At 40.1% G+C, this 112,946-nt stretch overlaps 7 protein-coding genes and 1 non-coding gene across 12 annotated transcripts; 6 read left to right on the top strand and 2 right to left on the bottom strand.

The window, feature by feature from the left end:
- Positions 1-7,635: 7,635 nt before the first annotated feature.
- Positions 7,636-43,625, top strand: ubap2l (ubiquitin associated protein 2-like). 4 transcript variants are annotated; one of them, XM_053231227.1, is made up of 29 exons: positions 7,636-7,760; positions 9,488-9,619; positions 14,419-14,496; positions 16,253-16,363; positions 17,531-17,714; positions 18,890-18,985; positions 20,065-20,110; positions 20,762-20,868; positions 22,186-22,245; positions 22,343-22,395; positions 22,486-22,571; positions 23,488-23,668; positions 25,602-25,803; positions 26,055-26,371; positions 28,472-28,647; positions 29,893-30,013; positions 30,342-30,381; positions 30,732-30,921; positions 31,003-31,069; positions 31,762-32,104; positions 32,566-32,654; positions 32,785-32,838; positions 33,477-33,558; positions 34,372-34,592; positions 35,360-35,465; positions 36,384-36,530; positions 40,831-40,898; positions 41,034-41,231; positions 42,281-43,625. In XM_053231227.1, exons 2-29 carry the CDS (start codon positions 9,530-9,532, stop codon positions 42,374-42,376), a joined length of 3,609 nt encoding a protein of 1,202 aa, XP_053087202.1. In that variant the 5' UTR covers positions 7,636-7,760; positions 9,488-9,529; the 3' UTR covers positions 42,377-43,625. The 4 variants fall into 4 exon arrangements, with proteins under 4 accessions (XP_053087202.1, XP_053087203.1, XP_053087201.1 ...); XM_053231228.1 differs by lacking the exon at positions 7,636-7,760 and adding an exon at positions 7,786-7,948 and having other exon boundaries at positions 20,762-20,862; XM_053231226.1 differs by lacking the exon at positions 7,636-7,760 and adding an exon at positions 7,787-7,948.
- A 2,518-nt stretch (positions 43,626-46,143) lies between these two features.
- hax1 (HCLS1 associated protein X-1) lies at positions 46,144-54,617 on the top strand. The gene is made up of 7 exons (XM_026928604.3): positions 46,144-46,332; positions 47,295-47,512; positions 49,722-49,939; positions 50,150-50,210; positions 52,767-52,888; positions 53,847-53,967; positions 54,257-54,617. Exons 1-7 carry the CDS (start codon positions 46,262-46,264, stop codon positions 54,331-54,333), a joined length of 888 nt encoding a protein of 295 aa, XP_026784405.1. The 5' UTR covers positions 46,144-46,261; the 3' UTR covers positions 54,334-54,617.
- Positions 54,618-59,133: 4,516 nt separating this feature from the next.
- aqp10b (aquaporin 10b) lies at positions 59,134-71,279 on the top strand. Its single transcript, XM_034301479.2, has 6 exons — positions 59,134-59,444; positions 60,583-60,709; positions 65,758-65,895; positions 65,989-66,107; positions 66,454-66,671; positions 69,695-71,279. Exons 1-6 carry the CDS (start codon positions 59,358-59,360, stop codon positions 69,894-69,896), a joined length of 891 nt encoding a protein of 296 aa, XP_034157370.2. The 5' UTR covers positions 59,134-59,357; the 3' UTR covers positions 69,897-71,279.
- A 2,197-nt stretch (positions 71,280-73,476) lies between these two features.
- Positions 73,477-82,706, bottom strand: znf687b (zinc finger protein 687b). 2 transcript variants are annotated; one of them, XM_026928172.3, is made up of 10 exons: positions 82,572-82,706; positions 79,040-81,344; positions 78,620-78,921; positions 78,268-78,452; positions 77,921-78,097; positions 77,330-77,492; positions 76,718-77,020; positions 76,353-76,465; positions 75,962-76,064; positions 73,477-75,538 (listed from the first exon to the last, which is right to left on the bottom strand). In XM_026928172.3, exons 2-10 carry the CDS (start codon positions 81,321-81,323, stop codon positions 74,972-74,974), a joined length of 4,197 nt encoding a protein of 1,398 aa, XP_026783973.2. In that variant the 5' UTR covers positions 81,324-81,344; positions 82,572-82,706; the 3' UTR covers positions 73,477-74,971. The 2 variants fall into 2 exon arrangements, with proteins under 2 accessions (XP_026783973.2, XP_026783976.2); XM_026928175.3 differs by lacking the exon at positions 82,572-82,706 and having other exon boundaries at positions 79,040-81,001; positions 81,078-81,215.
- LOC113535360 (small nucleolar RNA SNORA13) lies at positions 77,105-77,243 on the bottom strand. The gene has a single exon (XR_003403591.1). It is a non-coding gene; the product is annotated as a small nucleolar RNA SNORA13 (small nucleolar RNA).
- A 5,446-nt stretch (positions 82,707-88,152) lies between the features above and the next one.
- On the top strand, positions 88,153-90,637 carry cks1b (CDC28 protein kinase regulatory subunit 1B). The gene is made up of 4 exons (XM_026928305.3): positions 88,153-88,303; positions 88,541-88,618; positions 88,714-88,841; positions 90,190-90,637. The coding sequence occupies exons 2-4, from the start codon at positions 88,560-88,562 to the stop codon at positions 90,240-90,242; spliced, it is 240 nt and encodes a 79-aa protein (XP_026784106.1). The 5' UTR covers positions 88,153-88,303; positions 88,541-88,559; the 3' UTR covers positions 90,243-90,637.
- Positions 90,638-97,585: 6,948 nt separating this feature from the next.
- On the top strand, positions 97,586-98,388 carry LOC113535306 (MORN repeat-containing protein 3-like). Its single transcript, XM_034301730.2, has one exon. It carries the CDS (start codon positions 97,666-97,668, stop codon positions 98,386-98,388), a length of 723 nt encoding a protein of 240 aa, XP_034157621.1. The 5' UTR covers positions 97,586-97,665.
- Positions 98,389-102,335: 3,947 nt separating this feature from the next.
- rps27.1 (ribosomal protein S27, isoform 1) lies at positions 102,336-104,795 on the top strand. The gene is made up of 4 exons (XM_026928592.3): positions 102,336-102,469; positions 102,999-103,107; positions 103,305-103,415; positions 104,564-104,795. The coding sequence occupies exons 1-4, from the start codon at positions 102,464-102,466 to the stop codon at positions 104,590-104,592; spliced, it is 255 nt and encodes an 84-aa protein (XP_026784393.1). The 5' UTR covers positions 102,336-102,463; the 3' UTR covers positions 104,593-104,795.
- The last annotated feature ends 8,151 nt before the right edge of the window (positions 104,796-112,946 follow it).

Here is a 112,946-nt window from a genome sequence, read left to right as displayed (position 1 = left end):
TCATGTTCACTTCACTTCATTTATGCATCAGGTAGCACGTGCTTAAACTACATTTTACCTAAATAGTTCTTACAGGAAGAAGGTCCTAAATAGTCTCATATACAGCTAGGGCTGGGCGATATTGCAAAAATAAATAAATAAATAAAATAATAATAAAAAAAATTAAAAATTCAATTTTTTTCAACTTTATGAACGATTCTCAATTTTTTTTCTTACATAATGTTCTTACGTAATGCAATTGAAAAATTACGTAATTTATTTATAAAGTTTTTATTTATTAGAATGGACTTTGGAAAAACAGTAACAGCACCATCTACAGCAAATAGTGCAAACAATGGTTCTTTTAAATAAAAGATATTTAAAAAAAGAACATTGTTTGCATTATTTGCTATAGGTGGCTCTGTTAATATTTTTGCTGACTGTTTATCTTGCCCTTTTTTAAAATCTTAACGCGCAGTGTTTGGGAGAAGCGCAGGCTATAGGAGGCATTTATCAAGTTAAGAAGGCTGTATTTTTCCTTTGCATTGGCTTAAACTTCTAAAAGCATTTATGGATATTTTAATTTATTTATATCAATTTAAAAAAACTGATTAAATCACGATTAGAACATTGTGAAAATAGAAAGAAGACAACAGAATTAGTAAAAGAAGTAAAAGAAAAAGTAAAAGAAATGGTCAGAATCCAAAAAGTAATATCCATTCAAAGGTTCACATCTCTAATAGTGAAAAACAAAACACATAGTGACATCAGTTCACAGGTTTGTATAAGTAACTTGTCTGTTTCCTAAATGCCTCCAATGTCTGTGGAGAGCACCAGGGCCTGTGGTTTAAATCTGTGGGCTGCAGCTCCCCTGGTGGAGCATGGTGGTACTGCAAGGGATGGAGCCTCTGTATTTTTTAACTTCAAAATAATTTCTATAATGATATAAACCCCACTCTTTCTGAAAGATCTGGATGACATGAAAACCTTTTACTTTTCATGTCATGGAAAATGTATAAAATTAAAAACTGCAAACATTAGTCAGTACTGGAAATGTACATTTGAGCATACACTCACTGATCACTTCAGTTCAGAAACAAAAGAGCTTCAGTTAATGTTCACATCAAACATCAGAATAAATAAAGAGTGTGATCTCTGTGACTTTAACTGTGGCATGGATGTTGGTGCCAGATGAGCTGGTTTGAGTTTTTCAGAAACTGCTGATCTCCTGAGATTTTCACACACAACAGTCTCTAGAGTTACACAGAATGGTGCAAAACAACAAAAAACATCCTGTGAACTGAGGGTCTGCAGCCTGAAACACCTTGCTGATGAGAGATCAGACCAGACTGGATTGAGCTGACAGGAAGTCTAGAGTAACTCAAATAATCACTCTTTACAACCACTTCACACTTTTCCCCATTCTGATGTTTAATGTGAACATTAACTGAAGCTCTTGGCCTGCATCTGCATGATCTTTTTTTTACATTGTGCTGCTGCCACATGATTGGCTGATTAGATAACTGCATGAATGGGCAGGTGTACAGATGTACCTAATAAAGTGGACGGTGAGTGTATTTTCTCCTCAGCTGACACTGGATACATCATCATTCATCTTCCGTAACTGCTTTATCCTGCAGGAGCCTCAGAACACTGGGCACAAGGTGGAAATACATCCAGGATTGGAATGCTAGTTCATTGCAGGGTGCCATCCATATACACACACATCCACACACATACATACACACACACATCCACATAAACATCCACACATACACACACACACACACATCCACATAAACATCCACACACACACACACACACACACATCCACACACACGCACATCCACACACACACCCAAACACACGCCCACACATCCACATACCCACACACACACACACACACAAACACACACACACCCACACATCCACACGCACATCCACAAACACAGATTAAAACACACCCACACACACATCCACACAACCTGGTTGCAAAAAGACCCATGTAGCCTAGCAACCTGATGTTACTTGGTTATAATATGACTGAAGTACATATCAAACATTTTATTTAGGAATCAGATTGACATTAGCTAAAAATGTTCTCCAGTTATTATTATGGATTAGCTCTAAAATACAGGTGCCATTTAGCTAAACTAACATTTTCAAATGGTGCAACTCTAGAAGATCCTTATGGCATTTTGCCTTGTCACTGGCTAAAGACAAAGAAATCCTTTACTTGTCACATATACTTTTGTTTCCTTCATGTATTCCAGCTTCTTTGGAAGCTGGGTTCAAAGCATAGGGTCAGCCATGACACAGTGCCCCTGGATTAGAGAGGGGGGGACCAAGACTGTGTTAATGCCCATGGAATTGGTGCCATGGGCATTAAGGTGCACACTGGGCATAGCAAGGATCACTCAGTAGGTTCCCCTTCAAGGAAAATCCACTAATAGGTTCAACCACAAAGCTATGTCTGCATCATCAGGCCACCAGTGATTGTATGGTGGGATTATCCCTAAAGCATGCAGCTATCAATTCTTCTTACCATAACTTTCAAGAAAGCAGACTTTACAGAAATCCATTCTGACTCAGCATCTTGTATGGGCTCATAGGATAAGGATCTCAGGGGCACTAATACAAGGGTGAGGTCCCAGGCTGGGCTCTTGGGGGGAGTGCAGTGGGCAAAATCATCTCGCTCCCTTCAGAAAGGTTTGAAGTTTATGAGTGCCTAGTGAAACATTATCTATAGTTCTGAGGGTGAAGCTGCCAAAGTATCCTGTCCATCAGTGAAGTCAGCAGAGAAAACTGGCCAATGAAGTCAGCAGAGATAACAGGCCATAAGCAGGACTCTGTGGCCTGATTGTCAAATTGTCGGTGGGGGCACACACAAACCAATTGCACAGAGAGGGTAGTATCCTCATGCCTCTTGCCATCAGAGCTGATAGGATCGAATGCATGCATGTACTGGGTGGTACAGAGATACCAAAGGGTAGAACTTTGAATTGGACTGCCTGTCCTTGGAAGGCAAACCTTAACATTCATCTGACCATTTAGTGTCTGCCCAAGGGCCTGTGTGGAGGATCAGCTGATTAGATAGGCCATGGTGACATAGGGGTGCCATGTGTCCTCTAGATTCTGAAACTTTTGCACTTATCTCTAGGGTTTCTTTTGTAGACCCAAATTGTGACCTTACCATATAGGGCAGGTTATACAGAGTTCTCTTGCATACATTTGGTAGTGTTAACTGCACACATCATATCTACTGCTGTATCAAATCCAAGGCTGCGCAGAGCCAGGAATCCCAACTCCCTGCTCCGCCTTGGACATCATTACACCACCCGGCTCAGCTTTGGACATTGCTCCATCTTTAAGGTCGTGTCACTCCTATGAAGAGGAGAGTTTTCTGCCTCACTGCTCAGTGGAGTACGTCGCATCTCCAGCTTGCTATGCTAAGGGAACCGCTCCTCGACAACCCACGAGCCTTCAGAAATGGAGAGACTTTGTGCTTGGCTGCCCAGGACCCCCTTTTGAGGACATATCATGCTTCGGGAGCTGCGCGTTAAAGGGGGGGTTCTGTCATGGTTGTGCCGAATATGGTGCAGAACTCACATCACATGACTGCACCAGATTCACTTTTATGTTTAATGAGCACTAGTATTTAAGTCAAGTCTTGTATAGCACTCATTGGCTACGCTTACACGCACATCAATCTTCTGATATTAATCGGAATTGAGCAATATTCTAATTAGTATTGATTCATGCATGTAAACGCCGCAATCCGATCGCCCGATTCAGATTAAGACAATATTCTGATTCCCCAAATCCTGATTCCCATCCTGGAATATGCCTGTTTTAATCAGAAATTTGTTGCATGTAAACACCTTATTCAGAAAATCCACTGAAAGGAGATAAATGCGCAGCTCAGTCTGCAAGGAATTGTGGGTGCTAACAGATGCTTAGCTGTAGGCTCGGTATTTAGGAATGGCAACTCCGGCAAACTTACAACACCCATGTATACAGGAATATTCCGTTGCCTGTACGCATATAAACATCGTATTTGGAATACGGCTGCAATGCCCGAATATAGACCTTAAATGGAATTTGATGTGCATGTAAACGTAGCCAGTGTCTACCTTTTGTCTTTTGTAGTCACGTTGTATGTCACCTAGCCCATGCTGTATTCATGATCTTGCCATGTGTATCTAGTTCTTGTTTGTTTTGTTTCATGTTCATAGCTTTTGAGTTCATATGTTTCACTGTAAATAAACTCAATCTGGGTTAGAGACTTGCATCCATCTCTGCTACTGATCAGTGACAATGTGCCAAAAGGCCACACACTACAACGTTTCTACTACGTACAAACCGGGCAGCACCTACATCTGATTTGTGTCCTCTGACACAAGGCACAATTTTATACAGATTTAATTTTCCTTGGTAGAAAATAAGAAAACTTTGAAGATATTCTATTTACTCTTTAGCTGTTTGTTTATTCAAATTTGGTGCAAGCCCCATGCCATTAATATTCGTGTTAATGAACATACAGTAGAGTGCACTCAGCTATATTGACTAAACCTTCGTTAATGAAACAAATAATCAACAAAACACACTTCTGAAATCCTCACAGTGTTGTCTGCCTGCATGTGAAGGAAAAGGTTTGTCATATTCTAAAGAAGCATGGCTTACCCATTTTCTTTGGTAATTTGGGAAGCATGTTTAATTTCATCCTCAGTGGCACTTTTAAAATATTATTCACAGCAACTATTCACATTTCAATAACAGGACTTGAAAAAAATCGTAAAATTCATCACCATACTGTAATATTGTATGAACACAGTACACTAAGTAAAACTGACTACATAAGATGTTGACCTGAGTTACATTCTATATTTCTTTTAACAGCAATAACAACAACAGGGTTTATATTAATTCATAACCATAATTCATAAGATGCTTCATAAAAAACACCATTTAATTGAATGCACATAAAATCCATGAGTTCATCATTTAACCATAGATTTGGTTTCACAGATTTCATGCATCCATTATATGCCTTTATCACATCTATATCTTCTAAGTAATTTAAGACTTGGACCATGCTGACATGTTGAAAATGATTAAATTATAAACATATGTACTTCATCCAACTATGCTTATTTTCATACAGTAGTACATCCTATGTACATATGAATCATAAATATGTGTAATATAGTAGTAACAATTTTATAACCTTATGAAAAAAAAACTCTAGCCAAAGCAAATGTTATTTCTATTGAGCACTTCCACTGCAAGAGCAGAAAATAAATGCTGGTAATTTAAACTGTACCAATTTATCTGACATCCTAATATATATGAAATGTTTATGCAGTTGTTTTCTGCTCAGAGGAGTGTAGTATGTAGATGTGCATGTTGCCCTCTACTGGACTTACGCTGCGCAGGGCAGGAAGAGCAATAAACTATACTATTTAATCAACAGTAGAAAAAGTCCTACAGGATTAACCGGCATCTCCCCCTAAAGTACTGAAGTATTGAACTTCAAACCTTAAAGCCCATATTAATGCACATCACTGCGAGTAAGAACAGAACTTTTCTGGTGTTGAGCTACATCCAAAACCACTTACACATTAAAACATATATAAAAAATGTTTATTTTATCCAAACAGTCATTAAAATCTGTGAAGCCGTGGCTCAGGGGCTCAGCGGTTAGGGCTCTGAACTGCTGATTTGAAGGTTGTGAGTCTGAATCCCGATATCACCACGCTGCTTCCACTGGGTGTTTAAACACCCTCACATCAGCTCAATAGCAAGTCGCTTTAGATAAAAACAAAGTCTGCCGAATGAATGAATGAAAGTAAATATACTACAAAAGTTACTTGTCCTGATTCTTTCATATTTGATTATAGGTAAGAGGTTTGTCCATACACACACAAGCTTTAACATAATGTCCTTCCATTCAGTGATTTTGAGGAGGCCACATTATTTTCTTGGGAGGAATTTCACTGTAGAGAGCAAGTAAGTCTTCTAGCTTTTTTTCTGTCTTATTTATAATCTTTTATTGTGAGATCTTTTATTGTCATAAACAAACATCAACTCTGTTGCTCATATTCAACAGAGTTGACAGAGTTATTAATTAGTTATCAGAGATTATTATTATTATTATTATTATTATTATTAATAATAATAATAATAATAATGACCAGAAAAGTCATTTCTAATCAGATGTAAAAGTAAATGAAATGAAATAAAATGAAATTTGCACATCCTTATTGATAAAGAGTGAATGAGTACACAGCAGTATATGTATGTAAAATTAATAATACAATTCTACTTGCCTGAAAAGGTATAAAAAAAAGACAAATAAGATCAGATTTACCAGTTACCAAAACAGAGATTGCTCTTAGCTTACTAAGCGAGCAGGATACCAGTTTAATTGCCCAGTGAAAGGATGAGAGTGAATTTACTGTCATATAAAAAGTTATATAGAGAATAAAAGAAATAGAAAAGTATAAAGATCAGCTCCTTTGACATGAAAAAGTTTAGAAGTAATGTATATTTGGAAAAATGGAAAAAGAGTGATATGTTTGCAGCACATTACTGTAAATGTCTGTGTCCTAAACACTGTTGCTGTCGTTAACCCTGTTACTCTTATGTGAACTATCATACTGATCTCATATTATCATATACATCATAAAAACAGTAAATAAGTGAGTAGATTGTATCGCTCAGGAAACTAAAATAATGAGGCCCAGTATTTGAAGAACACAATCAGAGTTCAATTTTTAGTAAGCACAACTCATGGGACTCAAGTTTTAATTACTCAGATAATATTAGTTTAAACCTGGACCAAACATATATATATATTTTTTTATTTTTCCTCAACGCCTCATACAAAAAAAAAAAAAAAGTAAAAAAATAAAAATCTTGTTGGTGTGCTCTTTCACTTAATTTCATTACAATTACTTAACAAATAGTGAACAACATAGGCCAGAGATATTTAATTAAAATTCGTAAAAGTCCAGTTTAATAAAATCTTTCCCTATAAAATAAATGACTGTCGTGTCGGAATGGTGACAGCAGTTACCGGGTTCGATCCTGACACCGGGTGACTGTCTGTGTGGAGCTCTGCGTGTTCTCCCCGTGTCCGTGTGGGTTTCCTCTGCGTTCTCCGGTTTCCTCCCATCTCACAAAAACATGCCAGTGGGCAGTCTGGCTGAGATAAAGGGCCCCTGGGTGTGTGTGTGTGTGTGTGTGTGTGTGTGTGTATATTCCCACCTCAGGTCCAGTGTTCTCGGGACAGACCCTGACCCTGATGAAGGACACAGTGCTCCTGAGGGCGGCTCAGGCAGCTGTCTGCTTTTTAACACGGCTTTATTAACAAAAAGGGCATTTCAAAATGGACCTTAATTCTTAAAAATTAACTTAGTGATTTAACAAAGAACTGAGTGTGAAAAGGATAAGTTAAGTACACTCAGAAGGTTTATAAGTTAGTGTACTCAAAGCACTCAGCTTTTAAACTTGAATGGTTTAAGGCAGTGAGTTGGCTTATCTGATCTGAGTAAATGTGAGCTGCAGAGCTGCTCGTGTGTTTATCTCGAGGCTTTTATCTCGCTAGATCACCGCTTTCTTCAGTTTAATTTTGTAGGATGTAGAAACTTATTTATCATGGAGAAAGCGAGACGTTTCAGTCACGTGGTCAGGGTCTCTTGTGTTGAAGACGCAGCGGCTGGAGCGCGTCACGTGACTGCGCGAGCTGTGGCGCTGTGTCAGTGTGGGAACAGAAACAGGTAAAAATCCGCTTCATTGTCTGCGCGAGTCGGTTCGGCCTCGTATTCGGTTAAAGGGCGACTCGGTGTCGGATTTAGGAAAATTCTGGAGCTTATTTTTGGGTTGATTAGGAGGTCAGCTCAGAAGTGGCCTCTTCTTTGGTCAGCGTTCTCGTAAAAATCTTCCGAGACATCCAGTCGCGTTTCTGGTCAGTACAGCGCCTGTTGTTTATTTTCGTGATTTGCGGCCTTCGGGCCTGAGCGGAGCCTCGGCGTTGAGTTTGTAGGTGACGCGGAAAACGTGCTTCAGTCACGGGGACGGCGCTGTGTCAGTGCCGCAACAGGAGCTAAAGGCTAACCTGTCCAGCAGATTTCTATCAAATACGCTTTTCGATAACATTATCCGCGTTTTCCTGTGAGAATTTAGTCGAGATGAGGATTATTGCACTGGTAAAAGAAGTGCTTATCTGTGATAGCAGTAGTATCTCTAGCTGTGCCGGTCGGCCATGAGGTTGAAGCCCCCCGCTGCTTTAGGTAGCTTAGCTTAGCTTAGCTTAGCTAGCCTACCTGTTCGCTTCGGGAGGATTTAAGTATTGCATAATACGTTGAAATCTTTGAACACAAAGGAACGGATTTCTGTTAAAAAGTGCAAAGCTCTTATAATAATCATAATAGTGATAATATTATTATAAATAATAATATGATAATTTGGTTACCCTAACTCGGGTTAGCAACATAACTAGCCAACTTTATGGGAGTTAATGATACAGGAAGCTCAGTGAATATTAGCCGCTTTAACGCCGCGGTGTGTCGGAGTGTGTCCTGCCGAGCGGAAATTAAATATTAATGAAGAATGGTGTCTCTGTGTAAATAATGAAAATTAGCGCGTTAGCTACTCGGGCATGTGTGGCGGGTTCCGGGCCTCAGCGGTCGCTCTGAGCTCGGGTTAGCCTGCAGGAGAGCGCGGCACGGCGGCTGCGCTGGGCGAGTTATCTGCGCTCGGCTGGAGGAGTGTGAAGGCTGTACAAGGCTCTCTGACTACACACACACACACACACACACACACACACACACACACACACTCCTGTAGCTGGTCAGCAGGCGTTCAGGTGTCTCCTGGGGAAATGAAGGGAACAGATCAGCTGATGTCTGATTTAATCCGGATTTTAATTTGTTTGTAAAGTCGCCATGTTATTATCATTATTATTATTATTATGTAGGAGAGTTTCCTCCTGCGGGTTGGAGGCTAAAGGTCGCTTTTTTCTTCCTTTCTGTTCATCCACATTGTGTGTGTGTGTGTGTGTGTGTGTGTTGTAACTAAAGACTGATTAATTAAGTTAATCACGGCGTCCATCTTTCGGCCTGTTCGCGCGTTTTAACCCGGAGGTCGAGTCCTGAGCGCCTCTCCGTGTGGACTAGTGCACTCTGTAGTGTGCAGCCGCCGTGTGTGTGTCCCGGGGTGATAGGGAGCCTACACGGGGACCAGCCTCCGGTTGGGTTGCAGCCACCTGCACAGTGTGGAGTTAGAAGCAGATCTGCATTTTGTTTGTTTGTTTGTGTTGTATAAAGCTGTTGTGTACCCGGAAGTGCGTTTTATTGTGCACTAGCGTGTTCCTCTGCAAATAACTCGTGGTTTATTCTTTATTTTTTGTTGTTCCAAAGCTTTGTGGTGCTTAATAACACCATTTACAGTGTTGTGTTTTGTCCAACACTAATTCAAAACCGCTTCCTGTTTCTTTCCTTTACAGGTGTTTATTCCTTGTAAATACTCTTATTTGTATATACTGTAAATGATGACATCGGTAGGAGGAAACCGGAACCGGGCTAACTGGGAGCAGACACAGACACAGAGCCAGTCACAGCACAAGCAGAGGCCTCAGGTGAGTGTGTATGACTAAAACACACACACACACACACACACACACAGGTTTCACTTGTGTTTCTGTCCCTCGTTGCCAAAATGGTTCTTTCTGTATAGTGCGATATTTTGAGTCTTTCTAAAGACAGTGCACTCTTTAAATCCTAAAAGGCAACTAAAGGGTGTTCTGAGTGCGTACAGAATACCCATAATGCACTAGCAACGTCTGGAGAAAACTGAGGGTTTGTATACAGGAGGTGGACTTTGTTACCTCTTCCCGAGGCCAAGACTTTTCGTAAAGAAACGGCATCGTGCCACTGTGAGATGATTGACAGGTGTTGCGTGAATCCCAGGTTCTGTTCTAGTCCACTAATACCTTCACTAATTGCTGCCGTCAGCTAAGATGGAGGTTTTCAAACCTTTTGGCCAAACGACCTCAGATACACATTGTGAATTTTATGCAAAGTCTTGACCACTGTTTTTTATTTTATTTTTTTAAATTCCAGATTTAGTGTAGTACTACTGTGTGCTACTGTAACATCTTATGATGTGTAAGTGGCTGAAAACCAAAGCACTGGCTTGCCAGTCTAGTGGGACGCGGTGTGTTATAGGTAAATAATTCACGCCACGGCCTGACGCGAAGCAGAGGATTGTGGTTTAAATACGACATTCTCTAGACGGCACATCGGAGCCAAAACAACCCTGTCCATCAGGTTTCCAAGTCGAGCTGTAAAATGTTTAGCGATTTCATGCACAGCGACGTTAAACACGCTGACGAGTTCAGTTTCTCTTTAAAACTCTCCGCCTTTGTCGTGATTGTTGTCATGAGCCGCGTCTTAAATCTAAAGCTGTCATTACACTCCAGAAGGCTGATGCACAAATCAGAGCTTTCAGTCTGTTTGAAAGCAACATGAGAGGTTTTTAAAACTCAAACACTGACTGTAAAAGGAGTAAAAATGCAAAATCCGTCTTTATAGTTAGTGATATTTGTAATATTAATTTGTGAATGAAACAAAAGAGAAGATTGAGTTTCTCTCATGACTCCATTTGGTGGACTCATGTTTTTTTCCCTGACTCTACTGTAGCTGAAGGTGAACGTGGCGGTTCAGCTCCTGGTCGTTAGCAGGCTGGAAAAACGTCGAGCGTACGCTATCCGGTCGGTGAGGTGCAGGCGTGCTCTGTTATCGGACATGAGCTTCTGTGCTGCGCGCTCTCAGTTTAGGAATCGTGATTTCAGCTTCTCCAGGACGTCCTCACGAGCATTTTTAAGAATTGATATGTCCCTAAACAGTGTAATATACGCAGATATTTATTTCTGTTAATCGCCGGCGTATTCTTTGCTGTTGTTTATTGATGTTTAACTGCACTAATTAAAAAGCCTGAAACTGGCTAGTAAAAGTAAATAGTTGTTCACCGTGTTATCTGCTACATTGTGATCCTCACGCCGTAACTCCTGAATTCCTCTGGTAACAGAATCGCTCGACCCTGTTGCTGAGTATTTAGCCTCTTTATGGGATTAGTTCTAATCATTACAGATAGTGCGTAATGAAATATACGATAACCATGCTATAATCTCATGGTTAACGTTCACACTCTACAGCAGTGTTGTATGTGTTCTTCTCTTTAAAGCTAGAAGAAATACACGCTGACTAAGTCGTAGCTTTCTCTTTCCTGTTTTGAAAGCTAGCTGGTTAAACAGGTAGCATATATCATTTGGTAGCAAGTTGTATGCTGCGTTCGACTAAAAGTCGTAACTCGCAATTTCCGACTTCTGAGTTCAGCAAGTGACGTCAAATCAACATGGCGGCTCACCGCATGAACAGTAAACACAGCAGCACTTCTGACCTTTAAATGAGTTTCACTGTATATACAGGCATTAGCTTTAGATCAATCAACACACAGACATATTCACTTGTTTAGTCTATAACACTGTCTCACGGAGGTAAATATACATCACTCATCGCAGTTAGCTGGCTAGCTCGTGGCTAACAAAACATACGCCATAATCTTTTCCCCACTTCTGGCGTAAATGTGAGTGTAGTGATAACATAAACCATGACAGAAGTTCACTGTGATTAATTCATTAATTATCTAGCATGTACTGCTAGTGCTCGGGTGTAACACACTTGTTAAAGGTGTGTTTACGTTTTTCAGTTGTTATTTCTGACCCACATAGGAAAGAGTTTCGGGTGTGTCTCTCTTTCCAGCGCTACACACCCCTCAGGTGATGCTGCTTGTTCTTTTTAAATCAACAAACCAAACAGCAAACGAAGCAAAAGAATCAAATTTCTTTCTTCTTCAGAGTTAGGGGTGTGAAAGCACTCAGACGCTGAAATAATAACGATGAGTTTAACCTGGCGGTGTAGTTTAATCAGCCAAACGAGAGGCACGACGCTGTGACGTCAGCCGCGCTGTCATTTTTAACATCAAGCCGGGATGTGTGTTGTAAAATGCCGCGTTGTTGCTGAAACACGTGTGTTCACACTAACACGTTGTTTTTTTACCGCATGCTATCGAATCGGACACGTTTCCAAGCCAACAGAAGACGGTTGTGGTTACAGGCAGTTAGGAGACAGAATCTGTCTTTACAGCGGAGATCCGTCTTTACTGCGCTAACTATCCAGTGACGTTGGCTTGCTAACTAAGAATTGAACAGGCTTAGCTTACTAGTTATCTAACATGCGTAATTTATGTTGTTTTAACGACCCTACGTAGTTCACCTGTAATCGAAGCTATATATCTCAGTCATGTTCTTACTGTGGATTACTGAGCTAACTTTCTTCAGCTTACAGATGAGTTTATGGCGTCTGTTTGGGCAGCAGCTCGTCTTTCAGTGTCACAAAGACGTCCTCGATGTTGATATCGTAACACGTTACGTCTTGAACATATCAACAAATCACAGGATGCCTTCAGTTTCTCTCTCCAGTATAACCGCTCAGAGTTTCTGAGGTGTGTGTGTGTGTGTGTGTGTGTGTGTGTGTGTGTGTTCGGTCATTGCAGGCTAAACCACCGCGTAGCATCATTTAAACAGCTCAGTTGTTACTAATCAGAATGCAGAGCGGATATCTTCACTCCCGCTGAGGGAACAGCCCCTGAGCTCTCACCTCACTGTTCACTTCACGTCTCAGATGGAAATCCTGATGTCAGACTTTTCTTATCAGATGAAATGGGCTTAATTGATAGGGTGGAGTTTTGTTGAAGTTGTGTTCCTGATGAACTGATGCGAATCCAAGGCTGTACGGAACATCTAGCAGGTTTTGCGTCTGGGCTATTCGTTATTTATTCGTAGTTTCAAGCCAACTGAGAGAGGAAACAAAATAAAAGTTTTAATGTGGTGTGTAGGCCGTGTTTAAACGTAACGCACGTCGTAGCGCGTCCCGATCCCACCGCCCGCTGCACTACACGCTATCACTGATCTTTTCCAAACCAGCAGCACGCGGGTGTATGGAAACACGGGACAGACGGATGGATCACTTTATTCATCCCAGAGGGAAATTCACTGATTACAGCAGCACAGAGAGTTAGAGTGTACCAGTGTAATTTAACATTATAAATGAAATAAAATAAGAGTAAATATATATAAAAAGAATACAGCGTAAGTCTAAACCGAGTGTAGCCTAAAGCCATCATCTCCCCACAGCATGTCCCTGTGCAGTTACACATCCAGAAATGTCCGGCTCAAATAATATTTTCACTCGCAGCGCAAAGCCGAGTGAATTTACGTTGCAGTCAGCAGCATGTAGACTAGTCAGCTAGGTATCCAAGCAGCCAACACACGGCCCGCTGGAGCTTCGGCTCGTCTGTGAGGATCGTGCGCTTTAATCTATACAGTATGCGATGCTCGAACGTCATCTTTCCACTGTAATACCTCAGCCTTTCATTACCTCCTCACCATGGTGACTGACAGGCCAAATCAGCTTTACGACCAAATAGAAATGTTTCTGTGTGAAGGAAACACCCGGCCAAACACTCGAAAAAGAAGCCGGCTTGTTGTTTTATCGCTAGTTAAAACACATCCGTCCAGTTTCAGTGAGTCCGTGTCCACTGTAGCAGCAGGTTCCTGTTCTTGGCTGACAGGAGAGGAACCTGGTGTGGTCTTCTGCTGCTGTAGCTCGTCCACTTCAAGGTTCAACCTGTTGTGCATTCAGATGCTTTTCTGCTCACCACGCTTATTTGAGTTACTGTAGACTTCCTGTCAGCTCTGAGCTGGTGTACAGGTGTTCCTGATGAGCTGTAACCCAGTGCACGCATCAACGACTAGTCACTAGGTTACCTGCTTAACTTTGGTCAGTGAATATAAGGTAGTGGTTAGGTTTATGTAGAAAGGAAAGATGTCTAATGCGTGGAAAAGCCACAGAACAGCTGACAGAAGTGTGATGGGGTAAACGTGGTCTAGGTTGATGAAGAGAAGAAGGTCTTTATCTGATTCTGTATAAAAATTGTTCATGAATGAGTTGTCCTGAGTAAACTACTTTAAGAAAAGTTTGATTGATTTGTGCTGGTGTTTGTCATGTATGTCTCAGTGTATTAGTTAGCTATCCTGGACTGCATGCTTTTGATGGTTGGATAATGCAGTGTGTGTTCGAGTGATCGTGGTGTACAAACACACACACTGTCTTTCCTACGCTGACATTTTATTTAACAAATACACAGAAAATAGCCATTATTTAATCCACCCTGTGTTTCTTTTACACAGAGTTGTGACCTACAAAGCTTAATCTTCCTGCTGTTCCTCTGTCCTGAAGTACGTAGTGTTTCAGACTTGTTTAGCGCTGTTTTCATCGTTCTCTTCCCTTCTTCCCTTCCCTTCCCTTCCCGCAGGCCACCGCTGAGCAGATCCGACTCGCGCAGATGATCTCGGACCACAACGATGCTGACTTTGAGGAAAAGGTCAAGCAGGTCAGGAGCATTTTAAATATCGTGACTGTGTGAAATCACGCCCAAATCTCAAATCCTGAAGTTAATGCTAACGACTGCTTTGTGTTTTAAGGTGCGTGTGTATCTGTCATATTAAATAAAGCCTCTCTGAGGGAACTGGTCTGGGGCGGAGCAGCTGAAATCCCACTTTACTGGCACTCAGATGGTTTTTTTGCGTTGGACTAAGCAGACCTCACTGGACATTTCTAATCAAACATTATGTATTGAATTCCAGCGTTTTCCGAATTTTCCTGTAGACGTTCTTTCATCTATCATTTTAACACAATCCCAGAGTCAGAAAACATCTAGTGATGGTTTTAACTTTAAAAAAAAAAAAAGGCTAGGCCAAATCAATATTGTGATAAATTAAGACGTGATACACTTTTCTGAGATATCGTGTGTATTGTGGGATTTTATTTTTTATAACTTCTAGTTTTTTTTTTTTATATAACAGTTATCATCTCTGGAAGCAGGTTTGTTAGTTTTCTGCTGTCTGAATCTTGAAAATTGTAAAATGTTACTCTTTTTACATGTTTTTACTTTTTTTGTCCTGCTTTTCAGTGTTTGTTTATTGTTGTGCACTTTAAATAAAAGTAGAGACGGCGCTGATCAGTACGTCAGTATCGGTCTGATACCAGGCAGAAACGGTGGATCGGATATCTGATCCCATAACAAACGGCAAAGATTAGAAATGGATTTGGGAAAGAAATTTATATTTGTATTTTTGGAGCTAGAAATGTTTAGCTATAAAGAGACATAGCTTGCTTTTCTTTTGTTAGGATTGATTTTTATTATATTTATATTTTGTACTTTATTAGATTAACTGTGAAGCACTTCAGTTAAAAAACATTTGAAAGCTTTTTAAAGAGGACCGTATCGGATGGATATCAGAATCGGCTGATGCTCAAGGCTTCAATATTGGAAAAGTGAAAGTGTTATCTCTAAAAATAAATTAGATTATACTTTAATGTAAAGTTTGATTGTTAAAAACTGCACAACTGCTTTACTGGCAGCTTGTGTGGAAACTTTCGGTAGGAGCTCTGATGCTCGCTGAGCCGTTTCTTTTCTGAAATCCGCATTATTAATGTTGTATGCAGTTCTCTGCTCAGTCGTGACCGCGAGCACACGGAAACCCCTTCATAGGCTCCCTGTGTAGTGATGAAGGGGACAGTGTGTGCGAGATCAGCTTTAGAGCTGCTACCGGATGCTCTCTCTCAGTGTCCGTCTGAGTCCGAGAGCAACATAAAGCTCTGACAGTCAAAACAGCAGCTTACAAAGATCATCAAGAATTAAGTAAATATTAATATTTTGTATTTAAGGATGCAATAGCTGAATTTTTTTTTTTTTTTTTTTACAAATTTCTTACTTGTGCAAATAACTTGAAATCAAGGATCAAAATCAAGGAGTTAAAAAAAAAATCATTCAAATGTCAAAACCACCTACTTAACCATGAAAACGTAGTAATCTGACCTTTAATCCCGTTGCCGAGCAGAACAGAAATGCTGTGTGTCTGTTTACGTTAACAAGTTTTGTGTATTTTAATAGTGTTTTTTTGGTAGAGGTTTTCTAAGGACAGTTAAAGCCTAGAACAATCTTTTAAATGCCCTTTCTGAACATTATGTGTTGTATAGTGTGTGTGTGTGTGTGTGTGTGTGTTTGTGTGTGTGTGTGTGTCCATGCATTGTTCTTCACCAGTTTAATGCGAGTTGTTGACCTTGCTTTCTTCTGTCATGTCCAGCTAGTTGACATCACTGGGAAGGACCAAGACGAGTCTATGATAGCGCTGCACGACTGCAACGGAGATGTGAACAGAGCCATCAACGTGCTGCTGGAGGGCAGCCCTGACACCGTGAGTGCTCACCACCGGCTCGAGGTTTCACACCTCAGCAGGGTTTCTTACTCCGACGCAAATAATTACGTTCTTAAAGCCCTCGACAGTCGGTCATTCGTTTTAAACACTGTGTCCTATATCGGTAACTCTGCTGAAGACCTGAAGTGGCGTTTTCTCTGTCTCTGACATAGTTATGGATACACACACAGTATCTAGGCAGGCTAAGTGAAGTCACATTTCCCATGATTCATAGCACGGCTGCCATTTTGTAGATCCACCAATACAAGGTGTCTGAAAAGTCCGGAGCCAGTTAGAGTAAAACTTCCTATACTGCATTTTGTATTTATTTGCAGCGTGTGCTCTACATGTTCACCCTTATGCTCTATGCATTTTCCCAATTTTCCTGCTGCATTATGTTTTTGTGGTTTTGAGCCCTTAAAGTAAATTCCAAAGTGTTTATATTTTGTGCTTTTGTCTCTTAGTTCATGCTTATTATCCATTTATAATGCTCACATACAGACTAGCTATCCCATTCTACCCCATTGTTAGAAAAAAAGGTAAAATAGTGAACTATCGATTGACTCACAAAATGGCGGGCGCTCCTAGTGTTATAATGAACACTTCAGAATAATGTCATGAACCTTGTGATCTGTTTGGCGGGTAACTCCTTGGGTAGAGTGAGTGAGCTAACTTAAAAAATAAAAAAAATCATTAAATATTTTAAAGCTTGTGTTTTTATCTAAGCAGTGCCTGAATTCAGCGCTAGCTTAATGAAACAGAGACAGGTGAACAGTTAGCATTTTATTTTTTCATCGCAGACTGCAATGAAAGTTTGGGTAATTAATATTGCGTATGAAGACTGCACCGCCACCGCGAGCACACCGGAAACCCCTCCATAGGCTCCGTCTGTAGCGATGAAGGGGACAGTGTGTGCGAGAGCAATGTTGGAGCCGCTACCGGATGCTCTCTCTCTGTGTCCGTCTGAGTCCGAGAGCAACATAAAGCTCCGATATGCAACGTAGATTAATTTATTTGTAAGTTAAGTCAAGCAGGTTAGAACATTTTGATGAAAGGATTGTGCACGGCGTCCGTACGCGTATTAACCGATCCTCATTTACAAACCGCACAGTGTTTAATATCTGATCAAGGCTGGGCCTCGTTTAAAGGTTTCTCTCGTGACCACAGGATTCATGGGAAATGGTGGGAAAGAAGAAGGGGGTGTCGGGGCAGAAGGAAATCGCACAGACAGATGGAGGAGAAGAAGGGAAGGAGAATCGAGAGAGAGGAGGAGGAGGAGGAGAGAGAGATGTAGCACGTCGTAGAGGAGGGGCTCCGAGGAGGGGGCGTGGAACCAGCCGTGGACGAGAGTGTGAGTACAGACGCTTTATTCTGACCAAAAATAATTTTGTGCCACTTGTTTTTCTAATTGTTTATAAATGTTGGAAAAACTCTGACCCCTGTTGGTGCTACAGAAACCTCAGCAAGATTGACTCAGGGATCATGAAGGTATCTTGAAGCATCGTGATGGTGTTTTGTCGCTTCACTACAGTGTAACGCGTACAGTCCTGTTTTGAATCCTCTCAGTCTGAGTGATTAAACAGTGTCAGTAATCAGATAAAAAAAAACAAAAAAAACCTGCTTTTATTAGTGTGTTTCAGAATGTTATTTTGAACATGGTAACGTTTGAGGCTCTTACACTCCTCAGAGCTGCTTGGCTTGGGTGTGTGGATTATGTGTGGTGTGGCCTAGTTTGCATCTGGAACTGACACTGTTCTTACTTCTGTTTACTACAAGTGTTCCTCACCAGGGCGCGTTCCCCGCGAGGCGTTATCCACTCTGTAGAACTTATAGATCTGAATATTAGTGCGTCTGATTTTTGCGCAGTAGTTGATCATCTTCCTGCATGCGGTAATTACATTCTGTTCAGTCGTGTAGCTGTGAGTGTCCGATTCTTAATATTACCGTTAAAATGCAGCTGACGTTTTTTTTAAAGTATCTGTAATGTTATTTCGATCATTTCTGCCTGATGTTCTGTTATAGGAATGAAAAGGCAGCTGTGAGTGACGTGCCTTGAGGTCAGCTGACTGTAGAATGCACACGCTTCTCATGTCCACGCTGTCAGAATAGGAGTGTGTGCTGCTCTGTCTTGAAAACCAAAAAATGATACATGTCCAGTTTTAGAGGCCAGGTAGTGCTGAGAGGATTACAGATATACTCTAAATGAGAAGTGTTTCTTTCTGAGTGATGAAGAGATGGCATGTAAGAATCAATTAAAAAAAAAAAAAAAAGAATCTTTTACATAAAGCCGCACGTGTAATAAATGAAGTTCAGGATAAAGAACCTAACTCGGTGTAGGATATTGGAGTCACAGAGTGTTGATCCATATTAATGCACTAACTGGGATTATTTATTTATTTAATTTGGAATAAAGCGCATTGTTACTGCATTTTATCCTCTGTATTTCTGCACCGCTGAATCACGGAGCTGAGGAAGCTCTTTCATTACTGCTCTCTCATCCCCTCATCTCTCTGGTGATGTGTGTAGTTCGTGGGCAGGAGAACGGCGTGGACGGCACTAAAGCAGGTGGAGTAGCGGGCAGAGGGACGGAGCGCGGCCGCCGAGGACGAGGCAGAGGGAGAGGTGGGTGTCGCCTGCGGGTTTCATTTCCTGCATTCACACTGACCTTTATAAGGAATTGGGTTCATCGATGGCAGCATGTTTGGTGTTGAGTTTGCTGTGTAAAGCAGACACCAGTTTATTCATGAATACGTGTACAAAACTGACAAAACTATCATCATGAATCTAATCTAATATTTAAGAATAAACTTTACTGTCATTGTGCAGAGTGCGAGTACAGAGCCAGCGAAATGCAGTGTATGTTGTATGATGTGTAATATGTACCAGGACGTGTAGGTTAGCAAATAGCCATAGCCTACAGAAGCTTTGCATTAAATACAAAAATACTTTCATTATTTTGTTTAGAAATAAAATATTTAACAGTAGAAAGGAGAAAAAAACTTTTTTAAAATTTGTAAAAATGTTAACATTTTACAATCTTAAAGATTAAATACATTTTTGCATCAAATCACCTGCCAAATCAACCAGCCAGAGTAAAATAATAAAAAAAAAATGAGTTGAACGAAACTTTACCTGCCAACAAAATTAAATTATTTGACATTAAAAATAATCGACAATGAAATTTAAATTTAATTAATAAATCGTCCCTTTTCCCAGCACAGGTACAGCCTCTGTATGCGTTATAGTCGTGTGACCTAGTAATGAGCAAGTGCAACTACAACAAGTGTTTATAATGAACGTCAAGTGTTCTATTAGTACGAGGTGTGTGTATTATACGTCGTAAAGACACGCCCCTCTCTGTGATCACGTATCCTGTGCGAATCGATCATAAATTACTGCGGCAATATTGCATACAGATATTACGTACAAGTCCAGAGCGGAGATTTAATCTTTCTGCGTTGTTAAATATAAACAAAGATTTTGTAATGGTTAATCTCGTGATAATGTAGGAAACGCTTAACCAGTGTGAAAACTGAATTCAGAACATCACAGATTAATTATAAAATTTGTTATGTAAATGTTTACACTCTACACACTTCAAATGTTCGTGCAAATGTTTTTGCAAATTAGCCAAACTAAGCACTAACTGTTCTGTACTCGGTTCCAAAGCTGTGTCTTACTGGTGTGTCTGAATCCTTCAGGTGGTGCTGGTAGGAGAGGTGGAAGGTTTTCAGCTCAGGGCATGGGGTAAGTTTAAGTCTCTGTGATGTGACTCTGATGAACTGCTCGCCCTGTTCTTCCTCCAGATCACGCCTCACGCTGAGAAACACAAGTTCTTATCATTATACTATAGCAGTCTGCTTCTAACACATGGCAGAACGTATATGGAAATAATCCACTAAGTGTAGACTGCGTTATTCCGCTTTCCCCGGCGGCGCGGACTGCGTTATTCCGCTTCCCCCCGCGGCGCGGACTGCGTTATTCCGCTTTCCCCCGCAGCGCGGACTGCGTTATTCCGCTTTCCCCCGCAGCGCGGACTGCGTTATTCCGCTTGCACCACAGCAGTTTCCTAACCATTAGTTACGCTTAGTTACGTCACGCTTTTTACTGGTTTATAGTTAAATTTAATTTAAATTTAATGTCTGAGAGAAGTTAGTTCCTGTTCACACTAAATGTACAAGTTCACAAGTTCATCTTAAAAGTAAATAAATACATTTATAAATTCCACTCAAATATTTGATTGAATTCACTGTAGGAAAAATAAACAGAAGATGTCGCTCTCGCCCTCGTCCTCACTGCACCCTTCAGGATTTATTGTCTGAAATCTCTGTAGTTTAGCTTCATTGCTTTTTGCGAAGTTTATATTCACCTGAAAGCTTTTTTCTGTCTGTGTTGCAGTACGTTTAACCCGGCAGACTACGCTGAGCCAGCGCAGACAGAGGAGAGCTATGCCATGGGAAGCACTTGGAGCAACACGGGCAACTTGGAACCAGAAGAAGGTGCCAGTGTGTATCCCTGCTTTACTCGCACTTTTATTATTTACTCTTCTTATGGATCATATTCATTTTATATTGCTTTAAGGAGAGAAATATGGGCAGTATTATTTGTTATTGTATAAACTTGGATAAATCTACAGTCAGGAACGCATTAAAATACTATATTAGGACTTAATTTATCACATCTCAATATCCAGCAACTTTTATTCCGTGTTGTGGTTTATTCCTCGGAGTCTCGGTGCCGGAGGCGTTATGTTTTCAGGTTGTCAGTGCGTGCGTCTGTCCGAGATTCTCATTAGCATGATGTCTGAAGAACGTTTGAATGTTTGTAGGATTTATATGGAATCATCGTCGTAACCAGCAGATGAATTAAATTATTTAAATTCAATTAAATGATTAAATTTTGGAATTGATCAAAACAGGATCAAGGTCACAGCATGGTCAAATGTTTGAAATAGTGCGTGCGCGCGTCCCTGCGTGCGCGCGTCCCTGCGTGCGCGCGTCCCTGCGTGCGCGCGTGTCCCTGCGTGCGCGCGTGTGCCTGCGTGCGTCAGGTGAACGCTGATTAGTTAGCGGAGAAGTGTTTCGGTTGAGTACACAAACGTTTTCATGAGGTTTGTGAGAAGTGTTTATTTCTTCCACTGGTTTATTCAAATTAATATTGTTTAATTCCTAGTATTACTATTTTTAAAGTTACCTCTGAAGTTTAAACAATAAAATTTTCCCTCCTCATTCACAGCTTTCAGGTCGACGTGCTCGTGCTTTCTGAAAGTGTCGTCTGTTAAAACCCTTATGCCAAAGATCACGTGACAATAAAACGGATGAAAAGTGCTTTATTAAAGCCTCGGTTTAGACACTCGGTACACTCTGAGTTTCTTAGACTGCTGTCTAATAAAATATAAAGTGTGAAGCTTTATACCAGCTGTAGTTCATTATAACGGCCAGTTTAATCCTGCAGTAAACACACTTTACTTCCTCTTTCCTCTAACAGACTTCCAGTAAACACGCGGTGTAGGTAATGCCACAACAGCTCTAAAAATAAAAACTAAAGCATCGTCAGTCAGTGAGTGATAGAACTGTGGATTTAAACGCTAGTCACACTGATGAGCTGCTCATACACTCTTCAGAACAACGTTATGCGATATCTTCTGTTTATTCTTCCTACAGTGAACTGTTTGTTTATGTCTTCGTCTTCTTCGCCGTGTAATTCAGTAAAGTCTAGTGTGGTTCATGCGACAGCGCCCCCTAGAGGACACGCTAATGTTATGTGCTAGTATGAAGACTTCACTCTGTGTGAGCATCCGTTTGATTTGTTATATTTTGTAGGACTCGAGTTTTCTGGAGGAGAAGGAACAAATTATGCACGGAAGTTTGACTCTGCTCCTGGTGCGTATGGCAGCCGTCTTTACACGTAATAATCAGACTTTCTGCAGGTGCTGTGCTGTGGTTCTGTAACACGTCGTCTTTCGCTTTCCCCCCTCAGGTGCGTGGCGAACTCCTACAGAAGAGTGGGGCACTGAGGACTGGGCTGAGGATGTAAGAAATGCTCAATCAGATAAGGAAAACATTTCGTTTTATTGTGAGGTTAAGAAATACATTGACTCTTCTTTCTGGATGTCTTTTCAGCTGTCAGAGACAAAGATCTTCACTGCCTCCAGCGTGGTGTCCATGCCCATGCCTCAGGAGAACGTTACCATAACAGCTGGACAGAGGTGCGCCATGATTTAAGGGAAAGCTTCTGTACTTGTAGTTTCGTTTTTGGGAAGTGAGTCAGATGTTCAGCCAGCTTAGATGTCCGTCCGTGTGTGTGTATATCGTTTCATTTCACTAACACGTCACAGGTCAGCTTGCTGCTGATTTTAAGACATCGTGACTGAAGATCGAGGGAAAAATTTAAAGATTTTTCAGAAATGTGAAGTGTTTGTTATAGTTTTCTTCCAGCAAATTTGAACCAAATGTGGCTTCACCAGACTGATGGTTCTGGGTCACACTGGAGCTGTAACTTCACTCAGATCCGCTATGAGATGTCGTCTAATCCCGATGGAGGAGTTTATACAGGCTCTTAGAGTTCAAATGTATTTAATCTTGTAAAATGTTAAATTTTTTCTTTTTACAGATTTAATCTTTTTTTGCATTCTCATGAATAAAAAAGATCCTTTTAAAAAGTAAAATAATTACATTTCTTCAGACATTATCAAGTAAATAAATCAAATCGTTTTTTTTCCCCTCCGCAAAAAAACCTGTTTGTGAGTAAACCGTTATATCGTGATGCATATCGTATTGTAGAAATGCCTTTGAGAATCACAATTTGATATTTTTTCATATCGCCCAGCCCTGGCTTAGAATATAGGAAACTTGTATGATATAGCAAACGGAAGTGTATAAAAAGGTGTAAAAGCTATAGAAAGGTTTATGATGCATCAATGGCCAGTTAGTGTAGTGTATGTAGCTATTATAAAGCATGGGTAACATGTTAGGCTGCAGGAGTAGGAGCTTCTAGATTTAAAAAAAATGCACTGATAAGAAAGTAAACATACAGGAATAAACATTTTGAGAAATGCGACAGCTCTTAATGATCATTAAGCTTTTTGGTGTGTGTGTGTGTGTGTGTGTCTCACTCTAACACAGGATTGACTTAGCAGTGCTATTGGGGAAAACACCGCCCTCCTCCTCTTCTGAGACGGAGTCTGCTCCAATAGATGCCCCTCAGCCTCCATCTCTATCCCAGTCTCTGGTTTTTAGCAACTCCAAGCAATCTGTCTCGCTCTCCCAGCCCTCCTCCAGCACCTCATATAATCAGCACAGCATGGTGAGAGAGTGCTTTAATATATATTTAAAAAATCAGATTTTCTGCAGTTACATTTATGAAGCTGCGTTGCTGGTGCTGTGTTGTAATAATCTGTAATTACGTTTTCAGTGGCGCAGCCTGCAGCTGGAGGCTAACGGTGTCGGGGAAGCTACATTACAATAGTAACTTGTTAAGCTACAAACTATTCATCAGCTGAACTACAGCTAGCTACAGTGCAATCAGCTAAGAAAAAGTAGCTAACTGCGCTAAAGCTACTTTGTCATACTGAGGAAAATCAGCACTGGCATTAGTTAATGTTAATAGGCGTACAGTAATCCATGTAACGCTAAATTAAATAGCTGTTTACGTATTTTCTGCTGTGTGCTTATTAATGTTTTATGTTTCATATTGGTGGATGCCTGAGCTATTAGTATAAATCGCACCTGAGGTCAGGTACGGCACACTCTGCTGAAACAGTTACGTATTTTTCAGCAGACAACAGAGCATTTACCACCATCACTCCTGATCTTAACCACCTTTACGCGTGTCTTTAAAATGGTGCTGAAATTATTCTCTTTTACGGTTTGCGTTGCTTATAAGTAAATATACCTTTTTTTCTTTTTCGATACCAATCCGATATTGTTTTCTTTAAAACCTATAAGTACTAAAACCACTAAGTTCACAATTACGTTCTTTCACACAAAACACTAACAATATAAATATAAAATCAATCAATCCTAACTACAGAGAGAAAAAACAGTCAGGTCTCAGTATAAACATTTCCAGTTCCAAAAATACATTTCTTTTCCAAATCCAATACCCAAACCCAAAGCCATTTATTAAAGGATCTGATATCTGATATGTTTTTCCCCCAATATCTGATAGTTTGCTTATTCTTTGCATCGTTTTTTATCGTTAGAATTATCCATGCTCTGTAGCTGTAGCGTAGCTCTGCACACACCTGCGCGTCAGAAACATAGAACTTGGAAACAATAGTGTGTTCATTATGATTTGTTTGATTCAAAAATAATATTGAACTGGTTATGTGAAAAGGAAAAAAGTGGGGTTTTGTTTTCTCCTTGGTGGAAAACGTAGCTTGTTACTGGAAAAGCTACATTATTTTGAAAAAAGCTCAGCTACTGCCTCACAGCTTAGAAGTGTAGTTAAGTTAGTAGCATTGCTGTCTGTAGCTACTCCTCGACACTGGGGCTTAAACCTTATACGCACATTGGGCTTGATTCATCAATCTTTTATTAAACTTTAGTGTGAATGCTTGCGTAAGCCTGACCGAACTAAAAATTTCCATTGGATTTACAAAAGCTTCAGAAATGCCGATTTTCTTCATAGTCGTATGTGTATGTTGAGCACTGGTAAAGTGTAAAGCGTGTTCCAGATGCAGCTCATTTGCATGTAGTGCGATTCTTCTCTTGAGTTAATGCCAGTAATATAAAATGACTGGTTTTGACTAAATGTTGTGGATGGAGCTCTTAGTGACCGAGTGAACTAGCAGGAGGACGTGTTTCTGAGACTCCACAGCTCTTCTATCAGTCGCTCTGGTTAAGGGCGTCTGCTAAACGCTGTAAACGGCATAAAAATATACAATTTATACTCCACAGTATATTTTAGATTTAAAAAATGCAGTAGTCCATGTAACTTGTATGATTTGAAGTCGATCAAGTCGAGGTTTACATTAGTTAGTCTTCTTGTGCGTAAGCTTACACACACTCAGGAGCGTGAGTAGGATATAAACGTTTTTCCGAATTTATGGGATTTTCATGAATACCAAAATTCTTTTGTAAATGTTTGTACGACCAATTTACATATAAATCCGTTCATATCCAGCTTAATAAATGAAGTGTGATACTCGCCTGATTCAGTGCTGCTAGCGCGTGCTGTCAGGTTTATTGCTTATCCACCAAAAACGTATGGACTCATCATGTATTTTTAACCCTAGGTGAGCATGCTCAGTAAGGGTTTTGGTGAAGTGGGAGACTCTAAAGGCACCAGTGGAAACTCCACCACCGGTTCCCAGTTCCTGGAGCAGTTTAAGACAGCGCAGGCTCTGGCACAGCTGGCAGCGCAGCATTCTCAGAGCGGCCCGTCCAGCACAGGCCCCTCCAGCTGGGAGTCCAGTCCCGCTCCCCTGGCACAGTATGGTAGGAGAGCTTGCTTTTCAGAGGTCTAGTGGTGTTTTTCTGGTGTTAAATTAATGGCACTGTGTGCTAATGATGTGAATGTTAATATTAGTGTGTGTGAGATGGTACATTGCATGCAGTGCTGTTATTGTGCCCAGAACCCCACCTTCTTTACACCAAAAACTTTTATAGTGATACTGGTATACAGTGGTACAGTATCACTGAAAATAATGTGGAACTTAGTCTTACTTCTGTACTCATCACGTATGCAGACATGAAGTCTCAGACGGACGCAGCGGGGCACAGTCCCTTCACCAAGCGGCAGCCGTACCAGCCCACCTCCTCCACTGCGTCCTCCATGATGGACGCCTTCCTGCAGGAGAAAGGTCCTACCCCCTCCACCGCTTCTTCCCAGCCCACCCCTTCCACCTCTTTGGCCCAAACAGTCTCCACTCCGAAACCTTCAGCCCCCGCAGTAAGCCAGCAGCAGATACCTTCGGGTCCTTCAGAACCTCAGGCCTCCAGTCCTCTGCCCCTACAGCAGCATAAGCTCAAACATCAAAAGAAGAGAACCTCCATCACCACCAAGGCAAGTATCTCCATTGGCTGCTAAGAATTTCCTTCTTTTTCACCAGATTGGAAAGTTGAAAATGCTTCTCCTTCAATGCTAAATAATGCTGTAGATTCTGAAGATCCTCTGTGACACTAACTCAAATAAGAAAGTTGCTGAAAAGCCGAGTGAGGGGTTTTCCTGCAGGTAATCAGTCGTGCTGGTCTTCAGTATAACTGCATGATTGCGAGTGCGATATTGCTTTTATACAACAGTTCTATAAACAAGAAATTAATATCAAGTAACTGACATTTCATAATATGGCCAAATATTTTGTTTACTTTTGCTCCGTCAACGAAAATAGTTCCCAAAGAAGCCACAGCTGGATAGAGCTGTGCATGTTGCCATAGTAACACACAGACTGACAGACAGCCCACTGGGGTCCCACCCCCTTTTTCTTTCTCGCTGACGTTTCCAGATATTCTCGTTTGACCCTTTAAAACTACCACAGAGCAGACAAGCCGCCTTGAATGCTGAGAACATTCCTGGGTTTCACTTTACATCAGCTCAGTCCCACCACATTTTAATGCTTGTAATTAGCTGTTAAACTGATTTTGGACATTTAACCATTCTTATGAAAATATTTATATGCACTGGATAGCTGTTGTACACAGTTATATACCTTTTATCACTTAAAAGGTTAAACACTTTGTGCCTCACCACAATCATTAATGCATAATACTCTTTCTTTAAATTGTTTTTCTGTCAGATGGTACAGAATAATTTACTTCCTTGTTGTAGTTTCATAATAAACCTTTAGCTTTGTGTATAACAGACTTAAATTGCTTAAAAATGCTAAGGGGTAATGCCCAGTGCACACTACATGACTTGAATCGCTTGCGATCAGTTGTTTTATGTTGTAGGAGAGTACACTCTATAATCACTCTGAGACAAGGCTCACACATTACACCATCTGTCACCTGAAGAGATCCCCACTGAAGCGTTCTTCATCCCCTAATCCCGCTTTCCCACGAAAATAAAAACGTGAGAGCTGTCTATCATGTGACAGTCACTTCTTTGTGCGGAAATAAGAGAAAATGTGGAGGAAATATTTATTGGATGAGACGCGGTGCAGAAACATAGCTATTTTTATACTGTGTGTGTGGCCAGGAATCGTGTCATGTTTGTGTTTATTTTTGCTGTTCTTAACCCTTTCGTACATTGCGTATACACTTTCAGTCAATTTAAGGCTGTTTTAAGGAAAACACACGATAAAACAGACTATAAATGTAAATAAAATTATTTTTGTGTCAGACTCCAATTAACACCTTTTATGAAATCCATTTATGAAAATTATAAATATTTTGTTCAACAATTTATTTTAGACCTTAAGACCTTTTTAGACAATTTTTTGTTCTGAACACACTGGATTTTTTTTTTTTCCCCAGGTATAAAGTTTCATCCGTGTCTTACTCATGATATTGCTTCACATGGACAATCTGTTACATTTTTAATACAAGAAATATTTAGAAAAATGCATGTAGTTGTAATTTATGCATAAAAGAGTTAACCATGTGAAACTCCGAATAAGTTCATATAGAAGTGATATTGCTGTGCTTACATTTTATACTAACGTTCCCACACAAACAGATGGATTATGAACTGGGTTCAGGGATCTGCTGCGCGTGAGTAGAGGAATTTGATTTCCTCTCTGGTTCTCGTTGGCTGTTTCCCATTGCTGTACTTGCTGCTAGACTCAGGAGGTTCCACACTACACGGTTCATCGCAGAGAAAATCAAACGTGTCCTAAAAATATTGGAGCGTTTACAGTCATTTGCAGTCAGGGAACGTCGAGTCACTGCGCGCTACATGACCGGTCGCTGTGGGAGCACGTAGCGAGGAGACATCGAGCTGGGTGGCGTAGCTGGCGAGCAGATTCAGAGCTAAAGCTGTGTAGGGTGCGCTAGGCTTATACCAATTTGTCTCAACAAAGCTAGGAAAGAAAGAGAACTAAAAGACAAATGAAGAATTAATCAGGTCCATCTGTGGGAATGTATTTTGACCCAATTACATATTTGCCTTTTTAAAACGGTTCGCTGTAGTCATTATGTCTGGTGGTGTGTTTTTTTTTTTTAACAGATCCCTGCTTTAGCAGTGGAGATGCCAGGTTCAGCAGACATAACTGGACTCAACCTGCAGTTTGGAGCGTTACAGTTTGGCTCTGAGCCTGTCCTGCCGGAGTACGACACCGTAGCCGTAGCCACCACAACACCAGGCAATGCGACTCAGAACAGCCTCTACACCAGTGCCAACAGGTTTCACTGTTTCCCATTATATACACTTCTCATTTATGTGTTTCGCATCCTGTCAGTGTGTACATATACAGTGAATAGTCATGCCTCCAGGACCATAATGCAACATGCAGGACATCATGGGCCGTGTGTACTTACAGAAAGTGTGTGTAGTGTTGAGTACAAAACTGTAGTTTAACAGTATGGCCACACGGTATACACTAATACAGAGATATACAGAGCTGTGTCAGCGTAAAGCGGATGGTTAAGCTCAGCAGCCTGACCAGGTATGTAAGACTAAACTCCCACAGATAGAGACAATGAGGAATGTAAGTAAATAAACATGACAGCCCAGCAGGGTTTAACATGAAGTGAGCTAACTCTGTAAGCCGGGATTATTTCAACACCTGGTTAATATTTTGCCAATTTTGGTTCCAGCGTGGTGGAAAGCCTGGCTGTATTTCTGTAAGCTTTATTTTAAAAATATAAATAAATAAAGAAGCCTCATGCATGAACATGCTCACTCATTCATAAGCCAAAGGGCATTTGGTAAGATTTTAAGCTGTTATTTGCATGAATTTTAAAATAAAATCCCCAAACTGAGTGTTACAAATATAAACTTTAGACACGGCGTCTAATGCCACGGCAGGCTTCAGTGGCTACACTTGTCCATAAATCTACAGTTAAAGCAGTTCTGCTCTTGGTATTGTTGATGGCACCCTTGACCTTCTGGTACTCCTGATACTTCCTCTCCATCAGTTTCATAAAATGGGTTCTTGAGGGAAGAGTGGGTTGGGTCCACAGACCATGATAATAGTGATCCCCATAACAAAGTTAATATGGACATAATGAATACTTTTTTTCTTTTATAATTATATTTTTGTACTCTTATGGAGTTTAACGAGCAGTTTCTGCTCAGAATGTCAGTTATGTGATCTTTAACTGACATTTTACTCTTTTCGCAATTGATTATCAGGGCTGCTTAAATATTTCATGTATGCGCTTGAGTCTCGATTGCTTCATCCAGAAGTGAATCAGCTGGAACATGATGTAGCTGGAGTTACTTAAGTAGAACGCAGAGAGCATGCCGTCGCCTGGTTAGTTTAAGCGAAGAGTTTAAAAGCACACTTTGTGAAATACGCCTGTGGAGAAGTAACCATGAATCATGAAGGTATAATAATGTGCTTGTTGATGGGAAGATGGCAAAGGTCTATAAACTCACTTTGTCCAACCTGACCTTCCTGACAATATGAATATCCTAACTGTTAGCGAGCAGGCTCCAGCTCTGTCCAGTGCCACGCAGATGGAGCTGTATGAGCAGAGAGCGAGCCAGACCCGGCGCTACCCACCCTCCGTTTCCTCGTCTCCACAGAAAGACTTGCAGCCCAAGGTGAGAGATCACAGGCTGATTAATCTTACACTGAATAATCAGTATCATCTGTTGCTCTGCACACATCTACTGTTCTGTCTCGGCTTTTAAAAATAAATAGTACACATTTTCATTAAGATTAAAACCTCATTTTAACCAGACGCGACCTGGAACAGTGTATGCTCTCAAATTACTGTGGGATTTTACATCACACACCACATACCCATGCCTTTTTCTGTAGAAAGAGATGAATGACTGTTCCAGCCTGCAAGAAAGTCTACTATAATTTGTCTTGTTAATGATTAATATAATTAATATACCGATTGTGCTTTTGTGTTCCTGCATACAGAACGGGTTCAGTTCAATACAGACAACGCAGTCTCTGGAAGGTAAGCCTCTGTGCTGCTCTGTGTAGCCGAGTGGGATGTTAGTATTATAGGCAATGGGGTTAAATTTATTTAAAACAGGATTCGAAATTAATTTCATGTTTTTAAAGTTTAGAATAACATCATGGACAGAACAAGCAACAAGCATTAGCAACAGTAATGAATTCATGTCAGTTAAAACTGTTGCTTTCTGACAAAAAAGAAAATCACCAGGAGGCAGTATTGTAATTTTAGCTAGAAAATACGTAATTGTTGTGAGAGTGTTTGGAAATGGTGTTGAAAGGTAGAGCTCTCTTCTCTTCATCTTTACCAAGTGTGTGTATATTAGTAACCCTTGCCTGTGCTATGTCCAGCTGCAGCTGGCTCTGCAGTGTCTGCGAAGCCAGCGTCTGACTCGAACGCTCCTTCCACTGTGTCGAACATGGCCTCGCTGTCGGACCCGCCCTCAGGCCCCGCCTCTCTCCTGACAACATCCAGTCAGACACCTCTCGCCACTCTTGGACATGAAGACCCCTCCAATACGATTGCTCCTCCACAACACAAGTGAGAGTAAAAGTATTTCTAGTGTAAAGTATTGAATGTGCAAAGAACAGAAGGAAATTAATGTTTTGCTTTTTCTCTCAGTTCCCTTTCCACACCACAGAACAGCTTGGCTCCTTCCACAGTGCGGACTTCCAGCACAAGCTTACTGGTAAGTTGTTTATTTTGCAAATATGGTATAAAAAAAGGTTTTGCACAAAGTGTTCTAAGTGTTTGAATTCAGCTCTTTAAAATGTAATTGGAGAATTTTAAATTTACTTGGAGAATGTGGGAAAATAACCAGTTTTATTCAAAAAGTTTGACTGCTGTTTAAAAAAAAAAAAAAAAAAGTGAGAATAAATAACACATTCACCAAATTTTTTTTGGGGAAATGTATGAATATTCTGTTGAAATATTAATACATACTTGGGAGACTAAGGTGCTAAATCCATAGTTTTTAGACATTCACTGCAATAATTGATATTTTCATCTTTGATGCATGCTGTACAGTTTTATGTTCGCATAGTAATGGCAAACAAATAGTTTTCTTTAGTGTAATTTTTTTTTTTCTTTTTTCAAATTGACCCTGTATGACCTCAGTGAATGCTGATTTTTTTAATTATTTTTTTTTTTAAATAATGCCTTCAAAGTAGCAGTTTAATTCTGCCTGGAAATCCCGCTGGAAAATCTTATAGTGCTTTAAAACGAGTGAGCTTTAACAAAGGCCTGTTTTAAGTTTAATTTTATTGCCCTTAGATTCTAGCATGGATGTGCCAGTCTGGAAAAAAACGTTAACTGATGAAGGGCTGATCTATTTTTATTTATTCTCCTGCACACACATGGTCTCTTTCTTCTTCCCCTCAGCATCCAAATGTGGATGGAGACTCGAGCCTGCACTCGTCTTCCTTCTCCTCGGTCTCTGCGGTGGCCCCCTCCGCCGTCCCCCCTTCCTCCACAGTCTCTTCCTCTTCCTCCTCAGCCCCTGTCTCTCATAGTGCTCCTGTTCCTCCCTCCTCTTCCACGGTCAGTGCTGCCTCTGCTCAGGCCAGTCTGGGGCCAGTCAGTAGTCTGGCCATGGGCCTGAACAGTGCAGGCGGAGTTGCCTCTATTGTCCCCCCCACTGCTGCTGCAGCTGCGTCTTCATCGTCAGTGGCCTCAGCTTCAGCCGCACCGTCATCAGCTTCATCACGCAGCACGGCTGCCTCAGGTAAGGGTCGGACAGAAATATGTAATCTAACTACAGAGTGTCAGTATGTTGCCTTGTCTTAAATATTAATACTACATCTGGTAATATAAAATTATATAATTGTCTTTAATTGTTAACTGCTATTTCCATATAATGTTGTTTATTTAAAGTAGCCCCATCGATCAGTAGTAAAATTACCTGTAAGTCTGCTGGGTTGAAATTAGGTGGTCTTGGCATGAAATACAGGTGGATGATGATTAGACATCATGGGGCTGCAGTTTGAAAAAAGCAAAGATCTAGACAGGTGCATGCTGTTTAAGCATGATTACACTAGGATGTGCTGGCTAGCCAGCAGTCTGTATTTCTTCTGATGCCATATGAAATAGAAAAAGAAGACCAGAATCAGTCTCCCAGCCCCACTGTATTTTCATTTTACTCACACAGTGTAGTGTTGTAATGGTTGTGGTGTTATTGGTGTGCAGGGAAAGCGCCTCCGAACCTGCCTCCTGGAGTGCCTCCTCTCCTGCCCAACCCCTATATCATGGCTCCTGGCCTGCTCCATGCATACCCGGTGAGAATTTTCTACGAACTATACAAACATTTTCTTTCTGCATTTCTTCTTAAATGTTAATCTCAGTTTTATCTGCATTTGCGCATTGAACGTGTAACACAAATGTTGTACTGTCTGGTCTGAATCCAAGCCCCAGGTGTATGGCTACGATGATCTGCAGATGCTCCAGACTAGGATACCACTGGTAAGTTCAACAGCAGTTCTGTTTCACCTTTCCTCTCTGTCAGGAGAGATATTATCACCTGTGTATAAGTTCTTGTTTGTACACATACATGCTGAGACCTTCAACAATGTCACGGTCAGCAGGGTCTAATGCGTCTTGAAGATGCATTGTGATCCGATCACTCAAAGTACTCAAAGGAGGTGGTGTAGGACGCATATGACCACATAACATTTGTAGTGTGAACGCGAAAGTGTCTAATGCGTCCTGGACAGCAGTGAAGTTCCTTTTAATCAACTGTTTCATTTCCCTAGGCTCAGAATACATAGTCATTGTGAGACTATTTTGTAACTCGCGCTGAATGCCTTACAGCTCTTATAAAACATCATATGGTCAATTTGTGACTTTGCTTTTGACACGTGTGCGCTTGCTAAATACTGTATCCAGGTGAAATTCACCACCCTTAGCTGTTATACGCTGTTCACCCACTACGGTTACATTCATAACTAGTGTTTTCTGTGTTCATATACTGCACTTGGGGATAAGTTTCACTCAGACAAAAGATCTGCTGCATAGCTACTAAAGCAGCTAATTGTAAATATGATTGTTTTGTGGAATAGATGTAATTTCTGAGCTTTTTTCTTCTTCCCCTCCATCTGTAGGATTACTATAGCATTCCATTTGCTACGCCAACGACAGCACTGACGGGCAGAGACGGCAGTTTGACCAGCAACCCTTATTCTGGTGAGACTCACTCATTCGCTGTAGTGGCAATGATTAATAGAACCCATATCATATTCACACAGTGTGCTTTGATGCCAGACAGTAAAAATGAAATGTATTTGCAGAAACGCTTGCGTACACCACAGTCTCGGTGCTTTAACCTAATTCACTGTGATAACTGGACATGCACAGTTCAAGCAAGCTAAACTTGAATCATATGTTGCTTGCTTGAGCTGTATATTTCCATATAAAGCCCAGAAATTCATGAACATAGAAAATAAAACCAGTGACAGGTTGAAGGTCCAAGCTTTTTGTCCATACGACCCACATGGACATTTTCTGCGACTCCAAGCCTTTTTTCTCCCCCAGATTTATAATTTAGGACTACTGTAACATTTCATGATGTCAGTAACGTGCACCATAATTGACTAAAAACCAAAGCCTCCATATTTTATGTACATCTAAAGGATTAAGTGTGACATTCACTAGATGTCCTGTCCGAGCCAAAACATCTGTCCATCAGGCTTCCAAGTCAAACTGTAAAATAGTGACCGATTTCATGCACAGTGACGTTAAACACGCTGTTTCTCTTTAAAACTCTTTCTGTAGGTTTGAAGGCAACGTAAGAGTTTTTAAAACTTGTCTTTTCGTTGGCATTGAGGGGAAACTTACGCCGTATACTGACTGATAATAATAAAACCTCATTGTGTCTCCAATCTCACCTCACCATCCTTCTCCACATATAATCACTTAGTAATGTTGGATTGCCTTATACTGTTTTTATTTTCCTCTTTTTTTCCCCTCTTCTTTCATCTGTCCTGTTTTGGTCCGTAGCTGGTGAGCTGACGAAGTTTGGTCGCGGGGACACGTCATCTCCTTCTCCGGCCACCACGCTGGCTCAGGCCCAGCAGAGTCAGACCCAAACTCACCACACCACGCAGCAGCCCTTCCTGAACCCGGCTCTGCCCCCTGGCTACAGCTACACCAGTCTGCCGTACTACACGGGCGTGCCCGGCCTGCCCAACACTTTCCAGTACGGCCCTGCCATGTTCCCGGTGAGACTTAACTTATCTTATTACCTGCAATCGAACATCTGACCTCGTGAAATCTGAATCAGATGCGTTTAGTGCTATACAAGCATCCATATCATCCCTACTAGTTTCCATAATTATTAGCTTTTCTGACCATCATATTGTAATGGTTTCAAAAGTAAATTTTCAGTGTTACGGCTCATGCCACAGCACGCTATAACCGAATTAATAACCTCTAGTATATTTCCTTATACTGTTATTAACCAACGATGTTTAAAAGAGTGGATTGTGAGCCATAATTTTTTTAATTCACTGCCTCACAGCTTTAGCTGAGCATGACGTTCTACCTGAGGAAAATTCTAATATTATTCCTACAGTTTAGGGATTTAAAGAGAGTTGGATGGATTGTATAATTAGGAAAAATAAAATACTTCACTGCGAGTGCGCACTGAACACTGTGTGGTCTTACTCGTAGTATTATTATTATTATTATTTTTATCACTGACATACTGTGCTAATTCAGGGTTTACCAGCGCTCGACCTATACCTCAACATAGCTGCAAAGCTAGGTCTGAGAGCCACAGGTTCTCAAGTCTGGTGTTCAATTCAATACTCTCGATTATGATGATATTTTAATAAGGATATATCATGATAATTATTTGTAGATATCGCCCAGCCTTACCACCCGCCAGTACATGTAGTTTATAGTCCAGGGTTTTGAGGTGTGTGTGTGGAATGTTTGCATTTGTTTTTGTTGTTGTTGTAAATGATGACTTCATATGTTTACTCAGGTAGCACCTACTTCCTCCAAACAGCATGGTGTGAATGTTGGTGTCAATGCTTCAGCCACAGCCTTCCAGCAGGCTAGTGGATACGGATCCCATGGATACAGCACTGGTAAGATATTCACATGCGCTTATCTGTGTCCTCACCCACATGATCTAAATCCATGTACAACTTGGACAAGTGGCCTTTAACAGCTGTGATAGAGAACTAGTCACCATGTGTTTCAGGAGTTGTGTAGTTATGGGAATGTCGCAGACTGCACCGTCCCTTCCGTACCCACAGGAAGTGTGTGTGCATGCTGGGTGTGGAGTGGCCAATACACTTGCTCTTCTTCCTCATTTTAAATCTCATTGAAACTGCCACACTCATGCCTGTTTTCTCGATGAGCAGATGTACTTATTTATTTATTTATTTATTTTACATAAACATACCGTTCATGTAATTCATTGTGGTTTCTTGGATGCCGAGTGTGTGTGAAACGAACGAGCAGAATCCGTGACACGACTTTAGATTTGCAGGTCAGGTGTGCGGCTAGTCTTTTTTTTTCCAGCTGTAGCTGCCCGGTTTGGTGAGGTTCGGTGAACCCGTGCTAGCAGTGCTGTTGGGGTGGTGAGGTCAGGGATGGGCTCGCTTTCAGGTGGTGGGACATCACATGCTTATTCATATGCTTCCTGCTTTTTTGCTCTCCACTTCTGTTCACCATGTGTTTGGTTCACAAGTCTACTTCTTACCTGCGCATTGCTTTCATTGGTCTCTTTCATACCTGCTGTCCACGTCCTGCTGTATTTCTTTCTCTTTTACCATTACATGCGTTTCCACGTCTTGCTAGCCTTTTGCTTTTTACTTTCATGTCCTATTTACTTATTTCTCAACACCCACTGATTATAACCTCTTTGCTTCTAACACAGCAGTTTTGCTTGTGCTTTCTTTTACTGCCTGTTCTTCCTCCCACTCCTTCCTTTTTCGTGCCTTGCCTGGTGTGTGTTTCTAATGCTGTGGGGCTGTGGCTGTGTGTGTGCCCGTTTGCAGGCTATGAGGATTTGGGCCAGGCTTCAGCAGGGAGCGGGGATTTCTGTAAGGGCGGCTACGGCAATGCTGTGGCTGCTGCTGCTGCCGCCGCCGCCGCCGCTTCTGCTCAAAACAAACCGGCCAGCTCAGTCACCGCGCCCGGAGTGGGTGAGTGCACACGCACGCCAAACGCCCTCTCTCTCTCTCTCCCTCTCTCTCTCTCTGTCTCTCTGTCCTTGTTTTCACTTGTCCAATCACTAGCACTAACCTCACAGGGGAAACTCAAAGCCACCCCAACGTTAGCCCCGCACTCCCGAGAGATTGTGTGAAGTACAGCATTGTTCCTTCCCCCCTCTTCCCGAACCATCGCCAGTCAGTTATTTTGTCATCTGCTTTATAATTATTATGTAATGATTTTATAGCATTGTATTCTCTATCTTGCTATCATTAAAAAGCAGAGCAGAGTGCGCGTCTGTTTCTGCTCTCTTTCCTGCCTGGAATTTCGCTGTCTTCTCCTGGCTTAAAGAGGTTCTGGAAGGTGGTGGAACTCTGTCTGTGATAGGGAAGCAGGTTGCAGTTTCGATTAGATCTCACTGTGTTTTATTTATTTATTTATTTATAATGAAATGAAAAATCTCGCAGCAGCACGCCAGCCCAGTGTCCGTGCCGAGTTAAACCTCCTGGTAGAATACTGTTTGTGTGTGTTTGGCAGATTTCAGTTAATTCACAAAGCCAGTGGTTTGCTCGCACCTAGCATTGAATCTGTGTACGCAAGGTCAGGTTAATCACTGAACTAGCTAGTTAGCTAACCGAATCACAAAGCTAACAAGCTAGCTACATTTACACAGTCTGATGGACGAATTTGGACACGATGAGGGCTTTAATTAAAGATTAATTAAAGTAAAGATAATTACAAGTTCGGTTAGATCAGAGCTGTCAATCATTTGAGGTAACGGGGCACATTACACTTAGTCCAATGTAAAGTGGGACGGACCAAATAAAGTCAGTTTAATGGACAAGCAAGACATCAGCAACTGCTCTTAAATGTGTTCATGCAAAATTATTTACACATAAATATGTAAAAGTTGAATTAGTATTCACCCAGTTGCTGTAAAAACCCCTACAGTGGTTCATTTGAAACATGGTTACGGCGTCAGAGCGACATCTTCGGCACAGTTTGAGCGTTTATTACCCGCAGTTTATTACTCTGTTCCTCCTAGTGCAGGAATATTCAGTTAAAATTGTGAAGGTCCAGTTATATAAAATTCCCAATAACAGTCTGAATAAGCAACTAAGATGAATAAATAGCTACAGTAGTTAACTTTTATTACTTAATGATTAGTTAGTGATTAGTTCATGGCTACTAATATAACAAGACATCAGATCAAGATTAAAATGTGTTTTATTCTAACATGCCTTCATAAACAAATAATGAGCATCAGGGCTGTTCTTTTAAATTAAAAAAATACTATGGGAAAAGTCTTATTTTAAAAAAATAAAATGAATATTAAGTCTTAGAAGTTAAGGAGTTGTACTAGCTGACAGTGGGATGTTTTATTTTGTCTTTGGCTTGATCTTTTTGTAGATCAGTATAATAATCTGTCTCAGTGAAGGGCTTCGTATGTTTTGCTAAACTCAGGCTATGCTAAACAAGCGTTCATCTGCGTGCTCTCTGTAAGACCCTGACCTAGCACTTCATTCATCTTTCATATTCCATATGAAACTGTTATACTGTTATGAGTTAGGCTTACTGGTCAACTAGTAAAAATGAATAGTCGTGCAACCCTTTATACAGACTTACATCTGCTTTCCAATGAGGTTTTAAGGAGAATTTTCAATTATATCTTCTGTCCTAAGAGCATGTCCTTAGTCTTCCATCTTTCTCGTCTCGGATGCCATCAACTTCTTTTTCCACGTAACTGTAGGTCTCTATACTGGGTGATGCATTATGGGATTTGGAGTCAATCACACTAAAATCAAATGGAATAGTTTTTAGACGCGGGTCAGCGTGAGTTCATGAGTGCCGTACGGTGCTATGCTACAGGACTGCTGTCAGTTATAGGTAGTGTGAAACCGTAGTAGCACCACGGGCCGTTTTTTGACAGCGGGTCTTGAGTGTGGCTCGTGGTCTGCACACTGCCCAGTTTATGATCCTTATGCCGTATTCAGTTTACCTCTGAAGTGGAAGTCTGAGCTTGGAATTACATCGTTCTCGACCTCTGTGTGTTCGAGCTACAAAGAGGGGGAAAAAACCACAGACGCCGCCGTGTTTGTCTTTTGTTAGCAACAAGCTAGCCAGCTAACTGTGATGAGTGATGTATATTTTCCTCCTCAAAACAGTGAACTGTAGAGTCAGTGTTATAGATTTTACACATGAATATGTCTGTATGTTGACTGATCTAAAGCAAATACATGTGTATCTACAGTATTAACTCATTTAAAGGTAAGGAGTGCTGTTTTGTCACTTGCTGAACTCGGGGCTGATGAGACCGTTATTCCTGAGGAGGAATTCTGAATTGAGGGGTGTTTTCTTTGTGGTGTGGTTTTTGTTTGTTTTCTTTGTTTTTTGTTTTTTTTTCTAGTCAGAGGTTAAAAATTACGACATTCAGTCAAATGCAGGATTATAAACAGTTTGTTTAGAATCTGCGATCAGCTGAATTCGTGCAGATTTTCGTGTAAACATAGCCAGTGATTGTGCATCTTGCACTGAGGAGAATAAACAGGATGTATAAATGTGATTGGTTGTTACTTTTTACTGTGAAACACGATTGGACCTTCAGGTACAAACAGAAGTTACAGAAGGTACCAGGACGCTGCTCCGGCTCACTTTAAACCATGCTTATAGGCCTAGTGCACTAATTAGCTGAGAAACCGATAATCACATCAGAATTAAAGTCGTATAAACCTGTACATGCAGATGCCATGAAGTGCTGTTATATCTGCAGTGTGACGTCCATCAGGAGATGACATCTGACAGATTCCCAATAGCAAGCAATAGTCAGCTCTAGGTTACAAGCCTCTCCAGAGAATTATTGTTGTTGTTGTTATTATTATTATTATTATTATTATTATTATTACATGGATGGATTTGGAATTTGTTTTCAAGCAAATTGTAGGAGTGTGAGATTAATAAATATTTTTAGTGTGTCTTTGTGTATATACGGTAATGTCTTGTAGTGGTTCACTTTAAGGTGTTTCTGCACACGTGTACTATGCTGACGTTGTATGATTTAAGAGTTGGATTGTACAGCTCTGAATATAAGCCAAGAGCTAATCAGTTTCTGATATTTCTCACAATCTGTGTGAATCACTGAGGTCCTGCCCTGGACCATCTCACACTGGTTTATGCATGAATACACTCCTTAAAATCTTCACCATGACATATAAAGTTGATGATGATGGCAGGCACCGTTGCTTGGCGCTCCAGTGCTTTGTGCCAGTACTGTTACAGAAGTCAGTGAATACCTTTTAGGTATTGAAAAAGTTGTTTGAGCTTCATGCGTTAATGTTTTTTTAAGCTGTGCTTGGAGGATTTAACACAACTGACACTGTTAAAAATGCACATTTTGCTGTAACATTTTGTCCTCCTGACTGTGTGATCAGCTTGTTAAAGGCCATAGGGGTTTCTGTATCAAAAATGGAGCTCTAATTACACTACATGACCAAAAGTATGTGGACACTTGACTAGCACATACCTGTGGTTCTTCCCCACACAATTGTATAGAGTGTCTCTGTGTGCTGTAGCATTACAGTTTCCCTTCACTGGAACTAAGAGGCCCAAACCTGTTCCAGCATGACAATGCCCCTGTGCACAAAGCGAGCTCCATGAAGACATGGTGTGTGAAGGTTGGAGTGGAAGAACTGGAGTGTCCTGCACAGAGCCCTGACCTCAACCCCACTGAACACCTTTGGGATGAACTGGAACACCGACTGAACCCCAGACCTCCTCGACATCCCAACATCAGCGCCTGATCTCACTAATGCTCCTGTAGCTGAATGAACACAAATCCCCACAGCCATGCTCCAACATCTAGTGGAAAGCTTCCCAGAAGAGTGGAGCTTATTATAACAGCAAAGGGGAAGAAATCTGGAATGAGATGTTCAACAAGCACATGTGGGTGTGATGGTCAGGGGTGCACATACTTTTGTCCATATAGTGTATAAATGAAGTCAGTTGGGAATGTAAACAGGTCTCTGTGCTTACTGACTCTGGCACCAGATCCTTGTACGTGCCAAACAAGCAGCTGCTATGGATAAGTTGAACATTATTTCCTACGTGTGTCTTGCTCTTTTTCCCCTTTACAACAGTTAAATCTTTGTCATACATTCTCTCATGCTGAGCTGTATTTGTTTTCTATAAACTTTTTTTTTTGTTGTTTTTTTTTTTTTTTTTTTTTTTTTTTTTTTTGGGGACTGGCTGGTTATGTTCCTGTGTGATGAGTAACGTTTGTGTGTCTCTTTCCATCAGGAGTCTCTGTTACATCCAGTAACACGGGTGTCCCTGACATTTCAGGGTCTGTTTACACGAAGACACAGGTGAGCGTCGACCCCAAAAGCCTTCATAGGATAAGAGTTTATATGAGAGAATTATTCGGTCTCTTTATTGTGCTTTGCTGTGTGTGTGTGTGTGTGTGTGTGTGTGTGTGTGTGTGTGTGTGTGTGTGTGTGTAGTCCTTTGAGAAGCAGGGTTACCACGCGGCGGCAGCACCAGGCGCCTCGTTCAGTGTGCCGTCAGCACTGGGCAGCGGCGGCCCCATCAACCCCCCGGCTGCAGCGCCCTACGCCCCCGCGCCCTTCATGCACATCCTCGCTCCTCATCAGCAGCCCCACTCGCAGATGCTGCACCACCACCTACAGCAGGACGCCCAGGTCAGCACCAGCCACCGTCCCAATCACTACACCATCATCCCGTTCATACTCATTACGTATATATCAACAAAACAACTGGACGACCCAAACATTAAACACAATCATTCATCTTTAACATGTAAAATATTTACTGATCTTTATTCTAACAAAAATCATTCTCAGTATTTTCTCTAAAAAAAAAAAAAAAAAAGTGTCATTGATGCCATTATCCTGCATTCACACTCTTGTGGTTGTGTAGCAAGTGCTACTACTGTGTGTGTGTGTGTGTGTGTGTGTGTGTGTGTGTGTGTGTGCGCGCATGTGCGCCGTCCATCCTGAGTGTTTTAGCTCCAATGTGAAAGCCTGGTAGCCTACAACACACTAATTACTGCAGTATACAATTTATTTGGCTTATAAAATGCTTTTCAAATGAGGTTTAATATTTTAATAAAGTGAAAGAGTGAAAATTGGTTGTTTGATTCGCAGTCTTCGTATTAGCTGTGTTTTGCAGATTAGCGGCATCTTATTCTAAGTAGTTAAACATGTTAAATAATACACTAACCACTGTGAGAATTGTTTTTGCTTTGCATGTTATGGGCCAGGCTTCGTATTAGCTATTAGTGATGGTCAGCTGTCTGCAAACGTTTGGCCGTATAGTGTAGCTGTAAATCTCTCGTCACTACCTGTACCCTAAAGCAGTTCTTTTACATGCCATTATTTTGCGGATTGCTCAGTTAGACAGATGTGAAGTGCCTTGGCTGTTGACTCATAACACAAAAGACAACTCTCATACAGATGTGACATTTTGAGCTGATGTGTATTTCTTATCCTACGGGTTCCCGGCCCTGCCTTGCACGTTGTAGTGAATTCCCTGCTCTAACACTCCTCATTCAGCTAACTGGCTAACTAACAGCCCTGACAGTTGAAGTGGGGGTGTTAGGAACAGGGAAAACACTAACCTGTGCAGGACTTTATAAAGCACATCTTATACAAGAGAGATTTCCCTGCTATAGTGCTGAAAACCTGTGATCATGCTCGTTTTGACCGTCTGTTGTTCCTTTTTTCCTCAGACTGGCTCCGGACAGCGAAGTCAGAACGCTTCCATTCAACAGAAGTCCCAGATCAACAAATCTACTTACAACAGCTACAACTGGGGAGGCAATTAATTGCCCTAGTTTCCAATCTGGTGAAAAAAAAAAAAAAAAAAAAAGGCTGAAATTAGGGGACCCTTCTCTTCCACCCTAAATCATCTGCGGCGCCATTCTTTCGCTTCTCCCTGTCCAATCGCCCTACAGTACTCCTCCATGCCCATGGTGGTACTCTACTAAAGCGGTAGCAGTGTGTGTGTGTTTGCGAGGGGTGACGACTGGGGAAGGAGTGTTGAAGGGGAAACTCCCAGCCAAGCATCGAGTGTTTGCAGTTTTATTGAGTTTAAGTAATAATACCCATCGCCTCTTCTTTCATTCTGTTATTATGTATGTAACATAGAGCTATTTTCTAAAGGAGTGTTTTTGTAACTGGTGGAAGAGAAGTTGGGATTATGGTTTGGCGGGGAGTCTCCTGCCCCTAGTTGCACCCTGCTTGATTTAACCCAAGAAATATGTATCAAAGGTTATACACGAGGGCACAAAGATATGACAGATGTTCCAGGTGTGTGGGAATGTGAGTTTTCTAGAAACCCTTTGTTTCTCCTGCTTAAATGTGAGTCTGTAATAAGGGTATAAATGGACTCCATTTTGTTTGAACCCCTTCAGTCATCCCCAAATTATTGTACAGGCTTGGCAAATGAAGAGGACGCTGTTCACGTGCATATCCATGTTCTTTATATTAAGCATAAGGTTTTTTTTTTTTTTTTTCCCTCTTTTTCCCCCAAGGAAGGAGGGGTTGTTTACGCTTACCTTGGCACGACCTTTGAGGCATCGCTGTCTGTTTGCTCTTATTGGAGAGGTTGGCGTATACTTACATCACCTTGTATGTGCAAGTGTGTACCCCACACCATTTCCTCCTCAAACATCATATGTGGCAATGTTCTGCTCCCTTTCCCATATTTTATTGATTTTCTGTTGATTAGAGAAGTATGAATGGATAGATTTGTATTATCAGTTTTTTTTTTTTTTTTTTTTTTTTTTTTTTTTGTCAGTGGCTCTTTCTTTTTGTACTGTGCGTTTTAAAAAAAAAAAAATTAATGGATAAATTTGTCCTGTACATACATATACATATATATAAAAACACAAGTACTGTAGTCCACGTTTGTTCGATGGCTTTCCCCCTCCTGAATCCTTTACACATAGACCTAACGTTTGTTTCATATTTTTTTTTTATTTTGTAATATATATAAATATAAATATTAAGTAAATAAACAAGAAAAAGACATTTTCATCATTTTGGATGTGAATGTCTTTTTTAAGAAAACAATTTTGGATGTCCTGTGCCTTCTGTCTTTCATTTTGTGTGTGTTTAACTAAACTGGAAAACTGAAGGATAATGGAACGTCAGCTGAGGGATGTGTGGAGGTCTTGGAAAACCAGTCAGATGTTGCTGAGGCTGAATTCTGGCTGAAAATCAGCTAGAAATAGAGAAAAAAAAATTTGGGGTCAGAATTGAGTTTTTCTGCCTATAATCATTTGACCCCTCTTCTTTAAGAAACTATATATAAATATATTACCATATATAAATATATTAAATGTATATAAGTATATTTCATTAAAACGGTGTGTAAATCTTTATTTTTTTTTACTTTTCGCTTGGCTGCTGGCCTGCGAAAGCCATGTGGGGTAAGGAGCCCATTTAATAAATGCTGTGGTGAAAAGTTTGTCTAAAATCCTTCTAGTTAAGTGCCATTTCCTCACAGTGAATGTAAGTCAGGCTTTGATCACATTTTTGGAAAACTTTGTGCCGAAACAAAATGGATGAGGCTCGTCTTTAAATGCTGCAAGTGACTTTTACTAGAGAATGATTTGGATGATGCTGATAAATCAAAGCGATTACACTTTTTACATTTCCCAATGTAAACTCATAACTCTGAGACTTATTATTATTAATTATATATATATATATATATATATAAGCAGATTAGGTTATAAATGTAGAGGTCGGTGAGGGTCTTGCTTATCTCAAGATATTATTAAATAATTACTGAATTATTAAACAGAATATAGAAATAAGTTATTAAGGACTCGGAACATTTGTGTTAAATATAATTACTTCAGCAAATGTTGGCTCTTTTGATATAAAATAAATTACATTAAACATGGAATGCTGCAGGATGAGTGGGACTTGTGGAAATCCTGGCAGTCTGTGGTCTATGAGAAAAGGCTGGTATGAAGATAGACTGATTTTATGGTCATGTTGCCACAAAGCACACAATTGTATAGAGTGTCTCTGTGTGCTGTAGTGTTACAATTTCTCTTCACTGGAACTAAGAGGCTGAAACCTGTTCCAGCATGACAATGCCCCTGTGCACAAAGCGAGCTCCATGAAGACATGGTGTGTGAAGGTTGGAGTGGAAGAACTGGAGTGTCCTGCACAGAGCCCTGACCTCAACCCCACTGAACACCTTTGGGATGAACTGGAACACCGACTGAACCCCAGACCTCCTCGACATCCCAACATCAGCGCCTGACCTCACTAATGAATGAATGAACACAAATCCCCACAGCCACGCTCCAACATCTAGTGGAAAGCTTCCCAGAAGAGTGGAGCTCATTATAACAGCAAAGGGGAAGAAATCTATATTAATGCATGTTGTTTTGGAATGAAATATCCAATGAGCTCATATAGGTGTGATGGTCACATGTTCATATACTTTTGGCTTTACAGTGTATATATGTAATATCAGTCATTTAACACTGTTGCACTTCATGAACAGAAAAGCGAGAGCATTTTTCAGCTATTCAAACTGAAGAATGTGGAGATCCTAATATCACAGAACTGTTGTCCATGTGGAAGTTGGATCAGATGTGGTTGCACTGTGCTAGCCACTGGGTATTTGGCCTACATTTAAAGTGATGCAGCGTGATGTGTGTGCCATTATGTAAAGATATTTATGATTAATAATGAGAACAGCTCAGTGTGGTTTTAATACTAAGGGAGTAAATAAGGGGCCATTAGATTTCTAGCCTCGCCCCTGCATGCAGGAGTGTGAAGCAGCTGTTGCTGTGTTGTGCACTGAGTCTCTGCACAGGGATGAGCAGTCCTGCAGGGTTTTAATCAGACACCAGCTGAGGGAGGGAGGTGTCTGTCTGTGTTGTATTCTCGGTTTTGCTGGGACAAGGACATCACTTTTATACACGAGTCATTATTTCAGAATATTGGATATTGATTATTTTTATTAAGTGGGCACGTGCACAGTTTTCTGACAAATTCGATTATTTTGGCAGTGCCACTTTCTGTGGCGCAGATTTTATTTAATTTATGTTGCACTCGACTTACATCTGAATTTACACCGACTTACTCGGAATTACATCATTTTCGAGCTACAGAGTGGAGGAAGAAACATGGACGCCTCCATGTTTGTGTTTTTGTTAGCAACAAGCTAGCAGCTAACTGTGATGAGTGATGTATATTTTCCTCCTCAGAACAGTGAAGTGTACTCAGTGTTATACATGTAAAGAGTGAATATGTCCTTATATTGACTGATCTAAAGCTAACTCGTGTATATACAGTATAAATACAGTATAAACAGTATATACAGCTGCTGTGTTTACTGTTGATGCTGTGAGCCGCCATGTTGATTTGTTGGGCTGAGAGACCGAGTAGCAGGGGGCAGACTGTACCGTGTGGATTATACATCCTGTTGTATGCTTGTATGGATGGAAAGTTTAGTGTTTCGACCTGTTTAATAGCAACTAATTCACTGTACTTATCTCTCAACTTAATTGCATATAAGGTTTAATTTGGAGTCCAAAAGAGGCTTTCCAGCCGAACTCCCCCTACGCTAGGCCGCTGGATAGTCGGTTCCTCTACGTCGTCATCACCGCGATCACGTGACGTGACTTGCCGTATTGCATCTTATGGCTGTTCGATGACAGTTCACAACCTTTTAACAATAAATGAGTGTATTTGATCTTTTCCGCGGGTTTTTTGGGGTGCCAGGAGGCCGCTACCCTGGCGGTGACCGGAGGTGAGTGCTTTTTTCAGCTTGTAGACAGGTCCATGCAGAAAGGAGTCCACTATTAAAGCTTTCATTTCCAACCAGCTGTATTTCATCAGACTCTAAACAGGAAAATGCGCATTCCTCTGACTGCTGACTGGATTTCAAGATGAAACTGTTCGTGTTCTTTAACCTCAGAGTTAGAATAATAACAAACTAAATAACTAAACTAACAAACTCTTCCTTACCCGAGTCATTTTACTGCATTCGACTAAAGTGCTCAACTCAGAGTTCAGCAAGTGACGTCGAATCAACATGGCGGCTCACAGTATGAACAGTAAACACATCAGCACTTCTGACCTATAAATGAGTTTCACTGTATATACAGGCATTAGCTTTACTTATTCACTTATTAAGTCTATAACACTGACTATACAGTTAGTGCTAACAGCTTGTTGCTAACAAAAGATGAACATGGAAGTATCCACTTTATACACCATATGTCCAAAAGTATGTGCACCCCTGACCATTAGCCCCATATGTGGTTCTTGCCCAAACTGTTGCTACAAAGTTGAAAGCACACAATTGTACAGAATGTCTCTGTATGCTGTAGCATTACAATTTCCCTTCACTGGAACTAAGAGGCCCAAACCTGTTCCAGCATGACAATGCCCCTGTGCACAAAGCGAGCTGAATTATCCCACTGATCTTTGGGATATTTTTGAACACAGAGTGAGATCCTTCTCACTCTGATATCAGACCAACTCCATATTAATGCCTATGGTTTTGGAAAGGGCATGTATGGGTGTAATGGTCAGGGGTCCACTTACTTTTGGCCACATAGTGTAGCCTGAATGCATGAATTCCTCTTCTCAGAGCTAGTTATTACTAACAGCTGGTTTTCAGTCACTGCATGTTTTTTAAAGCATTACAGCAAACGCTAGGTTTATTTATTGTTTATTTAAAGGGTAACTTTGAGCTTCTTTTTGCAGGGATCCCTTCTTTGATGGGTTGACCCATGATGATGATGATGATGATGATGAAGTGGAGGATAGATTTCATCACGATTCCATGGACAGGTTTGACGATGTGTTCAGATTTGGTTTCAGTTTTGGGCCAAATGGAATGCGCATCCAGGAGCCACAAATGTTTGGCCAAATATTCCGGGACATGGAGGACATATTTGCTGGTTTAGGCCACTTCGGTCGTGGTACGCTTCATCTCTTCAGCTCTTACATACTGTTGTATTCTTTATAGACTGTTTTTTTTAAAAATCCAACCCAGGTAATCACTTATCATGACTGTCAGTATGAACTTCTAAACCCAAAATCAGGTCTGCATCTAAAATCTGTTTAACAGTTATCTTTAGAGTCTGACACACACACTGCTGTTTGACCATTTTTCGGGTCACTGGCTGCATTCTGCTAAGGGTGGTCGAGTGGTTTTTCCCTCGTCATACCACTACACACTATTCTCACGAATAAAGGTCATAATTTGTCATTTCCAACTTCCAAAGTGATGCAGTTCGAGTTCCAACTTCCCACTTCAGAGGTACAGTGGCTTGCAAAAATGTTCAACCCCCTTAAAAGTCATCAGATTCATCTGGATTACAAATGACACTTAGCTTGCTCCAGCCAGTATTTTTACTGCAAACCAATATGCTTTTTAAGTAAATTCATTATTTGTTAGGCAGATATAAAAAAAAATTAACTGAGAAATGCTGCTTGCATAAGTATTCTTTCAGATTAGAACTTGGTAAAACCTCCTTTTGCTTCAGTAACAGCTTTAAGTGTGTTGGGGTCAGTTCCTACCTGCTCTGCACACTGTTTGAGACTGATTTTCACCCATTCTTCCTTTATGCTCCAGGTTCTTCAGGTTGGTTAGATGTTGTTTGTTGACTGGAATTTTTAAACAGTGCCACAGATCCTGAGAGATTCAGAATGAGATTCAGATCTGGACTTTGACTTGGCCACTGTAGAACCTTTTTTGTTTTTGATCACTTCTGCATTGCTTTGGCCTTGTGTTTGGTGCCATTGTCCTGCTAAAAGGTAAAGTTTCTCCTAAGCTGGACTTTTTTTTTTTTAGCAGACTGAAGCAGGGTCTCTTGTAGTATCCCACTGTATTTTGCTCCATCTATTCTTCCTACAATTTTGACAAGAAGCCCAGGTTCTGAGGATGAACAGTGTTCCCAGAGCAGGATGCCGCCACCATTTTCACTGGTGCTAACTGAGCTATGGCCTGTGTTAGGTTTGCACCACACATAGCGTTTTGAAACTTGCGCAAATACAGTATCTCCCAAACAAACACATCTTCACTGGGTCACTCTCATGCTTTCATATGGCTCTTCCTGAGCAATGGTTTCTTTCTAGCCACCCTCCCATACAGTCCTCAGTTATGTAGAGCTCTTGAAATAGTTGTCTGGTGCACCTTCACTCCACTCTCAGCCACTGTACTCTGCAACTCCTTCAGAATGACTGTTGGCCTTACTGTGGCTTCCCTCATTAGTCTCTGTCTTGTTTTTGCTCTGTGTTTTGAGGTAGGGCTTGAGGTAGTATCTAGGTAGTGCTTGGGTGGTGCGATGCAGCTTCCACATCCTCACTATCGATCCAACAGTGCGTACTGGGATGTCCAACCTCTTAGATATAATTTTACACAGTCTTCACAGTTCACCTGAGGTGGTTTTTGTTCAGAAAATGGGAGCTGTTTTAATATTTCACAGACGAAGGCCAGTTGTAAGTCAATCGTGTCCTCGTTAAGACAAAACCTTTCATCTGGAGCTTCTGGAACCTGGGGGTTGAATACTTATGCAAGCAGCATTTTTACTTTTTGACCAATAATTAAATTTATCCTTGAAAAAAATGAATATGTGTATTTATTATTTGTTATTTTGACATGTCTGATAAATTCCAGGGGGGTTGAATACTTTTGCAAGCCACTGTGAGTGGAATTCAACTTTGCTCTCAGCACAGCTCCAGAATTTCATAAACACCTGTCTAAGGAGGACAGATCTGCAGATCTGATGATCAGAAATGAAAATACTTGGCACATGTAGTATTAACATGTGTCTTGATCAGTGGACATATTTTTGTGTGTTCTTGTCTCAGCTTCACTATTGGCAGAGGACTAATTAACTTTTACTAATCATGTGGACAAAAATGGTATGTGGTAATACTTCAGTCATGGTGTTACTTTTGAGAATGGAAGTTGGCTTTGAATAATCAAAACACTATTTCTATGACTACTAATAATAATTTGTGGCTTTTTATTTAATTTGAAACCTCAGAAAATGTGAAGTTTTATCCCACATAATACTGCAACATTATGGGGAAAAAAAAAACCTTGACACATACAGAATGAAGCCGTTTTTCCTCATCACTGATCATCTTTGGCTTGCTGTAATGTTTTCTTCTTTTTCTCAGATTTGCCCAGTATTGAGGCTCCACCTCAGGAGAAACCAGAGGACAGCAACAGGAGAGGAGGAAGAAGTAGGAACTCTCTCAGAGACTTCATGTTGAAGAACCCAGACGATTCTGCCTCTAATTCCCCTTCTGTAGCACCTAGAGACGTGGATCCTTCATCACCTGGTGGCCCAAGTGTACCCAGGAGCCCTTTCCATCACAGGACACCATTCTCCAGGGTGAGACACGTACATTCAAATTTTAATTCATTTTAAGTCAAAAGCAACATTTCCCAAGTACAAGGTGAATAAGGAGGTCCTGTTGGTGAAGATATCAACGTAAATTCTACTAATATGATTTGCATCACAATAAAAGTGTTGTAACGTTCTGTAACAGATTTTAAAGGAAGAATTTTAATGTTTATGAAAGTTTTTTTTTAATTATTTCAGTTTAAGGACATTTGGAGTGATGGACCAAGACAAAGGGAGGACGAAAAAAAAGAGGATGGAGGTGAGTCATTTCCACACATGGCTCATGATCTGATTAGAATGTTTGTCTCCGTATCTCTTAAATCTCTGAAGACATACAGTAGACTGCATTCAACTTACTTTTTACAGTCAGAACGCATTTCCGATCTCTGGACGCCCTGCAAGTTTGTCTTTTGTTACCAATAAACTAGCTAAGTGTGATGAGTGATATATGTTTTCCTAATATTTTCGTAATTTTGCCTCTGTACACCACCAGAATGGATTTGAAATGAAGTAATCAAGATGTGATTGAATTGTAGACTTTCAGCTTTAATTCAAGGGGTTTAAAAAATATTTCATTCATCATTTAGGAATTACAGCCATTTTTACAGAGTCCCTCCATTTTCCCAAGCTCAAGAGTAATTGGACAATTGACTATTAAGCAGTTTCATGGCCAGCTGTGGCCTGTTTCCTCATTATTTCATGACATATTAAGGAGATAAAAGGTCTGGAGTTGATTCCAAGTGTTGAATTTACATTTGGTAGCTGTTCATGGGAACTCTCACTATGCGGTACAAAGAGGTGTCAGTGCAAATAAGGGAAGCCATTATTAGGCTGAAAAAACAAAACAGACCCATCAGAGAGATAGCAGAAACTTTAGCAGTGGCCAAATCAACAATTTGGTATATTCTTAAAAAGAAGGAATGCACTGGCAATCTCAGAAACACCAAAAGGCCTGGAAGACCACAGAAAACAACTAAAGTGGATGATCACAGAATTCTTTCCTTGGTGCAGAAAAACCCCTTCACAACATCTAGCCAAGTCAAGAACACTCTGGCCGAGGTAGGAGTATCATTGTCAAAGTCTACAATCAAGAGAAAAAACCTGACCAGTTCTGATGCAAGATTAATTTGTACCAGAATGATGAAAAGAAGAGTATGGAGAAGAGTATGGATAAAGAGAAGAGTATGGAGAAGGAAAGGAAGGGCTCATGATCCAAGGCATACCACATCATCTATCAAACATGTGGAGGAAGTGTTATGGCATGGGCATGTATGGCTGCCAGTGGAACTGGGTCACTGGGGTTTATTGATGATGTGACTGCTGATAGAAGTAGCAGGATGAATTCTGAAGTGTATAGCTTCACAGTACACATGGATAATGACTCAAAACATACTGCAAAAGCAACCCAAGAACTTCTTAAGGCAAAGAAATGCAATGTTCTTAAATGGCCGACTGAGTCACCTGACCTCAACTCAATTGAGCTGCTTTTCACTTACTGAAAACAAAACTGAAGGCAAATAGACCCACAAACAGGCAGCAACTGAAGGCAGCTGCAGTAAAGGCCTGGCAAAGCATCTCAAGGGAGGAAACTCAGCATTTGGTGATGTCCGTGGGCTCCAGACTTCAGGCAGTCGTTGCAAAAGATTTGCATCCAAGTATTAAAAAATAATCCTAATATTTATGATTGTTAGTTTGTCCAATTACTTTTGAGTCTGTGAAAATGGAGGGACTCTGTAAAAAAATGGCTGTAATTCCTAAACAGTTAATGCAATATTTTTGTTAATCCCCTTGAATTAAAGCTGAGAGTTTCCACTTCAGTCACATTTTGATAACTCATTTAAAGATAAGAAGTGCTGCTGTGTTTACTGTTCGGTGTTCTGTTTGGTTTTTACGAGTTTACAAATTAAGATTTTCTTAAGCCTGTTTGAACTAAGTGATGAACATCACACAAGCATTTCGTTTTAATCTTATAATCAAATAAGCTTTCAAATAGGTTTTGCAGTTTGTCTAATCTTACTCAAATAAGGCCTTAGCTCAAACAGCAACATTCTCATCTTGGCTGAACTACCTTTTGTATATATATATACACACACACACACACACTCAGGTACCAGTGCAACATTACTGGAAAAGCAGCATTCTTTGCCTCACTACGTCACACACTATCGGATGACAAAAACCTACATCTCATGTGCTGTGCTGGAGTGTTAGTTATTGAAACAAAATCAGGAAAATGTCAAAATGATAACATGCTAGTTAACAGACATTTGATCTGAAGGCCATAAGTAAGTTAAATTATTCTTCAGCTATTTTTTAACATGAAAAAACAAAGCCATGTTGTGACGCACCATTACAAGACCAGACTTTCTTTTTACAGTCCCTGTGCAACTTGTTGGTGTAGTGTGCATTCTTTTTTCCACTGTGAGTTATGAATTACGCAGCATGTGCATAAAGGCCTCTTTATGACAGAAAGTTTTATAATTCTAGCCTTTGTAGAGACAGGTTGCACAAATACTGTTGAAGATTTGGGTTTGTGTGTAGTGTACTTCACGAGTATGCACTTGTTCAGTGATTGCAAAACAACACCATGGATGCCTCACATGACGTTTACAGATGATGTGGGTTTGTTTCTTGCTATACCCTGTCTCAAATCTTCTTCTGCTCTGTGTAATGGACTTTGAACTAAACGATAAGTGAGGTTAAAAGTGAGATTAAAAGGTAACAAATGAAAATAGATAAATATATTTGGAACGGAGCCTCTCTTTTTTTCCTCCTTAGTTTTTTTTCTGACTTTTTTTTTTTTTTTTTTCCCCAGATCTAGATTCTCAGGTGTCTTCAGGGGGACTGGACCAAATCTTAACGCCAGCTCCCTCACAGCCAAAAACACGATCCTTCTTTCAGTCTGTAACAGTTACCAAAGTGGTTAAGCCTGATGGGGTGAGTGATCCTGAAACTCTTCTCCCAGTTTGTCCATTTGCCAGTTTCCTCCCACTAGCTAGCTCTCTTCAGTCATACAGCACCCACCAACTGGAGAGCGTGAGGGCTAACACGGCCTTCCTGTGAGACATGTGAAGCCGGCCACACATTGTGTTGCCACCACAGTGCAGTTTAATTCTCGAATCTGATTGGTCAGAAGGTTTGCATTATTTTTGTATAAACGCATGGCACGGCTCAGCTAGTAGTTCTGGCTGTAACATGAATGACAGGTTTATATTAATGCACTCGTTCTAATACGTTATTGTTTCTATAGTAACAGCACGTACACAGGGACAGGAATGAAAACTGTTGTTTAACAAAGAAAAAATGTATAATTGTTGATGTGGTGGGTTTGTTTTTATTAGGAGACATTTATTTAACATTTATAGAAGGAGTCTCAGCTGTCAGTGCTTTTGTAAAGTTTCCCAGAAAGTCTTCAGTTTACACTTTCTGGTTTCTTGGTAAACTGACAAGCGACAGGCAGGCAGACAGGCAGACAGACAGACAGGCAGACAGACAGGCAGACAGACAGGCAGACAGACAGGCAGACAGACACGCAGACAGACAGGCAGGCAGACAGGCAGGCAGACAGGCAGGCAGACAGGCAGGCAGGCAGGCAGACACCATTAAATCTAACTATAAACCGTTAAACTGTGGGACGTGTCGTTCATTAATAAATTAAGCATTGTAATTACGTAAATCACTTCAAAGTGGTAACAGATTATTTTTGTAAAACCGCACGGTCTGGAGTGTGTTATGCTTTACGTAATTGTCAATGAACTTTGAGTGCATTTCAGGAATTCCATGAGACGTACCATGGATATGCATTAAATCATATTCCTTTATATGGTGTGTGTGTGTGTGTGTGTGTGTGTGTGTGTGTGTGTGTGTGTGTGTGTGTGTGTGCACGCATGTACAGACAGTAGAAGAGAGACGTACAGTCAGGGATGGACAGGGTAATGAAGAGACTACCGTGATCCGCTCAGGAGGCCCTGGTGGTCAGGAAGGTCCACATGATGAGCCTGCTTCTCCCACACTAGGTCAGCTCTCTCACCCTGACGCTCTGAACCTGCATCCATCCAAACAAACGAGAACATAATGCTCTCAGTAAGGAGCAATTGTAGAAAGGCTGTAGAAACTTCACAAGCTGCATGAACCAAGAATAATGTTAAATAATATTTAATTATATAACTATTTAATAATCACTGTTTGTAATAAAATTAGCACTTTAGTGTTGTCTTTTTAAAGATGAGTAATGTCTCCTAGCTATGAAACATTTCATATGCTATAATAATTATTCAGGTTTTAAATTGCGCTTCATGTTCTCAGGTGGTCCCGGGCCTTTCTCTGACATGCAGGATGAGTTCTCCATGTTCTCCAAGTTCTTTGGTGGCTTCAGAAGGTGAAAAGTGAGAAGACTAGAAGTGCTTCTGAGGATGAGACACAGGAATAAAGACACTGACCATTACACACTGCTTCAGCACTATTTATCCTCATTTTGCTTCTTTTTTTCAGAACTGCTTACTGACATTTATTAATCTTTTAAATACTTTAAAGTCTTTTGATTTGGAATGTATATAAACATAAAAAGTATATAAATATACTATACTTTATGAATGTTCTTGCAGGGGACATGCTGTTTACTGTCCTGAGAAGTTTTACAAATGAATATTAAAGCAACTAAAAATGACATTTGCTCAATTTTCCCCTTTCATTTTCATGGCTGGTTATTTATTTTTGCACTAGCGCTATGAGGTTATATAGTTAAAGTGTAAGCATAATCAGCTGCATTGGAAGAACTGTAAAAACTCCATGTCTGTTTTAGGTTTATTAATCATGTACAAGCTCTCTGCCTCCCTGTAAAGGCACACACACTCACTGTGTATTGGGTATCAAGGTGCAGCAGTGCTTTAGTAAGCTACATCCACGGCACTCACATCAAAACACCAGTATATACGCTATATGACCAAAAGTATGCGCACCCCTGACCATCACATCCATGTGTGGCTCTTTCCCAAACTGTTGCCACAAAGTTTGAAGCACACAATTGTATAGAATGTCCCTGTATGCTGTATCATTACAATTTCCCTTCATTAAGAGGCCCAAACCTGTTCCAGCATGACAATGCCCCTGTGCACAAAGCGAGCTCCATGAAGACATGGTGTGTGAAGGTTGGAGTGGAAGAACTCGAGTGTCCTGCACAGAGCCCTGACCTCAACCCCACTGAACACCTTCGGGATGAACTGGAACACCGACTGAACCCCAGACCTCCTCGACATCCCAACATCAGCGCCTGACCTCACTAATGCTCTTGTAGCTGAATGAACACAAATCCCCACAGCCACGCTCCAACATCTAGGGGAAAGCTTCCCAGAAGAGTGGAGCTTATTATAACAGCAAAGGAGGAACCAGCTCCATATTAATGCTCATGGTTTTGGAAAGAGATGTTCAACAAGCACATATGGGTGTGATGGTCAGGGGTGTGCATACTTTTGGCCATACAGTGTACATAAGTGTTGATTTTAACCAGCTAACTGCCAAGTACATTATAATAGCAAAGTTTGTGCAGATAATAAATGGTACCAGAACCTGTCAAGTAGCAATCAGACACCTACATTCTTCATTCATGCTAACTGCTTACCCAAGTGCAGTGTTCACAAGGCTGTATGACCCCTACATAACCCCTTAACTGACATACACCTGCTTAAACATTTATAAAGGCTTATTCCAACAGGTGTTAAGTGTTGTGTCATTAACAGTTTAATCATTTCTGATGCTGCCTTCACATATCACTCTAATCTAATCTGAAGGTTGTGGGTTCGAGTCTCAGGTCCGGCAGGGATTGTAGGTGGGGGGAGTGAATGACCAGCGCTCTCTTCCACCCTCAATACCAAGACTGAGGTGAGACCCTTGAGCAAGGCACCGAACCCCCAACTGCTCCCCGGGCGCCGCAGCAAAAAAGGCTGCCCACTGCTCCGGGTGTGTGTTCACGGTGTGTGTGTGTGTATGTGTGTGTGTGTGTTCACTACTGTGTGTGTGCACTCGGATGGGTTAAATGCAGAGCACAAATTCCTAGTATGGGTCACCATACTTGGCCACAAGTCACTTCACTTCACTAATCAAATAACAGATTTTTATTGATTGTAGCTCAGCAACTCAGTCAGTTTTTTGTCAGATTTTTTTTAATTAAAAATCATATATATATGATATATGTTTACTTTAAAGGCAGAGACAGTATAGCCTACATAACTGTCATGGTATTATTATGACATTACACATAACCCTGTTGTTACAGGTTGAAAAACAGCAGATTTTTGGGTTTATGTTACCAGACAAAGTGCTGAGTTCAGCAGACCATGCAGAGACTCAGTGCAGAGCTACAAAGTCAACTGCTCAAACTCTTGGAAAGTTCTTATTTGTTGAAATACAAATGACCTCTTCTGAGAGAGCATATTTCTTTACAAACTGCAACATGCATTATGGCTGCATCACCTACATACACACTAACACACTGAAGTGAATGATTAGGTTTCCTGAGTGCGCTAAATGTTCTACACTAAACCTCTAGATTTTAAAAACTAAATTCTGAACTACCTAATGCACTGTATAGTGAATACGGAGTAGTTTAACACCTCTGCACTGTTATCCTTGTTACATCCTGTAGGTGGCCCTTGTGCTTTCCATGTAGATGCCTCTTCATATCCTTAGCCGGATTATGGAAGAAACATTATGAAAAATTTGGGCTAATATAACCATGTAACCCAATATAATTTTTTATTCAGAATATCACAGTTAGAGAATCATTGTTGGCATTAAGTAGTTTAACAAATCAGAAAAAATACAGATGATTAAATATACTTCTATCAGTGTTTCATCTAGTATACACCGATCAGCCATAACATTAAAACCACTGCCAGGTGAAGTGAATAACACTGATTATCTCTTTACAATGGCACCTGTCAAGGGTTGAGATATATTAGGCAGCAAGCGAACAGTCAGTTCTCGAAGTTGATGTGTTGGAAACAGGAAAAATGGGCAAGTGTAAGGATCTGAGAGACTTTTGTGATGGCTAGACGACTGGGTCAGAGCATCTCCAAAACGGCAGGTCTTGTGGGGTGTTCCCGGTATGCAGTGGTTAGTACCTACCAAAAGTCGTCGAAAGAAGTTCAACAGGTTAACCAGCGAAAGGGTCATGGGCGTCCAAGACCAGGAAGTGAAGGCCAGCCTGTCTGGTCCAATCCCACAGAAGAGCTACTGTAGCACAAATTGCTGAAAAAGTTAATGCTGGCTCTGATAGAAAGGTGTCAGAACGCATCACAGAGTGCCTACGCTGACCCTGTCTACTGCTGAAAACGCCTACAGTGGGCACGTGAGCGTCAGAACTGGACCATGGAGCAAGAGAAGAAGGTGGCCTGGTCTGATGAATCATGTTTTCTCTTACATCGTGTGGACAGCCGTGTGTGTGTGTGTGTCGCTTACCTGGGGAAGAGATGGCATCAGGATGCACTATGGGAATTCTGGGAAGTCTGAATCTTTGCGAATAAAGTTTATTCTGTTAAATTCAGGGTTTGCATCTCATCACTTTTAAATTAATTATTTAACTTACTTGATGAGGTCTTGATGTTTATTGCACTTTGTTGATTCTTTTTTCATATGATTTTCTGATTATGATGATTTCCTCAGTCACATGTGTTACAGCTGCTGGTGTTGGTTTTGTGTTGTTGCCCCCATGGTGGGCATGGTCATCAGCTCCATCCTCCACCTCATTGTTATCCAGTGGCATTTATCAGAGCCTCAGAAAGGAATGTGTAAAACCGATGATTTACACATAACTCCTATGTTAGAAAAAGTAGAAGAGAACATCCAGAATGAACTTGAGCTGAGTCTGAGACAGAAGCTTGTCCTGGTTGGAACTGAAGGCGAGTAGTAAAGAGTATTTCTGCGTTTCTTCTTTAAACTGCTGTTTTCTGGGAATATTTTTTCGTATTTCTGTCAGAAATTTTGTAAGAAAACAAATGTGCTTGATGTCTCATTTATAGCAATTTATTTAAATAACAAGTTTACAGCAATTTAAATGAATTTACTGAATGTAAGTCAGCTTGTGGATAGAACCTGTAGCGCTCGCATTTGTGTGGTTAGGGAACATCTGTGTAAGTGCATTATGTTAGAGATACTTTAAAAGCACAAAGCTTCTTGGGAAACAGAGTGATTTGAGATGGAATTTAATGGATTTATGTACCAAAATATCACAGTTTCATAATGACATGCAGTTGTAGGCTCTCTGATGCCTTTATATACGTATATACAAAATGACATTTGAAAGTTGTGTTTTGTTAGTGCAGCCATTGTGCCTTTAGTAACTGTCTGGGTCATGACACTACTAATCATGTTTCCAATCTTATCACTGGTTGTGTAGATCATCTACAGCTATATGCAGTCTATAAAACTTTAGTCTGAATGATCGTGTCTCGGAACAATCATTGTACACATGAAATGACCTTCTGTCTCTACGTTTATGACTGAAATGTTCTGCAGTTACTCCATTTACAGTTTTTTCCCCTCTGTACTATTAGTGAGCTGTACAGTGACTGAATGACTTCATAGGAGTTCTTAATGCAGGTTCATCCTGTGTACCACTTTTCACTGATTAAAACAAATGTTGCTGATATTTGCGCTTGGTATTGGCAGGTATTTTCTTTTACCTTCATTAATTATTATTCAATTATTAAAGTGTTAAATTTAGTGCAAAATTAGTGCATATTTGCAACAAATTCACATGGGAATTAGGGTCAGATTTATTTATTTATTTTTTTACATTTCTGTAGCAAAAAAAGCTTTGTTATTGTGCCATTTAAATTCCAAGCTTGTATTCTGATGATGCCTGTATATATATACGTCCTTTTACAAAGCATCCTTTGAACACTGTATCAAAGGTTAAATGAAGAGCTTTAGATCATTAATGTGTTAAATTCTTCTTTGTCAAAGTGCTTTATTATGTTCATATGACTCAATAAAATGTTTTATCAACACACACACACCCATACTGATAATGCTTAAGTGTTGAAATGATGATTTTTTTTTGTACATCATCATCTGTCTTTTTTTTATGTTCGTTATCTGAGCATCATCTGCAGTGCTCTTTAGACAGAATATAAAGCACAACTCATCATTTTATGGCATAAAATTGTTATTGCATGCAGTTTAGTCAATGGCACACACACATGGACACACACACACACACTTTGGCGCATGTAGGGTCTTAGACTTGGCTGACTACACGCAGGGTTCATTAGAAAGGGCTTTTTTTCTGTAGTGAGTTAATAAGTGCTGATTGAGCGTGTTTCATTTGAGCTGTGTGTAGTTGTGAACACACTGCTGCACTACACCGAATGAATTCTTGAAAACTATGAAACCAAATGTCTCATGAAACATGGACCGAGTATTAAAGAGATGCCAGATCAGCAGTCGCCTGGTTAGAGAATGTTTTGCTGAGTTTCTTGGAGTGTACATTTTAATAGTAAGTCTGTTTATTCATTTATACATTATTTCTGTACTTTGGCTTTTCCTTGTACTAATTTGTTTGTATTACTGTTTGAGTCATTTTGAGGCTATTTATTTAAACGGTTTATTTTCTTGTATATCCAAGCACAGGACACTTTCATGCTAGACTTTTCCAAGGTTCTATTATTCTCTTCAAAAGTGAGTGAATTACTGAACTGATTCTCAACTCATCCCTCTTACAAAATCTATTTTGGGATTTATTTGTGAAGTGACCATATCCTCACCATGAGACACTGGCTACTTGCGTACTTTGAACTTTCAAGCGTGGTGAGGGCAAAGAGGGAAACAGAAAAGGTCATCGACCTGTAAATCTGTAAATCACACTTCTAGTTGAATGATTTACTATTCCAGTGCAGCATTATAGTTTTAAATAAATGGTAATATACTTAATATAAGCAACCTCGATAGATCTGCTGAGCAAATAATGTAGATGATTAGTTATACAGCCATTCCAAAAGGTTTTATTATTATAATTAAGGCCCTAATTCTAAAATAAAATACTTAATTGAGGGTAGCTGTCTTTCAGATGCTTTCTTTAGCCACTGATGAATCATTTTTGGAAAATTGTATGTTTTAGTGATAAGGTTTGTGTTGTAGAAATGGTAGGTTCAGTCTGGAAACACATCACCTCTCATAGTCCCCAGTCATTTATATATTTGTACATCAGAAAGTGGAAAATACATTCTTTATAACAGTCTTTAAAACACTTGCTTGCATTAAAAAAATCTAATATGTTTTGGTTTTAAGACTTTGATGAATACAATTGCATAAGAAAATGTAAGATAAGGGTGAGTTCTGAATCTTCAAAACTGTAACATCTGTGCATCTCTTTTGGTTTTAGAGCCAAAAAATGCCCCTGAAAGATTTGTAAATACCCAACATACAGACAGGTGACAAATTAAAGGAAAAGCCATCACAAAGTGTCTAGTAAGGTGCTGGCTACCTGTCTGTATTTTATTATTTCTCTCAGTTATTAGCATTATACACATTATTTATGGTAATAGACACACAGCACGCCTCTGCATTAAAATTATTTCAGTATTGTTCTGCTTTCTCTCTAAATCACTAAATCACTCCTTGTCTTCTCACTGTAGCTGTTTGGCTGCGGCTCAGTCGCTCAGGTCACCACTTCAGAAAACAGCAAAGGAGAATACTTGTCAATCAATCTTGGATTTGCTTTGATCACTACATTTGGAATCTATATTTCCAAAGGAGTATCAGGTAAGCCACATTCTTCTAGCACCTCATGTCCTGTGGTGCTAAGCTATGTTTGTCTAGGTTGTTGTTTTCTTCTTTCGACTGCTCCCATTAGGGGTCACCACAGCGGATCACTGGTCTGCATATTTGATTTGGCACAGTTTTTACACCAGATGCCCTTCCTGACATATCCGGACTTGGGACCGGCACGGGAAGTGCACCATCATGTGCGAATCAAACCCGGGCCGCAGTGTTGAGAGCGCCGTGACCTAACCTCTAGTCTTCCAGAGACCACTATGTTTGTCTAGGTGCATAGCTAGAAAAAGAGTTTATGATAAACTCTCCTTGAACAGTTAATCAAGCATGGATATAAAACTAACTTCCTTCCAAACTTCCTTTTTAATCTTCTATAAAAAAAATTAATCACTAAAAAAATTCCACAGATGCTCTCTCTCAGTACAGATTTATCTTATGAGCTACAAATATTAGACTTTACTATACAATTCTGTGCATTTATTAGCTCATTTCATTCATAAACCTTCCACTGATAGAACGCATTAGGTCAGAGTTGACATCAGAAACCTACTTGTTTTTCATTTAATTCACCACGTAAATGACCAGTCAAACAGACTAGAAACTATAAGAGTTCAGTAATAAATATAATAGATTTGATAATGCTGGATTGTGAATTCTACCGCTGTAATAAAATCAAAAAATTATGGCCCCTGCTTCACAGCTTGCTGGATTATGAGAACCACTATCATAAACTGGTTTCTTTTTTTTGAGTGTTATTAAATACCAGCACATACTGACCTACTATCCAGTGCCTCCAACTGATTTGAAGGGGAACTTTGCCAAAATCCTTGTAGCAAGTGTTTTATATGCCAGTAAGATAAGATAAAATAATCCTTGATTCGTCCCCAATGGGGAAATATGCATTGTTACAGCAGCAGATATACAGACATAAATTTTATTTAAAAAATATGTAAGTATAAAAAATATAAAAGAGACACACCGAGAATACACAAAAACACAAACACACAACAGTATTAAAGTGACATATTATGATATTATGATAATGACATGATAATATTGTAATTTTTGTAAAAAAAAAAAATTCAGTCATAACACAATTTATAATTACAGTAAATCATTAGGTATAAAACTAATGTGGGAATTTTTGGTTAATCCAAGTGAATTAATAAACTACTACTTAAACACTTAACACATTTTAGCATTGATGATGTGGGTCATTAAGCCTATTAAGACCTTATACACTCACCTTCCACTTTACTAGTAACACCTAATAATAGGAAAAGTACCAGGTAATGTTTTTCCGATCCTCAGCTGCCCTGTTTGGATGAGTTTGTGCCCACTGTAGCAGATTCCTGTTCTTGGCTGGTAGGAGAGAAACCTGATGTGGTTTATAAATCCCAGGAGTGTTTTCTGAACTACTGAAACCTGTCTGGCACCAATAACCATCTGCATGGAAACAAAACATGGCTGAACCATTTGAATTAGAAAGCTCTTTTATGCTACCAAAAATTGGCGATAAATTCACACAGTTCACATTTCTGCATGGGCAAACAAGTATAAGGACATTTTAGTTTTCTTATTCAGTACATACACTATATTACCAAAAGTATTCGGTCACCTGCCTTGACTCACATATGAACTTAAGTGCCATCCCATTCCTAACCCATAGAGTTCAATATGATGTCGGTCCACCTTTTGCAGCTATTACAGCTTCAACTCTTCTGGGAAGGCTTTCCACAAGGTTGAGGAGTGTGTTTATAGGAATTTTTGACCATTCTTCCAAAAGCGCATTGGTGAGGTCACACACTGATGTTGGTCGAGAAGGCCTGGCTCTCAGTCTCCGCTCTAATTCATCCCAAAGGTGTTCTATCGGGTTCAGGTCAGGACTCTGTGCAGGCCAGTCAAGTTCATCCACACCAGACTCTGTCATCCATGTCTTTATGGACCTTGCTTTGTGCACTGGTGCACAGTCATGTTGGAAGAGGAAGGGGCCCGCTCCAAACTGTTCCCACAAGGTTGGGAGCATGGAATTGTCCAAAATGTTTTGGTGTCCTGAAGCATTCAAAGTTCCTTTCACTGGAACTAAGGGGCCAAGCCCAACTCCTGAAAAACAACCCCACACCATAATTCCTCCTCCACCAAATTTCACACTCGGCACAATGCAGTCCGAAATGTACCGTTCTCCTGGCAACCTCCAAACCCAGACTCGTCCATCAGATTGCCAGATGGAAAAGCGTGATTCATCACTCCAGAGAACGCGTCTCCACTGCTCTAGAGTCCAGTGGCGGCGTGCTTTACACCACTGCATCCGATGCTTTGCATTGCACTTGGTGATGTGTGGCTTGGATGCAGCTGCTCGGCCATGGAAACCCATTCCATGAAGCTCTCTGCGTACTGTACTTGGGCTAATCTGAAGGTCACATGAAGTTTGGAGCTCTGTAGCAATTGACTGTGAAGAAAGTCGACGACCTCTTTGCACTATGCGCTTCAGCATCCGCTGACCCCTCTCCGTCAGTTTACGTGGCCTACCACTTCGTGGCTGAGTTGCTGTTGTTCCCAAACTCTTCCATTTTGTTATGATAAAGCTGACAGTTGACTGTGGAATATTTAGGAGCGAGGAAATTTCACGACTGGATTTGTTGCACAGGTGGCATCCTATGACAGTTCCACGCTGGAATTCACTGAGCTCCTGAGAGCGGCCCATTCTTTCACAAATGTTTGTAAAAACAGTCTGCATGCCTAAGTGCTTGATTTTATACACCTGTGGCTAGGCCAAGTGATTAGGACACCTGATTCTGATCATTTGGATGGGTGACCGAATACTTTTGGTAATATAGTGTATGTGCAAAATATTTTAAAAAAAGGTGCCAATTTAGTAAAAGCTTCATGCCATTGATGAGAAGTGTCAGATTCACTGTCAGCCAATGACACCCACTACATGTACTGTCTTTGGGACAGGTCTGTTACGCATCACAAAAATGAAAAGAGCTGACAGTCTCAGCTGCAACCAAAGAGGATTAACAGATGATACAAACTCATACGTGTAACAGTCTGGGAAAACCTGTTGGATCCTAATATGCTTGAATTCTGGAAAACAGCCAAAAATGACAAAAGAGTTTTGACCAAATTTGGGTTATATATTAAGAGGGGTCATATTATACACAGAGAAAAGTCAAGTCAAGTGGCTGTATATGGTTCAAATGACAATAAAAGCCACTTGACTTGGGTTTCTCTGCCTATAATATGACCGCTCCTAATATATTTCACCAAAACAACCTGGAAATATTTCTATTTACTTCCTAATATTCGCACACAGATCATGTTGCGTAAGGACCCAATTTAAGAAATGCAGTCTGTCTGCCCAAAAATTTCTAAAGCCTTGCTAGTTAACCTGGCTTGCTAGTCTGCTTTCCATATGCAGTGACTAAATTGTGACAAAAACGGTTTGATTAAATCTTTGTCTCACTGTGTGCCGTAACAAAACCTGCATAAGTCTAATCAATTCAGTTTATAGTCAGATACCAGCTGTTGAATTGTCTGCGACACTCCTTCGCTGACACATCATCATCATCATCATCTTCATCATCATCATCATCTTCATCATCAAAACAGAGAAGAGTGCTTACACACTCTGTACAGATAACAGTGGACAAAGTTTTAAAATGTTTGAATGACCTAATAACAATATGCGAAATCTCGCCAAAAGAATAAACCTCACTAAATTAATCAGTGATTTTTTCCTCACTGATGTAAGAGCAAACAGAAAATCAGTGAGACTTGATGAAGTTTGTGTGATTTTTACCTCAGGTGATGGGACAGAGACTGATGTGGATGATGCTGATAATCAGAGAAATAATCAGCATTTCCTGTTGTAAACCTATAAATGCGTCACTAATGTCAGTTTTCCTTTAGCATTACAAATGTTCCATTATAAATGGAGAGGCAGAGAGGGCATTTGCTTTTTATAGGCTGCCAGCACAGGATGATGCTAAACCAGGTTAAGATAATTCCATCTGAGGTCATATGGAGAAGACAATAGAGTAATTATTCTAGACTCCTAAAACCATTTTGATAATATAATAATTTCTATAATAACATTTTTGCCATTTTATATAAAATAAATGCTATTACTGCTGCTATTCCTGGGCAGGGAACCAACCCAGCCACTGGAAATGAACTCTCAGTGCCAGTCCCAAACCCAGATAAAGTGAGAGGGTTGCGTCAGGAAGGGCATCCGGCGTAAAACCTGTGCCAAATCAAACATGCAGACTAATGATCCGCTGTGGGGACCAACAACAACAACAACATATGAAATAAATGATTGGTTATTAAGTGTGGAATGGCTGGAGGATGGGCGGGACACTGTGCCAGATCGTGTGTTCTGAGAGTTTTCCAGAGAGATCTCCAGCTATAAGCCATCAAGTCTGAGCATTTTAAACCTACTCAAATATGTAGCTGATATTCTTAATACATTAAGAGAAATTAACTTAGGTAAGCGTCTGGTTTCAGTAATTATTGGCAGACTTAATCGTAATGATATTGGAATACTATGGTGTGTATACCACACAAATACTGTAGGTCATAATATTACTTTAGATAATAGCATATATTTACTATAAAACACTACAAACTCACTATGGGGCATGTACCATAGTTTACTATTTGCAGCATTGTACACAACATGCACAGTTTTCCACAGTTTGCCTAAACGGGCACAAACAGCTTAGTACATCATATATATATATATATATATATATATATATATATATATATATATATATATATATATATATATATATATATATATACATCATTTCACTAGTGGTTACTGTGTCATTTTTTTCCATGTAAAATGTTTGTATTCTCAGTTGCATTATTATTGTTGTAAATTCCCATTCCGTAACAGTATCAGTTAATAAAACCAATGTGATTAGAACAAAATTCAACCTGGTTTAGCTGAAAAGGATAATAATTATTAAAGGAATAGGTGAGATGACACAAGGTCATCCTCTCTGGTCTTCTTTTCTCTGCTTTAGGAGCTCACCTGAACCCCGCCGTGTCTCTCAGCCTATGTTTCCTGGGCAGGTTTCCCTGGATTCGGCTGCCATTCTACATCTTTTCACAGGTGTTCGGTGCCTTTCTGGCTGCAGCCACTGTTGCTTTGCAGTATTATGGTGAGAGAAAAAGGCTTACATCTTTTATCTAAGTTTATAAGGTGTGCTGGTGGTGGTGTGTCATGTTGTGTGTGTCTGTGTCTCTGTGTCCAGATGCCATAATCCATTACAGTGGCGGGCACTTTACAGTGAGCGGTCCCACTGCCACAGCAGGAATATTCTCCACTTACCCTGCAGATTACCTGAGTGTATGGGGAGGAGTAGTAGACCAGGTGACTTGAACTGAAAAATTTCAAATCACATTCCTGATTCAGTAACATGTGTAACATAATCGTCAATATTATCATTTACATTACTCCTTCTAGCCATGTTCTTGAAGTGTCATTATGTCTTTGCATCTTAGGGTTGGCATTATTACATACATTGTAATCAGTGTAACTAACATAACAACATAACTGTTACCAATGAACGAATTCCTTAAATATGCCATTGAACCATTGCACTTATAATGTAAATTATCCATCAGTCAGTCTTACCAGTCTCTACTTCCTTACTATAAAACCAGAATGCTGAATTTTATACAAAATTAGAGTGCTTGACACTGAGCATGCTTCTCAGGTGATTGGTACAGCGGCCCTGATGGTGTGTGTTCTGGCTCTGGGTGACAGCCGTAACGTTCCTGCCCCTCCTGGTCTAGAACCTGTGCTGGTGGGAGCAGTAGTTATGGTAATCGGCGTCTCCATGGGTTCAAACAGCGGTTATGCCATCAACCCTGCGCGAGATATTGGCCCTCGGGTCTTCACCTTTATTGCCGGCTGGGGCGATGAGGTGTTCAGGTCAGCCTGACATGCACATACACTCTCATTACACCATAAGGGTTCAAGTCTTCATGACTTCTCAGCCATCCACAAATTTGTTCTGCTCCAGAACACAAGATGCAAAAACAAACAGGGCCTGTGTTTTAGTACAGTTTTTAACTGCGTAAATGTACCAAACCGGTTCTGAAACAGGTGAGAACAGGTCACAGACTAGTGCAGAAACACCACCGTCTTAATGTTGATAAAATGAAAGAGATGATTGTTGACTTCAGGAGGACCAGCAGTGATCACTCTCCACTGCATAACAATGTCATGCCTGTGAAGAGAAGCTCTTTGGTGCATACACTACCAAGGACCTCACCTGGACTCAACACCACCTGCTTAACCAAGAAAGCCCAGCAGCACAAGGCCAACAGATTTGTTGATGACTCCTCCCACCCCTTTAATGGACACTTCTCCCATCTGGCAGAACGTTCAACCTCTACATCTGTAACTGTACAACCAATTACAGCTTCTTCCCTGAGGCAGTCAGACTACTTAACACATTGCTGCCTCTGAACACCCACCTGGACTAATCAAGACCTGGTGCTACTGAGACAGTTAAATGGTTGGATAGTTTACAGTGTACAGACAACTGGTTTTAATTCATATGCTATCACTACATGCTGTGTTCAACTCAGCTTCAGCTATGCCATATATATTCCTTATTATAATATTGTTTGGTTGTCCTGTCCAGTTAGTGTCTGCTGTCCTGTGTATTTTTTTATTGTATATATTTGCACTTCCTGCACAGTCCTGCATACTGTGCTGGTGCATTGTTGCATGCTGCACCATGGTTCTGATTCCAGTGTATACGTTACATGGAGGAAGCACAATGAAATCCACTCGACTTGACTTGAACATATCCTCCACAGTATCCTTTCACAAAGTGTGCACCATATTACACATATGTTCATTTGTAGCACAGGGAGAGGAGAGCTTAGCAGGAAGGGGATTTTTCACCAGGAACAAATTTGTCTTTGGCATCAACAGCAATGCATCTGACGTGATTTGCACACTCAATTTTCATAATATTATATCACCTTTCTATCCCATTTATTCACAGGTTTATCCAGGAATGTTGTATAGTTTTTTAAAAATATTTTGGAAAGGAAATAGGGTAAAATATTGCTATATTGCATATTGCTTTTCCACAGTATATTGGAGTTGAAACTAAACAATGACCTCAAATGCAGACTTTAATCTGAGGGTATTTACATCTAAATCGGGTGAACAGTGTAGGAATTACAGCACTTTAAATGTGGCCTCTCCCCTTCTTAAGGGACCAAAAGTAATTGGACAATTGGCTGCTCAGCTGTTCCACGGCCAGGTGTGTGTTATTCTCTCATTATATCAGTTACAATAAAAGGACTAAATTTGACTTCAAGTGTGACATTTGCAGTTGGAATCTGTTGCTGTTAACTCTCAATATGAAGTCCAAAGAGCTGTGACTGCCAGTGAAGCAAGCCATCAAAACATCGAACAAATCAAAACAAACCCATTAGAGAGAAAGCAAAAACATTAGGTGTGGCCAAATCAACTATTTAGTACATTCTTAAAAAGAAAGAATGCACTGGAGCTCAGGAACATCAAAAGGCCTGGAAGACCTGTGGTGGATGACAAAACAATTCTTTACTGTGTGAAGAAAAGCCCCTTCACAACAGATGGCCAGATCAAGAACACCCTCCAGGAGTATCTGTGTCTGTGTCAAAACGTATCTGTGTCAAAGTCAGTAATCAAGAGAAGCCTGCACCAGAGTCAGTGCAAAGACTTAACCACAAGTAAACAACTGTTAAGCCTCAAAAACAGGAAGACCAGGTTAGAATTTGCCAAAATTATCTTTAAAAAAAACTGTACAGTTCTGGAACAACATGCTATGGACAGATGAGACAAAGACCAACTTGTACCAGAATGACAGGAAGAGGAGAGTATGGAGAAGAGAAGGAACTGCTCATGATCTGAAGAATACCACCTCATCTTATGGTGTAGGCAGGAAGTGAAGACAGCTGCAGTAAAGGCCTGGCATCATCAGAGAAGAAACCCAGCGTCTGGTCATGTCTGTGGTTTCCAGTCTTCAGGTAGTCATTGACTGCAAAGGATTTAAACCAAGTATTAAAAATGACAGTTTAATTTATCATTATGTTAATTTGTCTGATTAGTTTTGGTTTTCTTAAAAAGGGGTGTTGGGGGACCACATATAACATGCTGTAATTCCTACACTGTTCACCTTATTTGGACATAAATACCCTTAAATTAAAGCTGAAAATGTGCACTATGAGCTATTCAATATTTATTTCAACTCCAATATACTGTAGTAGACAGCTAAAATAACAACAAAATATTTGTGGACCTCACTGTGAATATTTCTGCAGCTAAATACTGCAGATTGCATTTTGATGTGTACATGTATGTGCAATATTAGCCAGTATGATAAAGAAAAAAAACAAACAAAAAAAAAACAAAACATTGCCTCTCTAAATGCAATTAAAAGAGGGTCCTGTGGGTTGTATGTAAAATATATATTATTTATATATATATATTTACATATTTATATATAAAGGTAGTATTAGTTGATTCAAATGCTGCAAAAAATGTTATTGTTGGTATTTTTAAATAATTCAGCTAATAAATTAAGTGAAAAAATAATTGATCAGTTGACTCTCAAATTTAAAAAAATCAAAATAGAGGGTCATGTTAACACATTTTGCACTATTTGCATTTTGTTAGTTTCCAGTCAAAATTACCTGAACAAAATTTCAAATAACTAATCATAGTAAAATAGCTTTGATTTTGTTAATTTAATGAAATTATTTTTCATGTTCACTGGAAAAATGGAGTTTGTATAGTTGAATTCTTACATCCAACTTTATCTTGCAAGTAAAACAGTCATTGAGTAAACAGGTTGTATCTGCTTGATGAATATATCACCAAATGAAGCATCATTGAAAGTGCTAAATAACATAAAATAACCCTTACTAAGAGCAGCTTTTTTTCTGTGACAGAGCTGGAGCTGGGTGGTGGTGGATCCCTTTGGTGGCCACTTGTGTAGGTGGCCTTGTCGGCTCTTTGATTTATGAGCTGCTGATTGCTGTTCACCATCCTGAACCAGAAGTTACCAAGACCGTCGACAACCTGCAGGACCTGGAACTGGAAGTGTCACAGAAAGAGTCTGAAAAACCCAATCAGATCAAAGTGATGCAGTAGCAAACCACATGAGGTTCTCTTCACCCCGATATATTGGGAAAAAGCTGCTTAGAAGTCTTTTATATGAATCCATACTTACATATCAGAGACCTAAATAACCACTAGTGAAGTAACTTAAAAGCTACTTTAAAGCTATGTGACACAAGCAAAGGTGTTTGCTTTGTAAAGGGAATGTTAGATTTATTTTAAAATACCATGCAAATTTTAAAAAAAAAATCCTACCTTTTGAGTAGGTTTATTTGCAATGGGTTTGTTTGGATGTACATTTTAATTTCAGTCAAACAGGAAGAACATCCCTGATCTTACTCGTGTAATCGAGTCAGTCCTGGCCTTCAAATGACTATTAGTTGTGGCACTGTTTCACTGACAGCCAGCTAATGTTCACAGGAAAAATGGGTAACTAATTGTTAAACAAATGATTCTATGACTAAGGCTAATAATAGCACAGCACCATTAAATTCTTCATTCTGATTGGACAGAATGTGTTGTTTAAATAACTGTACAGCAAGGCAAATCACAGGTTTATAGTAATGCACTCATTCTGATATGGTAAATGGTCTGCATTTATATAGCACCTTTTTAACCTTAGCAGCTTTACACTGTTTCTCATTCACACACACACAGTGCTAGCCTGCCAACAGGATCAACTTGAGGTTCAGTATCTTGCCCAAGGACACTTTGGCACATGGAGGAGGATCAAACCACCGACCCTGTGCTTAGTGGACAACCCACACTACCACCTGATCCACAGCCAGCTCCCGTGTGTTACTGTTTCTATAGTAAAAACTAATTCACAGAGACTTGTACAGCAGACATAATCGAAACATAATCTAACAAAGAGAAAATTTTGTTGATATGGTGAAGCTTTCTGTAAAGAGATTTTATTTATCATTTATGAAAGGAGGTTTGTAGTAGTCAGAGTTAAAGTTTTCTGCCAAGTGAAAATCTTCAGATTTTCAGAATCTTTCCACAACATTAGATATAACTATAAATGGATGAATAGTATGTGGTAGTGTTTTTTTTTAAATAAATAAATACTGTAATCGGGCCTCATTGATCAATCTTTTAGTAAAGTTGTGTGTAAATGTTTATGTAAGCCAAATCGAACTAAAATTTTCTGCCAGATTTACAAAGGTTTCAGAAACGCTGATTATCTTTGTACTTGTGTGTGTATGCTGATGACCCATATCATGCAAAGTACGTTCCTGACACAGTTTATTTCCATGTGGTGATGCCCACAAAACTGTATAAAAGTTTGCAAAACAATTTATTTATTTAATTATTTTACATTGTTGGGTCTCTGTCATTTGACATTACATTCAATGGTAAATCATTTTTAAACAATAGGCACTTGAACAAAAATTAAAAATTTTCACAACTGAAATACAGAATAAGTAGTTTTAAATTGTAATAATAATAATAATAATAATAATGTTGATAAATGTAATAATTGTAAAGAATTAAGCCTCTCCTAAAATGATTAATTTCTACAAATTAAAATTTCCAGTTACTTAGCTCATGATTGCGCTGTATTATAATCTTTGTACTTACCTGATATCACAACGCTTACAGTCAAATATCATAAATAACCTTCTTACCCTATTTATAGACTGACATTTCACTATTTAAACAATTTCTTTGGGTCAAACCTGTAAATTTAATGGAATTTTGCACAATTCAGGAAAATCTCATAAGGTTTTTAACTATGGAGGTCAGTATATAGAACAGAGTTTTGCTCCATAGGGTTTATCTATCATTAAATACTGCATACCAGCACGTGGTGGAAACTTCCAGGAAAAGCAGTTCAGATGACATGATGCAAGTGCAGTCAGTACTCACTGCTTTTTCAGGAAAACAGAAATATTTATGCACAGAATAACATATAATCATAGGACATTGTTGCAGGAAAATGTGGTAACACACTTCATGGCATTTTCCTTATTTATACTTTTGTGAATATTTACTTTTTTCTCCAGACAACCATTAATTTAATATCACAGCGAGGCAGCACCATGTGGACATTTTCTAGAAAGAGATCAGCAGTGATCTTTACTCGAATAGCAGGTCATGGCTCAGCAACAAATCTGAACCCATCTCCATCCTGGCTGATTACAGGTGTCTCTTTCCCATTAGTGATGTGTTGCTCGTGAATGAGTCAGCTATTTGAACAGGATCTTGTATATGAATGCTGAGAGTTGACCTACATACATATACGGGCCTGATGACATTGCATTGTAATTAATTTAATCAAAATGCTTCCAAGAAAACCAGCTGGGCGTGAGCCGGGAATCCACCCTGGATGGGACGCCCGTCCGCTGCAGGGCACCATGTACCCACACACTCACACACTCATTCACACCTTGGGGAAATATATCATAACCAGTTCAACTACCAGCATGTTTTAGGGAGGTGGAAACTGGAGAACCCGGGGAAAACCCAGGAACAACATGTTAAACTCCACACAGACAGTAATGCAAGCTCAGGATGGAAGCTGTGAGGTGGCAACAGTACGCACTGCTACACTTACGTGAAAATATTTTATAAACCACAATGCAAAGTAATGTTTTGTTAATCAGAATGTAGACTAAGATTTCATAAAACAATTTCTGCCATAGTTAGATAATGAAGAATAATGCCTGGTCAAAAGATCCCAAACTTGTTTTGGTTTAGAAAAAAAGGCATTGAACCATTTGGGAATTATTATTAACTGAGCCAAATCAACTCAAAGAAAAGAGAGTGATTCCCATCACATAACTCTACTCTTCTCTGGAGGTTATCAGGTGGTGACTTGGTAGGCACATACTTGAAATTAAAAAAAAAAAAAAGGAAATAAATCCAGTCCAATCCGACTTTAATCTTCAGTAAACAGATGAGCAAACTTTCACTTACGCTGATCGCATCCCAACACAGCCAAGTGTGCAAAAACTTTCAAACGTATAAACCTTTATAGCTGATATTAAAATAAAAAAAGCTAAAAACCACCAGAAGTTGTGCATCTGTGCCTGAATCTCAAATGTCTTTCTACACTAGGGGGTGAGAGTACTAGACAGGACATTCAGCTCCATTATGTTATATCCTCTGCTAATGAAGTGAATAGGGAGCCATTTGGTGTTTGTCTGTACAATGGCAAATTTGCTTTTACTACAATTTATAAGATGTGAGATCCCAGAGAAGAATAGTGATAAGAAAACTTACTGTGGGTAAATAAATAAAAATGAATATTAAACATTAAACTGCTTAAATTGTGAAACCTTTTGATTCCTTAATATACTTAAAACTTGTGCTAGAGACTGTGTGTATACTATTACGTCCACTCGTATGTCTCGGCTCATTTCACACGGTACCTGGGCAAGACAGATAACCCAATTCAGCACAGGTACTTGGGTACAGTTCGGCTGTTTAATGTAATTAGAGTTTATTTTTTTCATATAGTAAGCTTTGATATTTGACCCATGATTGTGTTCATATATATTATTAAACACTTTGATGGCATTCACTGTATTTCACTGTATTAACATCCAGTGTCTATTAGTAACTATTCATCTATGAAGTAGTGTTTATTAAACAAGGACAATAGCTGTACTGTAACAATTTGCCACTTTATTCAGAAACAATAAAGTAGAACTGACGCAAACTGTATGGCAGTGAAGCAGGCAGATGCAAGTTCACCAGATGATGGATATTCAACCTTACGTAAAGGACATATGTGACTAAACTTAGACACTCTCACATTCAGATGTCTCACAAGATCACACTATAATTGATAATGCATTTTTAAGAAACATGGCATTTAACAAGCATAGACACATTTGATAGAAAAAGACTACAGTTAAAGAAAAAAAAACATTTGTATTGGTGTGTAATAAAATGTTTCGGCATCCATTACACTCAACATCTGATTTTTAATTACAATAAATTCATAAAAAATACACCCAGCTCCTCAGGCATAAATGATATTTTTACATTATGGGTATCTGAAATCAGCTAAGGAAAGAAAAAGACAAATACAAAAGACTGAACTTGTTCACGTTTTCTAAACAAAACCAGAGCAAACTTTAAACACGCTCCGTTTATACACATCTTAATTATGTGGTTGTGGCGAGATCCTGTTCGGTCCGATTAACACGTGTGAACCATTGACCATGTGACTATTAAACCATTTGCACTTTACAAATCTTATACTTTACTACCTTAGGAGCTCTTTTCTTGACATATCCACAGGATCCTCACGTTTTTGACATCAACAACCATAATTTTCACTTACACAATTTGTCTCGCAAAAAAAGTTTTCAGAAGACTCACAATCAGTACGAACAATTCATATAAATAAATATCAATAATACAATGCTGATACCATATCATTACTACAGCTCAGTGTTTTTATACAAACAGGAAAAGGCTTCATTAGCACCCTTATTTACTTTTAATGCTATGTTGGGAATTTGAGCTCCAATTCTGGTTTTGGAACAGAAAATGTGCTGCAAATGAACAGCTCCAATTGTAACAACTGATCTCAAAACGGTGAACACCTCTGTGACCCTGTGTGAATGTAGTCTCGGGATTAATAATCAATAATGAGAGAGAATGTGTGTTTTGTGTGGTCGAGAATGTTGGTTTGACAGATAAAAGGACTGGCCAATATAATATAACCACAATACATATCTGTGAAGAAGGGATTACAAAATCTGAATTTTAAATGTGATTTTTTCCCTTCATACTTTTCTCTCTGAATCATATTACTGATTCAACCAAGACTTTTGCCGTCTTTTACTGACAACATTTATTAGACTGACTGTTTATTGCAAATTACAAAAATGCCTGACTGTACTATATTAGTGTCTTTATCATATGTATTAACTGTGTTAACAATATTTATTTTTCAGCAGTTAACACTGTTTATGTGTGTTGAACAATAAAATATAATGTGTGTGTATGAATGCTGCGAAACTGGACATCAGTGCACCTGCCTACTCCTTTGACTGGACAAAAGAGCTGCCCATGGGACAAAGAGCTGTTCACCTTCCTTTTCCACTGCTTTTTCACTTTTTTCTTCCCCCTGTTCTCAGTACCTTTCCTCACACAACCTTATCTGTCTTGTGTGCACTGATGAAGGCCATGCCGTGTGTGCGGAAGTGTGTGTTTAGGTCCGAGGCCTTGTCAAAGCGGCGGCCGCACACCCTGCAGCTCATGCTGCCCTCGCCCTCCTCTTCACCCTTCTCCTCCTCTCCGGGTTTGGGTGTGTGTGATGTGTGGTGGCTGTCCTGTTGATCCTGCCTTAATTTGTGTGTGATGAAGCGGTGACGGCTTAGCGAGGCAGCCGAAGCGAAGCAGGCTCCGCACTGCACACACTGCATTGATGCCGACTCGCTGTCACGGTGCTTCAGAATGTGCTGCTGGAACTCGCCCCGGTCTAGTGTGCTGAATCCGCATGGAGCACAGCGAAAACCACCCTCCTCCTCTTCTGCTTCCTCTTCCTTCTCACAGGAACGGGTTCGTTTGGCCGGACTCGTCGTCTCTTCCCCTCCGGTGTCTGGCACATCAGCCCCTCCTCCGACGGAGGAAGCTCCGCCCTCGTAGTCAACCTCAGAGGAGCTTCCTGCTCCGTCGCCTGGTGCTGAGCGTTTTCTTGTGTTTGGCGTATTCTGACAATACACAATATTCTAGATATTATCATGCAATATGTATCTTATGGTAAACCAAAATAAATCAAGATCATTTTACATAAAACATGTCAGGAACAAGACAACAAAAGTAGTACAACTGTGAATCTGTAACCTTTGTTATAGTGGCTGCAGTGTAATGACCAGCGTTTGCTGCAACTTACTTAAGCTGTTCAGGTGCTAAACTTAAGCACTTGATTATAAAACACAGACCAAATCCAAACTACGATGTGGCCATGCATTACTGCATAGGTTCCTAACAGTGTCCTGAAAATTTAGGGTTTTACCTACTCCCACTTGAACTCAAGAAAGGCTGTTATTTAGCTTCTGGACACCAGGACCAGAGCTGTAGAAGCTGTGCAATACCTAATTCTGTTTATGAGAACCTGAAATGTTTTTCCTTACCCGCTTCTCTATTGCCTGTCTAGTTCGGATGCCGTGTCTGACTCGGATGTGCTTCTCCAGTATCAGGCGACTGCTGAAGGTCCGTTTGCCCTCTGAACAGTACCTGTAATGGGGAAAAAATCTGACTCTTGGACCATCAAAGTTCCCATATGTTTTTGGCACAACACCATATGTGATCCACCTGACCCCCTCAACAAATAGTAACTGTGGCTTTACAGATGAAGCCTTCACAAAAAGTACTATTTGAAATAATTATAGCTGTAAGTTAACAGTGTGCTTTAGTCTGTTCTTCCTACAATGCTCAATTTAGTCACTTAAATTAGTTTGTGACCAGCTTGTTATTACACCATAAATGTTGATCTGAAATGAAAACTAAAAAATGTTAACTCACTGGCATTGGAAGACTCTCTTGACACCCTCATGAATGACACGGACATGGCGACGGAGGCTGTTGGCCGAGCTAAAGGAGCGCTCACACATCCGACATGGAAATTTCTTTATCGACTACAGGACCAGAGAACCATACATTAATACACTGCTTTACTATTTTATTACTATCACATGTACATTTTACTTTTATGGTTATGGTTAGTGATTCTCTCCTCATACGTTCTTAAATCTTTCATGTAGTTGGCGTTTAAGCTGCAACAATCAAATATATATATATATATTTTTTTTTTACTATGAAGCCTAGCCAGCAAGCATACACACAAAGTAATGAATAAATGAATAAAATAATGTTGGGTGTGTATCTACCGTGCCGTGCTCATTCTTCATGTGGTCAATGTAATCATCTCTCTCAGTGTATCGTGTCTTGCACTCCCTGCATCTCCACTCCATGCTGCTCCCACTGTCCGGAGAACTGGGCTGATCTTCCTCATCATTGTCTTCTTCCTCCTCCTCTTCATTTTCTCTTTCCTCTCCTTCCTCTTCTTTCTCTTCTTCCTCCCCGTCACCTTGTCCTTGCTTTCTCGCAGTGGTGTTTGCACTCGAGGCTGAGACAGGAGACGAGGCACTGGGCGGAGCCTCTGCTTTGCCTGACAGGCCTCTATGAGCAGTCTGTATGGGAGAGGAGTGGAGTCAGGCAAAGGCGAGTATAAGGATGTGAGCATGATTCACACATCAGCTCACCAATTATTCAGTATGTGTGCCTGGTACAGAGCTTTGCTCGAGGTAACACTGGAGTCACCCGGTAAAGGCCATACCAAGACTTTACTGTATGCCTTTACTGACACCACATTCTTTTAAGAAACAGGCAAAGAATGGGCAACACAAAAAGGCGAGAGGACAAAAAGAATTGCACTTCACTGCAACCTTAAAAGTTCAAGTTGAATAAATATTTAAACTAGTTTCATTGCGGGAACTAACCTTGATGTGCTCCATCATAGAACCCTTCTGAGCATATAACTTGGTGCAGTCTGGACACTTGAAAACATGCACTTTCTGCTTGGCCAGGTGAGTGTCAAAATGCATATACAGCAAAGGTTTCTGGGTAAAGACTGTGTCGCACATCACACACTTGTAAATCATCCTACATGGAAGTACAAAGTGATGATACACAATTAGGGATTACACAGGGATAACTGGCCTGAAATAGGTTAGTGTCCCAAAACCAATGTTGATACATACAGTACACACAGATTATAATCATTATATCAAAATGGTCTGGAAAAATCCCAGCCAGCCCAAATTACACTGACAACAAATGCTTGGTTATTCAAAGTTTTCCTAAATACAACAATAAACAGATGCTGTGACAAAAGCTGTTGTTTGCTTTAAAAGCTCAGTGCTGGCTTTAATTGATTACATATTATACTAACTAAATATATTATACTATACTAAATGTTAATATATTTATAGGTGATACTTTTTTTTAGCTGCAGCAATGTACTGTACTGTAATTCTAGATTAAGATAAAGATCATCACTCTGCAGGTTTTAGAGAACATCTAGAACATACTTGGCCTGAGCAGCACTGAGGGTGGGGTGCTGGGTGCTGATATGACCCTGGGCACTGGGGGCTGATTTGAAGGCCATTGGGCAATGTGGACACTTGTGGAACACTTCGCAGTGAGCAGTCTGAATGTGAGATTTGATGGAGTTCAGGCCACCAAACACCACCTGACAGCTGGAGCATCTATAGAAATAGAAACAAATCCCTTGAGTGATTGTATCTGAAATATTTCCCAAATTTTAAAATCTGCTTAAAACTCCTCTTGCAACCCTGTAACACACCCTGTGTGTGTAAAATCATTATTTTTTTCCAATTTTTTTGTACTTGTAATCATTCCAGACTGAAGCTAAGACCTGTAGCCGATGCGCCTTGCAAAGTGAAGACAGGCCTCCTCTAGATGAGTCTTAAAGCTGGCCTGACGAGCAATGCCACCACACTCAGGACACACATGGGGAGCCCGGTGCTTATGTATTCGCTGGTGAGCTGACACACTGCACCCGTTAGGCAGCATCATTGGTGGGGAGCAAAGCATACAGGTCTGAGAAAAGGAGAGAGAGCGTTAAAGATCTGTACAGCAGTAATCCTGCAAATTAATTTTACATTACGTAACAGCAAATTCAACCGGTATGTAGAGCAATTCATAGGAGCACGCTTTCTGTGTGTGAGTTAACAATAACAAATAAAACCAAAAAAGGTGCTACTCACTGAATTAGGGGTCGCGCGGATTTGCTGGAAGTGGGCGACTAGCTCAGCCTTGCCTGCAAACTGAGTCTGGCATTCAGGGCATTTAAAATTGTTGTACTGCAGAACCTCACCCTTCTTGCAGGGAAGAGGCATTAGGACATGAGGACTCTGAGGCCCACGGCGAGCTGGACTGGTCTGGGAAGCAACCGGGCCTTGTGAGGGAGACTCTTTTAGTGGACTTGGGGTGGAAGGGATTGAGGGTGTTCCTGATTGGTTAGAGGGAGTTGACAAAGATGGAGAAGAAAGTGGAGGCGAGAGCATACCTAGAAATACAACATGAAGCATCCCCATGAAATGAAGGTTTTCATATTACTAACTGTAAAATTGAATAATGTTCATTCCATAGGATGTAATGAGTACAGTGAAAACAACATTACATACCAATTGGTGTGGTGTCCTGCTGGCCAATCATCTGCTCCACAGTTACTGGTCTCATGACCAGGTGTGAGCACTGCATAACCAGTCCTCTTTCTTTATGCTCCCGAGCATGCAGCAGCAGACTGCACTTATTAAAGAAGGCCAGGCGCTTTGCGCAGTGATTACAGGTTACCTCGATTCGTAGGGAGCGCCTATCGTAGTGACGTGCCAGACTGCGCTCCAGAGCAAAGGCATCCCCGCACTCTAGGCAGCGGTAGCCTGTAGCGGGCATGGGGAGACCCCACTCGGGTGGCGGTGGGGTAGAGAGATCGGGGCGGTAGCTAGGCAGCAGATTCTTGCTGTTCAGGATCTTGTTGAAGGCTTCGACTAGGCTTGACTGGCTCCGGGAAATAACAGCCCCTGTGCTGTTGACAATAGAGGCTGGCTTGCAAGGAATGTGAACATTAGGCGTACCTCCGTTAGTCGCCCTGCCAGAAGTGGCACGCACACTAATACCACTAACTGTAGGTGTCACCGGCAGGTTGGCAGCTTTCGTAATGCTGACAGCTGTGGCAGAGACCTTGGTCTTGTCAGAGGACACAGAGCTTTTGTTTTGAGCTTTGCTTGCTGCAGCCAGCATGGCACTGCTCGCTTCCAAAGTGGACACAGGCAGGGTGGAACCTTTTACCATACGACCAGTGGGTTCAGCTCTTTGGGCTTTGTTCGCGTTGACTGTCTGACCTTCTGGTTGCACTTTTGTGCCATCTGTGCCTTTACCTGCAGCTCCTTTCCCTGCCACACGGGTAACTGTTCGAGTGATGCTTCCTGTGGAGGTTTTAATGGTCTTTATTCTGACTTTAAGAGGCCTGGAGGATATGTCACCATCAGCTGCAGCGCCTCCACTGCTATTAGCAATTGTGAGGCACTGGGTAGAAATATTCTCATCTTCCACCTCCATTTTTCCTTCCTCTTTTTGTCCATTGTCCTGACCTAAATTAGCTGTATCACCATTCTCTTCATTTACTGGTTTGGCCACTTCCATCTCCTCTTCTTCCTCTTTAGGTTCTCGGAGGCCTGCAGGTGGGGAAGAAGCAATCAGTGCTGGGCTGGAAGACTTTTTGGAAGCTGCAGGCATTGTTACTGAAACTTTGGGGATCTCAGGCTCTGGACTTTCTGGTGAATCACGTTCCTCAATGACATGCTCTGGATTTCGCTCTTCTGGGGGTGGGCTCTTAACATTCCCTGTCTGAACAGGTGAAGAAAGCCAGTTCTGCACCTGAGGGGATGCGGGTGAGGCCAAGGGGATGTCCCCTGGTTTGGGGTAAGCAGCTGAAGACATGGGTGCTGAGCGGGGAAGTGACGGGGACTCTGAACTCTCTGCGGGAGACTTAAGTCTGCGTGAACGTTTTGGGGAGGTGGGAGAGCCTGGACTTTCTTGAATGACCAGTGACCCCCCAGAATCCGGATCCGAATCTTCCTCCTCTGAGTCCATACGCCTAAACTCTGATGAACTGTGGCGTGGAGTGCCATTAAATGGTTCTGTCAAACTTGTAGCAAGTGGTGATGAGGCAACAGCCCCTGACACACGAGATCCAACTGAAGGAGAGGCTGATGAGGGTGATGAAGAAGGAACCGTGGAGGAATTTGGGAGGTATGGTTTGGGAGGGGGGAAGAAAGGAGAAGCCACTCCACTCGTGCCCCCAGGAACAGCAGCGCTCTTTGTCTTGTCAGTTCCCTCTAATCCTATTTCCTGCTGTGCGTGCTGCTGTTGCTGCAGCATCTGCATCCTTCTGGCCCTACCAACAGGGTCTCCAGTCCCCTGTGCCATCAGAGGCTTTAGCTTGTTGAAGATGTTGCTACTCTGTTTGGAGGTGTTAGCACATCCAAGCACTGACCCCGTGGTGTCCGGAGTCACTTTGGAGCCACACAGAGGCCACTGCTCCCCGTTTGGCTGGTTTCGGGACTGAGACAGATGACCTGCCCCACCTGAGGACACAAATCCATTATGGTTGAGTGGTTCCGACACTGGTACATCACCACCTTCAAAGGCTTCACTACGCACCCGATTCTTTACAATAACACTAACAATAGAGGGGTCGCTCTGTGAGTCAGTGGCCGGGCTGGGGGCTCTGAGGGTGGAACTTCCGCCAACTCCGCTCTCGCTGGATTTTGCGATGGACCCACTGCTTGATCCCTGGTGCCCCTCCACCTCTTCTGGTGCTGACTGAATGGCCTCTTTGGCATCGATATCAGGAATATCAAATGCTGCCAATAAGTCATCAAAATCGGGGGTCTTCATGTCCCCCATGCCAGGACAGTGGACTCAAATCTAAAAAGCATGGACACAAAAACATTACTGCAAAGCAACAAGGCCTGTCAGTACTACTGATGCACTTTTAAATGCATTTACATAAATTTCATGTTTAAATAATAATAAGTATACTGTTAACTGAGTCAGACTGAAATCTGATATTAAACTCTGTATTTATTTCTTATATATTTATTTATTTATTTACACACACCACACATATATATTACATATAAATATATATTATATATAAATATCTTCTTGCAGTTGGTGCTTCTAGCTAATTCCTTTGTGCTAGTCGTGTTATTAAACCCCAGGGCGATGATGTGTTTATTAAATGGTTTTGCAGTGACAGAGCCGTGGCTTTGTTAGCATACAGGCTGTTTACTAAATTCTTCCATTACCATAGATTCATAAAATGCAATATCTTAAACTTTTCTAACGCATCCTAGCTTCCATCCAGTGATTATCCTGAAGCTAGTAGAGTAGTGAGCGGTATTATATATACCGTCAAGGCAGCTGGCTGTGGTGTCAAGCTGCTGCAACACAAAGCCGCTAGCCAGAGGAAGCCAAGCTGTCTGCTAGTATTAATATTTATAATCTTTATTTGCAATATGGGATGCTGTCTAGCTCGCGTACACATTATTGAGCTTTCGAGTAAATAAATATATATATACAGTGAGAGAGTCTGCAGATGATTAGTATGTCCAAGCACGGAACAAACCGCACTTTCAATTGTGCAAGAGAAGACCACAGAGCACTTGCTAGCTAATCAGGTCTTAATGCTAGCGGGTCTTATGCTAACTGCGGATATGAGACATCTCAAACACACACTTCTTTATTAAACACGAGCAAAGGTTGTATTTAAACCGTGAATAAAGCGTCTTCTTACATTAAATATTTTAGCTAGTCGGCTATCTTAATCATTTCAAGCACGCACTGGCCTAGTGCTGCGTAGCTAAGATAAGCTAAGCTATGCTAAGCCAGCTAGCTAGCTCGATGCTACAGTATATTTTAGGCTCGCGCGCCTCCATGACGGCTCGTGCAGCTCGCCTGGCCACCGCGCGCGCCAGCGAAGGGTCATTTAAACGAAGGCCACTGCGGTGTAAAAATGCAACACTTTTCTTGGGACTGCCGTGGCGTGGATTTCAAAACAAACAACGTGACACACGTTACTGAAATCTCTCATTTTAAAGAAAAAGACTGCTCGCGGCGCGTTTTACTGCCAACAAGCAGGCATTTGTTTACCTGATTATCTGAGATTCCCGACTATCCTCACTCCACTTCAGCGCCTTAACTTCCCCGTCATCAGCCAGCTCCAGCCAGGTCCAGACAGATCACAGGCTCTGCAATGCTCAAACCAGCAGCGAGCAGAGGATAAATAAAAATCCTACGGCTTACACCTGACAGCTGGAGTTATAATTACTATTAAAAACCGCGCAGTGTAATATTTCAGCAGTGGTAATAGATTTCCACTCGCAGGTGATGAGTTTATGGTTTTTGTTCCCTTCCAGGATCTCCTGCTCGGCGTTCCCTGCTGCTGCGGGCGGTGTGATGCTGCAGGTGAGCAAATAATAAACTCTTAACTGTCTCCTCTCAAGAAATGTGGTATCAGGATCATGCAATTACACGTTTCCTATAATAACCTGATTTTTTTTCTTTACAATAATTGCTATTGTTTAAACCAGAGGCGGTTAGTTAAATTTGAACATCTCCCAAAGTTGTTTTAATATCATTTATTGAGCTAATATAACTGAGTGAAAAGTTGCATTTAAATTAGATATTAATGAGCTTTGGATATTCTGTCCAGGACAGCTCCTTTATGCTCAAACAGGCATGTCTGGCAAAATAGTTACACCCTTATCCCAGTAGCATTACTATACTCACACAGCTCACAAATGATTCTCTCCCTTTCTCACTATCTCACAATCCAAGAACAGAGCTGAGCAGTTAAAGCTTTAAAGGCTCTCAAGGGCCCAGGAGCAGACCAGAGATCAGAATCGGATCATTTTATTCGCCATATGCATTTACATGCTTTAGGATTTTTTCTTGGTTTTGGTCACACCATGGTACATTCAGCACACATCTCAGACAACACAACACAATTACCATCCTACTGTACAAATATTTCACCTTAAGCAGAAATGTAGACTCAGTTGTAATGTATATTACCGTGGAGGTGGAAGAGCAGCCTGATGCAGTTCATGGTGCATAAACAGACTGGTGTAATTGTGACATACAATAAATAATAGCAACGCTATATAATAAAGACAATATCAATAAATAATAAAATATTTAATAAATAATTGCCTTTATTAATGATGTTTAAAGTAATAATAATAACATTTGATGTGTAACCTAATAATAATAATAATAATAATAATAATAATAATAATATGCAAGTTGCAGGGGAGCAGGAATATATTATTCGTAGTAACATTTAGTGCAGGATTATCTGTTACTGGCAGGTCAGCGTTGTAGTGATCACTGAAACGGACTCACACCTTTCCGCTCTGTAGTACAGAACTTCACACACTAATGGCCTGTTTCATATTTTATTTATGTGTGTGTGTAAATAGATAGGACAATAGATTGATTTGTACACATAGCATGACAATCTAAAGACAAGAACATTGCACTGTAGATAAACTTATATGACAAAAAGTTTGTGCACCCCTGACTATCACACCCACATGTGCTTGTTGAACATCTCATTCCAGATTTATTCCCCTCTGCTGTTATAATAAGCTCCACTCTTCTGGGAAGCTTTCCACTAGATGTTGGAGCGTGGCTGTGGGGATTTGTGTTCATTCAGCTACAAGAGCATTAGTGAGGTCAGGCGCTGATGTTGGTGAGGAGGTCTGGGGTTCAGTCGGTGTTCCAGTTCATCCCAAAGGTGTTCAGTGGGGTTGAGGTCAGGGCTCTGTGCAGGACACTCGAGTTCTTCCACTCCAACCTTCACACACCATGTCTTCATGGAGCTCGCTTTGTGCACAGGGGCATCGTCATGCTGGAACAGGTTGGAGCCTCTTAGTTCCAGTGAAGGGAAATGCTACTTTTTGTGAAAATAATATGCAAAAAGCATTTTAAAAGCCATGGTCATGATGCAGTTATTATTATGGAGCCCCTAAGGATACATGGTGATGGAAAAAAATATGAGATGGGAGGAAAATGTCTATTTCAATGCTTTTGTGTTTCCCAGAGAAACTTCATGTTCTCTCGCAATTTTTTTGCCTTCTCTTGCAAAGGTATTTGCGTTCTCTTGTAAACCCAAAATATCTTTACGAGCAACTGCAGAGTATCTCAGGGGAATGCAATAGCAATTTTCCTCACAGCTCATTTTTTTCCATCACCATGTTCCCTTATGGGCTCTGTAGATTATTGATCGATTTTTGTTCTCAAAGATTCTTAAGAAGATGACATTTGTGCATGAGTTAAAAGGTTTCTTGCCTCATAATCAGGAATCAGTGGCTCTTTCTACAGTGGGTCAGAGATACCCAGCATCTCATCAACAAATATTCTGCATACAGCAGCGAAGAACTTCATGGATCAAACTTTGATAAGCCTTCAGTGTGAAAACAATATACTTTTCCTATTCTTTTCACACAGAAGGCTTCTGGGAACATTTTTGGAAACATTTATGACGAAGGTCAGTGGGCATTGGAGCAGGCCCTGTGCTGCATTTGTCATCTTCCCAGCTGAAATCAGTCCAAATACGAACGTCCTTGATACTGAACTTGCTATCAGAGTCTGCTCTTTCCAGCTATTAGAAAAAAGCCTTTGGTGTCTGTAAGCAAGAATTCATATTAAAATGAACTAAAAATCTATACCTGAACCTGATGTAATACATCAACAGTTTTAATCAGTAAACACTGTACAGATGAGGATGTGTTCCCTTCTGAGTCTGGTTCCTCTCACGGTTTCTTCCTCATGAAGTCTCAGGGAGTTTTTCCTCACCACCGTCACTTCAAAATTTATTTTGGTTTAATTTAATTTTAATTTTAAAGAAAAACAGGTTTATGGAGGTTAGAAAATAAGGAATATATTTTTAATGCAAGTATTAGTCATGGATTAGGTGTTGAGCTTAACCAGTAAAGAAGGCTTATTGTTTCTGAAATTTTAGAAATGACATTTGTACATGCAGATTAGTTTCAGAAATCAGTGTCATCAGCTGCTCAGAGTGAAGCTCCACACCAGCCATGTGGAAGAGTCCAAACATCAGCACAGATCAGACCTCATTCTGGTTCTTGGAAATCTGATTCATCCTGCATAAAGTAGTGAAGAATTTCATGGATTAGTTTGTGATAAGCACAGACATCAGAAGACCACAAGACATTATTTAATATAGTCTTTGTATAGATTTGGAGCCACAAAAGTGGTTCGTACATGTGATACTTGTGTGATAAACCATTGACATTGACATCTAAATTAAGTTCAACTAAACATTGCCTATGACATTCGATTATAAATATTTTCCTAAAGCAGAGAGCAGAATATTGTACTCTGTACTAATAATCATTTCCTGCCTCATAATCAGATTTACAGACGTCTGGCTGTCTGGGTGACAACACTCTTCTCCACAAGTCTCTGATGAAGAGAAAGATGAATTAGGTATATACTATGCACAAATGTATAGAAAACGTTCACAAGCAAGCTTGGGTCTGTTTGAGCCGCTCCGGAAGAGAGTTCATATCAACGGGCTGTGAAGCAGGTAACAAGCTGATTTCAAGATCTTCAGAATGGAAACTCTCACGATCAGTCCAGATGGGAACGTTGTCTGGTGTCTCAATAATCTTATTATTGGACTCCTGCAAATTAAAAAGGTTTTTCAGTAGTTATTAGCCAGACTCCAGATGAAATAAATCCGTCTGAACAAAGGGACACATTGGCTACAGAGGGCAGGAAATATGGGATAAAGGGATATCTTTATTGTGGAAGTATAATGTGAATGGCTGCTGCTTTGAAAGTGCACACAGGCCTTAAAGAAGACTGCAGAGTCTGTTTAAATTCAGCAGGAGCTGCTGCTCTCCCTCCATAACTTCCTTCTTCAACAGGAAATACATCAACCCATGGAGTGGTTTAGTTTAAATAAACCTGCCACTGAACCTGTATTTTATAACGGTCTGGAAATCAGACGTAAGAATGCACTAACACACATATTAGGGAAGTGTTTTAAAACAAAAGGAAAATGATACTCTGAGTGAAATCGTGTTGTAACTCTCATTTCATGGTAGTTCCATGGAGCAAAGCATGGTCTCTTCAACACAGACTTCGCATCGCTAATAAAATCTGAGAATTACATCTTAAAATTTTGCATAATACTGATTCCTGTGATTATAGTCATTCTTGGATGATGAACAGACCTGCTCATTTTGTTCAAAAGAGACAGAAAATGTGAACCATATTTATTTCATGAGTATTGTTATTCAATCAGATTTTGGAAGTAAGTATATGTGTATTTATTTCCTCAGTGAAAACTGGATACAACATAAATATGCTACTCTTGAGATATCAGTGATCCTGACCCCTTCTGCTCCCCGGGGTTGCCCTGCTTCTGGTTGGAGTTCTCATCGGTGGAGATCGCTCGCTGCTGCTGGGGTTTGGCCCCACATGGACGGCCTGAAGATCAGTGGGATTGCTGGGGATGGTGCCACTTGGGGGCTGTGGAGATGGCTTTGGACTGCGGTTCATGGGCAGTTGTACTGTGATGGCTTGGGACTGTGATTGCTGTGGTGGCTTTGGGGCTTCAGCTGCCGTGAGCAGTTTTTCACTCAGGTCTCCATCAGTGAACAGTGGATAAGTTCAACAAACCAGATGTGTTGTAAAAACTGTGATGAATTTACTGGTTGCACACTTGCATTTGTCCATGTAGTACACAGTAACAGAAGGGATGTATTTATAATTGCACTATCTGGTGTCACTCAGATGAGGATGTGTTCCCTTCTGAGTCTGGTTCCTCTCACGGTTTCTTCCTCATGAAGTCTCAGGGAGTTTTTCCTCACCACCGTCACTTCAAAATTTATTTTGGTTTAATTTAATTTGAATCTATTTATTTCTGTCCAGCTGCTTTGTGACAATGTCCATTATTAAACGCGCTATACAAATAAAATTGAATTGAAATATAAATCTTAGAGGCTTTATGATTGGTTTTGATTGTAAAGTCACACCTATAACTTTTATTCTGAGTTTATTAATACATCATGGGAGATACTACTTTCATAAAAAAGCCAAACATGGAAAATACGAATTTGATTCAATTTAATTTTTATAATGGATCTCTAACACGTCTTCGAAATAAAACAACAACAACAACAACAACAACAACAGCAGAACTAAAATTCATTTTAGTAAGTGAGACTAAGTAACCTTCATGTTTTTTTTTTTTTTGCTTTTTTATTTGCTTTAACATGGATGTCCTGTTTTTATGTCCTGATGTACTTTTTATTTGCTTTTGTTCATGTACAATAAAGCGACAACAAAAGCAAAAAAGCAAACAAACAAAACCACCCGAGCGGGTTAGCGTTAAAGCGTTGCCATAGCAACTGTCCCAGACTCTCGGTTTCTGGAGCAGAAAATACCGAACTCTTCAGGGGTTTGATAAAGCTCCTTCCTGGAACAGAACAGGAATCAGGAATTTACAGAGATATTCGTGTAAATAAGATAATTTTTAAAATCATTATTTATTTTTAAAATGCGAATGATTTCATGCCATTTTTATGGACGTTTGCGAGGCACCGGAAGACTCCGGAAAGCGTTTTAGCCAATGAGAATAGACTTTGGAAGCATCTGCCCGCAACGTACGTGCATTGTCCAATCAGATGGCAGCTTGATGATTTGAACGCTGGGGGCGGGGCCATGTGATCTGAGAGGGAAATTTGTCAGGAAGGCAGAGGAACGTTAGAGAAACAGCGCAGTTTATTTGATACAACTCCAGCTAAATATTAACGTTTTACTGAATATATTTGTTGGGAACAAACCAGGTATGTATTGTAGACTTATTTTTACACGTTTGGTGTAACTTGAATGGTAGTTTTTATCGTCGGTATACACTTTTGGGGCGTATGTTATGAGTGTTAGCTTGGATTACAGTGCTCCTGATGATTAGCACACTAACACTGCTCTTCACCTGGACATAAAGCTGGCTCTGATTAACGTTAGAAGACTTCAGGGCTGCTTGTCTGGCTTATTTCACTAACAGAGTGTTTGCTGTTGTTTAGGTGAACTAACTGCCACGCCATGTCACACAAGCAGATCTATTATTCAGACAAATACGACGACGAAAAGTTTGAGTACAGGTGGGTTATTTATTATTCATGACGGGTTATTTTGGAAAGACTCAGTGCTTTTAGAGATTTGTTTATGTTTATGTTTGTGTTTTGTTGGTTTTCAGGCACGTCATGTTACCCAAGGACATAGCTAAACGTGTGCCTAAAACACACCTGATGTCGGAGACGGAGTGGCGCAACCTGGGCGTTCAGCAGAGCCAGGGCTGGGTGCACTACATGATCCATCAGCCAGGTGTGTGTGTGTGTGAGAACTGTATCTTCTCCTACGAAACAGAAATTCAACCTCTTGCCAGCTCTTTTGAGATAAATGTAGCTGAAGCACACTCTGGAAGTCGCTGGACGACGTCACATCCTAATTAGCATATTCATTGGTTCATTATGGTCATTTGCATATCAATAATAGTATATGAAGAAGGAGTATGAATAGGGTATATGAAGAATAGAGATTTCTCAGTATATATTCTCAGAAAATAATTAATTTTGTATAGAAAGAAATCATCTTTGGTCATGGCACAACAAACTAAACTTTTATGCATTTAGAGAATACTATACTTTCTATCAAGAGCACATACCAAATGAAGCTGTGGTAGTGAGGAGTCAGGAAATAAGACATGGAGGAAATGGTTACTGATGGAATAACTTGCTTATATTACTTGAAAATATCACCAAGACATGAGTTTCAGATGAAGAACAAAGAAGTGTGAGGGTGTGACACAGTGGTGATCAGTGATTGGTCGTTGGAAGCAGTGGTGATCACTGATTGGTCGATGTAACCATCAGCTTGCCCAAATCAGTCAAGCTTTACATACTGGTGGTGAGTTGAGCGAACCTGCTGTGTCGAGCCTGCTGTGTCGATGCGACACGTCATCACAGCCTTGGGTGGCCAATGAGTGATGTGTATTTTCCTCCTCAATAAAGTGCACTGCAGAGTCAGTGTTAGATATTTACTTGTTAAATCTATATGTACATATAGATTTATATACAGTATCTATACCTATATATACAGTAAAACTCATTTAAAGCACTGTTCATGCTGTGAGCAGCCATGTCGATTTGACATTACTTTGCTGAACTCTGAGTTGAGGAGACTGTCCCATGTTTTCTTAGGTTTTTCCAAAGTCAGAGGTCGGAAATTATGAGTAAAGAACTTTAGTCAAATGCAGCATTAGAGGATTAGAGCTTAAATTTTTGGACCAATTTTGTTCATTCAAGATTTTGTGACTTAGAAAACTGCAGTCTCAGGTCACAGTGGCATTGTGAGCTAATGGTGAACCTCAATGTTAGTGAAGCTCAGAGAACACTTATAATTGCATTAAATTCACCAAAGACTCAAAATATCGCCTCAGAAATTCTCATCTGGGCATGCACTGAAATAAAATTATTATTTTTTTAACAGATGAGTCAAAACATTTTGGTATTGGCTATTCTTAGCCATTTGGTTTTTCCATTCAGGTCTGTTCTGGAAAGATGCTAGCAAATGGGATTGAGTCTGAGCTTGAGGAGTCTTGCTAAATTTGCCCTGGTCACTGTAGTTTTACTTCTTCCTCTGTTTATTCTTGTCCATGTTTTCCTCCTGCCAGAACCTCACATCCTGCTGTTCCGCCGTCCTCTGCCCGCGACCAAACCCCAGTGATGGAAAGCAGGCGGAGAAGGACTCGATACACACTGCAGAAGGATGACAGAGAAAGATGGAAAACAAAGTGCCGATGAAATTTGGTGTCAGTTCCTTTTGATTATAAGTGGAATATGTTCTGCTTATAAAGGTTTTCCAAAAATGTTCTTATTGTTCCACACCTCTTTGCATAAAAAGAAAATTCAGACTGTTCTCCTTTTCACTGCATAATTTAGGTGAGAGAATGTGTGTTTAGAAAATGCAGCCTGAGGAAAAGCAGTCATAAAGTATGCTTTGCATTTAAACAGCGATTGAACCTTCTTTTTCTTTGTGTCATTACAGAACACTTTGCATGTTGTTTATAGTACTGTGAATGTTGGTCATCTTCCACTTATTATTTATGATCTTTTTTTTTTTTTTTTTTTTTTTTTTTTTAAATCTACTTTAAAAATAAAAACTTTCTGAAGAATATCTTGCTTGGTTGTAATTACATGAAGTGCACTCATGTGCACTGGTAGATTTGGGCCACTCTTCAAAGGATCTTATGCATTTTTGCTACACTGCACTTTGAAATACTGTCTCTTCCACCGTAGTCACATGGGATTTGCAAAAGTAATAAGATTATAATGTATATAACTTTAAATCTTGTATTATTTTTGGTAATGTGGAATGAATAAACCCAACAAAGCCTGCTGAGGTCAATATCAATTCAAAACATGGTTAGAAAGTGATCTAAAATTTCATCACCTTTATGAAGCAATGAAAATGTTTTCTCAAAAAGTTCAACTTGAGTAAATGTTAGTTCATGTTTTAACAGTCAGGAAAGCTGTTACACTGATGTTTTTTGGGCAAATGCTATATACTATATACAATTACTACGTTGATTAAGTTGATTTTTAAGTGACTGGGTGTCCCATGGGTCCAGCATCATTGGAGAAAGAAAAACTGGCTAAAATACACAGATATAATTTATATTATATTATATTATATTATAATATAATATAATATAATATAATATAATATAATATAATATATTATATTATATGCTGTATATACTTTATACTGTATACTTGCCGTACATACATACATACTTTTATACTATACGGTATACTCACTTTATAGTCTGTTTATTGACTAATGTTATATGTTTGTTTTTATAACACCAGTCAGAAGCAGTGCTCCTAATTTCATTGTATACAGAGATATACAATGACAATAAACCCTTTCATTCATTATTATACACTCACTGATCACTTTACTAGGGACACTGTAATAATACTGGGTAAGACCTCCCTTTGCTCTCCAAACAGCCTCAATACTTCATGGCATGGATTCCACAAGATGTTGGAAACATTCCTTTGAGATTCTGGTCCATGTTGACATGATTGCATCATTCAATTCCTGCAGATTTTTCTGCTGGAAATCTTCTGTTCTACCCAATTCCAAAGGTGTTCTATTGGATTCAGATCTGGTGACTGGGAAGGCCACTGAAGATCACTGAACTCATTGTCAAGTTCACGAGACCAGTTTGAGATGACTTTTGCTTTGTGACATGGTGCATTATTAACTAGCCGTTAGAAGATGGGTAAATTGTGGCTATGAAGGGGTGCACATGGTCAGCAGCAATACTCAAATAAGCTGTGGCATTCAAGTGATGATTGATTGGTATTAATAGGCCCAAAGTGTGCCAAGAAAATATTCCCCAGACCATTACACATCCTCCACCGTCCTGGACTGTTGACACGATGCAGGTTGTATCTATGGATTCATGCTGTTGGTGCCAAATTCTGACCCTACCATCTGTGTGACTCAGCAGAAATGGAGTGATGATGAGCCTGTGCCCACTGCAGCCTCAGCTTTCTGTTCTCGGCTGATAGAAGTGGAAATAGATGTGGTCTTCTGCTGTTTTAGCCCCTCCGCCTCAAGGTTTAACGTGTTGTGCATTATATGCTTTTCAACAATTGTACAAAGTGGTTATCTGAGGTACTGTAGACTTTCTGTCAGCTCAAACCAGTCTGGCCATTCTCCATTGACCTTTCTCATTAACAGGATGTCCACAGAACTGCAGCTCACCAGATGTTTTTTCTTTATTGCACCATTCTGAGTAAACTCTAGAGACTGTTGTTTGTGAAAATCCCACAAGACCAGCAGTTATAAGGAATACTCAACCCAGCCCATCTGACAGCAACAATCACGCCACGGTCAAAGTCACTGAGATCACATTTTTCCCCCATTCTGATGGTCAATGTGAACATTACCCGAAGCTGCTGGCCCATATCGGCATGATTTTATGCATTGCACTGCTGTCAGACGACTTCTGATTAGATAATTGCAATAAGTAGGTGTACAGTGTTGTACCTAATAAAGTGCCCAGTGTTATTGCAGTAAATATTGCAGTAACTGTTTAGGAATTACAGCCATTTTTTACAGAGTCCCTCCATTTTCACAGGCTCAAAACATATTGGACAAACTAACAATCATAAATATTAGGATTATTTTTAATACTTGGATGCAAATCCTTTGAAGTCAATAATTGCCTGAAGTCTGGAACAGATGGACATCACCAAATGCTGAGTTTCCTCCCTTGAGATGATTCAGTAAGTGAAAAGCATGCTGAGTTGGGTTGGGGTCATTGGACATTTAAGAGCATTTAATTTCTTTGCCTTAAGAAGCCCTTGCTTTTGCAGTATGTTTTGGGTCGTTATACATTTTGGGTACAGTGAAGCACTTTTCTATCAGTTTTGCAGCATTTGACTGAATCTGAGCAGAAAGTACAGCTCAACACACTTCAGAATTCATCCTGCTACTTCTACCAGCAGTCACATCATCAATAAACACCAGTGACCCAGTTACATTGGCAGCCATACATGCCATAACACTGCCTCCACAGTTGACAGATGATGTGATATGCTTTGGAACATGAGCCCTTCCTTTCCTTCTAAATACTCTTCTCTTCCCATCTTTCTGGTACAAGTTAATCTTGCATCAGAACTGGTCAGGCTTTTTTTAGAGGTTTTTAGCAAAGTCTAATCTGGCCTTTCTGTTCTTGAGTGTTACCAGTGGTACCTGACAATGATATTCCTATCCTCCTCCAGAGTGTTATTGACTTGGCTTGATGTTGTGAAGGTGTTTTTCTTCACCAAGGAAAGAATTCTGCAGTCATCCACTTTAGTTGTCTTCCTTGGTGTTTCTGAGCTCACCAGTGCATTCCTTCTTTTTTATCAACTGCAGTAGATCATTTAATTGGCAACCAGTTATTTTATACTTTGCTGCATGGCTCATAATCATAAACATTGCCTCAGCTTTTGTGGTCATTCCTGTAAGTCAAAACAGTGTGGTTAAAGAGTTTATTCAGGGACATGAAGAAACGATAAGCAGGAGGGGTTTGGGACATGTTTCTACAGCTTGTCAGTGCGTTATGAGGGGGAGTGGGTGGAGAATGAGAGGAGCAGATGCATACAGAGGAGCACGTCCTTGGCGGAGAGCCTCACCTGTTGTCCAGGCCAGAAGGAGGGCCTAGATCTTAGGCTCCAACCATCAGCCAGTTTCTGGGTTGCAGAGGTGTCCCAAAAGGCATTTGAGGCTATTTGAGGCTATATACAGATATTGTAGCATCCACTCAAGATCTTGGTTTACTCTCTCTGTCTGGCCATATGACTGGAGGTGGAAGCTTGACAACATACTGACCGACACCTCTAGCAGCTGGCAAAAGGCCCTCCAAAACCGGCTGGCAAATGGTCCGATACCACATTTGAGGGTAACCCGTGGACCTGGACTACATGCTTCAGCAGTAGTCTTGCTGTCTCCTTGGCCAACAGGTACTTGGGAAGTGCAACAAATTTGCAGGCCTAAGACAACCAGTTGACCATGACTAATACCACCGTGCAGGCAGCCTGGTGGTAAAGTCTAGGGAGAGGTGGTACCACGGATGAGAAAGGATAGACAAAGGGTAGAGTAGGCCTGCAGGTCTTGTCCTGGGCTCCTTGTTGTGAGTGCAAACCTGGCAGGCTGCAATATATGCCTGAACATCCTGATCTACACATCCTGGTCCATATGGGCACCAGAAACACCTACGTAGGAATTCCAGGGTACTGGTGGCCCTCAGATGAGCTGCGAATGGTGAGGCATGTCCCCACCATAGCACTTTGGCCCTGACGAAGGGGTGACATAGAGCCTACCCGGAAGCGCTCCAAGCGGGACAGGCTCACCCTGGAGTGCATCCTGAATGGTGGTTTACAACCCCCAGTGAACCAGAGCCACAAGTTCAGGAACTAAAGATTCTAGTGGGTCTTTGGAATATAGGGGCTCCCACTGGTGGGAGAGGGTGTCATACTTGGCATTCTTTGAGCCTGGTCGATATGACAGCACAAAATCGAAACGTAAAGAAGCGCGCCCACCTGGTCTGGTAGGGGTTAAGACGCTTCACCTGCTGAATGTAGGCCAAGTTCTTATGGTCCATCCAGACCAGGAATTGGTGTTTTGCACTCTTTGCCAGTGTTTCCATTCCTCTAGGGTCAATTTAACTGCAAAGAGCTCCCAGTCTCCAATATTGTAATTACGCTCTGCAGGAGTGAGGTGATGCAAAAAGAAGGTGCAGGGGTGCAGCTTCTGGTCGGAGCCAGACTGTTGGGAAAGAACTGCCCCTATGCCTATATTGGAGGCATCCACCTGTAACACAAAGGGGGCTCAGGATCTGGGAGCTGCAGGACTGGGGCCATGGACAGGCAGTGCTTAAGCTCCTTGCATGCCTCCTGGACTTCTGAGTTCCACTGGACTTCTTTGTAAGGGTAGTTAGCAATGTAGCCATGGTGCACGGTGGCCAGCTTGGTGAAAACAGGCGCCTGCTGCAGCATCTCAAAGGCTGCGGTCATGAGGGCTAAGGGGTAATGGTCCTTGACCGTGACCCTGCCAGGGTCCCCACCCAATGACGGACCCACCCTTGCCTTCCCAAGCTTCTGGGGTGTTCCTCAATGTCACTGTTGCTTGGGGACCACTGCAGGAGGAATGCCTCAGAGTATTCACAGATTCAAGAGCTGCAGAGAATTTAATTGATTGATGCTGCCCTGGCTAGAACACTTAAGCTACCCCTTGTTTCCCCTTGTCATCCTCTTCCTTACTAGTGCTCCTGATCTGCAGTTGGTTCTGGGATTTTGCTGGGTGTAGCACACCATAGACTGGTTGACATGGTTGGTAGTAGTCTGGGGTACCCCAGTGTCAGGGTACCTGTCTGGATTCTCCCAACCCATGTTTCAGAGCTCCCTCACCCTCCCCTCTGGGCAGCCCTGACATTTCTCTGGTTCACTCTGTGCATTGGCACCTCCAAGAGGTCTTTACTAAACCCAGCTTCTGCCAGTCCATCAGCCAAATGATTGTGCCATTGACTTTTTCCCTGGCAGTAGTCCTACCCAGGGCAGACTGTTCTCCCTATTGGGCATAGCTGCTGTGCTACAACCTTTTCTAGGATCATTGAGATAATGGGGAGGTTTCATAATCACCTGTAGTTGAACAGCTAACAATGGTGGAGTTCAGGTTTTTTTTAATCAGGGGTTTGATAATTGCTTGTTAAAAGATGTAGCTACATAGCCAGTGCTAAGGGAAGAATCAATTATTTTTTTAGAAGAGGTTTGATTGTTTCTGGTATTATCTGTTTGAAGAAACATGTAGGTAAGGGATCTAGTACACAAGTTGATGATTTTTATGAGGATCCCATGTTTGACCTGAATCCTACTGAGATGCTGTGGCAGGATCTGAAGAGGGCTGTTCATGCACGACCACCTTCAAATCTCACAAAGCTAGTGGATTTTTGTAAAGAAGTGATGGAAAAATTCCTTCAGTGAGATGACAAAGACTGATAACTGGTTGGTAAATATCAAAGTCTAATAAACTGTGAATGCAAGTTCCTTTCTATGTGCAGGCAGTCTTTACTATATATTACTATAATCACTATATATTCTTTATTACTCTATATTTTTGTTGTTTAACAAATGTGCATTGTCCAGGATGTGCTGAACCCGATCTCTGATAGGTTTTAGGAATAGCGATACTACTGATACTACTGATTAATTCACTATAATAAATTCACTAGGATAATTAAACATAAACAGAACAGACATTCATTATTTTGATAATGGAACTGTGACAATTAAACTGCTCCTTAAGGCGCGGGGGATAATTAGTAGGGGAAAAAAGTCTTTGGAGAAACTGTGGAAAGAGTGAAATAATAGTCCCTAAATATTAATGTATCAAATATAATGCAACAAAATGAACTAAAATTACAATTAAAATATACAATGGAAATTTTAGACGTTAGGGCCAGTGAAAGGCTTTATTAATTATGAGAATTATTGAACTAAGGTGAAAGGCTGGTCCTTCTACAGCTGCCTAGAGCGCCATCTAGCGGGGAAGCAGACTGTATTTGTGTAACAGAGAGTTAATAATCTTCCACAGAACAACTACTGTACTGATTATAACAGATCTTATTCATGTAATTACACATTACAATAACGACCTGGTTATCAAATAAAACGCTTTTGGAATTTGTTAGATTGTGTATTAGTTACACAAAGTAATGATATAAAAATATCAGAACATCACAGACTCAGCACACTGTATTAGAGATAAAATAGATATTTATATGTATATATATATTTAATAATAAAATGTAGATAGTTAATTATGAAGGTAATGACTAATTGGTCTGAAATGAAGTGGAATTTCACGTCTGTGTAACGCATCCACTTTAATTTACTTTAAAATTCAATTCAATTTAATTTAATTTAATATTTTTTATAATAACCTGCACCACCTAAAAGTGCTCTGTATCTTTACTCTGTATCTTTTCATGGCTATGTCATATAGCCTATATGTGAACAAATTAATGAGTCTGTGTGAAAGCATGTTGGATTGTAACCATGACAACAAACATGAATAAATATTAGTCCTGTATTTTACACTTCACTCTCACCATCACTGAACAAAAATGAGAAAAATGAATGAAATCAATTTAAACTTCATTTTAAAATGAGAACACACACACACACACACACACTTCCTTTTCTCTATCAACTTTCACCCTCAGTAAAATGACAATGACAAAACATAAAAAAATATATATATTAATTAATAATTATATTATATTATATTATATTATATTATATTATATTATATTATATTGGTCTCATCATCAACAAATCTCTATAGTTGTTGATATTAGTCTCTATAATGTTTATGTTTCTGTGGCACTCAGTTGCTCAAAATACAATAAAATAAAGCCAAAACCTCGTAAATGTCATTTTTAAACAATTAGAACAGAATCGACGTCACCGGCCATGTGGCGTCACATAACACTGTGACGTCATAAAGGGGGCTCCGGTTGATAAAGGTGGGAAACAGAAGGACGCTGAGGACTGTTCAGCATTTCTACTGCACTGTTACAAGAGGAGTAATGGCTTTAATCGGAAAATTAAGGCTCGCAGAGTCCCGCTGGAAAGGTTTGGTTAAAAGGACTCAGAGGAATGGTCTGTGCCACACCTTCTACAGCCCGAACGGGGATGAGTACACCGGAGAGTGGCGGGGTAACCTGAGGCATGGGCAGGGAACTCAGGTGTGGAAGAGAGCCAGAGCCATGTATGAAGGCGAGTGGAAACGGGATGCGCGAGACGGTTACGGGAAGCTCTACAAACTGCAGCCGTCTACTAAAGAATATTTAAGAGTTTATTCAGGGACCTGGAGGAACGATAAGAAGGAGGGGTTTGGGAGATGTTTCTACAGCTCGTCAGCGCGATATGAGGGGCAGTGGGTGGAGAATGAGAGGAGCGGATGGGGGAGGATGAGGTATGAGAATGGAGATGTGTATGAAGGAGAGTGGCTCAGGGATAAACCCCACGGCCAGGGCGTGCTGGCGCTCAGGAACGGGAACAGCTATCAGGGCTCCATGAAGGACGGGAAGAAACATGGACACGGACGCTTTGTCTACAGGGACAGGGGTCAGGTGTACCAGGGCTTCTGGGTAGATGATGCGCTGAAGTGTGGGACGGTGTGTGAGTGCGACAGGAAGAAAACACACACACCACAGCTGCACCCTTTACCCCCGGTGATGCTGCAGGATGTTCAGGCTGTACTGAAGGAGGCACGCGACCAGTTCAAAAACAGGATTAATGCACTTTAACGGACCTTTGGTGTAAAAAAAAAAAAAAGAAAAGAAAAGAAAAGAGAAACAAACATAAATATAAACATAAATATAAACATAAATATAAATATAAATATACACATAAATATAAATATACACGAAACGTGTCTCTGAAAGTTAACTGAGAGAGTTGCCATGCACGCGACAGTCAGCGGTGTGCACGAGATAATTAACCCCAAAATTACACCATGTGCTTTCAGGGACTCCATAAATATAATAAATGAATGAATTAATAAAGAAATCTCTCAAATATCTCAGTGTTTGTTTGTTTATTGTACATTACACAGGTCATGCAGAATAATTCATCTTTAAAAAAAAAAAATCAGATAGTGAAATTCAGTAAGAAAATAGACTAATAGAATAATAGTATGTGTGTGTTTTATTTTGTGTCATTTTTAAAATTGATATTTAAGTCAGTCTTATTCATTTTCCTCATTTTTGTTCAGTGATGCTGAGAGTGAAGTGTAAAATACAGGACTAATGGTTGTTCATGCCTGTTGTCATGGTTACACATTTACAGTTTACATGTCATGAAATGGGAAAACAGTATGAATTAGGTTTGGGGAACAGGACTGGATCTGCGCTACCATTTTGTCATCAGTATTTGGTTGATTTTGGGTGGCTCTAGTTATGAAGTATTCCAGAGTTGATAGATGCCATCAGCACAGAGTGGTAGAAGCTCCCGGAGTGTGAGCAAACTAAATTTGAGCCCATTGTACTGTCATTTACTGTTTTAGCTGTTTTCTGATATCATGGTGTGAAGATGTTGTTTTCCCATTTTAGTGCCATGTTTTGATCTGCTTCAACCTTTCACATTAATCTCTCACTATCAAGAAACTTTAGTGGACAAACCTTCTTTCTGAACACAGTGAGGGGAAATAAGTAATCAGGCACGTATGTTTTTGTTATTTAATAAACATCTAGTGCATAAATCCACTTCAGATTTACACAGATAATGCCTTTTAAATTTGTATTCATAAGCATAAACAATTCTGTGTTTAAAAAAAATGATAGAGGAAAGGTATTCAGAAACAAGTGTAATTCCCATTAATGGCTTTGCAACAAAGTATTAGATATTAATTTGTGGTTTCTTAATACTATTTACCCTATCAAATTATTTTTTAAACATATCATTGTCTTTACTTATGAATACGTACTTTTTTCATATTTATAAGTACAAAGTCAAAAGACATTGTGTGTAAAAAGTGGAGATATACACTGGAAATATATTAAATAACAAAAACAAAGGTGTCTGAATATTAATTTCCCCTCACTTTTGATACACATATTTTTTTTCCATTGTATCTAGTGTTGCGAAAGGTTTAGTAATACTCCTAACAGCTGTGTTTTTGTTTGTATTTTTTATTAACGTTAAGTTAATAAATGTTAAATGGTAAGTATAAAAGCATCTGCTGCAATAATAAACATAAATCAGCTCTTGTTGGTATGTAGAATAATAAAGACTACAGCAAGAGGCAGAGCTTTTTCTTACAAAACCTCACAGTTACAGAGCAGCCTTCCAGTTAGTGTTCAGGACTCAGACACAGTCTCAATCTTTAAGTCTAGGCTGAAAACCTATTTGTTTAGTTTATTGTTAATAGTTTTTCTCTTAGGTAAAGGTGCAGATCTGGAGGGTTTATGGGCATAGAGAGTTCTGGTCCACTGGGATGTTTGGATCCTGTCGTCTCTTCACTCTCACATGCTCACTCAGGTTTGTTGATGGTGGAGTGGCTGGCTGCTTTATGTCCCAGGGTGTCCTCATGCCTGTGTTACCTTCTGGATCTCCGTCTTAGTTATACTGTCATAGCTAGTTTTGCCCGAAGTTCCTGCTTGCACTCTGCACACAACTTACATCTTCTTAAACCATTACAGGACAAGAGCATACCTAAAAATCTGTTTTCTTTCTCTCCCCCTTTCTCCCTCTTTTCCTTTCCCTGTCGAGCTACACTTCTGCCCTCCAGACCTGTGTGATCCATCACACCATAATTCTGCTTGGATCCTTCTTCACCTGAGTCTCCCTCGCTGCTGCTGAGGATGGCCCTGCATGGATAGTTTGCTGTGAGATTGCTGTGGACTGTACCACACGGTTACCCTAAAGATGGCTGTGGATGTTCTTACCTGGGTAGCCTAAAGACTGCACTTGCTAAAAACAGTTTACGCTCAAGTCCAAATTTCTGAACAGTGGATAAACTCACTTTGATATTATAAACTTAAACTTAAAACTCTAATGAAATAATAAATGACCCAAGATCCTTTGAACACATGTAGGACTGTGAGACTCTATAGTAAATAGCTGTGGAAGAGTAATGACTCGTAATCATGTTACCCAGTGGTCACCTAGATGAGGATGGGTTCCATTTTGAGTCTGGTTCCTCTCAAGGTTTCTTCTTCATGTTGTCTCAGGGAGTTTTTCCTTACCACCGTCGCCTCGGGCTTGCTCATTACGGACTACTTTTAAATCTATATCCTGATTTCTTAAAGCTGCTTTGGGACAATGTCCGTTGTTAAAAGTGATACATAAATAAATAAAATTGAAATGTGTTTTAGATACTGAATTTATAATGCTTTGTAGTTTATTATTCCAAAATTTAGGTATCAAAAATGATCAATATTTGTGTGGATACCATCCACTTCAGATATTTAATGACTCCCAGTTAGGGCAGTGGTGGCTCAGTGGTTAAGATGTTGGACTACATCTTTAAGAGCTCACAGCACTGCTAAGCTGCCATGGCTGGGCCCTTGAGCAAGGCCCTTAACCCTCAACTGCTCAGTTGTATAAATGTAGGTTGCTCTGGGTAAGGGAGTCCGCCAAATGCTGTAAATATAAATTCCAAATTTAACTTCTTAACTCCTTGCCAGTTTAGCATCTTCTATTGATTGTTTGGCTTTGTGTATTGTTTAATCAAATCTTCAATTAAACACTGCAAGTAACAAGAAAATGACTCCGTGTTTCAAAATAGATTGATATTTCTAGCTATCTATGATTCCCTCTATCTTGAGTAGATCCCCAGTCCCAGCTGAAGAGAAGCAGCCCCGTAACATGATGCTGCCACCACTATGCTTCACCATGGGCATGGTCATCTTTGAGTGATATTATTATGTTTTATTTTTCTGACAAACATATCTTGTAGAATTATGCCCAAAAGGTTCTACCTTAGTCTCAGCAGACAATAACATGTTTTGCCACATGGTATTGGAGGGACGGCCAGTTCCTGGTGATGTCACCGTGGTGCCCCATTTTCTCCACTTGTTGATGAGGGACTTCAACGTGTTCCATGGTACATCTAATGTTTTGTATATTATTTTGTACCCCTCTCCTGATCGATACATTTCGACAGTGAGATCCTCTGCATGCTTTATAAGCTTTTTGTGGACCATGGCTTCAGCAGTCGGATGAAATCAGAAGATGTCAAGAAAATCCTACAGAAACAGCTGCTCTTCATTAGGGGTTAACTGGAATCACTTCATCGAGGACAGGTGTGTGATAATTACTTTTGCACATGCGTTTGAATGTGAGTGGTTAAATCTGAGCACAGTCTGAACACCCCTGTGCAATATTAAAGGTAGAAAAACATCTCACATGATTTATGTTGCTTTACTTTTTACAGTGAAATTTTACCTGCAGTTTTAACAGGCGTGTGTAGACTTTTTATATCCATTGTATGTAAAGATTAAAGGTAAACAGGAGTGTCTGTAACCCAAATAATACATTTTCATAAATCAGACATCTGTCTGGGAGAATATCTTTAAACTGATGTGTCTGTGTTACACTGAAGGAGATTAAACTCTCAGGATGTTCTGACAATAAACCAGTGAACCTGAAGAGTTTGACTTTACTACACTTTTATGAGCTTTTTAGCATCATCATTTTAAATAGTAGCATTGCCAATGCAATAAACATCCTCACTACAGGCCAGCTGATGGACCTTACTAAGATGTCTTCGCTTCATTTCCTCCAAAGTCCTACTTCCGGAATGCCCACGTGCTCTGTGAATAATATCGCGCCGCTTCCGCTGTGTACTTCCTTTCCGGCAGCGGCTAACTCTTCGCCAACATGCCAGTGAGTATTTGAAACAAATCAAGTCAGAATATTTGCTTTTAGCGCATTTATTAAGGCCCCAATGACAAAGACGTTTCCCTGAAGATTAAATCAGACATATATTGGTGTAGAATCTGTGTATTTGACCTGGTTTTATGTTAAAAATGAATATGATTTTTCAATGGTTTGGCTGCGTGCTGAACCGATGCGACTGACAAGATGGCGGCGCGCATGGAACAAAACATGGAGGGCGCCTTCGAGCTGTTTCTGCTGTGTGACGCATTCTTACTTTCATACCCAGTTTTACTCAAATAACAGCATGTGTGGTTGTAAGATACCGGTATCTTGAAAACAAGGTGCCAGAGTGATGTCTGGTCCTGAGCTGAGGTTACTGTAGACTGCTGTAGAAATATCGAGTGAATGTGCGAGGCTTCCTCTTAAAGACGCTGTTCTCATGGCACAGTGTGGGTCTTACTGTTGAACCTTTATAGGTTTATAGTGTCGGTATTTCATGTATAATTCTCTAATTAAAGTCATTGAATATCCACAGCTCGCAAAAGACTTGCTGCACCCCACCCCTGAGGAGGAGAGAAGGAGGCACAAGAAGAAGCGTCTCGTACAGAGCCCTAATTCCTACTTCATGGACGTCAAGTGTCCAGGTATGTGATTCCTTATGAAGCACACATCAGTGTGTCAGGTTTGTCATTACACAGTCCAGGATTGGAGAAATGTAGTCTCTCCATACTGTGTGCTCAGTGATGAGTCGAGAGAGAATGCACATTTATGATATGCACTTGTCATGCGACTACAAGATGCATCCGTGTCAACATAAGACAAATCTTCCTCTGTATTGCAGGATGCTATAAGATCACCACAGTCTTCAGCCATGCTCAGACAGTAGTGTTGTGTGTTGGTTGTTCCACTGTGCTGTGTCAACCCACTGGAGGCAAAGCACGTCTCACAGAAGGTATGTGACTTCAACCGGTCCAACACAGAATATGCAAGTTACATTGGGCCTCTGGGTCAGCGTTCAGACAGCAGTGAGATGAAAGGTGCAGTTATTTTTGCAGAATAGAATGCAGGTGCATGATTTTTGCATCTCATACGATCAACATGCTGCTTCAAAGAACAGACCCAGAGCACAGCAGTTTCTGTAAACGGATAAAGGCATGTATATATGTGTATGATGCAGGTAGAAAAGCCCCCAAACAGTTTTGCTTGGAATCTAGAAAAGAATAAGACTGATACTAGAAGGGACAGTACACTGGATATTTGTGACTGCTAACTTCTGAACAGTATTTAGATGTAGTGTTAAGTGCTTTTGGCAACATGTTGCTGCATTTGTGTGGTTTATGTAAATACCTCAAACTGTCATCACTTTGTGTTAGAACCACAATGATTGCTTAAAGTAATTGAGATTTTTTTTCTTAATGTGAAGGAATCAAAGTTTTATTAACTAGCTATGAAGAAGCTTCTGAGTGGCGCAACAGAGAAGCGTTTGGCATATCATCTGGAATTTCATGAGTTCAAACCCTGATGATGCCACAGCCATCCATGGCCAGGAGACCAAGAGAGCCAAACTGGCCGTGTTCTCAGGGAGGGAGGGGTGGCAAACTCTCTCCCCTGTCAATCACAGCGACACTAGCCACTCATGGGCGTCTCTGAGCTCATGTATGCAGAAGTGGGCGGATGGAGCTTTCCTCAGAGTGTGCTGTGTCGCCCCCTGACGTGGTGTGAGCAGCAGCTTGAAGCATGCAGTTCGCCCTCCCCGGTGGTTGTTGTGTGATGGGGAGAGCTGCCAGATGGGTGGGAATTGGCCATGACTAATAGAAGAATCGAATCAGTTCAAGTACAGTGAAATGTTTGCTGGACATTCGACGACACTGCTATTAATAGAAAAAAATTGTTTGAAAGAGCTGACAGTTTACGTAGCACAAGTGGATTAGCTCTGTATACAAGCTTTTTATTACTATCCATAGTGAGAAAGCATTAGGGCACAGAAACATGCTGCTTCCAGTCCTTTGAACACTAATCCTGAGGGGGGGAAAAAAGTGGCAAGTGGAAACAGTGTTTGCATGGATTTTGAGAATGTTCTCTTCTCTGCTTGTTCCTCAGGATGTTCCTTCAGGAGGAAGCAGCATTAAGCTGTACACTAGATGCTCCAGTATGGAGGAAGGGAGAGGGGGGTTGGACTCGCCCTCCAAAGACCTCTCGGCTACGATCGCTGATCTTTCAACTTGAGAGAAAGGAACAGAAGCAAACACCTCCACCATCAGTTGCTTGAAAAACTAGTAAAGATGGCTCTCCAACCCAGTCTCTCTCTTTCAATAAAATGTTTTGGCTAAAATAGTGCTCAGGTGTGTGTTCTTTGAAAAACATGAAGTAGTGCAAGTCGATGCATGACATTTAATCACCTGCTGATTTGTTCTCAGCATTTGTCCTTCTGTGAGATATCCTAAAACATTCAGTCAACCCTGAACATATTCCCCTCTGTGAAATATTTGGAATAATCAGGTCTCTTGTTCAGCAGGAAGGTGCTGCATCCAGATTTCCTGAAGTTCCTGGGAAGAAAGTTTTTTTAAAAAAAAAAAAACGAGTCCTGTAGAGAATTTAATGCTTTAATAACCCTATTCTTAACATCAGCTCTATTAGGGCTCGAGTCTGGGGCTCATTCAGCACAAGTTTATGCTCAGTCCAAAGTGTTGGTGTTATTACAACATCTACATTTTTTTTAAGAAATACCCCAAACAGTAAAAAGCATTCGTTTGGTTCTAAACAGCATAGTGAGTGTGTATAACAGCTAAATTCTCTGAGTATCAGCTTTAACAATGAAATAATTAAGGGACTCAGTGTTCCTTGGATTGGCCACTGGATTGGTTACTGAAGATGAATAAATATAGTGTTAAGATATCTTGCCTTGTGAGTGTGAAATTTTTCCATGAGTACAAATAGCCTAAAGCTTCTGGGATCTAAGTGAGGAATAGATTCAAGTGCTGTGTGATTAACAATAGTAGATAACTGCAAGTAATAGTCCTCATTTAACAACCTTTTAGTAAAATTATGTGTAAATGTTTCTGTAGGCAAAACTTGCAAATTTTCTTTGCACCCAGATTTTGATCAGCCATAAATTTCCAAGAGTGTTCATGGCAAAGCTGATTTGCGTTTAGTGACGCCTACAAAATTCCATAAAAGGCAAAGCTCCTAGAAAGCTGAAAGCAACATGACAACTATGAAAAGACTACAGTGAAAGAGTGCCTCCTAAGTGCAGTGTGCACTAAATCTTCAAATAATGCCCCAGCCAACAAAATTACATCCCAGCATACGTCCCTCGAACCAAACTGCAAAGGTCCTCTGGGTGTTTTTTTGTAGGGTCCCAAAATGTTACACTGGAAGTTCTTATGGGACTTTTGCAATATGTGTGCAGCTAACATCTAGGGAACTATTTTTAAAGGAAGCTAGAAACACTGTTTTTTTTTTTTTAACAAGACAAAGCCATTAGAAATACTGTTTATTTTTTAACAAAAATAAATGTGCACGTTTCCTTGCTAAGTACAGATACCAATGCAAGCTTCTGTTTTCAGCTCAGCTGTGACTTTAAGGTGTCTATAAGACCCTGCAGCACAGTTGTACCTGATACCCTCATACCTGCACCACACACACTACCATGTTATTGTCACGGCTGAGTTGAGAATATTCAGACTTCTGGTCAGTGTTGGTCCTATGGTGCATTTATATTGATGGATGAGGTAGAGGGACGCAGATAAACTGCGAAAGCCACGTGGGTTACAGTCAGTAACTGAGTCATTTATCACCTACAGAGTGACCAGCAGTAATTTATTTTCCAGACGCTTATACAGTGACTTATCCTTTTGGTCCTTTTGGGTGGCCTGGGATGAATACAGTAGATTCCTCTGCTAAATAACAATACAATTATTATAATGTCTTTATTAGCATTTATTTATCAGTAACTGATCATCAGAAGATTATAATAAAATTATAATCTATGGTTATGGTCTAAATACCTGTAAATCGGCTAAGAAGAATGATCTTTCTTGATCCATCCTGATCAGATTCAACAACACATGATGTTTCTTGGGCCTTGTGTGTGTACAGTGTCTGGCCAAAGCATAGCTGTCTGTTAATGAACTACCACAACAGTTTATATATATATATGAAATGTAAACACTATATCAAAGAATAGCTGTAAATTTTTTTTGTACCTGTATCTGAAAAAACATCCTTTCAGCATGCATTGACTACAGCTGCTTCTCTGGCACTGTACATTTTTTGGCCACGATGCCTGCATTTGTGTGAGGCCAGTAACGATACCATACCTGCCAGCCAAGATCAGCTGTGTTGTTTGTACAAAGGGTTTATTTATTTTATTTGACAAAACAATTAAGAACGTGAAATAATGCATGATGATGATGATGATGATGCAGCCTCAACCTCATTACCATCAAATAAAATGTAAAACAACGAATCACTGGTAAACCTGTTAAAAACAGATTATAAGTTTCTAAAATGTTTATGATTAAAACAAGTAAATGCCAATAAAAACATAAAGGTTCATGCACAACCCGTCGTGGAGTATGGAGGCTTGCAATACACTTCTGAAGCCATGACTTTACTTCACCATGACGATTTCTTTTATGAAGGAATAGGATTCTTGAACGCCTTGTATTTGTTACATAGGCTCCACAAAGGCGTGAAAAAAGTATATGCATGGTGTTATCAAATATAGCTGTAAATTGTGTTTACACCCTGCATAGCACTGTCTCCTGGCTTTCCTGTGACACCATCACAGCATTCCTCGGGGCTCATTACGAAGGTTGTTTAGTTTTAGCATTTCCTCAAGGCTAAGAACATTCTTTCCAGACTTGAGGAACACACTCCATTTTTCAAGACAGCCTCCTGAGGATCTCCTGCTGCCAGACGCAACCGTGAAAGCATGTTTTAAACTAGGAAGATTTCCAGACTTCATCCTTTCTCTACAAAGTACAGGGTGTCCCTTAAGTCTCCATACATAGGGGAAATTAACACTTTTTAGCAAAATGTCTTCCAAAAACTTTTCATACTCTGACCCAGTTGTCTAGCCATCACAATTTGGCCCTTGTCAAAGTTGCTCAGATCCTTACGCTTGCCCATTTTTCCTGCTTCCATCACATCAACTGACTGTTCACTTGCTGCCTAATATATCCCACCCCTTAACAGGTGCCACTGTAATGAGATAATCAATGTTATTCACTTCACCTGTCAGTGGTTCTAATGTTATGGCTGATGTCAGTTGTACTGACAGAAGCATGAACTGGAAGCTGTTGGGTAGAAAATACTACATAATATTAAATACAGTAATAGGTAGCCCACCCCTATTTCACAGAAGATTATGAAGGAGGTTTATGTGGGTGCAGCTGTTCAGCTCTTCAAGGCCTAATATAATCTCCTACATAGAACATCTGCTTGCATAAATTTGATAGGAGAGATATATGTTTGTAGATTCCTGCTGTTTAAGCGTTTTTGTCTTGCTTAGCAGTGAGAATTCTGTGTCAAGCTTGTCTCTGAAAGAGACAGACAACTGACGCTATTGCATTTAATAAGTTTTGTTTCTTATAAAATGTGTGTAAAGTGAACGTAAAGAAAGGCACAAATGGGCACAAACTAGCGCTGTAATCAGCAGATGACTACAGATTGTAATGACCATAGATTTTGGTGGGGCAGGACGACATTAATAATGATATAGCCTCAAACAAAATTAAGTCAAGATGCTAGACTAGTCCAAAAAACCTCAACATTAGAAAAGGGAGATACATTTTTCTTCTTTTTCTCAGTGTTTTTATGGGACACAAAGTCATCTTGGTGTACACACATTTCTCATAAACAGATATTATCCACTCCGTAACACCACTTTCCCTCTCCCAGTCAATGTCTTATAACAGAAATGGTTCTGTACATCATTGACACGCTGTCTGCACGTACACTTTGCTTTTGTTTCACAGAAATGTATTAGATTTAATTCCAATTACTTGATATAAAAAAATCTTAGCAACCCAGGAGTATTTTCATTTGTTTTACTTGCTTTTTGCCACATTTGTTGACGTTGTTGTTCTGTTTATACTCTTAAATAATAAAAGTAAAAACCTGTTAAAAACTGAAGCATTCTCAGAGTGCATTATAAAAAAAGTGCATTATTAGTTTAAAGTGCATAATTCCTGGAGTGTGGTAAACTGACCGACTTTGGCAGTAATCTGTAACATTCTTTTCATTATATTCATTTCTTGAGTGAACTATGATACAGTATGATACAGTACTGCAAAAAGATTTATGAGTTACATAAACTTACATACATTTTGCAGCAGTCGTGGCTTACATACAGCATTTTGGAAACTAGGCATGGGCCAAGGAGTCCAAGGTTTGTAAGGAGTGAGTATTTAATAATTAAAATATGTGTAATCAAATATGTGTATACTATTGTTTATTATTAAAAAAAGTTATGTTATGTGGAGTGATTTCTTTTATTTTATCATGTAGCTAATTTAATGGTGGAGGGGTACTTTATCCTCTTTTATGATGATTTTATCCTCTTTTATGATGACTTTATCCTCTTTTATGTTAATCTTTAAGAAAATCTATTAGAGCTGTAGTTTCAGGAATGACCACAAAGTGTCGCACTTTTAGTTGCAGAGCAGTAAATTTGTGTTACATTTGAGGACCTCATGAAGCATCAAAATGGTAAAGAAGACTCTTCGTTATCTAAGCTGAACAATTAACATTTATGAGGGGGACAAACCATTTTTTTTCTGTTGTTGTTCTGTTATAATGTAGTTATTAATGAATATATAAAAATGTGGTCTTTCCTTCCCAGGTAAATTCTATTAAAGTCCTGCTTTGCAATGTTTCAAGAGGAGTAGAAGCTTTTAGAGTATTGGACAGCAGTTACACACTGTGATTTCATTACATCCATATACAAGAACTTCTCCATATCTGTTTGGGAATAAAAACAACCAAACAGCGGAAAACCCAGGTTATAGTTTCCTAGTATTATTGTTCAAAAACAGTTCAAAAACTGAAATGTGTGCAGTTTTGTACATTTACCTCTACACTAACTGTTAGCATAATTTTCAGAGTTTGTACATACTTATTCTGTTTGCAAGATTGTGAGAAATCAGGGGTGCAATCTGCAGTACAAATGTAACTCATAATTATACAGACTCTTGATTCCATGCTCATAAGGATGAATTGCAATTTTTTAAACCATAGAACTATGTTTAATCCACATGGTTACTATGATGTAACAAAAATAAATACAAATGAATAAGTAAATAATGTCTTTATGAGCCATGCATCATCAGTCAATTACATCTTTAAAGGAGTAATTGTTCTGTGCATATTTCTCCGTGATTGCGTAACAGACATCCAGTGATCGTTTGTAATTAATATTTTCCAAGCTACAGCTCATACCACACAGTGACAGTTTAACATTGATTTTTTTCTGATGTACATGTAGCTTTACAGTGATTTTTGAATTGTGTTATCCACCACTTTGTTAGTACAGGACTCCTTTTGGTTTCAGTGAAAATGTACAGTAGTTGCTGATTACATGGGTAAACTTGCACTTGATGGAAGAAGCAAACATGATGTTATGTGGGAAAAATGATAACTGTAATTTAAAGCATTGTCTTGTAAATTTAACTGAAGCAAAAAAACTGCTGTAATTGTGCCGCCTGTCACCTACAGTTTAATTGCTCTTCTAACGTGTGAGCTGCAGGAAATCCTAGAAAAATGAAGAAAATGTATCAGCAGTTTGGGCTGTGTGGGATGAGATTATCCACTGACCCTTACAGCATCCAGTGTACATTGTGTTTATTGTCAAAATGACAGCTACAAAAACTAATTATTTGATATTTTTAGGGACAACTGCCACAACTATCTCTGGCAAAATCTGATAGAGATTTTTTAGCTTGAAAAATAAGTCAAATCAAGTGTCCTAGAAAACTGATCATTTAACTGAAAGAATAAAGATATGATGCCTTAGATCTATAAGAAATAAGCAGGACTGGCCTGCCCTTTACCAAACCGCACTGAACGTGGACTTTGTGTTTGTGTTGTATTTATTGTGTATATTATGTACATTAGAGACTTGTGTAATCCGTAGGACTTTGAAATAAATGTGAGAGAATAGCTTTAAAAAAAATCAATAGCTTAATTTTTTCTTTCATTTTTTTCTTCTTCTTTTTTTTTAAACCCCAAGCAGCTCTTCTTACCCCTTTCTTGGGCTAAACTCTGCCAAAAGGCAATTTTTCCTGACTTATATATTAAACAAACTATATACTCAATACACAATGTTGATTTAGTGAAATAAGTTGTCAATGATTATTAATTATAATTATCAAATCTTTATAACAGTATACAAAAAAAGTATACAAAAAAATCAGTCATAGATAAATTAGCTGAAGCAAAACATTTAAAAAGTGAAAAATCTTTTCCCAGTCCCCATCCTCTCCTTGTTATTTTAAATCTCCTTGTTATTTCAGTAGAAGTGAAATGATATGTGTGATCCTGTAGAGGATAGCGTTGCGTCTTCACAGCTCCATGGTCCTGGGTTCGATCCTGAGCTCGGGTTACTGTCTGTGTGGAGTTTCACATGTTCTCCCCATATTCCCATGGGTTTCCTCCATGTTCTTCAGTTTTCTCCCACTGTCCTTAAAATATGCTGGTAGGTGGATTGGCTAAATTGTCCCTAAGTGTGAATGTGTGTGTGAATGTGTGTGTGAGTGGTGCCCTGTGATGGACTGGCGTCCCGTCCTGGGTGAATTCTCCCACCTTGGCCCAGTTTTATCGGAAGAGTGTTTGGATCAGGATAAAGCAGTTACTGATGAAGAAGAATCCTGTATGAACCTGGGAAATATTTTACTATTCATTTTTATATACTATGTATAATATGCAGTATAGTACATAAAATTTTATACTTATATTTATAAATTTGGCATGATATGAGTCCACTTGTCCCCTTAGAGGGAAGGTCACTGCAGATCAGTGCAAAATTATTCTGACTGATCATCTTTACCTATGATGAAATATTTCTGTGTTCCTCTCTCTCTCTCTCACTCTCTCTCTCTCTCTCTCTCTCTCTCTCTCTGTTGAGCTCCACATGCTACTCCTGAGATATCAGTGATCCTGGATCCATCCTGATGCCCTACTTCTGGTTGGAGTTCTCATCACCTGAAAATCACTCACTGCGGAGGACGGCCCCACATGGACAGTTGATAACTTCAATAAAATAGACTTCATGTTAAAACTATAATCAATTCAGAAATGACTCTGATGCTCATATTTATAAGTTGCTCATGAGCTCATAAGTTCTTTTTGACTATATAGCACACAGTTATAGAATGGATATAAACACTATACGGTGTCTCCCAGATGAGGATGGATTCTCTTTTGAGCCTGGTTCCTCTCAAGGTTTCTTCCTCATATCGTCTCAGGGAGTTTTTCCTTGCCACCGTTGCTTCTGGCTTGCTTATTAGGGATAAATTTATAAATTTAAAATTTATATATGGAATTTATGTATTTCTGTAAAGCTGCTTTATGACAACGTACACTGTTAAAAGCCATCCACAAGGCACAAGGGCTTACTGAGTGGTTTGATGAGGATGAAATGATGTAAATCATATGATTTGGCCTTCACATTGACCAGAACTCAACCCAGCTGAACACCTGTGGGAGATTTTGAACTGAAGTGTTAGACAGTGTTCTCCACCACCATCATCACAACATGTAGGGAATATCATTTGGATAAATACTATTCCATCTCTTCGGTACAGTTCCAGAGACAGAGAATGTGCCAAGACACATTGAGGCTGTTCTTATAGCAGCTCTTGGTGGCTCAGCATTTTACACTTTATGTTGTCTTTTTTTCTTTAATTTGCCCCATCTGCAGATAACACCATTAGCTACACAGCATCATACATATGATGGTAATATGCATATGATTTTCTTACCACTGTGTCATTATTTTGGTACAATTTAATCATTATTATTGCTGAAAGGATAGAAACAGTATGTGCGTACAGCTGCATGCTTTCAGTGATTAACCCACAGCACTATCTCAGCTGTGGCTGACAAAAATATTTTTTAAAATACATATTAAAAAGTTCTTTTGCAAAACAGTATACTTTTCTCAAAATAGAAAAATCTTGCTCTTTAAACAGTTGTTTAACTTTTTAAAGAAATAAATCAAGAGCTGTGACTCACAAAGAAAGTACCATGGTTCTCGAAACGGGGTCTGGGGCCCCGTAGGGATTTTTTTACTTTCTGTTAGAGTTGTGAAAATCACAGCCCACCACTATCAGATTTATTATATTATTATGTTCTTATAGTTATTAGCCTGTTTTACTGGCGAACTGAATTTAATTGTTTTATCCAACCCTGTTGACAAAAATAACGTTCGCCAATAAATAATCTCAACTTGAATCAAATGTCAGTTTTAATAAAATTGTGT

The sequence above is a fragment of the Pangasianodon hypophthalmus genome, chromosome 29 (assembly GCF_027358585.1).
Source record: "Pangasianodon hypophthalmus isolate fPanHyp1 chromosome 29, fPanHyp1.pri, whole genome shotgun sequence".
NCBI classification, from domain to species: domain Eukaryota; kingdom Metazoa; phylum Chordata; class Actinopteri; order Siluriformes; family Pangasiidae; genus Pangasianodon; species Pangasianodon hypophthalmus.
Note: the sequence above shows the minus strand (reverse complement) of the source record. Positions and strands in the feature narration are given on the sequence as shown.

Bases quoted from the DNA above. Each gene is read 5' to 3' on its own strand.
- ubap2l (XM_053231227.1), top strand. From the start codon at position 9,530: ATGATGACATCGGTAGGAGGAAACCGGAACCGGGCTAACTGGGAGCAG. The intron at 26,372-28,471 runs GCAAGTATCTCC...TTTTTTTAACAG, and splicing joins GAACCTCCATCACCACCAAG to ATCCCTGCTTTAGCAGTGGA. The intron at 33,559-34,371 runs GTGAGACTCACT...TTTGGTCCGTAG, and splicing joins GACCAGCAACCCTTATTCTG to CTGGTGAGCTGACGAAGTTT.
- LOC113535306 (XM_034301730.2), top strand. From the start codon at position 97,666: ATGGCTTTAATCGGAAAATTAAGGCTCGCAGAGTCCCGCTGGAAAGGT.
- hax1 (XM_026928604.3), top strand. From the start codon at position 46,262: ATGAGTGTATTTGATCTTTTCCGCGGGTTTTTTGGGGTGCCAGGAGGC. The intron at 50,211-52,766 runs GTGAGTCATTTC...TTTTTTCCCCAG, and splicing joins CGAAAAAAAAGAGGATGGAG to ATCTAGATTCTCAGGTGTCT. The intron at 52,889-53,846 runs GTGAGTGATCCT...ACGCATGTACAG, and splicing joins AAGTGGTTAAGCCTGATGGG to ACAGTAGAAGAGAGACGTAC.
- znf687b (XM_026928172.3), bottom strand. From the start codon at position 81,323: ATGGGGGACATGAAGACCCCCGATTTTGATGACTTATTGGCAGCATTT. The intron at 78,453-78,619 runs GTGAGTAGCACC...TCCTTTTCTCAG, and splicing joins TCCGCGCGACCCCTAATTCA to ACCTGTATGCTTTGCTCCCC. The intron at 75,539-75,961 runs GTAAGGAAAAAC...GTGTATTGTCAG, and splicing joins GACAGGCAATAGAGAAGCGG to AATACGCCAAACACAAGAAA.
- aqp10b (XM_034301479.2), top strand. From the start codon at position 59,358: ATGGACCGAGTATTAAAGAGATGCCAGATCAGCAGTCGCCTGGTTAGA. The intron at 59,445-60,582 runs GTAAGTCTGTTT...TTCTCACTGTAG, and splicing joins TTGGAGTGTACATTTTAATA to CTGTTTGGCTGCGGCTCAGT. The intron at 66,108-66,453 runs GTGACTTGAACT...CATGCTTCTCAG, and splicing joins GGGGAGGAGTAGTAGACCAG to GTGATTGGTACAGCGGCCCT.
- cks1b (XM_026928305.3), top strand. From the start codon at position 88,560: ATGTCACACAAGCAGATCTATTATTCAGACAAATACGACGACGAAAAG. The intron at 88,619-88,713 runs GTGGGTTATTTA...GTTGGTTTTCAG, and splicing joins GACGAAAAGTTTGAGTACAG to GCACGTCATGTTACCCAAGG. The intron at 88,842-90,189 runs GTGTGTGTGTGT...TCCTCCTGCCAG, and splicing joins CTACATGATCCATCAGCCAG to AACCTCACATCCTGCTGTTC.
- rps27.1 (XM_026928592.3), top strand. The intron at 103,108-103,304 runs GTATGTGATTCC...TCTGTATTGCAG, and splicing joins CATGGACGTCAAGTGTCCAG to GATGCTATAAGATCACCACA. The intron at 103,416-104,563 runs GTATGTGACTTC...CTTGTTCCTCAG, and splicing joins CAAAGCACGTCTCACAGAAG to GATGTTCCTTCAGGAGGAAG.